The sequence below is a fragment of the Pecten maximus genome, chromosome 12 (assembly GCF_902652985.1).
Source record: "Pecten maximus chromosome 12, xPecMax1.1, whole genome shotgun sequence".
In the NCBI taxonomy this organism is placed as follows: domain Eukaryota; kingdom Metazoa; phylum Mollusca; class Bivalvia; order Pectinida; family Pectinidae; genus Pecten; species Pecten maximus.
Window position 1 is genome coordinate 32,562,626 of NC_047026.1, and position 114,363 is coordinate 32,676,988.

Below are 114,363 nucleotides of genomic sequence, written 5' to 3' on the forward strand. Positions count from 1 at the left end.
TTGTTTTAAAATTGACGCATACTCTGATTCCCAAATCTACCTTCCATGATTAGATGTGAAAACTTGTGCAAGTCTATGCAAAGGTATGTATGTCATTGAATTTGTTGAGGTTTGTATTCAAGTAATGAACACTGCCGTTGTGTTTTTGAAACGCAAGGCACACAACTGAACTCGTGGCACCTTTCGCATCTGATGAGAGTGTGAAGCTACACATAGATCGAGGTTAATATTATTGCTTGGCCCAGTTGGATACAAAAATACATTCGATGAAACCAGCAGACAGGCTGCTAATGTATTTGGAATTCTAAAATAGACTTAGCTGGAATACTTTAGCACCATCCTGAGTATTATGATATTTTCTATTTTGAATCAATCTTAACACACCACCAACGGCACTTCTTCACTGTTAAAGCAGAGAAGCCGATATGTAAATCGCTATTCTGACTCAAGTATAGGACATTTAGCGGTAAATACGCGACAAACAGTGATTTATTAGAAGTATTCTAAAGCAGGAGGTGGGAGTTGTGATGTTAGAGAAAGGCTATACATTGTACTGGCTACCGGTCTCTCTGGAAACTAAACATATGATGTACACAAGGCAATACATGTGTCTATAAATCACTTTAAAAGTACAAACCTTTATCTATATTTAATCTCTATGCATACAGACATGACGACTATATTAGAAATATGCAATGAATCATAATATCTTTACGTTTTCTCGACTCACTTAAAGATACACGGCAGATGTTTTAGGCTCTGGATATGTACGTCTGGAATCACCCGTAATGGTGTGATTTATCGAGTTACTTAATTGAAATATTTTGCATCAATATTACCATCTTTTAAATATGCAACACAATATATCTTTTTTCCAGAAATGTCATTATTTTGCCTATAACTTTCAAATTAAAGATATAAAATAAGACGGAACACCAGAAGCAAATACAAGTCGAAATAGTTTTGAAAATCCTAATCGTAAAAAGGAAGTGTCTTTATACCTACCATGCATTGAAGTAACATTTACCAGGATGTATTTTATTGCATTTATGTTTGAATTTCACTTCTGCTTTATGTGTTACCTGTAACGCACTGATCATGGATATTAATCTACTAATACCATACCGAACAGTATCAACTCGTATGCCTGGTATACAATGTATCACATAGCACGCAATCCACTCCAACATACAGCATACTGGGGAAAAACCATCCCAATAGTGGACACCATTGTATGATACACCAACCATTCCAATAGTGGACACCATTGTATGATACACCAACCATTCCAATAGTGGACACCATTGTATGATATACCAACCATTCCAATAGTGGTCACCATTACATGATACACCAACCATTCCAATAGCGGACACCATTGTATGATACACCAACCATTACAATAGTGGACACCATTGTATGATACACCAACCAGTCCAATAGTGGACACCATTACATGATACACCAACCATTCCGATAGCGGACACCATTGTATGATACACCAACCATTCCAATAGTGGACACCATTGTACGATACACCAACCATTCCAATAGTGGACACCATTACATGATACACCAACCATTCCAATAGTGGGCACCATTGTATGATACACCAACCATTCCTATAGTGGACACCATTGTATGATACACCAACCATTCCAATAGTGAACACCATTGTACGATACACCAACCAGTCCAATAGTGGACACCATTACATGATACACCAACCATTCCGATAGCGGACACCATTGTATGATACACCAACCGTTCCAATAGTGGACACCATTGTATGATACACCAGCCATTCCAATAGTGGACACCATCGTATGATACACCAACCATTCCAATACTGGACACCATTGTATGATACACCAACCATTCCAATAGTAGACACCATTGTATGATACACCAACCATTGCAATAGCGGACACCATTGTATGATACACCAACCATTCCAATAGTGGACACCATTGTATGATACACCAACCATTCCTATAGTGGACACCATTGTATGATACACCAACCATTCCAATAGTGGACACCATTACATGATACACCAACCATTCCAATAGCGGACACCATTACATGATACACCAACCATTCCAATAGCGGACACCATTGTATGATACACCAACCATTCCAATAGCGGACACCATTGTATGATACACCAACCATTCCAATAGTGGACACCATTGTATGATACACCAACCATTCCAATAGTGGACACCATTGTATGATACACCAACCATTCCAATAGTGGACACCATTACATGATACACCAACCATTCCAATAGTGGACACCATTGTATGATACACCAACCATTCCAATAGTGGACACCATCGTATGATACACCAACCATTCCAATAGTGGACACCATTACATGATACACCAACCATTCCAATAGTGGACACCATTACATGATACACCAACCATTCCAATAGTGGACACCATTGTATGATACACCAACCATTCCAATAGTGGACACCATTGTATGATACACCAACCATTCCAATAGTGGACACCATTGTATGATACACCAACCATTCCAATAGCGGACACCATTGTATGATACACCAACCATTCCAATAGTGGACACCATTGTATGATATACCAACCATTCCAATAGTGGACACCATTGTATGATACACCAACCATTCCAATAGTGGACACCATTGTATGATACACCAACCATTCCAATAGCGGACACCATTACATGATACACCAACCATTCCAATAGTGGACACCATTGTATGATACACCAACCATTCCAATAGTGGACACCATTATATGATACACCAACCATTCCAATAGTGGACACCATTGTATGATACACCAACCATTCCAATAGTGGACACCATTGTATGATACACCAACCATTCCAATAGTGGACACCATTGTATGATACACCAACCATTCCAATAGTGGACACCATTGTATGATACACCAACCATTCCAATAGTGGACACCATTGTATGATACACCAACCATTCCAATAGTGGACACCATTGTATGATACACCAACCATTCCAATAGTGGACACCATTGTATGATACACCAACCATTCCAATAGTGGACACCATTGTATGATACACCAACCATTCCAATAGTGGACACCATTGTATGATACACCAACCATTCCAATAGTGGACACCATTGTATGATACACCAACCATTCCAATAGTGGACACCATTGTATGATACACCAACCATTCCAATAGTGGACACCATTGTATGATACACCAACCATTCCAATAGTGGACACCATTGTATGATACACCAACCATTCCAATAGTGGACACCATTGTATGATACACCAACCATTCCAATAGTGGACACCATTGTATGATACACCAACCATTCCAATAGTGGACACCATTGTATGATACACCAACCATTCCAATAGTGGACACCATTGTATGATACACCAACCATTCCAATAGTGGACACCATTGTATGATACACCAACCATTCCAATAGTGGACACCATTGTATGATACACCAACCATTCCAATAGTGGACACCATTGTATGATACACCAACCATTCCAATAGTGGACACCATTGTATGATACACCAACCATTCCAATAGTGGACACCATTGTATGATACACCAACCATTCCAATAGTGGACACCATTGTATGATACACCAACCATTCCAATAGTGGACACCATTGTATGATACACCAACCATTCCAATAGTGGACACCATTGTATGATACACCAACCATTCCAATAGTGGACACCATTGTATGATACACCAACCATTCCAATAGTGGACACCATTGTATGATACACCAACCATTCCAATAGTGGACACCATTGTATGATACACCAACCATTCCAATAGTGGACACCATTGTATGATACACCAACCATTCCAATAGTGACACCATTGTATGATACACCAACCATTCCAATAGTGGACACCATTGTATGATACACCAACCATTCCAATAGTGGACACCATTGTATGATACACCAACCATTCCAATAGCGGACACCATTGTATGATACACCAACCATTCCAATAGTGGACACCATTACATGATACACCAACCATTCTAATAGCGGACACCATTGTATGATACACCAACCATTCCAATAGTGGACACCATTGTATGATACACCAACCATTCCAATAGTGGACACCATTGTATGATACACCAACCATTCCAATAGTGGACACCATTGTATGATACACCAACCATGCAGCACGGACCACTCATCCCCTGCTTTTGATACACACCTTCCATATAGCCCACCACTGTGCATACACTAACCATTTTCACATATCGGACCACTACAGGATGATGAGACACAACCATTCCAGTGACACCTTTGTGATTACACAACATTACAATAACTGACACCCATTGATATCGCTACACCAACCACGTTGCCAAAGCGGCACGATGTTAAACCACCATCCAACTACTGGCACATTAAAGATGATGCTACACAACCTTCCACAACGGCACCATTGTATGATTACAACCATGTCCCATAACAGTGCATGATTACGCGTATCAGCAACCCATATCAGGTTAATTAATAACGGCATCATCCCTATACATGATACTGCTAATACACATCTACGGGATAGGCCATAACAGGGCTTTGATTTTTTTTTTTTTTTTTTTTTTTTTTTTTTTTTTTTTTTTTTTTTTTTTTTCTCCCCCCCAAACCCCCAAAGGCCCTTTAAAACCCAAATTCCAAAGGGACAAAAATTTCCAAAAAAAAGGGGCCCCAAAAACCCCCTTTAAACCCTTTTTTTTAAAAACCCCCAAAAAATACCCAATTTTTCCTTTCCCCCCAAAATCCCCCAACCCCCTTCTTTTCCCCCCCCCCAAAAACCCAAATTTGGAAAAGGGTTTTCCCCAAACCGGGTTTCTCTCAGCAATCTTTTAAAAATCCTTTGGCCAAAAAAACCCAAAAAATTTTGCACCTTTAGATACCCCAAAATTTTCCAAATACACCATTTAAACCCCCAACATTTCAATAGAACCTTTTAACCCCCCCCAAATTAATAGGGGAACATTATAGAACACCCCTTTAAAAAACCCCAGGTAGAAACAACCTTGGGACACGTTAACCCCAAATTCCCAAATGGGCATTCGCACCCCCACCGGGCCTTGTTTTTTACACCAACCAAAAAATTTGTCAGATATCCCAAAAAACCACCAAAGATTGACCCCTTTTAGATCCCCCCCTTTTAAAATTTCCCCATTTGGGGGCCCACCCCAAAGGGGACCCTTTTTTTGTCCCAAACCTTTCCCAATGTGGCACCTTTGTAGAACACCAACCATTAACTGCTTGTAAAATTTTCCTTTTCCTTTGGGGAAAAAATTGTATGATATAAAAACCTTAAAATTTCGGCACCTTGTTTTTTTCCCCTTCAAAAACATTTGGAAAAAGGGGGAAGAAAGGAAAAACAATTTAAATTTAATGGGGAAAAAGGTTTTTTTAAAAAAGAAACTTTTTCCCCAAGGATAGGTGGCATAAAAAGGTGGGGAAAAGGGGGAAAGAAAGGAGATGAACCAAAAGGGCCGCCAGAACTGATGGGTTTTTGGGAAAAAACCCCATATAGCCCCCTCCAACGGGGAAAGCCAAACAAGGGCAATGACCCCAAAAAAGGGGGATGTTAACAAGGACCAAGGCCATAAAAGGGGGGCCAAAGGAAAAACCCACTACAACAAGGGCATGATGACTGCTATAACAAGGACACAGTGGCCACTACACAAGGGCATGATGACTGCTATAACAAGCACACAATGGCAACTACAACAAGGGCATGATGACTGCTATAACAAGGGCATGATGACTGCTATAACAAGGACACGATGGTCACTACAACAAGGGCATGATGTCTGTTATAACAAGGACACAATGGCCACTACAACAAGGGCATGATGACTGCTATAACAAGGACACAATGGCCACTACAACAAGGGCATGATGACTGCTATAACAAGGACACAATGGCCACTACAACAAGGGCATGATGACTGCTATAACAAGGACACAATGGCCACTACAACAAGGGCATGATGACTGCTATAACAAGGACACAATGGCCACTACAACAAGGGCATGATGACTGCTATAACAAGGACATGATGACCACTACAACAAGGGCATGATGACTGCTATAACAAGGACACGATGACCACTACAACAAGGGCATGATGTCTGTTATAACAAGGACACAATGACCACTACAACAAGGGCATGATGTCTGTTATAACAAGGACACAATGACCACTACAACAAGGGCATGATGTCTGTTATAACAAGGACACAATGGCCACTACAACAAGGGCATGATGTCTGTTATAACAAGGACACAATGGCCACTACAACAAGGGCATGATGACTGCTATAACAAGGGCATGATGACTGTTATAACAAGGACACGATGGCCACTACAACAAGGGCATGATGTCTGTTATAACAAGGGCATGATGACTGCTATAACAAGGACACGACGGCCACTACAACAAGGGCATGATGTCTGTTATAACAAGGACACAATGACCACTACAACAAGGGCATGATGTCTGTTATAACAAGGACACAATGGCCACTACAACAAGGGCATGATGACTGCTATAACAAGGACACAATGGCCACTACAACAAGGGCATGATGACTGCTATAACAAGGACACAATGGCCACTACAACAAGGGCATGATGACTGCTATAACAAGGGCATGATGACTGTTATAACAAGGACACAATGGCCACTACAACAAGGGCATGATGTCTGTTATAACAAGGGCATGATGACTGCTATAACAAGGCTGATAAATATAACAAGGACAGAATGACCATTATTACAAGGACATAACAGAATTACGATCACCATTTTAACACGGACAAACTGACCACTGTAACAATGAAACGATGACTACTACAACAAGGACACGATTACCATAACAACAAGGACACGATGACCCCTACAACAAGGACACGATGACCTCTACAAGAAGGACACTATGACCACTGGAACAAGGACAGAACACGATGACCACTACAACAAAGGCATGACACGATGACCACTACAACAAGGACATGACACGATAACCACTGCAACAAGGACACGATGACCACTACAACAAGGACACAATGGCCACTACAACAAGGGCATGATGACTGCTATAACAAGGACACAATGGCCACTACAACAAGGGCATGATGACTGCTATAACAAGGACACAATGGCCACTACAACAAGGGCATGATGACTGCTATAACAAGGACACGATGACCACTACAACAAGGACATGATGACTGCTATAACAAGGATATGACACGATGACCACTACAACAAGGGCATGATGACTGATATAACAAGGACACAATGGCCACTACAACAAGGGCATGATGACTGTTATAACAAGGGCACGATGACCACTACAACAAGGGCATGATGACTGCTATAACAAGGACACAATGGCCACTACAACAAGGGCATGATGACTGCTATAACAAGGACACAATGGCCACTACAACAAGGGCATGATGACTGCTATAACAAGGGCATGATGACCACTACAACAAGGGCATGATGACTGCTATAACAAGGACACAATGGCCACTACAACAAGGGCATGATTACTGCTATAACAAGGACACAATGGCCACTACAACAAGGACATGATGACTGCTATAACAAGGACACAATGGCCACTACAACAAGGGCATGATGACTGCTATAACAAGGACACAATGGCCACTACAACAAGGGCATGATGACTGCTATAACAAGGACACAATGGCCACTACAACAAGGGCATGATGACTGCTATAACAAGGATATGACACGATGACCACTACAACAAGGGCATGATGACCGCTATAACAAGGATATGACACGATGACCACTACAACAAGGGCATGATGACCACTACAACAAGGGCATGATGACTGCTATAACAAGGGCATGATGACTGCTATAACAAGGACACAATGACCATTATTACAAGGACATAACAGAATTACGATCACCATTTTAACACGGACAAACTGACCACTGTAACAATGAAACGATGACTACTACAACAAGGACACGATTACCATAACAACAAGGACACGATGACCCCTACAACAAGGACACGATGACCTCTACAAGAAGGACACTATGACCACTGCAACAAGGACAGAACACGATGACCACTACAACAAAGGCATGACACGATGACCACTACAACAAGGACATGACACGATAACCACTGCAACAAGGACACGATGACCACTACAACAAGGACACAATGGCCACTACAACAAGGACATGGCACGATGACCACTACAACAAGGACACAATGGCCACTACAACAAGGACACAATGGCCACTACAACAAGGACATGATGTCCACTACAACAAGGACACAATGACCACTACAACAAGGACATGGCACGATGACCACTACAACAAGGACACAATGGCCACTACAACAAGGACATGATGTCCACTACAACAAGGACACAATGACCACTACAACAAGGACATGGCACGATGACCACTACAACAAGGACACGATAGCCACCACAACAAGGACATGTTGTCCACTACAACAAGGACACAATGACCACTACAACAAGGACATGACACGATGACCACCACAACAAGGACACGATGACCACTACAACAAGGGCACGATGACCACTACAACAAGGACACGATGACCACCACAAAAAGGACACGATGACCACTGCAACAAGGACACGATGAATTGATGACAATATCAAAAATATAATGGAACACTAAAACGTACAACATCATTTCATAACATGGTATAAATCTATCGTGATATCGTCAGTATTTTAAGAACAACGCTGTTTAGAACCTACAAACGATTACTCAAAACTACATTCTATTCTAAATGACTTGACAAAGAAATCATTGTCATTGGCAATATTTTGATTTGCTGATCTAAAGTGTGGATTTAGCTTGTTAGTATGACACTTGCTTGTATATATCTCTACATAACACTTGTTTGTATATATCTCTACATTACACTTGCTTGTATATATCTCTACATAACACTTGTTTGTATATATCTCTACATTACACTTGCTTGTATATATCTCTACATAACACTTGTTTGTATATATCTCTACATTACACTTGCTTGTATATATCTCTACATAACACTTGTTTGTATATATCTCTACATTACACTTGCTTGTATATATCTCTACATAACACGTGTTTGTATATATCTCTACATTACACTTGCTTGTATATATCTCTACATAACACTTGTTATATATCTCTACATAACACTTGCTTGTATATATCTCTACATTACACTTGCTTGTATATATCTCTACATTAATACTTGTTTGTATGTATCTCTACACAACACGTGTTTGTATATATCTCTATACAACACTTGTCTATATATATGTATCTACACAACACGTGTTTGTATATATCTCTACACAACACGTGTTTGTATATATTTCTACACAACACTTGTTTGTATATATCTCTATATAACACTTGTTTGTATATATCTCTACACAACACTTGTTTGTATATATCTCTACACAGCACTTGTTATATATCTCTACACAACACTTGTTTGTATATATCTCTACATAACACTTGTTTGTATATATCTCTACACAGCACTTGTTATATATCTCTACACAACACTTGTTTGTATATATCTCTACATAACACTTGTTTGTATATATCTCTACACAACACTTGTTTGTATATATCTCTACATTACACGTGTTTGTATATATCTCAACAAAACACTTGTTTGTATATATCTCTACACAAAACTTGTTATATATATATCTACACAACATTTGTTTGTATATATCTCTACACAACACTTGTCTGTATATATCTCTACATAACACTTGTTATATATCTCTCTACACAACACGTGTTTGTATATATCTCTACACAACTCTTGTTTGTACATACTCTACATAACACTTGTTTGTATATATCTCTACACAACACTTGTCTGTATATATCTCTACATAACACTTGTTATATATCTCTCTACACAACACGTGTTTGTATATATCTCTACACAACACTTGTTTGTATATATCTCTACACAACACTTGTCTGTATATATCTCTACATAACACTTGTTATATATCTCTCTACACAACACGTGTTTGTATATATCTCTACACAACACTTGTTTGTATATATCTCTACACTACACTTGTTTGTATATATCTCTACATAACACTTGTTTGTATATATCTCTACACAACACTTGTTATATATATCTCTACACAACACTTGTTTGTATATATCTCTACACAACACTTGTCTGTATATATCTCTCTATATAACACTTGTTTGTATATATCTCTACACTACACTTGTTTGTATATATCTCTACATAACGTTTGTTTGTATATATCTCTACACTACACTTGTTTGTATATATCTCTACACAACACTTGTTTGTATATATCTCTACAAAACACTTGTTTGTATATATCTCTACACAAAACTTGTTATATATATATCTCTACACAACACGTGTTTGTATATATCTCTACACAACTCTTGTTGTACATATCTCTACATAACACTTGTTTGTATATATCTCTACACTACACTTGTTTGTATATATCTCTACATAACACTTGTTTGTATATATCTCTACATAACACTTGTTTGTATATATCTCTACACAACACTTGTCTGTATATATCTCTACACAACACTTGTTTGTATATATCTCTACACTACACTTGTTTGTATATATCTCTACACAACACTTGTTTGTATATATCTCTACACAACTCTTGTTGTACATATCTCTACACAACACTTGTCTGTATATCTCTCTATATAACACTTGTTTGTATATATCTCTACACTACACTTGTTTGTATATATCTCTACACTACACTTGTTTGTATATATCTCTACATAACACTTGTTTGTATATATCTCTACATAACATTTGTTTATATATATCTCTACACAACACTTGTTTGTATATATCTGTACACAACACTTGTTTGTATATATCTCTACATAACACTTGTTTGTATATATCTCTACACAACACGTGTTTGTATATATCTCTACACAACACTTGTTTGTATATATCTCTGCATAACACTTGTTATATATATCTCTACACAACACTTTTTTGTATATATCTCTACACAACACTTGTTTGTATATATCTCTACACAACACTTGTTTATATATATCTCTACATAACATTTGTTTATATATATCTCTACACAACACGTGTTTGTATATATCTCTACATAACATTTGTTTATATATATCTCTACACAACACTTGTTTGTATATATCTCTACACAACACTTGTTTGTATATATCTCTACACAACACTTGTTTGTATATATCTCTACATAACACGTGTTTGTATATATCTCTACACAACACGTGTTTGTATATATCTCTACACAACACGTGTTTGTATATATCTCTACATAACACGTGTTTGTATATATCTCTACACAACACTTGTTTGTATATATCTCTACGCAACACTTATTTGTATATATCTCTACACAACACTTGCAGACTACAAGTAAGCATGGTTTTAATACTTGTATTACACATTCTCACTATTAATATTGATCAGATTCACCCCTTATCAATTAATTAACGAATGTATACACATATATCATATATTATAATTAATGAAATCTAAAGAGATATCGATTCCATAAATCGATCAATCTAATTAGCGATGAGAAATTGTAATATTAAACTGTCATAGTATTTCTCGTTGAGTATAAAACTATAGACAAATAGAAAAATTGCTTTGTGTTGGACATAATTGATCAATTGATCAATGAACAGAATACTCAACATAGGATAAAATTCGTAGGAAAACATACCTGTACGTGAATTGCAAATGTTAGCAACTACAAATTGAATATGTTGGAAATGAGAATTCAAAAGGAAATGAAAGTATACATGTATGGTGCAAGTAAGGCACTATATTATTAAGTTTTTCCCATGCAGTAAGTCATTGTTAAGATAACAGAACATTTATATGATTTACGTTCGAATTAAAACCAATCCATCTGTCCTACACGTAAATGCCATCAGCAGTTCTTGTAGCGGAAGTCATATCTGAATATAGAAACAAGAACGATTATTTTGGTGAAATCAATTAGATAAAAATATATTACTTACCTAAGCCTGCTGTGAGTACAGTGATCAGACCAGCCTGGAGGACCCCCATACCTGTATTCCCTGTTCTATCTGCACGCTGTCCTGGGCGATCCGATACACACTGTCGGAATGCAAACAGCGCCGGTCGATAAAAGATTTAACGTTCTGCGGAAATATCAAGTTATATTAATTTTTGTGATAATTGTAGCTTTCATGCTGGCAATAACATTGCAGTTAGTAGTATTTGAGAAACACTTTCACACCCAATCAATGCCTTTGTTGATCGACAACCCGACTGATCTGGGACCCGTAAGAGACAGCGAGACACAGGCTGTGTTTTACATGAGCCTGAGACAATAAGTAATGCGTTCTTCGAAATCAATTATATATCCACGTTTTAACATAATTCAGGTTTGTAGTTATTGAGTATATCGGTACAACAATTGTTGCCATATAATTTATTTCTCAGTAACCATTTAGACACCTGGAAGTTACCTGAATTAGAACATTTGATTTTTCTATTTTATGTACATTTGTAACAGCAAGAAAACATCTCAGCAATAATACAGTCAGTGGATATTTTCACCCCATTAGATTTCCAGTTGGAAAAAATTTGAAATATTGAAAGTTGAAATAATATTATTCATATTGAGCGTGGCATATCGCAATAAAGGAAGCATTGAACGGAGTAGGCTTTGTTGAGGTGTCTACTACGGCGCGTTCGCTTACAGAGATATGAAGCCACCTTCACATTCTCTCTAGTGTAAGGAGATCAGGAACTGCATCTACTGTTACCCATCACCGATTCCCTCCGTGTTCATCTCACCTCGGAGTAACCATTAACATCCATTACATATGCATGACAGAGCGACAAATCAATTTTGAAAACAGGTAATAGTCTCGTGAGCCTGCTGTAATACACAATCTCTTTGAACTTAATATCTAATATTGACAGTAGCACGACTGATCAAACTGATCTGGGGACAGGAATTTGGCAACATTATCATAAGTATGCTGTCTAGCAGAGAGGTGTACTAGGGATCAATGTCCTATATATATTTATATACATGTATGGTGTCTGACGAAGAGGGGTATTGGACAACAATGGCATGATATATATGTGGTGGAGATGTGCAGTTGGCAACAAATGCTTTAATATATATATTGTCAGGCGGAGAGGGGTATTGGATAACAATACCATATATTTGTTATATATAGTCTGACAGAGAGGGGTATAAGACATGTTGGTATATATGTTATGTGAAGGAGAGAAGTCTGGACAATGATATAACATAGAAGTTGGCTAGAGGAGAGGGTGTTTATATTTCGTCTAGAGGAGAGGGTATTTATATATCGTCTGGAGGAGAGGGTGTTTATATATCGTCTAGAGGAGAGGGTATTTATATATCGTCTAGAGGAGAGGGTATTTGTATTTCGTCTAGAGGAGAGGGTATTTATATTTCGTCTAGAGGAGAGGGTATTTATATATCGTCTGGAGGAGAGGGTATTTATATATCGTCTGGAGGAGAGGGTATTTATATATCGTCTGGAGGAGAGGGTATTTATATATCGTCTGGAGGAGAGGGTATTTATATATCGTCTGGAGGAGAGGGTATGCATTAATCGTCTAGAGGAGAGGGTATTTATATATTATTATACCTCAGACTTGTATCACAGCTTCTGATTAGTGAAAACCATGTCACGTGATTAAAAACATTCGTTATGTCAACCACAAATTTCCAAATAATTCATTATTTACTTGCTGTCGCTTTCGAAACATCATGTCACCCTCTGAATATCATAATGTCACCCTCTCGTGAGCCCCAACTCGGAACTCTCTTCCGTAACATCTTCAAAAGTAGTCGAATCAGAGGAGTTCCGAGTATTCTGCTCGATAACAACAATGGCTGCCGGCGGACGCTATCGTCTGCCAACAGTGGAGGAAATGGCGAAATTATTGCAAGAAAAGGATTCTAAAAACACCAAAAGGGTCATCAATGGGGCCGTGGATTCCTTTATACATTTCCTATCTGCAACAGGTAGACCAAAGGATTTTGAAAACTTCGACGTCCATACATTGAACGTTCGACTGGGAGAATTTTATGCCGGGGCCCAGAAAGACGATGGGGTACCTCTTAAACGATCTTCGTTGAACAGTCTAAAATATGGTTTGAAGAAATACACATTGAACAAAATGAGTATAGACATCAGTGGTCAGGTTAGAATCCTATGGCTATAGGTTGATTACAATTGAGCATTTGTTGAATAGTTGATGAATTAATGAAATAAATTTTCTTAAAAACTGTTGATAGTCTAGTAATAAATAAACTTATTGATACCAAAATTGATTCACTTATGTTTTTTTCGGTATAATAAAACAATTACTGCCCTTGTTCCGGGTTGACATGAATATTTGCCCACCCTTGAGGTGTCATGTCACCCTCGGGCTACGCCCTCGGTTGACATGACACCTCTCGGGTGGTCAAATATTCATGTCAACCCGGAACGAGGGCAATAATTGTATATTGTCTGGCGGAGAGGGTATTTATATATCGTCTAGAGGAGAGAGCGTATTTATATATTGTCTAGAGGAGAGGGTATTTATATATCGTCTAGAGGAGAGGGGGTATTTATATATTGTCTAGAGGAGAGGGGTATTTGCGCAACCAGGAGTTTGAAACTATATGACATATGCAGCATCGCTAGTTAAGGCTTCCGATTGCAATCCACTCCACGAACCCTACCTTATCAATTATGTTATGGCATTTCAACTAAAAAACAGAGGACTGCAATATTTTGGAAAGCATTTGGCGTGATCGATCAAATGATAGAAGTAATTGATCACAAACCTCATAAAAATAATACAAGCCTCCGTGTGTGTTTGTAAACATCACCGATGAAGTACATATGTACCGCTATTTTTTTTTTATGTGTAGAGGGCGGTAATTTCGTAATGGCCGCTATAGGGGCCGAGCAGATGACTTATATAATAGGACTGAGACCACAATTAAGTACTTCCTTTGTTCAGACCCCGGGTTCAGACCCCACGAATGAAGTCCCCTCAAAAATGTATGTATTTCAGGAAAACAAATCAAATGCCTCTTTGATCTTGATTTTCGTTGATGAATTTAACGTGGATTTATGGTAGAGATGTCAAACTATAGTTTGTGTAAGTATAACGCAATCAGAAGCCCTGGCTAGCGAAGATGGTTGTACAGTGAAGATGGGCATAAGAACTTTGTTGGTTCGCTTAAAAACTCACACAAACGTCTCCAGGATGCCTAGTGATACAAAAAACCATTGTAAACTCATCTTTAGACGGTCAAAGTTCCATTCTTAATTCAACAGCAAAAGATAAAGCATTATCATCGCAATCACGCATGTCTTCTGATAATGGTTAAATTATTGGTTTTCCCTTATATAAAATCCCTTGTCTTAATATATGTTCTTGCTCAAATACAGCGAATCATAATAACGAAACCGTAGTCCAGCTCAATGTCGATAAAACAAACTATGAACAAAACATACCGATTTGCATTCAAAGCCTTGAAAACGTACAATGATAATAAGACCGGGTGTTTCGGGGGAGTAAACGTCTTTTGTTTCATCGGCGAGACACGCCATATATAGATCTAGATCAAATCCGAGCGGGTTAAAGCGAGACCACTAGGTATATCATCGAACGTCGAACACGTGTCTGACTTTATATCGCTACAGGAAGTATAATAGCTCCCAATGAGATCACGTTGTTAACCATATAACCGTGGTCTGTATCACCCCTGAATCTTCCTTCAGTAGTCGACATGTGTCACGGATAGTGTTGTATATAGTTATATTGAACATCTTCCCCACGTCGGGTGTTACATGTATTGTACTGGAAAACTAACCTTAGAAATATCGTATGTCTTTACCGCTATATTTTTAATGTTTTAGTTCCCAAACATGTGGAACCCAATTTTCCAGAAGCAAATTTGTCTGGCTACTGTAAGGCCTCTTTCAGGGAATGGAATTGAAATGTAAGAAGAGGATGAAAGGAGCGAATGAAAGAAGGAAATGAGGAGAAAAATACAACAACATTTGTCCCAACAATTGGAGGCTTGATTCCAAAGCAGCCTTTGGTATAATGATAAATTTCTGTGCGTGTATCTCATAATGAAAAAGATCGTAATTTATTCGGGATTAATGATGTATTCAACCTACCTATTTAGCTATTGTTATTTGTTTAACATTAATACTTCCTTATTTCTACAATAACACACGACGTAGAAAGTGTGAGAGAACCCGGTAGTGATGTTCAATATTCGTACTGCCGTGTATTTCTGTAAACTAGGTTAATTACTTTTGTAGGATAAAATTTCAATACAATCAACAAAGGAGTGTTAGTTATTTGAACAGTAAGTTTCAGGTTCTCACTAACTGGAGCCCGCCGAGGCGAGATAAAGCTTTAAAGATGGTCCTATCACCACGATAATTGATTTTTAACCGTAGACTGGCCGGTTACGATTTTTATAGCTGTACAGACAAATAGACAGGTCCCTGTTTCATCAACATTGCTTAACTTAAATTTCATATGAGAGCATTACTTGATTGAAGGTAAAAATCATATTAGAGGAAATTTCCTTAAATTCAAAAATGCTCTCCTATGGAAAATTTAGGAATTCCCTTATTTTCCCTAATATTGATTGAACTGGGCCCTGGTCACATCTATAACAGGGTGTATGAGGTGGCGATATCCGCTAGTCTTTAGAACTGACAGGTTGGATGTTAAAGACTTGATTATCAGTACAATCACGTCGCACGTCATGATGAATTACAATAATACATGTATATCTAAAGTAAACAATCTCCTATCACAGTGTATTGTAGACAGTCAGATTATCAAGGTACATCTTGATACATATAATGTAGCGATATATAGGGAGTGATGCTTTACATTCTTCAGTGGGGAGATTTGTTTACCAATCCAGCATTTTTCATCAAAATAAGGATGATGGAAGCAGTTTGGTGATCATGTATCATAACATTAAAATCATAGACTGGCCTCTGGATGTCTCTAAAATATCAAAATTGTAAATAAAATTGAGCATCATGATTTTGGTCCCTAGGATATGTCTGATTCTAGACCTAAGTTTCAAATTAGGGGCAGATAATCTGGTATTAGAATTTAGCTTGGCAATTTTTTATAAAAAAAACTTAGTGTCTGCTGGCCAGTCTAGGTGAAATTTATTCTTAGCAAAAAATAGGGGTACATAGGGGTGGAATTATCATCTATCTACATTCTATTAAATATGTTATTCTGGAGCACAAAGCCAGCATGGATGACCAAAAGTTAACAAGAAAATGAAATGCAGATGTATTATATTGGCTCTATACTGTCCCTAACAGGAGACAGGACAAGTGGTGAGACGTGCCCTATATACCGTGTTAGCTGTATGAAGAGGAACCTTGTGGAAATGTATGTCGTCCTTTAATCATACAATTACAGGTTTTACTTCTTACCGTGTTCTCGTTATGTACACTTTAAAAGGAAAGGTGTGTGGTGATTTCATGGTTTGTGATATCAAGGCCAGTTTTGCACCGGAAAATAACTTCAGTTTTCTAGGACCTGTTAATGGTGGCGTTTATCAGTATCCTTTGCTCTACAATGGATTCTGGACGTTATCGGTCTATTAGAGAAATTCCCAGAAAGAAAATATAATAAACAAAATATTGAAAATAAAAAACCAAGTACCCCACGTGTATGTGGCTTACATGTACGTATAATGTCGTTCGCGCGTGCCGCACACACATGATCATGTTCTCTATATTACTAAAGCGAGCACAAGTAAACTGGGTAGAAAATTGATCTCCGAGACACATTATTATTTTAAATATTAACAGAATGATTGAGTTGTTTTGCCCCGATGAATTAAACACAAGCCGATAATATTATTGGACTATCGGAGGTGGATCAGAAGGATACGGCCATATCTCCTCGCGACATATACACTAGTAGCATTTCATGTATGTCACTCACATACTTCAAAGACTAAGGGGAGGTTAATAATATTCTTGTTTGTATCTATTATTGATAACAATACATCGTAGATTTACCGAGGGTATACATAGTACACCTCGGCATGCGACCACGATAGCGTTCATGTTATTCACAATGTATATCTTAGGTAGCATTAAGACTGATTTAGATTTAATGTATACAGCTTAAACATGACTCTTCGATATTAGATTTGGCCTTGACACGGTTATTACACATTAGGAACCACCTATTTCATATTTATGATATCGGTTTTTTTTTTTGTCTCAAGTTGCTTTCTAACGAAACTGGTGTTTGCAAAAAATAAGTGAAGTACAAAACTGATTTTGTAATGAAAAAGTGTAAACAAATTATAAAAAAATAATTTAAAAAAATATATGTCCATATTGAATTGTTTCGACCTAACAGTGACCGCTTTCAAAAGCAAAACAAAAAAATGTTAAAAACTGAGTTTTTGAATAAAAACCTTAAAACTATGACATATAAATTTTCTTATTTGCGAAAAACGTGTTTTTGTTAATTGCAATGGATATTACATTAAATGACCGTAAAGTTGCATCATCGGGCTATTTTCAACTTTCGAGGGGGGTTCCGGAATACAAATCATTTTTGACATAGAGCGCGTCGGAAGACCAACTTTTACAATGTCTTATTTTATTCTATGCACCAAAAGACAACTGAAATCCTATTCTTGCGCTGGTATTGAAAAATTGAAAAAACGTAGTTGGTAAAATATTTTAATTTAGCATTAACTAGACTATGACAGAACCGCCGCTTAGCAGCCCGAAGGTTCGGATTTCTAATTACCAAGAATATTTTCATATTTTGTTATGTTTCGATTTAATTTTTCTTGATCGTATTTGAAAGACAGTTTCAACATTGAATGCATGGTTAATATAAAGTTTTTAGTATAGAGAATAAAATGTTGAGATAGAAAATTTTCATTTGGATAAAAAAGTGAAATAACCGATTTACTCCGTATCATTCAAAGTAAAATGTTAATAAACTGCTGTGTCGACAACAGACATGGATGGAGCGTGTAAAACCTTGTTTGATATGTCAATTAACTTTATTTAATATGGTATTGATTGACTGCATAATTGGACCATAGCGATCTATCTTAGTACAGTGGGAATCACTGGGGTCACGTGATATTTTACTTGTATTTTTTTATCCCAGAATATAAGTACGGGGCCTAGGTCAGGACAAGCGGAAAACGGTCATGCTAAAATATTATAAACAAATTGATCTTATTCTTATAAAATTATTCGCATTTAATTCCAAGTTTGCACTTGGTATGTTTGATACATTGGGTCGTTCTGTAGGGCACGAATAACACTATTCCATTTGAATGTCTATGCTCAAAAGGCTATGGAGACGCCTTCGATGTTTTAGTATTGACTATGAATACTTACCGGAATCGCGAATCCGCCATAATTTAAATCCCCCTTTTCAATTGACGATATTATATATACAAGTTTGAGTATCAGAATTGTTTCACGGAACAATTCTAATTTCAGATCAACAAAAACAAGTTGATGTTATATGAAATAGATCTATGAAGGTTAGTTCCCCTTGTCCGGGTCGCTCGCGAACTTACACACCAATATCAGTTCAGTTATACTTGCAGTGACAAATATCTTTCTTTTTCATCTATTTGAGTGTGTAGCTTTGCAATGCTTGATTTAACGTCAGGAATGATTGGCGTTCTTGTGAATACTCTACTGTCGGAATACAAATGTGTCCCTTAGAAATAAGCTCGATTAGAGAACCACACGAAAATACAATAAAATCACGTGTATGAAATGTATTGTTCATTAGGACTATCCCCCTCTAACATTTCATTCATTAAGGCATCTCACAGCAACTGGAATACAAAATAACATATCTAAAAAAATGACCACCAAACTCGTATTCCAAAGCGGCAGTGCATACAATTTAGCAACATAAACGAACAGACAACCTCACTAAAATACGAACCGGTCATAACATAAACCAGGACCGGAATTATAAATGACAACGGGAAACGATTTTTAAAAGTACACAGCCATTAAGAGAAGTTTAATTTTGTATGAAATGCCTGAAACTCGTCTAATATAATTTATAGTTCTATTAGAGAGGTGGAATGTAACGGACACATACATCCAACTTGGTTATCTCCCTTCCACCGGTGTAGACAACAGCCTGAGTAAATAAGCCATTGTTTGATGTAACCACTACATAACGAAATGATAACACTAGCACTGAACGTCGAACATGGTATACACGTGTGTTACCTCGTACATGACACATACCTACAGTTACCCTGTGTATGACGGACTATATGACACATACCTACAGTTACCCTGTGTATGACGGACTATACGACATATACCTACAGTTACCCTGTGTATGACGGACTATATGATATATACCTACAGTTACCCTGTGTATGACGGACTATATGATATATACCTACAGTTACCCTGTGTATGACGGACTATATGACACATACCTACAGTTACCCTGTGTATGACGGACTATACGATATATACCTACAGTTACCCTGTGTATGACGGACACTATGACATACACCTACAGTTACCCTGTGTATGACGGACAATATGACATACACCTACAGTTACCCTGTGTATGACGGACTATACGACATATACCTACAGTTACCCTGTGTATGACGGACTATATGATATATACCTACAGTTACCCTGTGTATGACGGACTATATGATATATACCTACAGTTACCCTGTGTATGACGGACTATATAACATACACCTACAGTTACCCTGTGTATGACGGACTATATAACATACACCTACAGTTACCCTGTGTATGACGGACTATATAACATACACCTACAGTTACCCTGTGTATGACGGACTATATGACAGTTACCCTGTGTATGACGGACTATATGACATATACCTACAGTTACCCTGTGTATGACGGACAATATGATATATACCTACAGTTACCCTGTGTATGACGGACACTATGACATACACCTACAGTTACCCTGTGTATGACGGACTATATAACATACACCTACAGTTACCCTGTGTATGACGGACAATATGACATATACCTACAGTTACCCTGTGTATGACGGACTATATGACACATACCTACAGTTACCCTGTGTATGACGGACTATATGACATATACCTACAGTTACCCTGTGTATGACGGACTATATGACATATACCTACAGTTACCCTGTGTATGACGGACTACATGACATACACCTACAGTTACCCTGTGTATGACGGACTATATGACATACACCTACAGTTACCCTGTGTATGACAGACTATATGACATATACCTACAGTTACCCTGTGTATGACGGACAATATGACATACACCTACAGTTACCCTGTGTATGACGGACTATATGACACATACCTACAGTTACCCTGTGTATGACGGACTATATGACATATACCTACAGTTACCCTGTGTATGACGGACTATATGATATATACCTACAGTTACCCTGTGTATGACGGACTATATGATATATACCTACAGTTACCCTGTGTATGACGGACTATATAACATACACATACAGTTACCCTGTGTATGACGGACTATATAACATACACCTACAGTTACCCTGTGTATGACGGACTATATAACATATACCTACAGTTACCCTGTGTATGACGGACTATATGACAGTTACCCTGTGTATGACGGACTATATGACATATACCTACAGTTACCCTGTGTATGACGGACAATATGACATATACCTACAGTTACCCTGTGTATGACGGACACTATGACATACACCTACAGTTACCCTGTGTATGACGGACTATATGCCATACACCTACAGTAACATAGTAATTGACTATGATAAGGGAAAGGCCTCCATGTCCTTGGTCACCTGTTTGAATTTATTTTTACGGTACATGTTGTCTTCCCTTTCATTTTGGTGTCAACTCAATTCGCTAGATTTTACCATATATTTGTATGTGTTTCCTTACTCGTGAACTTTTCTGTTTCTCGAAGACAATAACACCTCTGCCCAAACTAATAGTGTTTATGTGTTTACCCTTCATAGAGAAGACCATAAAAATGGTCAAACAGGAATTTAATTAGTCTTGCCATTTTGTCCCCCGATTTATTTCATCTTGGTCGAGTTTATATTAAATGGCTTAGCTGTCGATTTTAGTCCTCCAGGGGCGTCCTCATGCTGTATGTCGCTGATTATTATTCACGTGAATAGTATCTTTCTTTTACTTTCAAAATTATCCAATATCTAAAATTAGCCAAATTAATTAAAGTGTGCGGTTAGTGACCATCTCCATTTATTCCAACATCCGTGCATATCTATTTTTTATTCCGTCTATCTCCAGTCTGGCATACTTTAGGTACCTAGCACCATTATCGAGTCCTAGACGGAAGAAACAGCAATATGACCAAGTTTATTGATATTATTCGGCATTTCCCGTTTATATTAGTAATGTATTTGATTTTACAGGTGTTATTTGGGTTTGTGGCTTTTGTACAAACCTGAACATTTTTTCCCACGACAGACGCTCCAGTTCAGTCCAAGACAAGGAGCAGTTTGCACCTGTATTTTTGATTTGGAAACGTTTTAAGAATGATACAATTGTATTTATGCTAAAGTTGAAAATGAAGCCAAAAATAAATTACATTTACTTTATATTAGTTCTTAAATGACAGTTTTACGGCGATATACAAACAATAAACTTGGCCATCTTTTTCTCCGAGAACACCACTATTACAAGAACATTATTCACCGATACACAATCTACCGCAGCATGTCCAACAGGGAATAAGACAAACTCTCTCGGCGCCACAAAAGCCTTTGTTTTAGTTGAGGTAGATTTAACAGACATTTTCCGAAATATATCATTTTAATGAAATGTAAACTTTTGTCACGCATACAGGCGACTGTGAAGGTTGTATACCTGTTTTATAGCTGGGAGTGATATACCCTATGTAAACATGCCACGGATGCACGTGTATAGTATGTGTACAGGAGCGTGTTGGCAGGTCCATCGGTCTAGCTTCCCCCCACTGATGTCTTCTCGCACCCCCCATTGCTACGTGTGCGTTTATCCAACTATGTTAATATTTGTATTGTCTAGGCCTTTGTTGGTTAATGGCCGATTTACTTATAACAATCATTACATAACAGTAACACCTGTATAACGTAAAATGTTATTTTTATACCTCCGTCCCTGTTTTAATGTTGAATTGTTATTGAATTTATCTTTAACCGTTCAAATCACCTAGATACGATTACCACATGTATTTAATTACAACGGGCTGTGTACAAACATTGCGTTAGTACTATATTACTTCTCTTGAAAGTGGTACATATATGTAATTTCCTATGCTTTTTAAGGGTTGAAATTAACACAAAAAAAAAAGAAAAAAAAAAAAAAAAAAAAGGAAAAAGAAAAAAAAAAAAAAAAAGAAAAAAAAAAAGAAAAAAAAGTTTCAAACCAAGATTGGCTTACAAACGATTTTAGAGATACCTTAGGGATTGTGTTCTGTTTAAATTACTTTACAGTCACGTTTGTGAAGAAATGGTCCATTCCCACCCACAGTGTGGAGACGGGGAATGTTCTATGTTACAAATCTGCTGGATTAATCTGGCTTACTTATTGACATGGACAGTTGTTCATATCTCATAGTGAATTGCAATGATTAGTTAAGTCAAAATGGACTCAATGGGTTTGTCTGTTTTGTTTTAAACGTGCATCTTTTGAAAAAAAAACTACGAAATACGCGTGAAGACATTAATCCGAACAATTATGACGCAGGTTGAGTATTTTCTCAATTTCATAATTATTTAATCATTTTGTAACAGATAAATTCGCGTTTTCGGCATAATATATTATAACATGTACACACATCAAATTGGACATTCGTATCATGATATATTAAGTGAGAGATATAGTGTATATTAGTATAATGATACATGTACATGTATACTAAGTGAGAGATAAAGTATATATTAGTATAATGATTCATGTATATTAACTGAGACATAAAGTATATATTAGTATAATGATTCATGTATATTAACTGAGAGATAAAGTATATAATAGTATAATGATTCATGTATACTAAGTGAGAGATAAAGTATATAATAGTATAATGATACATGTATACTAAGTGAGAAATATATATTGTATATTATTATAATGATACATGTATATTAAGTGAGAGATATAGTGTATATTAGTATAATGATATATTTAGTGAGAGGTATATTGTGTATATTAGTATAATGATATATTTAGTGAGAGATATATAGTGTATATTAGCATAATGATATATCAAATGAGAGTTATATAGTGTGTATTAGTATAATGATATATTTAGTGAGAGATATATAGTGTATATTAGTATAATGCTATACTTAGTGAGAGATATATAGTGTTTATTAGTATAATGATACATCTAGTGAGATATATATAGTGTATATTAGCATAATGATATATCAAATGAGAGTTATATAGTGTATATTAGTATAATGATATATTAAGTGAGATACATAGTGTATATAAGTATAATGATACATGTATATTCAGTGAGAGATATAAAGTGTATATTAGTATAATGATATATCTAGTGAGAGATATATAGTGTATATTAGTATAATGATATATCAAATGAGAGTTATATAGTGTTTATTAGTATAATGATATATTAAGTGAGAGATATATAGTGTATATTAGTATAATGATATATTAAGTGAGAGATATATAGTGTATATTAGTATAATGATATATTAAGTGAGAGATATATAGTTTATATTAGTATAATGATATATTTAGTGAGAGATATATAGTGTATATTAGTATAATGATATATTAAGTGAGAGATATATAGTGTATATTAGTATAATGATATATTAAGTGAGAGATATATAGTGTATATTAGTATAATGATATATTTAGTGAGAGATATATAGTGTATATTAGTATAATGATATATTAAGTGAGAGATATAAAGTGTATATTAGTATAATGATATATTAAGTGAGAGAAATATAGTGTATATTAGTGATAAATAGAATGTCGCCCGTTAGGCCGACATGGAATATGTATCTGTCACCCAATTTGTATTCATATCGACTGTATACTACCATTTGGTAACAGTTCAATGCTTATATTTACATTCATATTTTTTTTATTTACTGTAGCTTAAGACGCGTTTAAGTTTGCCGCTTACCCTATCAATGACATCATCAGGTTCAAATACAGGAACAGCCGAAACTTCCAGAAGGATTAATATAGTCCCTAATGTCGTTATTAATAGCAAACACAAACAATGGTTTTGCACAAATTCGGCTTTATTTTCTTTTTCATATACGTTTGTAGATATCGTCAACTTGTTCACAATTGCATAATTTCTTATTGTTTAAAATCCAAGCCGTTTTTCGGCGCAATGCTATACGGTTAACATTTAGAAGTGATGCGGCTTTGAACGGGTATTGCAAAGGACAGACTCGATTCCTCGGAAATACTTAAGTTTCTATCGACTGGATTTACGTTATTTTCAGAAGAATATCAGTTCTTAGATTCTAAATGAAAGTCGTCTTGACAGTAGGTGAAAAAGATTCCAAAGATATTTCGTTCGAAATAGATTCAAGTCTAACCAGTCGCATCTTAGCAGACGATTTTCAACTTCACAGGGACTCGATTTTGTAAGGTACAGTAGGACTTTAACATCAGTGAATAACCACAAAACTAAAATCAAATATACATACACAAACGGAAACCATGTCGATGCTCCCGATTTTTCACAAGTTTTTTTTTCCTATAAATACTGGACTTTTAATGTTGTCGTGTCTTACATTTCTGAAAATTCGGAAACGACATTGCCTTTGACAATTTGATCATTCTTAGATCAATTACGGCGCTTATAGTTATTTTGTGTTGACCACATTTAGTTTTAATTATAAAATATTACTCTCATAACTTGTGAAGTTGCTTTATTTTTTGCGTTGTGGATTATAAATGCTAGCATTCGAAATCTCTCCAGGCCGAAAGTAGCTGGCGGCCATTGTTTTGACCAGCAACACCTGGGGCTGTATTCCTACTCTGACCGAATCACTGTAAATTGTAGTATACAGTCTCATGAATACCATTCGGTTTACTAACGACATATAGGCAAATGTAACACAGAATGTAAATATATTAGTATAATGATATATTAAGTGAGAGATACATTCTGTATATATTGTATATTAGTATAGCCAGCGTATTCTAAGTTGGTTAACTGTACAATTGTCGTTTTAGAGTTCTAGGAACATCAAGGTAAGATGTATTTTGATCATTTATTTATCGTGATTCATTTTCTATCTCTGTTATATCGCTTTATGTCAGAGCTAAATAAGAGAATATTATACGTACATGTATTATTGTATATTCTGATGATGTATCCTTCTCTATCTCACCCTGTTTATCTGTAGCAATTACCTGATATGTAACATGTGTCAAGCTAACACTATCTTCACATTGTTAAATTTATATTTTCATATCATTTTCTATACAGTCAATTTTATCATACTTGTTTTCGAAAAAAGTACCCCCCCCCCCTTTTTTTTTAGAAATATGAAACCATTTTTTCTGTCAGTCATTCCTACGTTAGAACATTTTCCCGTGTTTGTCCAATCCCGATGATGACTTATGTTCGTGCCCACATAGACGATGAGTACACATCAAAAGAAAGGCCCCCTGGTCACCCCCGAGCATATAATTGATTGTTGATTTTGCCGGCGACTTATTACTGTTACTATCTGCTCAAATATCTTGTTGGTCACGGGAGATTAATATGTAGGAAGATTAGCCCCGATATTGTCCCACGGACTGAGGAGGAACTCTCTGTTCAGGGCATGTTAACACATAGCATAGTTAGTCTTAGATTTCTCGCCTTTCTTCTTTAAAAACAAAATAACCTTATTTTGTTTTTCATATAGATATGTAAATAAAATTGACATTCTCGCTTGTCGTAATTCAGAAGCAGATTAAACTCGCCATGACAATTTTATATAATTATACGATCGTGATTGAGTTGTGCTTGAACCTGACTAGATTGTATGCAGCATACCGCCCGTAATTCCGGTATCGCACCCTACCGATTGCGCGTCTTTCATCTGTGACGGGATGGGGTGGGTTTATCTGATGTGTAATATCAAATCTTTATGAATGGTATAGTAGCATTTCGTTCTACACATAAACTATGGATTTTAATAATGCATGAAATATCAACAAAATTATTTTTTGACAGTTATCATGTAAAAATACAGAGGAACTTAAATGTATATCTTATATAACACGACGGGTTCTTTCATCTCTGTAATTGTACAACATGTTTTAATATTTTTCTATTTTATTTGGTCTTTGAAATTAACAGAAGCAGTGATAAGAGTTCTGTACCCCATAGAGAGTGTGTTGATAGACCAGCGCGCACAGATAAGAAACATTTAAATTACACAAAACATTACAGCTTTCATTTTGTCATGGAGGTGCTTGTTTATATATTAACTATAATCTATTGTGATAACAATGATCATTGTGTTTCATTTAAGCAATGATGTCATTTTTTTATAGTTTAATTGGGTATCAAAAAAAAAAATTGTTTGCCAACTGCATGATCCGCGTAGCGGATTCTTACAAAAGTTTCTAAACAATTTTTTTCATACCCCTATGAAACTGAAAAATAATTGACATCAACGCTTATAATCAATCTTTGGAATAAATTTTAAAAATTAAAACATGATTTATGTACAATTTAACTGGTCTTACAAGGGATTCTTTTTCACAAATTAATACGCAACGTCAATGGCCGTTTTATGACGTCACATTATTCGCGCCACTTTCGGATCTTTTTTTCATAGAGGTATGAAAAATAATCTCAACCAATCAGAAAGCCGCATTCCGAGTACAAACAATGAAAACTAATTATTATATTGATGCAGTATAATGCGGAGTAAGAATGTGATATCAGACGGAATATCGGCAACCCGTGTAAACACTATGCGATCACATTTTAGCTGTAATTAATTACTCAACACGTAACTTATTCAGTTTCGCCATAGAAATGACATTTTTTTTTGTAATTGATTACAGTCAAGAAATGTAGCAATTATATCTGTAGATTATTCCGGACCCCGATAGAATAATCTGGACCCCTGTAGAGTAATCCGGACCCCTGAAGATTAATCCGGACCTCTGTACAGTAATCCGGACCCCTGTAGAGTAATCCAGACCCCTGTAGAGTAATCCGGACCTCTGTAGAGTAATCAAGACCTCTGTACAGTAATCCGGACCCCTGTACAGTAATCCGGACCTGGTAGAGTAATCTGGACCTCTGTACAGTAATCCGGACCCCTGTACAGTAATCAGGACCTCTGTACAGTAATCCGGACCCCTGTACAGTAATCTGGACCTCTGTACAGTAATCCGGACCTCTGTACAGTAATCCGGACCCCTGTACAGTAATCCGGACCCCTGTACAGTAATCTGGACCTCTGTACAGTAATCCGGACCTCTGTACAGTAATCCGGACCTCTGTACAGTAATCCGGACCCATGTACAGTAATCCGGACCTCTGTTGAGTAATCCGGACCCCTGTACAGTAATCCGGACCTCTGTACAATAATCCGGACCTGGTAGAGTAATCCGGACCCCTGTACAGTAATCCGGACCTCTGTAAGTTCTTAGTTACTGAAATATAACATAGCTGATGAGGTATCGCCAACACTTCACGGTAAAAGGTCGAACAAAACTTCAAAATCGATGAATGTTGTATTTTTTTTTCTGATCTGTATCTATGATCACAACACGTGCCGATGTGTGATATATGTTATTGTTCTCATGGGCGCACGTGCATGTTCAAAATGACGCAGTCCAATGAATTATTTCTCCAGTTTCCAAATAGATACACACATAAAGATATCGCCATGTATTTTTCTATGGGAAAATGCGGGCGAGTTTGCATTTAAGATCAGGGAGTTGATACACATATGGGGTAGGTTAAAGGGGCGATATTAGGGAGGGAGGGGGCTTTTGATGTTAGGGGATGTCCTACCTAGTTAAGGGATATTAAAGTGCGCTGGGGGCCGTGAAATACTGCCACGGAACTGTGAACATCGCTATAATGTGATTCAACATAAAATGATCGTTTTAACCTGATAGTGAATACCGCGGTGTGTCTAGGGTGGGGACGAGAACCACGATCGATGTGAATTCTGACTCCTCGAGAAACACGAAATGAACAAACAAACGTGCATCTCATGAAAATAAACTAATTAACATGAGGTATGATTCATTTTCATTTCAATGCACCCTTCCTCCCAAAAAAGTACACATTATGCATATTTGAATTACCTTATCATTATTACTGTCATTTCAAAGAATTCTTTTGTAAAGTACCCTAATTGAACATATTGACACTGCAATCACTGTTAACAGAAACCTACATTATTGACGGTTTAATACAAACCTACATTATTGACGGTGTAAACACAAACCTACATTATTGACGATGTAATACAAACCTACATTATTGACGGTGTAAACACAAACCTACATTATTGACGATGTAAACACAAACCTACATTATTGACGGTGTAAACTAAAACCTACATTATTGACGATGTAATACAAACCTACATTATTGACGATGTAAACACAAACTTACATTATTGACGGTGTAATACAAACCTACATTATTGACGGTGTAAACACAAACCTTCATTATTGACGGTGTAAACATTAAACACAAACCTACATTATTGACGGTGTAAACACAAACCTACATTATTGACGGTGTAAACACAAACCTACATTATTGACGGTGTAAACACAAACCTACATTATTGACGGTGTAAACACAAACCTACATTATTGACGATGTAAACACAAACCTACATTATTGACGGTGTAAACTAAAACCTACATTATTGACGATGTAATACAAACCTACATTATTGACGGTGTAAACACAAACCTACATTATTGACGGTGTGAACACAAACCTACATTATTGACGGTGTAAACACAAACCTACATTATTGACGGTGTAAACACAAACCTACATTATTGACGATGTAAACACAAACCTACATTATTGACGGTGTAAACTAAAACCTACATTATTGACGATGTAATACAAACCTACATTATTGACGGTGTAAACACAAACCTACATTATTGACGGTGTAAACACAAACCTACATTATTGACGGTGTAAACACAAACCTACATTATTGACGGTGTAAACACAAACCTACATTATTGACGGTGTAAACACAAACCTACATTATTGACGGTGTGAACACAAACCTACATTATTGACGGTGTAAACACCAACCTACATTATTGACGGTGTAAACACAAACCTACATTATTGACGGTGTAAACACAGACCTACATTATTGACGGTGTAAACACAAACCTTCATTATTGAAGGTGTAAACACTAAACACAAACCTTCATTATTGACGGTGTAAACACAAACCTACATTATTGACGGTGTAAACACCAACCTACATTATTGACGGTGTAGACACACACCTGCATTATTGACGGTGTAAACACTAAACACAAACCTACATTATTGACGGTGTAAACACTAAACACAAACCTACATTAGTGACGGTGTAAACACAAACCTTCATTATTGACGCAACAGAAACCTTCATTATTGACGGTGTAAACACTAGACACAAACCTTCATTATTGTCGGTGTAAACACAAACCTTCATTATTGAAGGTGTAAACACAAACCTACATTATTGACGGTGTAAACACAAACCTACATTATTGACGGTGTAAACACAAACCTACATTATTGACGGTGTAAACACAAACCTACATTATTGACGGTGTAAACACAAACCTACATTATTGACGGTGTAAACACAAACCTACATTATTGACGGTGTAAACACAAACCTACATTATTGACGGTGTAAACACTAACCTAAATTAATGACGTTGTCCACACTTAACACAAACCTACATTATTGACGGTGTTAACACAAACCTTCATTATTGACGGTGTAAACACAAACCTACATTATTGACGGTGTAAACACAAACCTTCATTATTGACGGTGTAAACACAAACCTACATTATTGACGGTGTAAACACAAACCTACATTATTGACGGTGTAGACACACACCTACATTATTAACGGTGTAAACACTAAACACAAACCTACATTATTGACGGTGTAATACAAACCTACATTATTGACGGTGTAAACTCAAACCTACATTATTGACGGTGTAAACACTAACCTAAATTAATGACGATGTCCACGCTTAACACAAACCTACATTATTGACGGTGTTAACACAAACCTGCATTATTGACGGTGTAAACACTAAACACAAACCTACATTATTGACGGTGTAAACACAAACCTATATTATTGACGGTGTTAACACAAACCATTATTGACGGTGTAATACAAACCTACATTATTGACGGTGTAAACACAAACCTACATTATTGACGGTGTAAACACAAACCTACATTATTGACGGTGTAAACACAAACCTACATTATTGACGGTGTAGACACAAACCTACATTATTGACGGTGTAAACACAAACCTACATTATTGACGGTGTAAACACAAACCTACATTATTGACGGTGTAAACACAAACCTACATTATTGACGGTGTAAACACAGACCTACATTATTGACGGTGTAAACACTAAACACAAACCTACATTATTGACGGTGTAAACACAAACCTACATTATTGACGGTGTAAACACAAACCTTCATTATTGAAGGTGTAAACACTAAACACAAACCTTCATTATTGACGGTGTAAACACAAACCTACATTATTGACGGTGTAAACACCAACCTACATTATTGACGGTGTAGACACACACCTGCATTATTGACGGTGTAAACACTAAACACAAACCTACATTATTGACGGTGTAAACACTAAACACAAACCTACATTAGTGACGGTGTAAACACAAACCTTCAATATTGACGTTGTAAACAGAAACCTTCATTATTGACGGTGTAAACACAAACCTATATTATTGACGGTGTAAACACTAGACACAAACCTTCATTATTGTCGGTGTAAACACAAACCTACATTATTGACGGTGTAAACACTAAACATCAACCTTCATTATTGACGGTGTAAACACAAACCTACATTATTGACGGTGTAAACACAAACCTACATTATTGACGGTGTAAACACAAACCTACATTATTGACGGTGTAAAAACAAACCTACATTATTGACGGTGTAAACACAAACCTACATTATTGACGGTGTAGACACACACCTACATTATTAACGGTGTAAACACTAAACACAAACCTACATTATTGACGGTGTAATACAAACCTACATTATTGACGGTGTAAACTCAAACCTACATTATTGACGGTGTAAACACAAACCTACATTATTGACGGTGTAAACACAAACCTATATTATTGGCGGTGTAAACACAAACCTACATTATTGACGGTGTTAACACAAACCTGCATTATTGACGGTGAAAACACAAACCTATATTATTGGCGGTGTAAACACAAACCTACATTATTGACGGTGTTAACACAAACCTGCATTATTGACGGTGTAAACACAAACCTATATTAATGGCGGTGTAAACACTAAACACAAACCTACATTATTGACGGTGTAATACAAACCTACATTATTGACGGTGTAAACTCAAACCTACATTATTGACGGTGTAAACACAAACCTACATTATTGACGGTGTAAACACAAACCTATATTATTGGCGGTGTAAACACAAACCTACATTATTGACGCTGTTAACACAAACCTGCATTATTGACGGTGTAAACACAAACCTATATTATTGGCGGTGTAAACACAAACCTACATTATTGACGGTGTTAACACAAACCTGCATTATTGACGGTGTAAACACAAACCTATATTAATGGCGGTGTAAACACTAGACACAAACCTTCATTATTGTCGGTGTAAACACAAACCTACATTATTGACTTGGTAAACACAAACCTACATTATTGACGATGTAAACACTAAACACAAACCTACATTATTGACGGTGTAAACACAAACCTACATTATTGACGGTGTAAACACAAACCTACATTATTGACGGTGTAAACACAAACCTACATTATTGACGGTGTAATACAAACCTACATTATTGACGGTGTAAACACAAACCTACATTATTGACGGTGTAAACACAAACCTACATTATTGACGGTGTAATACAAACCTACATTATTGACGATGTAAACACAAACCTGCATTATTGACGGTGTAAACACAGACCTACATTATTGACGGTGCAATACAAACTACATTATTGACGGTGTTAACACAAACCTACATTATTGACGGCGTTAACACAAACCTACATTATTGACGGTGTAAACACAAACCTACATTATTGACGGTGTAAACACAAACCTACATTATTGACGGTGTAAACACAAACCTACATTATTGACGGTGTAAACACTAAACACAAACCTACATTATTGACGGTGTAAACATAGACATTATTGACGATGTAAACACAAACCTACATTATTGACTTGGTAAACACAAACCTACATTATTGACTTGGTAAACACAAACCTACATTATTGACGGTGTAAACACAAACCTTCATTATTGACGGTGTAAACACAAACCTACATTATTGACGGTGTAAACACAAACCTTCATTATTGAAGGTGTAAACACTAAACACAAACCTACATTATTGACGGTGTAAACATAGACATTATTGACGATGTAAACACAAACCTACATTATTGACTTGGTAAACACAAACCTACATTATTGACTTGGTAAACACAAACCTACATTATTGACGGTGTAAACACAAACCTTCATTATTGACGGTGTAAACACAAACCTACATTATTGACGGTGTTAACACAAACCTACATTATTGACGGTGTAAACACAAACCTACATTATTGACGGTGTAAACACAAACCTACATTATTGACGGTGTAAACACAAACCTACATTATTGACGGTGTTAACACAAACCTACATTATTGACGGTGTAAACACAAACCTACATTATTGACGGTGTAAACACAAACCTACATTATTGACGGTGTAAACACAAACCTACATTATTGACGGTGTAATACAAATCTTCATTATTGACGGTGTAAACACAAACCTACATTATTGACGGTGTAAACACAAACCTACATTATTGACGGTGTAAACACTGTAAACACAAACCTACATTATTGACGGTGTTAACACAAACCTGCATTATTGACGGTGTAAACACAAACCTACATTATTGACGGTGTAAAAACGAACCTACATTATTGACGGTGTAAACACAAACCTACATTATTGACGGTGTAAACACAAACCTACATTATTGACGGTGTAAACACTAAACACAAACCTACATTATTGACGGTGTAAACACAAACCTACATTATTGACGATGTAAACACAAACCTACATTATTGACGGTGTAGACACAAACCTACATTATTGACGGTGTAAACACTAAACACAAACCTACATTATTGACGGTGTAAACACAAACCTACATTATTGACGATGTAAACACAAACCTACATTATTGACGGTGTAGACACAAACCTACATTATTGACGGTGTAAACACTAAACACAAACCTACATTATTGACGGTGTAAACTCAAACCTACATTATTGACGGTGTAAACACCAACCTACATTATTGACGGTGTAAACACAAACCTACATTATTGACGGTGTCAACACTAAACACAAACCTACATTATTGACAGTGTAAACACTAAACACAAACCTACATTATTGACGGTGTAAACACAAGCCTAAATTATTGACGATGTAAACACAAGCCTACATTATTGACGGTGTAAACACAAGCCTACATTATTGACACCGATTCGTATGGGTCAATTACACTTTACATATTAGTCAGCCTCGGAGGATTGCACAAAAGGCATTGAAGCACAAACATGGAGATAGATATAGGGCCAAAATGATCTTAACTGCATCACATAGCCGATGGTGTTCGTCCTTCTAGGACTCGGTCTGTGATACTTAGTGTTTAAAAGTGATGATAGTTAGGAGGCGAAGGAGGAAACTCAAACTAGGCCGAAACAAGTTCAGATCTAGATGAGAGGTGCAATAGTCACACAGTTCAATACATTTTACTATTTGGAAGTGCATTGGTATACCGAACCGTTTCAATATTGACATGCTGGTAACGACAAACCACAGGGACATAATTCAACCAGCTTTGTTTAATACCTGCAGTCTCAGAATATTGTACAAAAGACAAACGCATCTTTCAATACTAGTAAACGCCACGAAGTTGTTTTTGTGAAGACCGCGCGTGATACACATGGATGCTATTCGGTATTCGGTGTCGTCGTTGGGGAATGAGACTGTTCTGTCACGTCGGGATCTCAACGTAGACGAAAACTTTTAATGATATGTCGTTGACGTCTGATCATCTGACGTACATTGTATCAACATTATGTTCCAAACCTAGATGAATTGTCGATGAAATAAAAGACGCTCTCCTTTCCGGAACATATAATGTATGTAATGTAATATAAACGTTATATTTATCGTAAGTTCTATAAACTTATATCAACCACACTTGTTAGACCGGATGGAAGCAAGCACGTACTTTTGGAGAAAACCGGAGAACTCGGAGAAAACCCAAGTGGTCGGGCAGGTGACCCCAATCTTTTCACGTCCGAAAGAGGAATCGAATCCCGGCCGCTTAGGCGAAAGACAAATGTGTTACCGCTGTCACCTAGCCCCCTGGTCTTATTGTCCTTGTACCTGTTTTAGGGTTGCTATGCAAATCTTAATTATTGTTTGTATTTTGTCCTCGTTGTATCGATTTTGAGTTAGAATTGTGTATTCGTTTTAATATCGGTATTCTCTGTTGTACTTGACGTTATCCGGTACAACGTTCTTAAGAACTATCAGGAATCCACAAGAATCACACAGAGATTTTAGATTTTTTTTTAATCTAACCATAAGGGCTGAGACGTATTTTAGACCTATCACTAGTCTGTTGTCATTGTTATAAAACCCACTATACGAATCGTGTAATGGCCATACGCATGGTAACATTTAGCGGTGCTGTGATTGGAAAGTGGTTTGTTTCAATATTGACGTCACGACTTCGGCACAAAACATGCATAATGACGTCACCAAAGGAATGGATCACAATCATCGTCATTTTAGATTTCATGTCAGCATGCTGTTTTCACGAAGGTTTGTAATGATATAATGTTCGTTTCATTGTTTTTAATGAAATAATCAGTTTACTTCGTATATGAGGTTCATTAGGTCGTCGGGTGGCGCAGTGGTAACATTCTTGCAACTAACTTAGGGGTGAAAAGGCATATGGTCACATGTACGATTATAAAGGTTCCCCTGAATAGCCCTGCATTAATATCAATGTATCTATAATATGATCAGATGCTCACAACAGGAAGCAAGTTGTAACAAATAATATATTCAACATAGAGTCGATCACGGTAAAAATCCGGATTCTGTCTATGAGATGTAAGGAAATACGGGCATTATTGTAATTGTCTGTTACCAACTTTGTTTTCTCAATAGTAGTTAAATAAATAACCGTTCACTACAAGAAGATGAAAATAAATAGGTTACTGCATCAGCCAAAACGTGTTGTCTGGAATCTTCAGTTGAGAGGTACAATGGATGCCCAAATTAAACGATACTTAATGATGTTTTATAATTAATTTATCTCGGAAATTAAGATCTATGATTAATTCATCTCACAAATTAAGATCTATAAATGATGAGTAAATCTTCTCGTACGTGAGGAGATCCATTGTAATTCTTATTTATTGGTCAATAAAGCTAGTTGAAGCTAAAGGCAAAAAAATCATCTGCTAGTGCTGACAATAATGACTAATATAAAGCTTTAATTTCTTTCGTATTGTTTTAAAAATAAAGTTTGAATTGGAGACACGGGGAAACTAATATAAAATCGTATTAGGTATATTTATGATGATATTATACACGAAGAACAATTTTCAAAAAGAAGGATTCAAATTGGTATTAGAGATTAGAAAGGTGCGAAATCTTAGCTTATAAACAAGAAAGAAAACCATGTTTACTTCAAAAATGATGTGATGATACTTTATAAATAATGTAAATTGTGATGATACTTCATAAATAATGTAAATTGTGATGATACTTCATAAATAATGTAAATTGTGATGATACTTCATAAATAATGTAAATTGTGACGATACTTCATAAATAATGTAAATTGTGATGGATAATTCATAATTAAAACATGGTTGTGATGTCATCTATTGTTATGGCATGAAGTATGGTTAGACATGTCTACTATTACCACATACAGCTAGTAAAAGTAGATCTGTCTCATGTCTATTTCATTGTATAACAATAGATTGTTTTGATTTTGAAAAAAAATTATGAAATGGAAAAATAACACGTAATAATAGATAATAAAAGATATCCATAATCGATGAGGAAGTTCACATTTAATAAATCCAGAATTCCAGGAGCACTACATATTCTCCCCAAAAGAAATCACAGAAGCTTGATATACTTGTCTGGCTAAAATTTCCACCTTAGCATCGATACATTTCACGAAAATAACGTTGGATTACAGTAATTATTTCATGAATTAAGTTTATATTCCCTTGGTACTCTGTTCTATTTTATTGTGTATTTCTGTTATAAATCTTCCTAAAGTGGAATCAAGATCTTTGTCAGAAAAACAGAACATTTCTATTTTACTTCATAATAATACATTTTGACGGTTTATAGCCGTTTTGTTTCTATATGTCTCCCAGGCCTCAACTGACTGACTGATCAGTTTGCCCAGGTATTTCTGACACTGGCGGTTATGTTGGTTCTCAAGTCCACACTCTGTTCCCTGCATTGCTTCATTATGTTCCTGTTCTGAATCAATTGCACACGATGTATATCCAAAAGAAGATCACTTTTGAGGTCAAAATTAATGTTAGTTTTTGTTTGTGTGAGAACTTCACTACAGCACTGTGCACAGTCCTCCATGTTGAAGAGAGAAAACTGATCTGAGTAAATGTTCCAACAGTATCACCATAGTACCTGTGAAACATTCACAGATTTCATGCACAGTATATGATGCATGCTTTTTAGTGAGGTTAACAAAGTGAATAGGTATCCTATAGTAACAGGTAAAGGTGTACCTTGAACAATGGAATAGTTCAACAATGCACCCGTGTAATAGTCAAATTTTATGATGCCATGTTTTTAAGTATGAGAAACACCTCAAACTGTGGAAAAGTAAAGATAATGATTAGATCTGACCTGACGGGCCTCGAACTAACCATTACCTGACTGTTCCACAGTTTTCCATGTTTTTTCTCCAATACATAATGAATAATGTGATGGATATTTCATGAATAGTGTAAATTGTGATGGATACTTTATAAATGGTGTAAAACGTGATGGATAATTCATAATGGATGTAAATTATGATGGATAATTCATAAATTATATACATTCTGATGTTTATTTGCTGTAAATTGTGATGTTAATTTCAAAAGTGATTAAATTGTGATGTTTACTTCAAAAGTGATTAAATTGTGATGGTTGTTTTATAATCGATGTTAACTTCAAAAACGGGATGAAAATTGTGATGTTAAACTCATAATTGATGTAGATTATGACGTTTACTTTATAAAGAATGTAAATCGCGATTTTTACTTCACAAATGATTAAATTTTCATGTTTACTTCTTAAATAATGTAGATTTGAAAATTCTTCATTGGTGTAAATTTCAATGTTTATTTCATAAATGATGTTAATCATAGCATTATACATGTATTGATTTACTGACAAGCATTGCATACCATTGGATATTACAACTATCATTGTTTCAAACTGTAGTTTTGGTTAGAAATATGAGTTTAATTATTGCAATATTAGTTTTTATTTCAAATAATTTCAATATAGCTTTATTAAGAAGAACGAAAAACACGACTAAATATAACCTTTTGCGAGAGCTTTCTCTCTTTCGAAACAAAGTTTTTTTTTCTGTTTTTGTTTTGTTTGTTTTTGTTTCTTGTAAATTATTGAAAAAAATAGTTGGAGAAATAAATTAATACTTTTTAAGAAATAACGTCACTTACTCAGTCTTACAAACTCTATATTATCTTTTATTCCATCAATCACCAGACTCTGGAATAGACTCGCAGAAACTATTAGAAACCAGCCAACTCTGAATACTTTTTAAAATTCTTTACATAAAAATCACAAATATCCTCCGCTCTTTATAACCACGGACAACGTCATCTGGGTATTCTACTTATAAGCTAGGACACAATTACACTACATTAAACATTGCTCTCTATCGTGTAAATTTAACTGATTCTCTTTCTTGTGTTTTAGTTATCCCTGTGAAAATTCTGATCATTTTTGTTGGAATATCCACTTTATAACAACATAAGAAATGGTATGTTTACCAAGTTACGTCGGTATCAACCATAACATCTTGCTATATTGTTGGATGGAAGTATTGATCAAACATTAGAAGAAAATAAAACTATTTTTGAAACAGTACAAATATTTATTCTAAAAAGTGATCGATTTTAATATAGTCTTGAAGAGCAGGCGAGATTACCTTATAACATATCCTCTGATTCCCTGTCTATATAACCTACCTATCCTATCACTAACTTTTCTGAAACATCGTGTTACAAGCGATGTAAACCAGATATAATGTATGGTCTTATTTATGTTTCTCTATCTAATGTGTTTAAAAATTAGAAAATAAATTGAAATTGAATTTCTGCCTGGCACAAAGAAACGATATCTAGAAGAAACACGAGTGTACATTAGAAACATATTACTAGGTATGAACATTTACATGGAAAATTGGAACAGAGAAAGTAGCTGGAGTGTGTAGCCAGGTAGATATATTATGTTTCATATCCTATATATTATTATGAAATATATTGTTGTAAATGATAAAATCACTTTATGATACCATTGCCATTTCCATGTACTTCCAATATGTCTCTTCTTTCACTCCACAGATTTCCACTTTCGTTTCGTGGTATATAATGTACGTATACGTCTATTGTTGTTGTCACATTGCTGAAATATTTTGTGGAGGAGAGGGCTTCTATAAGTTACCATAACTTGTACCCAATCCTCTTGCTTGCTTTAAAGAAGCAATAGAATATGTTTAAACTTAAAAATCTTGAAAATCATTGAAAATTCATGAAATTATTGTCCGATATAGTAATTCTCATAGTTTCATTATCAGTATAGTCCATATAGACATTGGTCTTTCTGTAAGGAGAAACTTAAATACTTTCTGACCCTATACTTGTAAAGCGCCTTTCCTAGAAATGATAAAAACCGGAAACTTGATAAGGAACACTTAAGATGTTTTACGAAAAGATCATGACTCGGGAACGCATGTGCAAGGTTAATGAAGATATCTTTTGAGGTCTCCATATTCCTATTATTTCATTTTAAGCAACATAATGCTAATACTGTCATACTAATTTTTAATAATCGAAATTGAATGCTAATGAGACAGTTTCATACTATAAGAGGCATGTTTAACCACATTTATTTACCGAACCTTGCGAATAAATGGAGAATATAGAAAGGGTTTCGTTGGCCCGACTAAGCCTATAGGTCTTTTGTTATACACTATACCAATGTTTTATCGTTTATATATGTTGTTTGTGAGTTGACACTAATGCCCGGATGATATCTATTAAACTGATTTATGGTTGTGTATTATTGTAGCTATCATTAAACCACACAATTACAAATAAGTGTTCCGGGAAATCTGCGTTAAGTTGATGGTTTATATAGAACAATTGTGTATATGAAATTACCTGATGTACATCATATTTATTATAAATATGTTTGTACCTAGAGTTTGTTCATCACATAAAATGTACTTAATAAGGGACATGCCAATTCAATATGATGCAAATACATGTGATTGAAGGATGCTTGTAAGATAAGAGAGGACAGGTTCCTAAATGTAGCGAGTTATTGAGAGGGCAGGTTCCCAAATGTAGCGAGTTTATTTTACAGAAAGTGTATGGGATATTGAGAGGGCGGGATCCTAAATGAAGCGAGTTTATTTTACATAAAGTGTATGGGAATATTGAGAGGGCAGGTAACTGGTTCCCAAATGAAGCGAGTTTATTTTACATAAAGTGTATGGGATATTGAGAGGGCAAGTTCCTTAATGTAGCGAGTTTCTTTTACATAAAGTGTATGGGATATTGAGAGGACAGGTTCCTAAATGTAGCGAGTTTATTTTATTGAAAGTGTATGGGATATTGAGAGGGCGGAAGAGTTTATTTTATAGAAAGTGTATGGGATATTGAGAGGGCGGGAGAGTTTATTTTACCTAAAGTGTATGGGATATTGAGAGGGCGGGAGAGTTTATTTTATAGAAAGTGTATGGGATATTGAGAGGGCGGGAGAGTTTATTTTACCTAAAGTGTATGGGATATTGAGAGGGCGGGAGAGTTTATTTTACCTAAAGTGTATGGGATATTGAGAGGGCGGAGGAGTTTATTTTATAGAAAGTGTATGGGATATTGAGAGGGCGGGAGAGTTTATTTTACCTAAAGTGTATGGGATATTGAGAGGGCGGGAGAGTTTATTTTACCTAAAGTGTATGGGATATTGAGAGGGCGGGAGAGTTTATTTTACCTTAAGTGTATGGGATATTGAGAGGGCGGGAAGAGTTTATTTTATAGAAAGTGTATGGGATATTGAGAGGGCGGGAGAGTTTATTTTACCTAAAGTGTATGGGATATTGAGAGGGCGGGAGAGTTTATTTTACCTAAAGTATGGGAACATGGAGAGACTTGAACACATATGTGTTATATATATCGTGGTGTGTATAATGTGACTTTGAGCTGATATAATATATAGCATTCGGCGACTTTAATCAAGAAAGGTAGAATCTTGATATATGTCGTACATAGCAAGGTGTTGACAGTGTGCTTGGGATTTTATGTGGCACGCAATGAATTCATTTGATATTTAGGTGTTTGTAGTGTTTTTTTTATGCAGAGAGGAGGTTTGTACACAACATAAACGGAACATCCTAATTAAGCCGGAAGAAACCAATCGTTCCGATAAATGGAATACGGCAATCCACCGGAACAATCATGTCGTCAGAAACGTATCATTCGATGGTTCCAATATGGCGGCCAGTGAAAAATTATCCTTATACGAGCATACATATATATCACCACTTCCGCTGAATTTTAATATTGATACATTTTCCAAGTTATGTCGCAGTAATTAAATCTCCTGCTATACTTATATACAGGGATACAAGTTTTAAAGGGTGTCCATTGTCCTATAGACAGGAAATACTAAAATGTAAACAAAATCGTAACTCCAAATATAAAAACGATAAAATGATAAATATGAACAATAGATTTTATATAGATATCATTGAAAAAATACATTTTTTGAGAATAAAACCTGTGTCCGTATTCATAACGCAGTAATCATACTTAAATACACATTTTGTACTCGGGCTCAAATACGTTTGGTGATAAATCTAATATCTGATTTGATATATTTTTAATGATTTAAAGGAATTTCTGAAAGACTTCAAGCGAGATATTATTTTAGATGTTTATGTTTTTCTTTTAAACTGCTATTTCATGAGTTAAGCTAGTTTATAAAGATTTAAAGTCGGATCGAGCACGGATTCATGAATATCGACCCGTGTGATACGGAAGAGTAAGCGTTGTCTGGTTCAGTGTCGACACTCGCTGTGTAAATCCTAGCCCGAGTTTCCTCTGGCCCTGACACCATGTCTGATCAGTGTCGACACTCGCTGTGTAAATCCTAGCCCGAGTTTCCTCTGGCCCTGACACCATGCCTGGTGTAGTCTGGACCAGAGGAAACTCGGGCTATGTAAATCCGAGTAAAATACAAGTTAAATTTCGTTACACGGCTCAGTTCCAATTAGTACGTTACGAGAAATGGAAAGTAGCGATATGCATTCTACAAATCGAGGTGCTAATAGTGTGTATGAAAGTTTACATGGCATCCCCCGTACTTCACACAAAGAGGGCAGGCACCATGCATGTGTTAAATTTTGTCTTGGTCACCTGCTCTGATAACAATGTTATTATAATGAAATAACGTACATGTTACACGTAAGGGGCAGGTTAGTGGTATTCGGAGGCTGTTAATGCTATCAGATAGTGCGTATTGTAACATTATTGGAGGCCATTAATTGCCACTCACGGTACGGGATCTGTTATTCCTCAAGTTGTATGGGCGCTAATGTTTACCTTACATCTTTCACTGTGCCTAGATTGTCCGATGACGGGCCGTGCCCGTGCCTGTGTGTGGAAGTCCGGGGGGAATCTTTATACTGGTAATATGGGAAACTACTATTTGACATGTTCATATTTCTACATCTAACACAGTACAGCTAAAGGGGCGTCATGATTCGTGGTATGCAGACTGATTTTTTTCACAGCGAGTCAGGAGTGTGGTTGGGGCATCATTGGTTATAAAAATAGCACTAAGTATATGAATAGGATGTTTTCACATATATCATTTATATAGCATGGCTGGACACGTTTTCAAAGTGATCTATTTATTAAAAATGAACAGGACGTGTCATTGTGGCGTGACAACTTTCTAAATAACAATATGATGATAGACAATAGTGTTAGAGTGGAAAAACTGTTTAATTGTTCTGAATAGAATATGAATAAAAGTTCCGGAAATATTCGGTTTGTAACTAGTGTATTCGAGTTGTAACAAGGGTGTGTGCGATGTGTGTGGTCTTTTCGTTGTTCATGAAGCATATCTTTGAATGATAAAATTAGGATAAAATGACATCTTTATAAATAGATTCAAAGTATATAAAATCTCGATAATTCTGAGTAATAGCATGAAAATGCTGGTGTGGATGGTGCGTATGCGATATGAATTACATGATATTGTACCAATGTTATGTAAACACAATCATCTTTAATCCATTAACTGTTTGTAACTACATTTAGTAATAATACATTTATCATCAAGTAATGTTGATACTGTATGTGTGACAAAGTTGATACAAATAATGTTAATTATCCATTTTTTTGTTTTAATTAATTAATTAATGAAACTGTTTGGTAACTATTATATGAAAATGTTGATGTACATTTTATTGTACTCTGTGTGAAGAGGATGATTTAACTCATGTAGAGTTCTTTTTCTATATCAATTGAAGTTTTAATGACACGGTAACTGGGTTCTATAATCGTTACCAGTACGGTCGACAGTATGGTCGACACGGTAACGGGGTTCTACAATCGTTACCAGTATGGTCGACACGGTAACGGGGTTCTACAATCGTTACAAGTATGGTCGACACGGTGACGGGGTTCTATAATCGTTACCAGTATGGTCGACACGGTAACGGGGTTCTATAATCGTTACCAGTATGGTCGACACGGTAACGGGGTTCTACAATCGTTACCAGTATGGTCGACACGGTAACGGGGTTCTATAATCGTTACCAGTATGGTCGACACGGTAACGGGGTTCTATAATCGTTACCAGTATGGTCGACACGGTAACGGCGTCCCATGATTGTTACCAGTATGGTAGACACGGTAACGGGTTCTATTATCGTTACCAGTATGGTCGACACGGTAACGGGGTTCTATAATCGTTACCAGTATGGTCGACACGATAACGGGGTTCTATAATCGTTACCAGTATGGTCGACACGGTAACGGGGTTCTATAATCGTTACCAGTATGGTCGACACGGTAACGGGGTTCTATAATCGTTACCAGTATGGTCGACACGGTAACGGGGTTCTATGATCGTTACCAGTATGGTCGACACGGTAACGGGGTTCTATAATCGTTACCAGTATGGTCGACACGGTAACGGGGTTCTACAATCGTTACCAGTATGGTCGACACGGTGACGGGGTTCTATAATCGTTACCAGTATGGTCGACACGGTAACGGGGTTCTATTATCGTTACCAGTATGGTCGACACGGTAACGGGGTTCTATAATCGTTACCAGTATGGTCGACAGTATGGTCGACACGGTAACGGGGTTCTATAATCGTTACCAGTATGGTCGACACGATAACGGGGTTCTATAATCGTTACCAGTATGGTCGACACGGTAACGGGGTTCTACGATCGTTACCAGTATGGTCGACACGGTAACGGGGTTCTATGATCGTTACCAGTATGGTCGACACGGTAACGGGGTTCTATGATCGTTACCAGTATGGTCGACACGGTAACGGGGTTCTATGATCGTTACCAGTATGGTCGACACGGTGACGGGGTTCTATAATCGTTACCAGTATGGTCGACACGGTAACGGGGTTCTATGATTGTTACCAGTATGGTAGACACGGTAACGGGGTTCTATAATCGTTACCAGTATGGTCGACATGGTAACGGGGTTCTACAATCGTTACCAGTATGGTAGACACGGTAACGGGGTTCTATGATCGTTACCAGTATGGTCGACACGGTAACGGGGTTCTATGATCGTTACCAGTATGGTCGACACGGTAACGGGGTTCTATGATCGTTACCAGTATGGTCGACACGGTAACGGGGTTCTATGATCGTTACCAGTATGGTCGACACGGTAACGGGGTTCTATGATCGTTACCAGTATGGTCGACACGGTAACGGGGTTCTATGATCGTTACCAGTATGGTCGACACGGTAACGGGGTTCTATGATCGTTACCAGTATGGTCGACACGGTAACGGGGTTCTACAATCGTTACCAGTATGGTCGACACGGTAACGGGGTTCTATGATTGTTACCAGTATGGTCGACACGGTAACGGGGTTCTACGATCGTTACCAGTATGGTCGACACGGTAACGGGGTTCTACGATCGTTACCAGTATGGTCGACACGGTAACGGGGTTCTACGATCGTTACCAGTATGGTCGACACGGTAACGGGGTTCTATGATCGTTACCAGTATGGTCGACACGGTAACGGGGTTCTATAATCGTTACCAGTATTGTCGACACGGTAACGGGGTTCTATGATTGTTACCAGTATGGTCGACACGGTAACGGGGTTCTATAATCGTTACCAGTATGGTCGACACGGTAACGGGGTCCCATGATCTCGGCACGGTAACGGGGTCCCATGATCGTTACCAGTATCTAGCAGGCTAACGTAAAATCAAATGTTTATTCAATTCACGATTTACTGAACTAACCTCGGAATGTAGAGAAGGAAGGTTGATATTGGTTTGACAGAGACCAGGCGTGGCCATTTCCACAGTACTGGCCATGCTCCCTACATAATGACGATGGTTCGTCCCCCTCCTCGGCTTCCTCCTCCCGTCATTCTGTCTCCGTAATGGAAAACTATTTACTCTGGGGTAGACCTATTGGAGCGCTTTTGTACAAACAGATTAAACGATGCTATCTTTTATCTTTAGTTTGTATGGTTAATTCTCGGTATATAAATATATATTATGCGTACATACGAATGGTATTACCTGGTTAGAATCATGTATAGTTGAGGGAATTAATCACAGAAATACAATGTGAACTAACCCGTATAACTCAACATCACATCTACTCGACTTATTCACAACACAAATACTCAGCTCATTATGCCTGTGGGATTTGTCATCTAGCCCTTCTTGTTGTAGCCGGATTTGTTGTCTTTATGATGTTTTTGATTTATCCCTTATTCCTATATATTAAAGGTTTTAAGCAGATTTTGACATTTCATATAATTTATTTCAAGTTGGGTCGCCACCTTTGACCAATACTTTAGGCCCTTCCTACAAGAACGAAACTTCCAAATGATGCAGTTCAATTCATTTTTGCTGGATTGTATCTAACTATCTACTGTATCTAACTCTCTACTGTATCAAACTATCTATTGTATCTAAATATCTACTGTATCTAACACTCTACTGTATCCAACTCTCTACTGTATCCAACTCTCTACTGTATCTAGCACTCTACTGTATCCAACTCTCTACTGTATCGTACTCTCTACTGTATCGAACTATCTATTGTATCTAAATCTCTACTGTATCTAACTCTCTACTGTATCTAACTCTCTACTGTATCTAACTCTCTACTGTATCTTACTCTCTATTGTATCTAACTCTCTACTGTATCTAACTCTCTACTGTATCTAACTTTCTACTGTATCTAACTCTCTACTGTATCTAACTCTACTGTATCTAACTCTCTACTGTATCTAACTCTCTACTGTATCTAACTCTCTACTGTATCTAACTCTCTACTGTATCTAACTCTCTACTGCATCTAACCATCTACTGTATCTAACTCTCTACTGTGTCTAACTCTCTACTGTATCTAACTTTCTACTGTATCTAACTCTCTACTGTATCTAACTCTACTGTATCTAACTCTCTACTGTATCTAACTCTCTCTACTGTATCTAACTCTACTGTATCTAACTCTCTACTGTATCTAACTCTCTCTACTGTATCTAACTCTCTACTGTATCTAACTCTCTACATTGTCTAACTCTCTACTGTATCTAACTCTATTGTATCTAACTATCTACTGTATCAAACTCTCTACTGTATCTAACTCTACTGTATCTAACTCTCTACTGTATCTAACTCTCTACATTGTCTAACTCTCTACTGTATCTAACTCTATTGTATCTAACTCTCTACTGTATCTAACTCTCTACTGTATCTAACTCTACAGTGTCTAACTCTCTACTGTATCTAACTCTACTGTATCTAACTCTCTACTGTATCTAACTCTCTACTGTATCTAACTCTCTACTGTATCTAACTCTCTACTGTATCTAACTCTACAGTATCTATCTCTCTACTGTATCTAACTCTATTGTATCTAACTCTACTGTATCTAACTCTCTACATTGTCTAACTCTCTACTGTATCTAACTCTATTGTATCTAACTCTCTACTGTATCTAACTCTCTACTGTATCTAACTGCACAGTGTCTAACTCTCTGCTGTATCTAACTCTACTGTATCTGACTCTCAGTTTATTTGAAAGGTGCTAATATATTTTGTGTCTTTGTTTCGGATCATTTAAGGTCAGGTTCCATTGAGAACAATAACAGAGTTAAACAAACCACAGTAGAGGAAGCACAGATCAGTTAATGATCACAATAATACGATTCGCTTTATCGTAGAGAGCCCATGTGACACAGGGCGTGTTCTGTTGTCTTGGTATGGGTATGTGTAATTATTACAAATCATAGTTGTCCAGCTCGTGTGTTTGGGGCTGGAGCCAAATAATTCGGAGTGCCTGTATAGGACAGTATATCTCTAACTAGTACTTTACATATTGTCACACTCATCATTTCCGTTTTTATTTTTCAATTCAATGACCTGTCATCTAGTCGGCCATTTTCTACTTCCTGTCTCAACTAGCTCGATTTAATGTAAACAATGTTCTGCGAAGTTGTAAATATATATCCTTATTCACGTATATCTTTAGTTGTGTCCCAGCAATGTTAAAATGCAATTGTCTTATCTATTACGCCATGAAACTTGTCGATTATTTGGTGAATAGCAGAATTATAGTACATGGCCGCTTTATACATGTATAATATAAAACTAATTTGATATCTGTTTGTTGAAAGACTTCGTGCATGAGAAATGAAATCCAAATTGTTTGTAATGCTAATGGGCTGATCTGTAAATTACATAATTAAACAAGACGAAAACGATAAGGTATATTTTAAATCGCCATGAATTTTATTACCGACCAGTCTTTCGATGCATTGCTGCACGATGTATATACTCTCATACATATTTTACAACAATAATCAGTTAAGGCAGGTATGGGGTAACATATCGCACACAAACGCACACACATACGCACACATACAACAACGATTTCTATCAGCGATATCACATCCACACGAAATAAAATAAACAATCACGTCCTCGTAAGGTGTTTTCACAGTAAGAAAACAAGGTAGGTGAACGATGACCAAAATCATTTACATTGTAATATTTCATTACGTATCGAAGACAATGGAACGTTTTTTTCCTTCAATTTGTTAAGATATTATATTAGAATTGATAAACTACCCCAAGAGACATTTATAATTCAAGCAAAAACAAAAAGAAATTCAAACAGATGAGTCACGCTGTACATGTTCGGTACATTACATGGTATGATATACACATACAATAGTCATTCTTCATGATTCTCTCCACCTATGAGATAGAACCTAAATATCATGTATATTACTAGCTTAAAACTTACAAAATAATATTTGTATAGCGTTATACAAACATACAATAGTGAGATTGGGTAAAAACCATAGGAATGTGTTCGAGACAAAGCACGACAAAAATAGCCGGCGGGATACTTTCTCCTGAGTAAAACTGAAATCAGTGCATATATTTACATTGCTCTGATGAAGCAAACAAATATACTATATGTTTGTTATAAACGGGTTATCTAAATGCTATGATGTTTATTTCTATTGCATAATTACAAATGATTAAATACTTATTGTAAAGTGTGACTTGGTTTCAGATCAAATCTTTTCGAATCAAAATCAGTTTGTGTGGCCCCTCAAGGGTTTCCACTGTCTTTATGGTAATGATTCGTGTAGGTACAGAACGTTACGTATTGACGTTAGAATTCTGATTTATTATGGATAACATTTACATTATATTGACGCCAGAAATACTACAGATGGTGCCGCTTATCTACAATGTTTGTTTGGCTTTTGTCAGTTTTTGTTAAACACTCGCCACAATGTCATGTTGGATAAATGCCAATTCATAAAAAAATATTTATTTTAATAAGTTGCTGTCATTTCAAATCAAACAGAAATTAGCAAGAGCATCATAGTTAAAACAATAGGCATTAACATAACGGTACAATTAATGTGTCTGATATCAGGGAAAATTCAAATGACATGGGAGATTTGGGGTAGGCGTTGGAGTTGTCTTTTTTGGTTGTCAAACGATCCTCTGCAATTACCCCCGTTCTGTTTGATTTTTCTCTTAAAACTTAAACCATGATACTTCCCAAAATTCATTCTCTAAATAGATACAAAGATGTGTCTTCATTGCTTGCATTATCAAAAGAAAACATCAAAATATTTGAGACATATTTCTTCCAAATTCTCCAAAATGCAAAAATAATTAAGCGTTGCGTATTTCTAACAACAAAATCAATCATACATAGAACACCGGATCAGGTGTAATGAATTATGAGACCATTATAATATTGATTTACATTCCTTGTATCGTCATGTGACCATTAATCACTGGTCATTGATCACTGGTCACTATACAGTTATAAACAAACATTAAATTATTGAAATAATATTGTTTACAATGTTATTTGATCAAAGTTGCATCTGTTTTATATTGTCTCTGTGATGCCGATACCGTATAATTTGAGCATAACTATATTTTCACCAATCAGGAAAGGGAAAAGTGTGTTGCCCTTTGAAAGTCGTCGTGTCTTTAGGTGATCTCGGGATCTCCACTTTTTAAGTGAACTAAGGCTCACCATGCATGTGTGTCTGTGACCCGAGGGCGCCACGTTTATATGTGACAGCAGGGTCGTCACGTTTTTAAGTGACATCAGAGTCACCATGTTTCTATGTCACTCGGAGTCACCATATCTCCAGGTGACATCACCTGTTGCTAGGCTACAGAAACACGCGAGTTGTAGCTAACTGACCATTGTATATCAATGTCACCAGGCACGTATCCCTTGGTTTAATTGTTGTTGTGAAATGTATCCACTCTGTTGAATTTGATTCATTGGGTTCATGGTTGACACGTGATTGTTCATAGTGTTGCCGTAAGGGGGCGCTGAGTAGGCGAACGGGTTGACATTATAAGGTGCGGAGTAGGGTTGTGTGACATTCTGACAGGGCTTGCCGTCCCTAACCAAGACAGGAACATGGACCCGACGGGGAGGTCCCGGCTGCATGCTGACCATCTCCACATTTTTATCCTGTCGCTGACGCTTACATTTGTATCTTCTATTTTGGAACCATATTTTAACTTGTGTTGAAGTTAATTTTAGAATGTTGGCTAATTGTTCTCTTTCCGGTGCGGATAAATATCGTTGTTGTTTAAATCTTCTTTCTAACTCGTAAACTTGCGCTTGAGAAAATAGTACTCTGGGTTTTCGTTTTTGTCGCTGTTTCATTAGATGGCATTCTCCTTGCTTGTCTTTGGAAGTCTTTTCTTTCTCATTATCGCCTCTGGAATCGTTCAGGATACTTGGTTTATCTGAAATTATATAAAATAAAGTTATAGTATGTGTGAATACCCAGATGTGTTTAATGTTTAAGTTTGAAGGTTTACATTTCTCATAACAACACGTGGTTGTGAGAGAGTTACAGTACTATATCAGCTGTTACGTCATATCATACCTCAAGAGTGACTATGTAAAATACCAGCTGATTTTAGATAGGGGACTAGTGTTTCCTCATATCAACGTGAAACAGCTAATATTAATTGTTTAGTCATACCGCATCAGCAGACATTGTAAGAAAGCGAGTGGGTGGAACGTGTCATACAAGTTTGTAAGGACAGTCAAATACAGCTCTGTAAGGAATTCATTTCTTGGTGGACGAGGTTAACATAACCAAATTCACGAAGGGATATTAAATGAAATAGAAACGGAAAATTAAATTAAAAGATACAATAATTGTACCAGTTCCTTTTGAATAATGATCAAGTGTTGTAATTAAACTAGAACATTGTTAAGTGCATGTTTAAGGAGTCTATTCCGGTTGTCCCCTGCAGCCAGTTTAATTGGTGTGTTGTACGTACATAAACAGCCAACCGTATTATTAGAACTTGCTCGGGGAAACCCAGACAATCCGTTTATCCGAGTCTCGTAATAAAGTTGATATTTTAGAATGGAATGTCGTTTGTAGTTTTATCGTATTAGCAGAATTATTGTATACTACACATATTTGTTATTGAGAGGGAAATGGTACAGCTGTGTGTGTGGCGATATCAGTTTCAGAGCTGCGCACTTTTTACTGATGTCAAGATTCATGAGATATTGATGTTAGAACACGGACGGATATATATGTATGTACATAAAGTCAGCATCAGTCATGGACCACACTCCCGGTATAGAACGACCAAGTCACGGACCAAACTCCCGATATAGAGTGACCAAGTCACGGACTAAACCCGGCATAGCACGACCAAGTCACGGACCATCCCCGGCATAGAACGACCAAGTCACGGACCAACCCTGGCATAGAACGACCAAGTCACGGATCACACCCCCGGCATAGAACGACCAAGTCACGGACCAACCCCGGTATAGAACGACCAAGTCACGGACCAACCCCGGTATAGAACGACCAAGTCACGGACCATCCCCGGTATAGAACGACCAAGTCACGGACCACACTCCCAGTATAGACCGACCAAGTCACGGACCATCCCCGGCATAGAACGACCAAGTCACGGACCAAACCCCCGGTATAGAACGACCAAGTCACGGACCAACCCCGGCATAGAACGACCAAGTCACGGACCAACCCCGGCATAGAACGACCAAGTCACGGACCAACCCTGGCATAGAACGACCAAGTCACGGATCACACCCCCGGCATAGAACGACCAAGTCACGGACCAACCCCGGTATAGAACGACCAAGTCACGGACCAACCCCGGCATAGAACGACCAAGTCACGGACCAACCCCGGCATAGAACGACCAAGTCACGGATCACACCCCCGGCATAGAACGACCAAGTCACGGACCAACCCCGGTATAGAACGACCAAGTCACGGACCAACCCCGGCATAGAACGACCAAGTCACGGACTAAACCCGGCATAGAACGACCAAGTCACGGACCAACCCCGGCATAGAACGACCAAGTCACGGACCACACCCCCGGTATAGAACGACCAAGTCACGGACCAACCCCGGCATAGAACGACCAAGTCATGGACCACACTCCCGGTATAGAACGATTAAGTCACGGACCAAACTCACGGTATAGAGTTACCAAGTCACGGACCAAACTCCCGGTATAGAGTGACCAAGTCACGGACCAAACCCCCGGTATAGAGTTACCAAGTCACGGACCACCCCCGGCATAGTTACCAAGTCACGGACCACACTCCCGGTATAGAACGACCAAGTCACGGACCAGCTCCGGCATAGAACGACCAAGTCACGGACCAACCCCGGCATAGAGTGACCAAGTCACGGACCAAACTCCCGGTATAGAGTGACCAAGTCACGGACCACACCCTCGGTATAGAGTGACCAAGTCACGGACAAAAACTCCCAGTATAGAGTGACCAAGTGACGGACCACACCCCCGGTATAGACCGACCAAGTCACGGACCAAACTCCCGGTATAGAGTGACCAAGTCACGGACCACACCCTCGGTATAGAGTGACCAAGTCACGGACCAAACTCCCAGTATAGAGTGACCAAGTCACGGACCACACCCCCGGTATAGACCGACCAAGTCACGGACCAAACTCCCGGTATAGACCGACCAAGTCACGGACCAAACTCCCGGTATAGAGTGACTAAGTCACGGACCACACCCTCGGTATAGAGTGACCAAGTCACGGACCAAACTCCCGATATAGAATGACCAAGTCACGGACCAAACTCCCGATATAGAATGACCAAGTCACGGACCAAACCCCCGGTATAGAAAGACGAAGTTATCGTTCTTTAAATAATACCCCCATAACTACAGTCTTTCTATTGATCAGAGTGATATAGGTATATAATTTGTATATTCAAATACTAATGGGTTTGAGGTTTCCTCACTTAGAAATATGAAATAAAATTTAACAATAATTTTGACCAGAATTAGTTAGTATGAATTAAAAAGGACATTTATAATTTAAAATTCCCCCCTGGATCCATAGTTTTCTTCCAAAACATTTAATATGAAGCTAAAAATCGTTATTATTAATGTGCCAAGCAGTGCAGTAATCTCATGATATTGGCATACACTAAGAAAATTAGAAATCTAGAAAAAGAACGAGTAGCCTTCAGATATTTCAGACCTGTCTTTTTATTTTCGTAGTGTGTGGTTTCGTATCCACGGTATGAAAAAAATCCCGGAACATTTTTATGTTGACAATGTTTATTCGCTATAGCTCAGTAAACTGAATACACACAGGTTTGACTCCTTGTGCGGTTCATTTGGTAAATAAACAGATACGTGCTCTGTTTGACTGCCCGATCGGACTTTCTCTCACACGTCTGTTATCGGGTCGCCCCGAATCTAGCAGTTTGGAGGGGTAGTTACATGCCCATTTTGAATCATGTTTCACATAAGGTCATATCAAGGTCAGGCAGTGCTTTATGTGGTCTGCGATTTGTCAGTCTAACTTCAACGGCGACAACGGCTCATCGCATGCATTTATTCCGCGTATTACGAAGATTACTTGAAATTGTGCATTTTTTCCTTCTTACATTTTTATTTTAAAAAGGTTCAATAAGTAACTCGGGTATAGGTATAACCAACTGACCACTGACCATTCGGACAGACGGCAAACCATTCAACCACATATAAATATTTACATGTAGAACCTTATCTATGCTAGGGAATCCTAAACAGAGAGTCAGACTTGTAAACAGGACGGCCGGACGAACGGACGGACGGACTGATAGACAGACTGACGATGAACTAACGGAGGAGGCGACCATTGGTCAAACGGACGGCCGACACTGCGGATCACTGCGAGTGCTATGTGGTTTACAGACGACTTTACCATTACAAGAATCAACAGTGGGGCGTTTTTCGTGGTTATTAGAACCAACTGTAAGACCGTGGAGCAGTAATTGGTCGTACATACGAGCACTCTCTTTATAGTTTTGTTTCTCTCCGTGTAGACACCCAGGATAGGGCAGTCTATCGCTAACCCCGTGTCTCCAGCTACACGGATGTACTAATGGTCCCGGAATGTCATTTCTTTATTAAAATTAAGTGGCTGTTGATTAACCATGGTGTCTATATTTCCGTAGTATTAATTAGAAACACTTTTGACTATTCGACTCTACGTGGAACATTGAGGGTATGGGCAACGCTTACAGTGAACCGGAAGGTGTCGTTATAAGAGAAAATGACATTCACATGTCGTACATAATATGATATGTTTGGGGAAATTGAACAAGGACGTGTTGAATGAATTACGAACAATACATCAAATTTTACATGTAGATATAGATAATTATTTATTTATCGTAAACTGATAAAACAATTTATAGATATAAAATTTGCATAAATTAGATTATAATAAATATTTCTAGGGTCATTCCATTCATACTTCAATAAATTATCTACTAAATAATTTGTCTGTTATATGTTTGCTCATATATTCATGATCACCTCTGAATATCTTCAGAGATTAAATGACATATCTTTGTATATAGAGGAACAACTGTCAGCCATTTTGTTTCCCCACAGATATTGACACAAGATTTATCCACGTAATGTTTATAAATAAGTTAGAGTCCACGGTATAGATGCCAATTATACCGCTGACAGGGATTCAGGAAATTAATCCCGGAAGACCAAAGGTTTTCCCAATCCCTCGCGCACGTACCGGAAATACGACACACCTGTCCGCAGCTAATCCCTCATAGACGGAAGTTTTATTTTGTGGACATAAGAGGATTTTCTCGGAATGCTAAAAATAGATTCTATTAAAATGTGAATAGATTAAAAATAAGTAGAATTTAATAAGGCAATGAAATAAGGTTAGTTACACATTGTCTTTCTATAACTGATTTATTTTGTTTCCGAAGAGTTGGATTAACACACAATATAAACTTGCATTTTGACGTTTATTGTCACACCTCATAAAACTCAGAACTAACATATACCTCAAACATTCAAATGACTTAGTCTGTTTCAGAAATGGCGTTAGCACTGGCTACAAAGAAACTATATAATAGTAATAGTATGTAGCTGATGCAATTACAGCTGCAGATTTAAACATAAAAAAGACATATGTTAAAAATCGGATTAAATCCTTAAATACTTTACTAACGAAACCATTGTTTACAAGTGTGCAAACATCAAATTTGACCCATAGGAATGCATTGTTCATAGCAATTAGTGTGAATGCGTAATGACTATTTTCGTTTCCGTTTTGACCTTTTTCCAATAAAATATTAATGGAATGTTATCTAAAATATAACAATGAAAAAATAAAATGTTTGAAATACCCTACAGGATAATCGAATAATAATACAAAAAATAAAAAAAAATAAATAAAAAAAACATAACCAAGCAAACAAACAAAAAATGTGAAATATCTGTAAAAATGGAGTTAACACACAAGCAAACGATAAAAACAAGAATCATTCATTAAAAATATGTATGCTACAAAGATAAAAAGCTTTTAATAAAATTGGTCACACATATCAAACTAATTATATCCCCCCCCCCCCCCGTCTTATTCGATATTCTTCTACGATTTCATTGACTCCCAAGAACAATCAAACAGATTTCTTGGTGTGCTTTGTCAGATTATTTTCCAACATCTCGGATGGATGAAGGAATTATTTTTATCTTGTTCTTTTCCTTCCGATGAAAGAGGCCACCGTTTGTAAACAATTACATTGGCATCTGAAACACACGTACACATTATCAGTGACCCGGGTTTGTCCCGGGCCCCATATCTCCTGTGGGGTAGGGCTTCATACTGGAAAGATTTGGGAGGGGGAGACGGTCTGTCTCATTCGGAATGTTTATATTTACTTAGTGGTAGACTCTCAATGATGAGAGGTATAGTTAAAGTGATTGCTCATTGTACATACGGTATAAAACATCTCCCCCGCATCACTATAACCAATGTTAATGCTATGGTTGAGTAACGATTATCAGCCTCTGTAACTGTATACAAACTAAATACCAGAGATATCCCAAATAACAGTACTCATTCGGTACTCCTCGGAACACAAGTCCACAACTTCACAAGGGTATACAATAACTCATAAATAAGCCCAGCGTGTGATGTGGTTCCGGCCCTTTTGGAATGACGACGAAGCGTGAAATCTGCCAGATATATGAAACAAGCAGGGAGGTACACATTTTATTGCCGTATATTTAGACCCAACGAACTGACTGACCCCTTCCTCTGATGAAAAACAGTTGACGATTCTTTTTTTCTGAAATTTTATCAGCCTTAGGGAACATAGATTAAATGTATAAACTATGAATGGAGAGTGGTGTATGATGAAGTATACACTAAACAAAGTACACAACTCAAAACGAAAACATTTTATAATCTTGAAAAAAGGATTGAAATATATTCAGTCGGAATTTCTTTTTGGTTTGGGAGACAATTAAGAATGTAAAATTGTATACAGCTTTAATTGTCATTTACAAAGCTCTATATCTTCTGTTAAAGTTGTATGATAATTACTTTAAATTCATAATGCACCCATCTTACATATCATTTTAGCGGTTTGTTTTTAACACTCTCTGGACTTTATATTGTCAAATATGAAATATTTCATTTACTTTCGTGCAATGTCGCCCATGTCTAAAACATACTTCATATAATGATATCACAGTTTTATCCTTGTATTTAAAACTACAAAGCAATGTTAACAATATTCACAACACGGTTTTGATGTAATACGGTGAATATGAACGAAATATCTTTTATCCGAAAATAAAAACAAAGACAATACAACCCATCTGGATTATTTTTCCTAATTATAAACAACAAATACAAACTAAATCACATACATATTGCGCTGGTTTAGATTGTCAACAAGTTCTAGAATTTAGATGACAACAAACTATTTTTAAAAACAAGCTTAATCTTTACGCTAATAGATTTTTGAATAAAAAACAAATAAATAAATAAAAATAACTAAAAACTATTTGCTGTTGTGGTTTAGTTGCCATTCATTCACAATGTATTGAGAAGTAGCTATATAGAACTTATTATAAAGGTAGCTATTACCTCCAATATCAATAATATAAATATAAAGCTAGCTAAAACTTCCAATACATATAAAACTTTTATTCAGGCAGCTATAACCCCCTATACATGTATATACAGAACTTTTATAAAGCTAGCTATTGCCTCCAATATATATAGAACTTTTATGAGGGTAGCTATATTGCCCGCAATATCTGTAGAAAAATCATAAAAGTAGCTATTGCCCCCAATATCTGTAGAAATATCATAAAGGTATACCCCCAATGTATTTATATAACTTTATAAAAGTAGCTATTGTCCAAATTACCTATAGACATTTTATAAAGGTAGCTATTGCACCAAATATATGCAGAAATTTCATAAAGGCAGCTGTTATTCCCAATATACATAGAACTTTTATAAAGCTAGCTATTGGACCGAAATAAAAAAAAAATCCCGAATTCTTGTTATTCATTTTCCGATATCTAAATAATTCCTATCCTAGGAACACGGATTTGCTTGGATTCAGTCGTACCAGCGTCCATATTGGAAAAAACCCTCACTAACTTGTTGTTTGAGTTACACAATATTAGTCAAACCCAGTAACGAAAACTGCGTGTGTCTCAAAATTCTGGATAGAATGAAATTGAAAATGCCAGATGATTCTGTGTTGAAAACTTGCAGAGAATGAAATGGAGTTCCTGACAGGAAGTCGCTTTAGGAAATTGCATATGTGAGATATATATCCGAAATTTAAACATCTGGGCTGGGAGATTGTAGCGATAACTTTATACATTTTAATAAAAGTTTCCGCTTTGCTGTTAAAGTTAAACATGCCTATGGCGATTTCTTTTTAACGTCATGATTCAGATTTATTTCGCGTATAATTTTTTTTAACAATATAATAGTTGTTGAATTGGAATGGTGAGCAACAGAATATTTTGTTAACACATTTACACTATACTCATTAATCAATTATTGATAAATTCCATCGTGCTATTTTCAAAAACGGTATTTATTTGTGCGATTATAAATACGATATAGAATCAGAAATAAAAATATACTTTTTGTTAATTTCTGGCTTTTGCTAATAATTTTACGGATTTATAGAAAATGTCGAGGATATGTCACCGCTCGTCGCTCTATTGTGAAATTAAGTCCATAATATTGAAAACTATAAAAATCGCATCTTACGCCGTTGATTTAATAGCAATTTACACTTATGAAGAAAAATAAAACAAAACAGATTGATCTTTCATTATGCTTGAACTTATTGTATCTGGCACATTGCTCTCAATATAATGAAAGCTATGATTTATTTAAACGTTTTTTCAAATAGTGAAGCTAATCGGTCAGCCCGTGATTACTGAGGTAGCGAGTTGACAGTCTCAAGCCGGCTACACACAGGCACAGATTATGTCAAGCACCAAACACTTGATATCATAATGCCCGAAAACCGAGTCCTAATTTTACCAACACTTCAACTTTTATCCTATTTCAGCCAGTCGTCTACATCTAACGGGTAAGAAATTGTAGACGAAATCAAATTAAATAAATAACTATAAGAATATTACTCCACAAATTGGTACAAGGACTAATTAGTAAGCAGAGCTGTGCCAACGATATATATCTCCGGACTTTCGTTTTCGCTTCTCTCGACCCGATCACCAGCTCTGTGCCGCCATAACCCTATACTTGGGATCCCTTTGAACCAAGGATTAGGGTCCTCACATAGGCTTAGCATTGCCGCTTACATTTGGTGGCTACGGTGGGATACAAGTTGGCCCCCTGCAGTGATTTGAATGAAGTTTACTGGGAGAATGGTGCGATAAAAGGATTTTCTTGCTAGGTATCTCCAGATCTTACCACTCGTCACATTTGAATGTGTACAGTATAATGTCTGGAGAATCACGAACAAGCAAGCTACGATCTTAACAGGTAGCTTTTAGCAACAATATTTCAAAGTAGTATAATTTCCAAATTATATAATTTATGCACTTTATGTATGTAGTTATGTCCGTCTCGTGACAAGTAAACGATGAAATGTTGAAATATCCTATATATATGAGCAGAGATATATGTCTCTGATATGAGCAATGCTATTTCCAGGCGTACTGACCACCATTTCAATGAGTTGTTGGAGTTTGTTGTGTAAGATTTGTCCAACTATTGCATTCTAAACAAATATTTAATTCTCTACCTGATGACAAGTACAATTTTTGACATTAACAAATACAACTTTTTCTATAATAGAAAACAGATGATTTGAATATGTCGTTTGTTCTTTAATGAAAACAATGACCCATTTTGTTGGTTGTTATTTTAGGTAGTTGGCATTCTTTGATATTGTTCTTTAACCAAATACAAACATATCTATTGTAGATAATACAATAACACCTTCTATACTTGTTATAGATGGGTGGTATATTTCTTAAATCTTTAAAGACTACAATCGGTGATTTGTAATTTGAACTAACGATTAACATATTTGTTTTTGTTCTTAAATGAAAGATATCATTCCTTTTGTATTTAGTACACATGGTGCACAGGCATTTTTTGTTCTTAAGTGAATATAATCATTTCTGTTATAGCTAGACTTGATAACTTGTATGGTTTATTTTTTATTTTTAAGTACATATCATAATTTCTACTATAGTTAAAACTGATAGCCGGTATGTTTTTTATTCTTAAGTAAATATAATCGTTTCTATTGTAGTTTAAATTGATAGCTGGTATTTTTTGTTTATAAGTAAATATAATCATTTCTTTTGTAGTTGGTATGTTTTTTTGTTCTTAAGTAAATATGAGTATTTCTATTGTAATTGGTATGTTTTTTGTTCTTAAGTAAATAGGATCATTTCTATTGTAAGTGGTATGTTTTTTTGTTCTTAAGTTAATATGAGTATTTCTATTGTAATTGGTATGTTTTTTTTGTTCTTAAGTTAATATGAGTATTTCTATTGTAATTGGTATGTTTTTTGTTCTTAAGTTAATATAACCCTTTCTATTGTAATTGGTATGTTTTTTGTTCTTAAGTAAATATAACCCTTTCTATTGTAATTGGTATGTTTTTTTGTTCTTAAGTTAATATGATTATTTCTATTGTAATTGGTATGTTTTTTGTTCTTAAGTAAATATAACCCTTTCTACTGTAATTGGTATGTTTTTTTGTTCTTAAGTTAATATGAGTATTTCTATTGTAATTGGTATGTTTTGTTCTTAAGTTAATATGAGTATTTATATTGTAATTGGTATGTTTTTTGTTCTTAAGTTAATATGATTATTTCTATTGTAGTAAGAACGGATGATGTACTACCTGTTTACGTGTCTGATTTCTGTCAACTACATTTAGATTTGTTTAATTCGAAAAAGATTCAGAACATACAATATAATGTACGGTATTTGTTTTCATTAAAGAGAAGATAATAGCATTTCGTTATAGATACAACTAGAAAGACGTGTGTAAAACATACAACTGTAAGTCCCTTAAGGTACATATTAAATGAAAGGCAGATTATTTACCAAATAAAAGATACAACGACACCAGGCAGGGTGTCCCGTCCTACTGGAATAACGGTTATAATACAATTTGATTGTTTTAGGAACTGTCACTCTAATACGACTGAAAGAGCAGTGTATAAACAATCTACAGCAATTACTACTTTATATACATTATGATAAATTGAGACGAGTTATGAGACGTTTCCTGGTATAGGTTTAGGTTTCCCCGGTTTGATCCTGATACTCTAAGCGTTGGTGTATCACGGGTCAGGCCAGATTTCCGAAAAACACACAGTTTATCCCGCGAACCTAGAGTGCAATGGGCACTTCCTCTCTATCGTATCCGGCGGCTTGGGCCTAGTCAGCGGGTCAAAGGTCGGTCAACACGTAGTCACACGGGGATACTCTCTAAACAGTATTAGTATATCGGCAATGTTTTGTTGTGTTTTGTAGATTAGGAGCTACGAATAATTTGTAACTTAAAAAACAGTTTATTTCTATTTACAATCGACAAAATGATTTTGTTTAGTTTGTCTTCGAAAAATAAATCTGTCTTTTCGTTTTTGTTTGTATTCTATTGAGTTGGTTTTATTTCTACTTTACCGAAACTCTATCTGTCATGGAATACAATGCGAGCGCGATAGATACATGTAGTTTAATGATAAACGGTTATGGTTGTAAGGGCATTTTAACGATAATAAAACAATGGACGGAAATATTGGTTATGTTTCGATTCGGCACCAGGAAGCATTTAATGTAGAATAATAAGTAGTTTCAGTTAGATTTCAAACGGAACAAATATATTTTCATATACATATGGGGGTAAATAAATTGATTTAAATATCCCATCTAACGTATTGTACCACTTAAAGGCAATGCAGTCATTTCAATAAATGAGATGAGATGATGAATTCCTTCCTTCCGTGTTTTATTTCTAATTTACGGACATGATGAAACATAATATATTAGATAACGATGGATAATCTCGATGATGTTATTGAAATACTAATTAAAACACTTGAAAGTTCAATTTTAGATAAAGTACTTTCGTCAAAATGTAATTTGTAAAGTACTTTCAAGTGTGATGATGTGATACAATTGACCGCGAGCAACAATTATAAGTACTTCATTGATGGTATAAGTACAAAGCTTGTTTAAGTGGAATTTTAAGATAAAAGAGAAAGGGACTTGACGATCAGGTACACACTTCCGAGCGTGAGGACTAGGAAGAGTAATTCAGCCCAATGTTGATGTACTGCGTGTTACATATATTGGATATATTACTATAATCCTGTTTTGATTAAATTGTCCTATTGTTATTTTGATGACTTGTCAGTGGGCCTTAAGAACAGGAGTAAGACTATTGAAGTTAAGCATTAATTAAACTCGCGTGTCGTACAGATTACAGGAGTATTGCTACATCACATGCTCTTTAAATGACGAAAGTAAATTATCTTCTTAACAATTGAAAAATATACCGAACTCGGTGTGTAGTTTTTCACTGTTATCATTTAATACGTATTTAAACATTTTTTTTTGTATTCCTCAACATATCGGCCTTAATATATTTTTTGGCTAGTGATACGCATGCTATACGCAGGAAACTGTTTTTCTTAGACCAACGTTTTTTTCTCTGATTTTTTGCCCGGCGTTTATAAATGCCATTTATCTAGTGCTGAATCTTTCTAAGCTTATCTGAATTATAAATTCCCCAACTTTATCCTAACTCGTCTTACCGAAATTGTCTGCAGAATAACCAGATAATTAACGGACATCCTTCCACTATATTTAAACGAATTTAGGACATATTTCTTATAAAGAAACATATAGTTCAGTGTCAGAACCATTATCTTGGTTAAAATGAAGTCGTTCCAGCGTTCAGAATCATGTCTCTTTTAGTTATTTATTCAAAATCACAGCAGGCGATATACTCCGGGGTGTGTGAAATGTTGGAGGGACCGCTGAGACCAAAAGGAAGGCGAACGGCCACCGACTACCGTGTGTTCACAGTGGTGCCAGATGAAATAAACCACTAATTGAAGGTATTAGGACTAATTTTTAAGTACGGAAACACGACAAATGTGTTTGCAAAACCAGCTCTATTCTTTAAGTCAACATGTCCCATGCTTTAGTAAGTATTTTAATTCTTTATAAATATATGTGTGGCATGTGTCAGCACTACTTCAGTTAAAGTGTGTTAAATGTCGTAGCGTTAAATAAAAATGTAAAATTTGTGATAACATGAATGAGAGATGACATTATATATGCTGAGCGATACCCTCACCCTACTATATCACGGCTGTAGATATTTGGAAGAAGACAAATATTTGATAGTCAACGGAGTTACTAAAATACATTATCTTTTATCTTGGAAAATATTAGGAACTACAAATAATTTGTAATCAAAGCAGGTTTTCATTTAAAAGACAACTTCATTTATATGCATTGGAATAAAGTAAAACCTCAACGAAGGCGTGTCTCAAAGTTGCGTACTCTATTTAAGAAAAACAACATGTACATTTGTATCCATCCAGATTTCTAAAACATAATTGAAGATGTCAAACTAGAAGAGGTTTAAACAAGAAATCCTAAAATATTTATTAGGACAAACACAATGAGCCGATCTGTATACGATTGATGGGGATGGAATTGGTGTTGATATAATCTTTAAACATGCCATAGACGAAAAAGTAAGCACTCTATCGAAAAACGGGTTTAATTTAGTTGTATAGAACGTTGAGTGTACCCTCTTGTAATCTCTTATCGATAGTGCAGAATACTAAAATGTTCGAGTACCTCAAAGTAAGAGCAGTGATGTGCCCCGATCGATGTATGTACACACGGCATGAAGAGTCACTTGATTACCCTCATGAACGAGACACTATTCCTACCACTTACAATATCTCCACTTAAAAGTAGAATACTCACGCTTTTCAACCATTTCAATGATATCATCTTCTTCGCGTTTTGGAGTTACGGTATGGGATGTCTGGTGGATGGTATGGTGATGCTGAGTTTGTTCCATCATGTTTGTCGCAGGTAAGGACGTAGCTCCGGTCTGTGTGATGTCGTGTTCCATCTTTGTTGAGCTGGTGTTTGTGTTGTCGGTCACCCCTCCGTGGCCAGGTGGGGCCTGCCCCGAAGCCTGGGGTCCAGCCTGGGTGTGATTGTGGTTACCCCCAGGTATAATCTGGTCCGACCGGAGAGGAGACGTCTGAGGATTTGTGTGAAGTGTCATTCCCATGGAGGACACAGTTGGTGGACTACACGACAATGTTGTGTAGGTAGGTTGTTGCATTGGTGTACCACTTGGCGATGGTGTACTGCCATATAGGCATGAAGAGTTATTACCAAAGCCTATCTGGTCACCTACCCTGTTATTACCTGTCATGTCCAAACAGTGTCCATTTCCAGCCATAAAATTCATATTGTTAGGATAATCTAAAGCACAATGTTCTGTCCAGTTTCCCAAAATGTCTCTTACAGAAAAAGGTGTTGATAGAGGATGGTTAAAATTCATCTTCTATATCAAGTTGTACCACTATTTCTGATGACTACAAGTGTTGTGATGTTTCTCAACCACTTACTCGCCTGTACTCTACTCCTCTTGAGGACGGTGACATTAACACTTCAGCCAGGGGTATTCGGTTATATTGACGGGCTCATGCTGATATAGTCGTCAGTATAGGGCCGTCGCTCTCTGCTGAAACCCCACAGTCTGTATCCGTCTCGGCCAATCACCGCGCCGGCCTCGTATCACGGGACACAGGGATTTCCTGCTGAAAGTTACAGGAAGGAACCTTCCCTTACAGTCATGTGTAGGGCTGCTTTACAAACACGTATATAGATACAGAGCCAGTATAGTCTTAAATAATTGCTGATAAATTATTTCTTCAAAATCCCCACTTGACCTTTTTGTTTTGGTTTTACTTTCACTGTATTATCAGAAATATTGAAATATGCATTGCATACATTTTGAAAATTCTCGGACATCAAATCTACTAACTTTTGCAGTGATGTTAATTGCCGCAATTATATTTGAATTTATATATTATTTCTCATAATATTAGTATATCAGTTTTTATTTTAAGCTAATTGTATTATTCAGTGGTGTTCAGCTCTTTTGTTTTTTAAATGAAATGATTACTTCTACAAAAATCTGGAGTGTTTTACTGCTGATTAATTCGAAAAAGATATATTGCTTTTACTGTGTACATTGCTTTCGCTATAAAGAATGTGAAGGATTTCTATTCCTCCAAATGACATCTTTCTGTATATAACTGGATACAAGTTGTAGATTACACTGTAAATGGGGGCATTTTTCTCTCGTTTACCGCCCGCGAGCTATGGGTGGTTTGTCTCAAACTTCATCGTATTATTCTCTCGCTAGCCAGCCACTGTACTGCTTGGCGGCAAGTCACAGAACAGTTTACCCAAAACACAACAACGTATAGGCCGTCTGTCGTCGCAGATCCTCGTTTCCATCTCCCAGGTTTAATTTTATCGAAGCATGGCAGCCGTAACATTAACAATGCCGTATCCCGACTTCCCAATAGCCCGACTTTCTGTTTTCTCCTATGTCAGCCACTATCTTGTAACGTATCATTGCTATATACACAAAACTCCTAATCAGAAAGGTCTTGTCAGATACCCAAACTGCCGATATAGAGACCTACGTGAAACGTTAAAGGAATTGTTCCTATACCTAGACTACTAGTGTAATAGGACTCTCAGTATCTACCGGTATTCTTTATCAATCTTTGGGGATAAGTGTGGTGTCAACTGCATTCGAGTTCCATAAGAACGTGCTACATCTGTATGGCTTAAATGAAATATGTGTCAAAATGTCACGTCATGTGTTTTCTATGCTACATGTGTTTAAAACCACACATGACAATTTGTTAATGTTCTGGATTCGCTTACTTGTATCTGGAGAAAAAACTACAGATATCGCCTCCATGCCCTGCACATATAATAGTAAATATTCTATCACTAAGTAAGACCATGTTCAAGTATAATTAATTCTGGCGAAAGCACGACGACTATTGTGTTTTACCAGGTATCATTTAGCAATTGTGGTACAAAGTCCTAAATTTCGCCTGTAAGTGATATTATCATTGATAGATATTTCAGAAAATTATTTTCTCACGATTTTCTCTCTCTCAATCTAACACCTATGGATGCTTTGTCTTACCCAATGTGTTTTATTTGATGTGAAAATCTATAATTACTTATGATAAGATATTACTTATACATTTTTTTAACGTTTTCATAAAATTGATAATTGACAACAGTTATAATGAAGTTATTCTAATGTTGCATGGCATGGATACCTATATATAAATTCAGATAACAAAGCCAGATAATTATTGCATCGTAAAACTGTGAAATTGAAACCTGATATGAGGAAGGAAGTCCGAACGCGATAGATAATGGTATGGCTGGGAGGTACACTTAACTTGGTTAATTTATTATATTTAGATCTGCGCGACACGCTATCATAATCCAGCGTTTTGTTTCATCAGTGACGTTTGCAATATATTATAACTATGTTGTATGTTTTATAATGTAATGGTACGTTTTTGTTATTTTGTATGTTACATAATGTAATGGTACGTTTTTGTTATTTTGTATGTTACATAATGTAATGGTACGTTTTTGTTATTTTGTATGGTGTAACGGAAACTTTTGTTATTTTGTATGTTACATAATGTAACGCTACATTTTTGGTATTTTATATGGTGTAACGGAAACTTTTGTTATTTTGTATGTTACATAATGTAACGCTACATTTTTGGTATTTTGTATGGTGTAACGGAAACTTTTGTTATTTTGTATGTTACATAATATAACGCTACATTTTTTTTGTATTGTATGATGTATACTGTAACGTTACATTTCTTTGATTTTGTAAGTTGTATCATGTAACGGTTCATTTTTATCATTTTGTATATAAAATGATGTTTCGGTACTTGTCTATCATTTTGTATAAAGCATGATGTTATCCTACATTTTTGTTTATAGCATGATGTAACGGTACATTTCTGAAATTAATTCATGTAGTAAAATGTAATAGTACATTTGTATTATTTGGTGTGTTGTGAACGAGATTATTTTATTATCTTACATGTCGTTAGGATATAGATTTATTTGATTCTTTTGCATGTTGGTAGAGAACATCATAATTTGACATGTTGATAGGGTACATTATTATTTTGCCTGTGCTAGGGTATTTTATTGTTTTGCATGTTGGTAGATTACATTATCATTTTGCCTGTTGGCAGGGTATATTATCATTTTGCATGTTGGTAGGCTACAATATTATTTTGCATGTTGGTAGGGTACAAAAATATTATTTAACATGTTGGTAGGGTACATTATTATTTTGGATGTTGGTAGAGTACATTTTTATTGTTCATGTCGGTAGGATACATTATTATTTAGTGTATATGTAATCTCAATATTATTTTACATGTTGGTAGGGTGCAATATTTTTTTGGATGTTGGTAGTGTTCATATTTTTGACATGTTGAGAGAGTACATTATTTTTTACAGGCTGATAGAGTATATTCTTTTGACATGTTGGTAAGGTACAATACTGTTCTACATGTTAGTAGGGTGCAATATTATTTTGAATATTGGTAGAGAACATTTTTTTTGACATGTTGGTAGAATACATTATTTTTTGACATGTTATTAGAGTACATTATTTGTTACATGTTGGTAAGGTACATTAGTATTTTGACGTGTTGTTATGGTACAGTATTAACTTTTGACGTGTTGTTATGGTACAGTATTAACTTTTGACGTGTTGTTATGGTACAGTATAAACGTTTGACGTGTTGTTATGGTACAGTATTAACTTTTGACGTGTTGTTATGGTACAGTATTAACGTTTGACGTGTTGCTATGGTACAGTATTAACATTTGACGTGTTGTTATGGTACAGTATAAACGTTTGACGTGTTGTTATGGTACAGTATTAACGTTTGACGTGTTGCTATGGTACAGTATTATCTTTTGACGTGTTGTTATGGTACAGTATTATCTTTTGACGTGTTATGGTACAGTATTAACTTTTGGCGTGTTGTTATGGTACAGTATCAACGTTTGACGTGTTGTTATGGTACAGTATAAACGTTTGACGTGTTGTTATGGTACAGTATTAACGTTTGACGTGTTGTTATGGTACAGTATTAACATTTGACGTGTTGTTATGGTACAGTATTAACGTTTGACGTGTTGTTAGGGTACAGTATCATCTTTTGACGTGATGTTAGGGTACAGTATCATCTTTTGACGTGATGTTAGGGTACAGTATCATCTTTTGACGTGTTGTCTAGGTATAAAGTTTTCGGGCTATACTTCATGTTTGTGTGCCGTTATGATATATACAGGATTTATTAGTTTACTTAGTCACTTAGTTTATTACGTACAAAAAGTGAAAATGGAATATTTACTAAACGTTATCAACGTAGAGCATTGTAGTGTGATTTGAAAGCCTTGATAAACATGTTATCACATATGTACGGATCATCGTAAGTAAAGATTAACAAATGCATTTTGTGGTATCAATACACTGATATGGACTAATGTGCCAACATAATTATAGATTATATATAAGAAATCCAACATTGAACTAACATTTTGCAGCCATGCAAAATAATACGGCTAATCAATAAACAAAATAATTCAATAACAAAAGTAAGCATAGTTTAATTTCTAACATTTTTCAGGCAGAAAATACAAGGATTCTTCATATTGTACCTCTATTTAAGTGATGTTGGGACTCAGACATTGGAGTCATGGACTCATGCCTTTCCTGTGTGACTCACTCAATTCTGAGGGACAACATTTTGGAAAGGATGTTCTAGACTCGTCTGAAAAATATGCAATTTGCATGTCATAAATATACAAATACATATTGTGTCAGTAATTCAGTCTTTACACACACACACACACACACACACACACACACACACACAAACAAACACACACACATATATATGTATATATTTCAGTATATCATCAAGTATTATATTTATCTCTTAACACAAAAGTGGTTTATTAAAAGTTATTTAGTAATTTAAGATAATCAATTTTATAGTCATTAAGCACCGTTTTAAACTATAAAACTATATTTTACTACATGTAGATACTTCTTAATGTAGAATTATTATACCTGTAAATAAATATACAATTGATAATTTCGAGAATTTATACAGAATATTAGTGTGGGGAGGGGGGCGGGGGGTGGCCGAATGGAAGAACGCAGGGCTATATGACCGAACGTTTCCTAGTTCGAATCCCGGCATGGGAAGTGTATCGTATCCTCGAACAAGAAACGTTATTCCATTCTAATCTAGTCGACTCATATGTAAATGGTAGGGCAGTGCAAGAAATGTTGCATGTATGCTTTAAGAGCCGAAATGGCAGCTCCGGCTGTATGCTTCCATGAGGCTTGAAAAACGTCTTTGGCTGATGTAAGTACAATGTATCATAAAACAAATTATCAGCCAGTACTATGACTAAATTACCTTTCAGTAATGTGTGGTCGGTTGATCACGTAGCATGCCTAGATTATAGTCCATATGTCAATCATTTCTCATACCCGTTATAAAAATACGTTTCCAAATTGCACGATCTTGTAAAGAAAAATTAACGATGTTTCGAGTACAAATTAAGATAGCATGTGTGCCTTTCGTTGGGTTGATCAGCGTTCGTGTTGTCTTTTCTTCTTGATGTGTCGTCTTTGAGGTTCCCGTATAGACTCCGTGTGAAGAATTTCTCTCTTTGTGTGTTGATCATGTTGCTGATTTTTTTTCTATCTAAAATGTACTTCATCAATCGTGCTTTCATATTTCATATGCATGTATCAAATAATAGATGTTAAGGGCAGTATTTTCTTAGGTCTGTGTAATGTATAATGATCTAGCTTTCTCTGCTCTCATTTACATCAACAAGGACAGATACACTTACGGGCGATATGACTATATATCTGTCGCCCTAATTGTATTCATATCGACTGAGTTCTAGCATCTAATGACAATTTAATGCTGATATCAATATTTTAACATCTCTTCGTTTAATTCTAATAACAGCCGGCATTTCCAGATTTTTCGCATTGTTTCAGTTGTAATATTTGGATTAGTTAAAATAAAAGTCGCTATCAATGGGACAAACTTCAAACAGATTAAATCGAGAGATTCGAGTGTTTCCATAGAAATGGTACAAGTTTCAATCGAATGGATTTAAGCTATATTTAGAAGCATATCCAGTTAGAAATTCCAATTGTAAGTTATCCTGTCAATAAGGGACAGTTGTGACAATGATATTTCGTTTGAAAGAGTCTAATCGGTCAGACCAGTGTCGCTAACAGACGACGTTGATAAACCTTGCAATTTTGTATCTAGAATGAGGATTACAATAATTATTGTAATTTTCCTTTTTGAAAATAATTTATAATGTTAGAAATTTACACTCAAAATATTACTTTATTTTTCGTCTTATATACGCATGTTGAATAACTGCACGCGATCATTGAAGCCAAATTCCGTCTCCTGATTTATGATTGGTTCCTTTCCGTTACCGGGTTTACACATCGCTATTAGGATGTCTCTTCCGGTACAACCGAGTTCCAACATTTCAGAGGACAGAGGCGTGGTCGTCTGTGGAAATGTCCGACTAAACAGACCGACTAGTGGTACATGTAAAATACTTAAGAAAACAGTATTAACCCATTAAATAATTCGGTTACGTTTTATAACATGCGCATATAGCATCCTGAGTCGTGTTATGTTGGTGTTGTTACCAGGCATATGAAATATGGCGGTCTGTTTCTTCGTTGAAATATCCGTTAATCATACGCGATTCTCTGTAGAATAGCCTATATCCATTTTCTATTCCTACATATATAAAGGCATTGTAAGTATACATCAAAGAATTTCCGTTTCCGTTTAAAGTAATTTGAACTAATTGAGTTCAGTTTAATACAATCACTTTGTGGAAGTGACATTGGACTCAATAGATGATAACATAAAAAAGGAAAAATTTGGAAAAATTATGCCTGGAGGTTCCGCTGACACTGCCTCGGTTTATATTTGAGATCGTTAATTACCTGGATACGAACTAGATTGACAAGATGGGTGTCGTTGGTAAAGCAGAGCGGAACACCTGGTTTTGTTCTTTACATTACACTTTAGATATTTCAATTATTTATAGTCGCTCACCTTCTACATCACACAAGTTTTCAAGATTTCCGAGATATACTATCAATACTATCATACTATGGATATCATACAATCAACATCATACTTCCAATATCATACTGTCAATATCATACTATCATTATCATGCTATCAATATCATACTATCGATATCATATCATCAATATCATACAATCAATATCATACAATCAATATCATAATATGAATACCATACTATCAATATCATACTAACAATACCATACTTTCAATATACTATCAAAATTATACTAACAATACCATACTTTCAATATACTATCAATATTATACTAACAATACCATACTTTCAATATACTATCAAAATTATACTAACAATACCATACTATCAATATACTATCAATATCATACTAACAATACCATACTATCAATATACCATCAATATCTTACTAACAATATCATACTAACAATATCATACTAACAATAACATACTAACAATACCATACTTTCAATAACATACCATCTATATCATCTAATTGAAATGACATGAATGCCGCAGCATTGCTCTAGCTTCCATTGTAAGTTGAACTACCGGTACACTATCATTTCTTCAAATCCCTAGACGGCAACATGTCTTAATGTTGACCTCATTACTCAAGTTCAGATTTAGGAAGTAAACACGCGCTGCCAATTATCATAATGTCTACCGTTATTATTTTGTAAAGCCTACATAATAGGAATAGAGGCTTTAACGCGTTGTTCCTGGATATTTGATTATTTTGTAACTGTCGTAATTATCTTTATTTAGGAATGGACGTTGAACTGCAAAACATTATCATAAATCATCATGCGCTGTAACACCTGATATACAAAGGTGATTGCTTAAAAAATATTATAGTTAGTTAATTAATTAATTGTAATACATTATTAGTTAATGAACGCAGTTTTATCTACCTTGATGTCTATAGAAGACCCCATATGAACCCGTCTTGATATGAAGCTAACCTCCTATCTTTGATTAATTTAAGTCAATGGTTCTACGATATTGATGGGAAACAACTTTTAAGTTAAATATATCGGTTAAAAACAAAAACAAAAAACAAACAACCTTTTATCGTTCGTTTTGTCATGATCATAAATTAATGAGATGTTGACAGTTGCTTTCAGCCAACTCATTATTATTCTACTAATAATAATTACCTGCCAGCTTTCAATATGAATATAAAAACCTCTTTATGTTTGAAACAAATGTTAAACAGTTCATGAGGTTTTTCATTACAAATTATAAAGTAATATAAATTTAAACTGGCGATGTTTATGTGAGGAAATTTTGAAGAGCCTATGCCTCTGATAGAAGACATGCTATTTGTTATATGAGGAAAACTGCTCAATTCATTCTATATGAAATTGCTGATGAATAGGTTTTTCAACTGGTTGATGTGAGGATATGTTTGAGTCCTCGAATGAGTTAGCAGATGTATGATGCTGTTGATATATCACGTAATTAATATTGATATAAACTTCTTTTTCCTGTATAGTATTTTGAGTCACTGTTAGTGATGTGATGGACACTATACTTAATTCGTATTCACGGTTTTAGTCTAAAACCTGAACAAAACTCTCTATTTTACATAATAAAAGTTATTAACTTTTTAATACATTATACGCTGTATTGAATCAGTAGACTACAGAACAAGCCAGAAGGAGAGCACATTTGTATTCTATGAGACTAGGGTTCGACTATCATCCGTGCACAAACAATAAACAAATTTATATTACGTTTTGTTATAAATGAAGGTCCTTTGTTTTCCTCCAAAAGAGGTCAAGCATGATTTAATGGCATTATGTGTGTGCTGACTATATCGAGTCAACCTTAGTATTAATACTCTGGTATCGACATTATAAATCCGTGTTAGTGCTCATTGCTAGAAGCATTTTAACGGAAATATTTCCGGATTTGTAACTCGATGTAAAGTACAAGTTTCATTCTATCTGATTTTCACGACGTATATTAAAATGCCAAAAGAAACTGCCGGTAAAACAGATGAATAATTACGATAAAATTTGACAGTGGAGCTGAATGTACCGTCTCTGATCCCCTAATACAGGGAAGGTTAGCGTGTTACGTATCAGAGTTATCGGTGGTTTTAATGAGTACACGAACTATCTTGTTATGTCAGAAGATGAAAGCACGATGATAGGTGATGAATATCACTATGTCGAGAGGTTTAGAAAAGATTAGGACTTAACTTAGAGGGACGAGAATCATGCATATCCCGCGTACGATCTGGACTTCCTGAAGTTACGGTATTCAGAAATAAATGCCTTCAGAGATAGATTTGATTCTACCAGTTTCATTTTCCAAATAAATTACAGGTTTTAATTCCTCTCTGCTAATGTCTTATCTAGAGTGATCTTTTTGTAATTTTTAACTGTGCATGAAATGAAACTTTCACATATCATTATGAAACATAAGTTCAATCTCTTTACCCTCAAAATATTTGTTTCAAAGTAGTAACTGTTGTTCATTCCCTGTCATTACCCTAACTCTCATTAGAGATGGTGGCGTCACTCAGATTTTAATTAGATTTGTATGGTTGGTATCGACGATGCAGCAGAAGAGGTTTACTCTTCCGGAGCACCTGGTCATATATTGTCTTTGTACGTTTTTTTAGAAGTCTTCATGCAAACCTTTAGACTGGCCACCAGACCCTAAGTTTTTTTTTGTTAAGAATTGCCAAGCTAAATTCTAATACTAGATATATCCTAGGGATCAAAATCATAAAGCTCAATTTTATTGATAATTTTAATATTCTAGAGACAGGGGGCCAGTCTTGCAAACCTTTTTTAGTCTTCATTTTCAATCTATTTTGAGTTTTATATATGGATATTTATATAGAGGTATTCTTTTTTTGTCCGCTTTAATCCATTTTAGATGTGCATTATGGTTTTGTTATAATATCGGTATTCTATATTGTGTTTTAATTTATTTTATAGTGTTGTGTTAACATTTCTGCTGAAACAACAAGTGAATACATCTTTCCTTAAAATTAGATGGATATCATGCTTAAACCTGACCCATTCAATATTTCCCAGTTAGTTGTAATATGTATGAACTATAATGTTTACAGTTATATGCTGGCCTACAGAGAGAAAAGTTACTAATTAGATAAAAGAAATTTCGAGATCGTAAAATAGTGAAAAACAAAACAAAACTGTGTTTACCGTGAATATCGACATTAAAATGAAACCATAAATTTCAAATAGAGGACAATTAAACAAGTGTAGGGAGATTAAGACCATGTCACAAAACAAAACAACAAAACCCCGTCAATTGCGACAGATTGAAATTGATTTGTTTACGAATTCTTTTTTGTTTTATCGAAGTCATTGGGCAATACAAATCTCGTCAAAAGCAATCACAGAAACAACATTTCTCATTTGCACTGAGGCAAGCTTAAATTGATTAGAAATTGAAATATAACACATTTTCGCAAGAAAATAAAATTGATAAATTTTTAGATATAGTTTTGTATGGCAATATTTCATTTTGGCACAACGTTGCCACGTTACATCAGCGTCTTGAACGATGATAAGCTATTTGTTTTATAATACTGCTCTAATGAGTTTTTCATATCCACGCAATAAAAGTAGGAATAATGGTAGTTTTCCCACTTTTTGTTTATTTGGTTGCCTGTTATCAATCACTATAAGTACTTCGTCATTTTCACCTTACATTAAGTCGTGGAAGATAATTTATTTCAACTGAAAAAAGTTCAAAATACTTCAGTGTTTATTTAAGTCAATTTAATCTTACGATTATTATCATATTTTATCTTCCAGTTTTATCTAGTCTCATCAACATTATGCCTTAATGTTTTGATGGGCTGGTAGGTGGTGTGTTGGACTATTTTAGTCGACACAAGAGTGCTACACACTTAATACCGTATGACAGTACTCATATCTGGAATGTGGACTCTCTTGTCTCGTAAAGCATTGTTGTCAGAACGACGCCTTTTCACTAGGGAAAAGATCTGGTTACCTTGTATAAAATACCATCACAGAAGAGACACTTAATGCAAAAATAGCTGAACATTGGCATGCTAAAAATCTGGAATGTTTTGCATGCTTTCGAACCTAACTCTCATATATCATATTTAAATGCATGGCTTGAACATATATTATTATGAATTTTCATGTGGAAAAACTCAACAAGTCTAAGAGCTAATAATGTTAATTTAAATTCAATTCTTAATTAAGCACAAACTTCTATGAAAATCTTATATCTTGATATCTTGATATTGTCACGATCCCTATTTCAAATTCACCTAACATTCATATAACCAAGTTTTACACAAAAGAAGTCCCACGATATCGTTCTGCTACACAGTTCAGCGACTTTATCATGTATTTATTCACTGGATAATGGTTTGACACGATTCAGCGACTTTATCATGTATTTATTCACTGGATAATGATTTGACACGGTTCAGCGACTTTATCCTGTATTTATTCACTGGATAATGGTTTGACACGGTTCCAGAGCCTACCTCTAACAGCTATACTAAGGATTCTAATTATTCTTTACACTAAGATAAACGCTCACATGAGTTCCGAGATGAAACAAACATAACAGTCAAAAAGCAATATTTGACTTATTAACTTGCATAAGTCAAACACATTACAGATCCTTTGATATACAGATAATTAAGATTGGTGATGTCCTGTAAGCGGTAATTTTTGAAATAAAGATGACCCTTATCACACAGCTATCGGCTCGTTTATTACGTTTCGAGTGCCTAATCTGGAATGTTCACGTGTGCCTATTGGATCACAGCGAGGGACCATTGTACAGTAGATTACCCTACCTTCGGTGTAGCCCCCATCCACTTAGGCGATGTATTGGAATGATGATATCTTCATAAATTGTAAAGTAGTTTTGTTTGGGAGTTAAAGATCTAAGGGTACCGATCTAAGATCTGAGGAATACACATTTTGCTGACCAGTGTTGATACTTACGGACGATATTATGTCCATGTACCTTACGATGTATCCAGCCGGTAAATGACACATTCCTTTGTAAATAGTTACTGATCCTTCAATTCTCACATTTTACGTGGTGAAATGCATATTTTAGTGACCTGTCAAAAAAAATTATTCATAAATAGATGTAGGTTTTACATATAAAAACTGGTGACTAGGAACGCCTTTTTTGCGAGAGGTAAGGTAATTTGTATATCTAGTGATTTTATGTATAATAAGTATAGTTGATTAGTCCATTAGTTCAGTATTTCAACTAAATTCGCTGTATTTATGATTGTGGTTCCCTATCATCCAGCGAATGTTTGCAAACCTTAAACAGTTACTGCAACACGGTAATCCAATACATAGACTGTATTAAATACCTGTATTATCGTAAATCGGTACCAAAGCTGTATAACTACCTTAGCAGTGAAACTCAACTTCTGGTTTTTGGGTTCGCACATTAAAAAAAGAATAACACTCTAAACATGTTGAAGAATAATGCAAGAAAGTTTATATCTGAATTAAAATGTGGGCAGGATTTTAACTGACCTTAATCTGAGTGCAGTAGGAATAGGTTATCTTAGAGACTATAAGAAATCGCTAAAGTAATGTCTTCATTTTCATTGCAACAATTGGTAAATGAAATTAAAAAAAAAATGACAGGTTTTATTCTTTAAAAGTTTGGATATGACTAGTAAAAGGGCATTTGTGTTCCTAATACTCTAACGTATATCATATAATCTTACTCTCGATACAATGTAAACAAAGTTTTTTTCACACTTATAAGTGACCAAGAGTGTGTATGTTAATCCTGTACGTTATAAAGGTATATATAGAGCTGTGTATATACTTAATAATTGACGGTGGTGTACTGTGTCCTATCTCACACAAACACATTGTTTGTTGAGGACTAATAACCGGAAAACAGTAGTCTAGAAAGATAATATTGATGACTCAATACAAAAACAGTTGTTAATTATCCCATGGGAACAAACAACAAAGTAAAAACCACACGATAGACCTCTTCACTGATAAAGCGATTACTATCACTGCTATAAATCTTAATCCCGAAATAATCAGACGTTCTAATCAATTAATGATTTATAACTGGATATACTTATATAACAGTGCGTCATTTGTCCGCACAAATTGAAACTGCATCAGCTGACAAATAAAAAACGATGAACAAGCCATATAAAAAACCAAATCAAACAAAATAACAAAACAAAGTCGAAAAAAAATTCCCATTCGTTATGATGAGATGAGATGTATTTTGTTGTTGGTTTCGAATTGACATAATTTTACTATGAGAATTCCTATATTATTCAAATATGAAAAGAGTGACACTAAAGTAACTGTTGCAAATCCAGCAGTTATATCTGTTTCTATTGTGAAAAGGAAAATTAACAATCACAAAATGTTCATGGATTTAAAATTATATGCTCTGTTTAATAAGATAATTTGGGTATTCTGTTCAAAATTGGAACAATTTTAGAAAACTACAGACGATAGAATTACTACGTTTTAAATCTGTATTGATTAAACGTACTGTCCAATGCCCACATGAAATTTCAGACCTGTTCTGTCAGTTTGTTTTATATTATCACATTTTTATATGATCTATGCATATCTAATTGCATGGATAAAAATATACTGAGGTAAGGACCTCTTGCTTCCCTGTAATATCTAAGTCTTTTACAAACATGCTTTAAATATTCATGAAATGCATTGGACTATGTTTAACCTACTTCTCACAATATGGATTATAAAGTAACCGATGATTTTCAATGAAGGTGTGGGAAAGGACAACACGAACTTCATTTCACCGAAAACATGCGATGCGTGCTCTTGGTTGTAACTGTTGATAGTATTTTGAGAACACACGTATCACAGTTAAAAAAGGAATGTCACTGCGGACATAAAGACATTGTTGATGACGTAATGACATTCGGAGTTGATTGATTATTGAGTTAAGTTAAAAATATGACCTGAAACAAATTCGTATTTGTAACTCGAAATCGATTGAACGAGGACAACATATGAACAGTGTATATATCCCTGACAATGTCCAAGGTGTTCCGGAAGGATTAGCGCCTTCTCTTTCGTCAATTATTGCCTCTCTGTACATTTAGGTTAAAGCCAGGTAATGTCAAACTCTCAGGATGATCACAAGGCGTATCAGCGATAACGGATTGTTTCATATCACTGAAGGATTTGATTTGGATGATTGAAAATGTATCAAGAAAAATGATTATAATAATATCAGCTATTCGTTGCATTATTTTAAACTAACCTTTTACTCTTATAAACCAAAAGCTGTATCTCAAGTTTTATTTTTGTATTGTTTCATGTCTTAACATCATCTTTGATTATAAAAACGAAAGAAAATGATGTTACTTACAAAATTATATTTCTCAGAGAAAAAAAAATAAGGTCATAAAATTGCTGTTTCATTCTTGGTGACGTCACTTTGTCAATTTGGCTGACACTTAATGATTTCGAAACTGAGACATTAATTTCAATACATCTATTTGAAAAGAATATATAGTCAATTAATCATTTATGTAGTACATGTACGATCTTCCTAATGGCAGATTATAGACGACATGTATTGTGTATGTAGTCGTAGTCGTTACATAGGAATTCCTAAGGTTACGCTACCTCCTACGCAAGGCACTTTTAAAGATCACATGTCAACAATAGTCGACAGACTTTACTCTATAAAAGTGCGCATTAATTGAAATTCTATCATTACTAATACGACAGACCATGACATAAACAAACTGTATAATAAAACCTTATATAATCAGAACCTATTTAAAGGATCGGGTAAATTAAATTATTGTGTTGATATGATTTATAGAAATGTATCTCTGTATTGTTGTTTTGTTTGCTTTTGACGGTTAAAGTGACCTTTAATATAGGGGAGTTGTTCCCTTCCTGACTTCCTTCTTATCCAGATGTTGTAATATATTACTATTGTTCATATTTCCGGAAAAGGTGGTATTTCATTACACAACGTGCTAAGAATTTGTACAATATACACGATGAACAGATCCATAGAATATCAAGTATTCCCGTGCCGATAAGCACGTATTCGCTATGCTATTTTAAAGTAAAGTTTGCTATCAATGGCGCCATTGTATTTCTACGAAACATATCCGAGAAAGAGGAAGCCAGTTCCGGAACGAGGCTAGGATTACAATCTCTACTACTCCACAGAGAAGATCGTACCTTACCGCGACACAACAATACACAATAAATCATCTATTTAATACCGACTGAAATACAGACCATACACAGTTGATTGACGAAACACAGCCTAGTTTCTGTCCCTCTGACGGTCCGAGAAGAAATGTAGTACTGTTTACTATTTCATTGAGAACATCTGTCCGTCCCAGTTCACTGAGGTCAAGCTTTCGATACCACCAGGTTTAATACCAACCAAGTTGTCCTGTCAAAAGAGGCGAAGTCAGTCGTCAAGGTTTCTTACGAGCCAGCAAGGTTCTATACGCTTTCTTTAATAATTACATCACTAATGAATTCTCAGTTGATGCCGATATTGAAAATTTGTTTGCATATAATCATATTTGCAAATTGTGTTCCTTGAAATTATCTTCTTTAAAGATAATAATAATACATAATGTCATTCATATATCTTGACTCATTGATTAATTAGAGATATAAACTGACTATGCTAATTAAATAATCTCTTATATATATATATATAAAATGCAAGTTTTTTTTATACGTAGTCCAAATGCCATATAAAATGCATGTCACACACCGAAATCATTGCATTGATTGATTAATAGGACGATTTTATTCTATTGCAATGAACAGCATCAAATAGGCCCACACCGCAATAGGGATTTGATGAACATTTAATAGGATGTTATAATAAATTGACGATGAATTGTTTATTGACGATAACATTAGTATTTAGGCAAAAGCTAATCTTCCACACGTTCCCCCTGTAAGTAAATACATAAATTACATAAAACTCATTTTTATAAATCAGCCACAGTATATTGCAGTTATCTTAAATAAATAAATATACGCAGAAGAAAATGCAAGAAAAAAAACGACCATGCATACGTATTTCTGCGTTAAACGGAATGTATCTAATATAGATATTATAGCAAATGACACGACACAGTTATATTATTAATTAATTAAAAAATAATGTGACATTACCTAAGAAAATTAACTAGGTTACTAAAAAGTAAAATTAGAACACAATGTTTGGAATATTATTAAGAATATGTCTGTTTAAGTTTAAGTGAAATCATAAAATCCGAGACATCGATACACACATTTCAACAGGTTTCCGTTTAAAAGTGATAAAGCAGATATTTTTCTTCGTGTGATTTGTTGACATGTTCCAATCCATTATACGAACGATCAGGAAAAAAACTCAGTCCCTCGTTGTGATGCTAGGAAATTATTATGACATGACAACTTGATATTCTTACTATGACTGGATAATATAAGAGTCTCATGGTGATTTTTGTACACCATTCAATCGGTATTTATCTAAGGCATATCTTTGGAAGGCGTATCAAATGTTGCATCTTTAATAAGTCTGACTGAGTAGTACTGAATCTTGAGCATCGAATTGTAAGAAGTATAATCGTTTTGATTATATAATTAGACTCTATCCTAATGTATATTCTATAGCTGTTAATGAATCCATTCCAATTATTATAATTAAACAAAATTTCATGGAAAGAAGATGCCTTTTTAATTGTCGATTATCAAAGTTCGATTAAATTTATTTCAATACGAGAAATGAGTACATGTCAGTAATCAGTTTAAACCAGGTAAGAAACAGAATACACATATATAATAAGATACTTAAACGTCATGAAATGTCTTAACATTACCTCTTCTGTTGATAAATCTGTTTGTAGAGAAATAGTAATGAACTGAAAGTTCTGTAGTATGAATATCAATATTTGTTTTCCTTGCCAGTCAAAAGGGGCGTTAGATATCGAAACGTTTTTATGTTATATTTGATCAAATTAAATTATTACCCCTATTGCATTTGTTTAGAGCAAGATTGAGTTATTACATAATGTAACTTCGTACAATATACAGTGTGCTTACATGATTAACATAATCGCTCATCATCAAGTAATAGTTCCATTTCCAATGTATTGTTACTTTACAACCTCATCAAACAAATTAGAAATCTATTAGATTAAAATTCTCACGTAATTGTTATTGGTGTGGCTATATGAGGCACGTGTTCGTGACGTATATAATAAATAATTCCGTTTTCAGTCGTTATATCAAGTGTATGTTGAACGTCAGGGAAATCTGTGCTTCTGGATTAAATAAAAACCCCGACTGATCAATGTAACTCGCATCAATCTATATAGTTTGTTGTATACAAGATGAATATACTAACTGTATTATATATTGATTACAATCTAAAAATCAAATTGATCAGTTTGTGTTTATTTCCACGAATTATATTTCTTTTGCCAGAAAAGATAGTGTGTACCCGTGACGTCACAAGAACGCACGGCGTTCATATTGTCTTTAATCCTGTGCGAATTACAGCACAATAACTTTCCAAAGAAGGAAGTTTGATGCTTAAATAAGTAATCAATGTATTCGTATTAACAATGGATACGACATATTAGCTATTGATAAAACATGTCCCTATGCTTCCAATATATATCGATATTAAAAAAATAGCATAGGGTCTGGAATATAATCATTTCCACCTAGAGAACATCGCAATTTAAATTTAAAAATATTGCTACTTGAGTAAATTTGCTTATACATTTAAATGAAATACACATTCTTTATTACAACACTAACACACAACAAACTGTAACGCATCATTATCACTTCACATTACAATTTACAATAGACACAACATCAGAGCATTAACATTGAACACAATGATGAATAATATCACAGTGTTACAAATATACAATATACCACAGCATTAATACACAATATACAACATCGTTAACAAACAACACAATATACCACATCATAAACAAACAACACAATATACCACATCATAAACAAACAACACAATATACCACATCATAAACAAACAACATAATATACCACAGCAGAAACAACAAGAGACCACAGCAGAAACAAACAACAAAAGATACCACATCATAAACAAACAACACAATATACCACATCATAAACAAACAATATAATATACCACATCATAAACAAACAATATACCACATCATAAACAAACAACAAAATATACCACATCGTTAACAAACAACACAATATACCACATCATTAACAAACAACACAATATACCACATCATTAACAAACAACACAATATACCACATCATTAACAAACAACACAATATACCACATCATAAACAAACAACACAATATACCACATCATAAACAAACAACACAATATACCACAGCATTAACACAGAATATACCACATCATAAACAAACAACACAATATACCACATCATTAACAAACAACACAATATACCACATCATTAACAAACAACACAATATACCACATCATTAACACACAATATACCACATCATTAACACACAATATACCACATCATTAACAAACAACACAATATACCACATCGTTAATACACAACACAATATACCACATCATTAACACACAACACAATATACCATATCATAAACACACAATATACCACACCATTAACACACAACACAATATACCACATCATTAACACACAACACAATATACCACATCATAAACACACAATATACCACATCATAAACAAACAACACAATATACCACATCATAAACACACAATATACCACATCATAAACAAACAACATAATATATCACATCATAAACACACAATATACCACATCATAAACAAACAACATAATATATCACATCATAAACAAACAACACCACAATACAACACAATATAACACATCATTAACAAACAGCACAATGCAACACAAAAACGCTGGATACTTTGAGGACAATGACCAAGGGATATTGTCCGATGATTTCTGATATTAATATCAATATTGAAATTGAAATTAAGACCGGCATTTAAAAAAGAAAAGAAAAAGACCAACATCAATGCAGTTCAAATACCACGACGCTGGTACAGATGTATGGTATCTGCTTCGATATTGTCTGATTTGTTTAGGAATTAATTTATATATAATATAGTAACACAAATGACGAAGGAAGACAACTTTATGACTCGTGCCTTGACCGGGCCTCGAACTCACGATCTACGGCACCCAATCGCCTGGCCAGAAATACCTGCAGCTTATACCGCTGCGCCACATCGGCGTTCTTAAAAAGAATGTTTCAATAGCGCAGTGATAGTCGGCCCGATATTCTGACATGATCATTGTGGAAGTCGCCTATAAGATGATATGAATACCTGGATCGCAATGTATTTACACACATGGATGCGAATTGTACACCTATTACAAATATTCATCGAGTACAAGTACGACAGGAAATTCAAATCTTTATCTTCGGATCACCAACACATAGTGGCATATGATACATTGTGCTAAATATTTGATATATAACATAGTAACACAAATGACGGAGGAAGCCAACTTTAGTTGTATATATATAAGGAATCAATTTTAGAAATCTGAATCACTAACATAATCAACAGAAACGAAACAAAATCAAACTATTTCCCGATATAAATATGTAATTTACCTAAGGAATGACGTAGAAAGCTTCCTTTCGATGTTGAATAAAGTATTTATTACCTGATAGTTTCATCGTCTCTGTTGCGGTATATTCGCAACGAAATCAGTGTACACCTATAATTGATTACGTGAATTCTATGATTGATTTTCCTTTGTATCTAGTGTTTGTCTTGTATTTCATTATTTTGTTGGTTTTGCCGATGAGATCACCGTTTTTCATCTAACCGATTATCTAAATATATCAATCAGGATGCAAGTCATTAACTATAAATAGTGTACTTTACTTATAGAAATGCACGCTATGTTTTAGTTGGTCTTTCATTTCGACCAATGACATCTATTTCTAGATATTAGCGTTTAAGAACTGGGTCAGCGAGATGACTCACCGGCGTGGTCATGGGTAATCATGTGACAGGCATGTGAAAACTTAATTTATTCCCGGAAATAAGAGACAGATGACCCACATGACTTGTCGTCAAGCACCCTTCTACCAGATCACAGCGATGGACCTATTAGTCAATTATAAATATACACTTTCCGTTGTTCTTTAAAGTGCAAGATATAGTGATGTTTATCATAGCATCTCCGGGTGTAAGTTTTCAAATATATATATATATGGCTGAAAACTACTAATTACAAACCACAATGCTGAAACAGGTTATAACATATTCCAGTAATTAGTAAGCTACGGTGCTGAATCAGGTTATAACATATTCCAGTAAACTGTAACCTACGGTGCTAAATCAAGTTATAACATATTCCAGTAAACTGTAGTCTACGGTGGTGAATCAGGTTATAACATATTCCAGTAATTAGTAAGCTACGGTGCTGAATCAGGTTATAACATATTCCAGTAAACTGTAGTCTACGGTTCTGAATCAGGTTATAACATATTCCAGTAAACTGTAGTCTACGGTGCTGAATCAGGTTATAACATATTCCAGTAAACTGTAGTCTACGGTTCTGAATCAGGTTATAACATATTCCAGTAAACTGTAGTCTACGGTGCTGAATCAGGTTATAACATATTCCAGTAAATTGTAACCTACGGTTCTGAATCAGGTTATAACATATTCCAGTAAACTGTAACCTATAATGCTGTTTTGGGAGAATCTTGATTTTCATAACGTCCATTCAAATGATATATTTAGTAAAAACTATATAACTAAGTTAATTAGTTCTTCGATGTTAATTGCATATGACAGTAATTATTTGCTAATTTATAATAGAATTAGTGATGGTATCTTTTAACAAAACATCAAGATAGTTTATTTTTTCTTAATACTTCGGAGGTGTTTTGCATGCAAGTTTTGTTGAACACCGGACAAGTTAAATTGCTTAGAAGGAATTTCTATACTAAAATATTTTAATCTCATAGTTACTATGTGCAATCAAAGCTGTTTTGATAACCAAGCTCTATACAATTAACAAAGATTATGTCTACAAAGAAACCATTTTCTGTTGACAACGCAAATCCTATCTATCGCGCATTAACATAAAGATCAATTTATCAACGGTCATCATTCATACTCAAGATCGACGGTAAATTAAAATAAATAATATAATGAAAAAGTCACCTTTAAATGATTAATATTATGTAACTGCATCATACAGCTGCTTTATCCTTCAAGGACTATCTAGTGATTCTATACACCAAAAGTTTTGAATTAACCAAAGGGAAAATAGAAATAATCAAACAAATAATAAAATGATGATGTATACAAATAGTAGTGAACGTAATAAAGAAATCCATTTTGTTTTGTTTTGCTAATAGTGGTAAAATGAAATATAATGGCAATTTATTAATTATCCTGAAACTATTATTGTAAAAATGATGTTCTTAATAATAAACACAAACCCTTATTTAAATATTCAGGAACATCCATTGTTTTTTCTACCTATACAGACATTACACCAAGAACAGAGACCCTATTCTTTGTCTAATTGCTATCATACATTTTTTCCTTGACCAATTAGGGGCAATATACATCAACGATATCGTATTTTGTATACATTACAACTATTTGCGGTCGTAGTCATTATACATTGCTTTTCGTTTTTTTCATAGACAAGATGTTTACTATATAAAACAATAATTTAAATACGATGAACATAGTAATGAAAAATGAAAATTTCATAAAAAATGTCCCTATGATGTTTTTTGATTACAGTTTATATGTAAACGTTACGTTAAAAGGGAATTAAACTATTGGTACAAGTACAAAAATACAAGATATGAAATGAAATTCAAATTGAATAAGGAGTTATATTTCTGTTAGTGATTTCTGTAAACGTTTGTTCAAAAAGTGCAAATTCCCTTTTGATATATGTAAAGATATATAATAAGATCTAATTTTAGCACACTTACCAGGATTTGTTTGTTTGTTTGTAATATAGTTGTGACAAGTTCTCGTGAAGCACAGTCATAACAGTAATGAGGACGTGAATCATTGATAGGATGCATACCCAGACTGATGATAGGCATATTTTTAGTTTCGGCAAAAGACAGACCAATATATATATTTGGTGATATATACTCTACGTAAATCTGGAGAAATATTGAAAACACAATTGTGTAAATAAAAATGAAGTGTTACTGAAAATATTATATATTGTATTTACATAAAGCATAAGAATGATTGAAAAATATATAGTTCACACAAGAATTATATGATAATATATTCTCTATCTACATAAATCATAAGAAATTGTAAATTATATATAGTTATCACACAAGAGAAATGTATAATAATTTATACTTTATCTTCATAAATCATAAGGATGTTAAGTAATAAATATTACATACATAAATAAGAATTATTAAATAATATATATATATATATTATACGTATCTGACTCTCTGCATGAATTAAATGAACTGTCGGACAGTACACAATTATCTAAATAAAGGAAAACTGTGTAATACAAGTACATTTGTATATATTGTATCTATATAAATAAAGAGAAATATTTAGTTATACAGATTATATCTTCGTAAATTAAAGGAAATATTGAATAATAATACTATATCTACATAAAGTAAGAGAGATATTGGGTAATATATTATATCTACATAAAGTAAGAGAGATATTGGGTAATATATTATATCTACATAAAGTAAGAGATATATTGGGTAATATACAATATCTACATAAAGTAAGAGATATATTGGGTAATAATACACTATATCTACATAAAGTAAGACATATATTGGGTAATATATTATATCTACATAAAGTAAGAGATATATTGGGTAATAATACTATATCTACATGAAGTAATAGATATATTGGGTAATAATACTATATCTACATAAAGTAAGAGATATTTTGAGCAATATACAATATCTAGATAAAGTAAGAGAAACATTGGGTTATAATACTTAATCTACATGAAATAAGAGATATATTGGGTAATATATTATATCTACATGAAGTAAGAGATATATTGGTTAACAAGAGAAATATTTCAAATATTACAATGTGCATTGCATCAAAATAACTCAAACTATTTACTGAATAATAAAGTGTATCTACAAACATCAAAAGTAATATTTAATAACACCTTAACCACAAAAATCAGAAGTAAAATTTTATCTTGTACAATGTATATACATAAATCTAGAGAGGATTTCGATTACCTATTTTTTACAATAAAGGCTGGGAAATGCTTTGAATATGAACAAAATGTTATCAATATTTATAACCTTAATGACCCAAAAATACAACCGCATCAATGACGACCCTTACTAACAACTGTTTGTTTGAGATCAATTACCTGTATATAAGTCCAACAGTGTGACCAGTCAAGGTTACATTTTCGGAGAGATCCTTTCTCTTAGAAAGAAATGGAAAAGTGAGGGGAAACTTTGAAACGGTTAAAAAGAGACAAAACGGAAATAAGTTTCTATTCTTTATAATGATATCACGAACAATCCAAGGATCGCTTCAAACTTTTGACGATAACTTATGACTAGCTGCGGTGATTATTAATGATGTAATTAATACGATGTGAAACAACAAAGCCAGCTTTATATGATGGTGATAGCGTGTTTTGTGCAATCTTTTCAGATTGTTCAGTGATAAGCTCTGTGGACGGAATTCAATACTGAAAAAATAAATGTATGCTTATAACTAGAAGTGGAGTATTGCGCGAATTTGATGTTTTATCCCATGTCCGAATCTGACTGTACTGATTGAAGTATGTACATATGTCCCTGTAGATATATTGTATCCAACACTTAGTAAGGCAAGCTTTGGCTTTCTGTACTTTCATTTTATAATGTACACTTTGCCCCATAACATCGCTGAATAGTACCAATAGGGAAGTTAAATGTTGTAGTTTTAGTACTAATGCGGAACGCTATAGTCACAGCTTAATTCATATTTAAATGTGTTATCCATTTGTTAATCTTTGCTGCAAAATGTATCAAGGTTTTAGTTTCCGTGATTTATCATGGCCTGCTTATCACGTTTTAAATTAATTTCAATGTTGACAAGATTCAGAATATACACATAAACCTAAGGTTGTTTTGAAAATCCAATATTAAAGATTCAGCATGATTATTGGTCTTTTGTGTCTCCCCATTCAGACCAACATCTCGTTTGACCCATTGTTTCAGGACATTCTATCACTGGCGTGTCCTAGAAGAAAGCAATAGCTATATAACAAAGTTTGAAGAATTCAAGCTCTACTCTATCTAACTCTAAATTTGTTTTGTAAGTTCCTAATATTTGTCTTTTGTAAAATCCTCTAATGACAATAATAAAAGATTAAGATATAGAATTAAAAAAAACCACAAAAACCAAGAAAATGATGAAATAAAATGTGTCCTTTTCAAAATTTGTATTGAAACTTGGATTGTGGACTGTGTTTGATCAAACATATTCCCAGCCAACTTTCACACACATATATATACACCAACATCAGTTAACCTACGTGTAGGGACAAAGGTTACGGAGGTCATGACCCGACAGAAGGTCACTATATCTGTTTTACTCCTTTTTATCTCGAATAAAATCAATTTCTCTGAAAGCAGTGGTAGCATGTGACCTTTCACCTCAGTGTACACAAATTAAACGGCATGCATATACAAGCAATATAACAGACTAAGACCGCCACAAAAAAGGATTTGTTAGCTTGAAATATTTCTTTCAGACATAATCATGTACAATTTATTGCTTTAAATTTGTGTTATTTCTTTGAGTTTGCCTAAAGCAAGCAAACTCAGCGAATAACTTAATGGATTATATTAATGATATACACTATATGTAGGTATGATGATAACTTTAATATTTCATTTCGATGCTAACTGCATATACAGTCAATGCGGTGCTGACTAGAAACTCTAATGGCGAGGGAACGCAGATGTGCTGCTGCACTGTTTCAAATAGGGACATTTTGATTTTGTCCATAATCATTAAATATATACATAAGGCCTAACGGGGAAGTAATCATTAGACCAGTGGCGATAAGAGAAAGCAGTTCCCTTTGGCGGTGCTGTGGCATCCTGCGTGCTCTCCACAAGATCGCTCCGGGTTTCATTATACTTGTTTTATCCATATACCTCTATACCGACCACATTCTGACGAAAAGCCACGCTATCTCCGACACTTCGGCTACGTTTCTCAATTATTACAGAAATACTCATATAGATTTGATAGATAAGTTTTCAATTTTGTCTTTTTCTGTGATCTTAGCACGATGGAGATGGAAGTTTGGATGAACGTTGCATGCGCTGGTGAGTTGCCACTGTAAATATAGGCGTGTGAAAGAAACCTATTCCAAAGCCAGTTATTAAGGTATTAAATAAAAATAAGTTTTAAATTTTCTCATGTTAAAAGTCAGTCTCTCATCGCTTGAGAAGCAGCCTTATCTGATGTTTACTATACTGGGATGCAAATAGGTTAGCTCCGCAATTTTCTATTATCTTTATTAAACCACGTGGTAACAAAGCGAAGTTCGTTTATGATTTTCTGCAAAAATGAATTCAATTGATAATCATGAATTCAAATTAAATGTAACTTAAAACAAATTTAATACAAAATTGAAATAGAATTATTAAACTATAAAATGATTCCTTAGGTTGAAGAAATATTTTATTACCTCATGGATGAATTGGATAACATAGGAGCAACGCTAAAACAACGTCATATCTGTATGTACCACATGTCGGCTACAACACCAGTAATTACGTAATAAATCTAATGAAGTATTCAAGTCCTATCATTATAATCACTGTGCTGGTAGTTGTTTTATTATCCTCTATCTTCAATACGTCACTGCACATCGGTTAGTTAGGTAGCGAATAGTTTATGATAAAACAAAATTGTATGTAAGCAGTTTGCGGTTTGATGTTTTAGAAACAAAAATTTCATTTTATCCTTCGAAATTAATGTCGTTTTAAAAGTCCTTAACGTATTAAGGATTTCGAATACCGTACGTCATTCTGGTGTGGAGAAGTGATTTTATTCAGATTTATATAACGAAGTGGAACTAAGTGGAAGCAAGGTTTTCAGTGTCAGTGGCTGTTAATATAATGATGTACAGATATTAAAAAGCTTAATTTTTACTAATCTTTTTGTCCCACTGTGTAAATAATTGTCTGATTATGCCACATCACTAGGTAATTTTCGCAAAGGATTAAATAAGTTAAAGCTTGAACAGACAATAACATAACATCAGAAACATCAACATAATTCAAACTTGTTTGTAACAAGCATTTTCATTGGCTTAGAGATTTATTTTATCAATCCATAACGTAAACAAATGATGTCGCCGTTGATAACGTCGCTTTTGATTGGCGTATAGAACAGCGTAATGATTTGTAGGAGAAAATAGTCCATCATTAAAGGGGAATTTTGCAGGGTATAGATGGAATTATAAGAATTAACATGAATACATTTTTTATGTTATGGAGCTATAACAAAATAACCCGGAGTGTACTCTCGTCATTTATTAGGATTTATTAGGAAACAATATGGACGCAGGCTGAAAGCCTCTATATCCATATCCAGTAAATTACAAAGAAATAATAATTAAATAATATCAGTCCGGTGCAATGTACATGTAACATTTGGAGATTATTGTTCTTTATATATAAACCGGTTATTTTTCCAATAATTGTCCAACAGGATTTCAAACTGATAAACAGTTTCTGCATTTATGACATGTTGGGGAAGACTGTTCCAGAGATCAACAATTCGATAGCTAAAGAAGTGTTTCCTTGCATCCCGTCGACATCGTTTTTTGAAAATTTTCTGGGAGTGACCTCTAGTTCTGTTGTTATTGTCCATTTGGAAAAAGTTTTTCGTTACTCGACTATCATATATATTGTTCATTATTTTAAAAACATTGATGACATCTCCTCTAGTTCTCCGATGTGAAAGTGTTGGAAGATTTAATCTTTCCAAACGTTTCGAATACGATAGCGCTTTAAGTCCTGGGATGAGTTTAGTTGCCCTCCTCTGCACATTTTCAATCAGATCAATATCGTTAATTCTGAAAGGGTTCCAGACGCTCGCAGCATATTCAAGATGGGGCCTTACTAGTGCCTTTAAATAGTAATGTAAACATTGATTCATCTAAATACACAAATGATCTCCGTATCAATCCAACTATGCTATTTGCTTTGTTGACACTTTATTGTATGTGTTTTTTAAACCGGTTCGGGGTTTATTTAGAGTATAGCCGTTTCTTTTGGGTGTTACACATCGATAACATGAAATATATATTCAAGTTAATCATTAAATAAAAAAACGACACACAATAAGGAACGAATAACGGGAGTGTGATCAAATAAACATCATAAAGAATGGCACACAATATGGACCGAAAAACGAAAGTGTTAACAAATAAACAGCATTAAACACAAGAATAACTAACTAAATATAACATATCCTGAATAAAGCCAAATATAACCAACAGAAACAATATCGCACGTGTAGATATGATACAGTAAGAACGTATGGAATAATCACATCCTAACAATCAATGAAGTATACCATTATCAAATAACAAAAGTACCCGAAAGTAGACGTTTCAGATTAATGAGAGATTAATAAGATTAATGTAAAACAGCTCTTGCTGAAAACTACAGAACTGTTCTTGTAACAGGTAACTCGTATCTTACTAAAGCTAACGAAATATTAGACATCAATACATCATATCAAGGTATGAAAGTAGAACGTTCATACTGTTTAATAGAGGAAGACAACCTATCAATAATTCCTCCAGGTTGTGATGATGTCAAAGATAATAATGACGTTCATATCACAGAAAATCTTTAATAATCTTTTTTTTTATTATTATATTGTTATGAGACAGCATTCAGGCAAAAATACATCGCATTTGTGAACGCTATTTCCTATCTTTATTGCCCCAAAAATACCACGAAATGAAAGAATTTTCTAAGCTAAATTTATGGTCGTTTTATGTTATGTGCATTAGATTTTATTTTCGCATTTAATTATTTCTTTTTTTATGAAATAACTTAAAATGGATATTTTACCGAAAATTGCCCTAATGTCAGAAATGTAAACGATAAAATTCTGTCTAGTACAATTTTGCGTAGTATATGCTTATCTTGTATGTATATACAGGGACTAGCTGTTGTTAAAGGCTATCACGATGTTTATAGAGGGAGCTAGGAACTAGTCTCTTTATATGAGAGGCTTCTTTAGGTATGGACGCACTGGTGTTATGTACTTATACAATGAAAAACAGGGAAATTCCGAAATATGAAAAATATCGCAAATACATCATCCAGAAATATATCAAAGATGTGAACAGAAGAATGGTCTACATGGGTACCAGGTATTCTATAGGGGTTAGTGTAATCTGTTAGATTGACCAATGAATAACAAATCTTTTCTAGGTAATGCCAAGTCGTCAAAATTATAATATGAATATAAAAATATTAGGGCTAAATTATCTGGATGCCGACTCATCTGAGACATACAGACATTATTTAAAAACACAATTGAAATTAAAGTCAAGATGTGTATTATTCACAACAGGGAAACTGAAAATTATCACGCCTTTCATATAGCTTAGTGGTAATCTACTTCTGTTTGTTACATCGTAAATAAAGATTAAGGTAGGCGACCGACCTGGAAGAGTAGTGTTACACGATTTCAAGATCATGATATACATCTGATTGACATTGTCAAATAATATTTTGTTATTTATCTAAAGGTGAGAGACGAACGGGACCCACTTTTACCTATAATAAGACAGGCACACATTCCCTTGTTAATAGCTTACCTGTATTCACTTAAAATGATCCCACAAGAAACGAACCGTAAGATTTTTGCAGATTTGTTTAAATCAGTTATTAACACTGAAGGAAGTGATTTAAAAATAATTATAATAATAATAAAAAACAAAAAAATAACAAAAAAATAAAAAAAAATAAAAAAAAATAAACACACAAAATCAAATAATAAAAAATGACAGCAAAACCTCAACAAAACAAAAAATATATACTATTAACCACATTAGCCTTTATGTAATATAATACCAGACGTTTCGGAAGGATAAGCGTTTTTTGGCCTTAGTCGACACTCGCTGAAACTAAGATATTGTCCCGACAAGGATAATATTTTGGAGAAACAGGAGCGCGGGTGAAATATGCATAAACTCTCCAAGGTGGTTGTATTATGAAAGGTGATTAAAACTAGAAAATTATTGACGTTGTTGGGTATATTATGAAAACAAAGTATCTGTTTTGCAATTAAGGAGGAGAGGTGTGTTTAACTACATATCATGTTCCTTTATCTTCATCATACAAATGTAATAGAGAAACATTGAAGAATACCGTTATAATAACAAAACTCGTAATTCAAACTCCAAAGCGATAAAACGGGGGCAAAATATGAACGAAAACATATATCTGCAAGTCCACTGTTGTAAAGGTACAGGAAGAATAAGACCAGGTGTTCCGACAAAGTTAGCGTCTTCTGCTTCATCGGCAACATCACATACAAATCCGAGTTACGGCAGAAGTTCAGAAGGAGAGCTAGTGTGGTCAGAACGGAATCACTAGGCATATGAAGAAGCCTCGGACATGTCTGACATCATATTGTATATGAGATCAGTATGCGACCATAAACCATTCCTTTGGTCTTCATTTATCTGTATCTCTCAAATCCTTTGAAAAGAGACAATTGAAAAAGTACAAGGATAATAGTATCAGTAACCTACAGAACTAGTAAATATCTGTCAGCGAATCATTGTATTATCGATATATATATATATTGATCTATGTTATCTTACCGTCATGACCTTAATAGCCTCATTAGATTTACTCGTACAAGACTTCTAATAACCACATGAATAATGTGGGGAAGCTATTAAAAGACAACCAGCTCATGCCAATCGAGAGCCGAAACCAGGTGTTTCGCAAGGGTAAGTACATTCTGAACAGCAGGTGACTTCTGCTGTGACACGTAACATCATTCTAAGGGAAATACAGAGGTCAACACGTGGGACGATCTACGTGAGTAGTTTTATCACGTCATAAATTCATAGAAACAATACACAGTAATGGACGCAGACAGTGTTCTCATGTCAATTACATGTGACTTTTATCTCATGTACATTTAATAGTCAGTGGTCCTTTTTATTTCAATATTCCTATTATGTAATTAATTCCGGGAAATGATTATTAACGAAAACACGGGTATTCGTGTAACAGTCAATACGGACTAGATCTGAGGATGTTGATAACTTAATAGATGTAACACGAGCGATAGGTTTAACATCGAAATAAAAATGCATCAGATCACAATTTGGGATAGCACAAAGCACTAAAAATATTCTTATTTTCAAATCGATCTTACTCCCTGCCAGGTCACGTGGAAATCCCAAGAGTATGAGCAGTTATATCGTTTTATGTCTATAAGCATACGTGAGGATATCGCAACTAAGGCATATAAACTGTTTTATATGTATCAGGAAATTAATTTAGCAGTAGCTCTATGTTTGATTGGACGAAGTATTTACTATCAATGAAACGTATCTAAAGCTAATGATCGTTCTACCTAATTCTCGAATTCAAACCAATTGCTTTCCGAGGAAAAATAATTTGTAAACTAAATAACTAAAAGATAAATTCTGCTGTGATTTGAATATATTTTTTCTGTTGCTATTAAATCATCTGAGATTGTGATTGTGATTATGTGTCAGGTTTGTGCTACATTGATCTATCAATCATATTATATCAGTCAAAACGGTTCATGTCATTATTGACTTTCCAATGTGAACCCTTTTGAAGACTTAACGAATTAAAAATGAACTGATCAACTCAAAGATCTTCAGTGGAAGATCAAAACATATTAATGGTTGTCAGCATATCAGGGAATGAAGCCTAAATAACCGAACGTTGATTTAAAGTGTGGAACATCTGTAATAATTATGGCTACAGCCCATACAGATGAACACATCAAGCTATCAAAACGGAGGATACAAATCAAATTAAATAATATTGCTTAAAATATCGGAATGGAATACTGGATTCTATATTTGTCAGTTCGACTGTACAGACGAGAAGATAAGTTAAGTCTTTAAGTAATATTTGTACGGACTGGGATTCTAAGATTTCAATGAGGTTTATATAAAATTATATCAGTTCAATCTTAGTTCATTTTGGAATAAACAGAAGTCGTAAAGCATATCAGCTTGAACTGACACTTCTGATTGAGTTGGACATATCGCTTCAGTGTCTAATCCATATTATCATATACGTATTAATGTTAGAGAAAGGGATGAGAGACAGACATTCCATCAAGTATCTACTTTATACAGTATTATCGTGTGCAAATTTGTAACACATTTTATATAATCAATACCATTAAAATATTTCTTTTATATCTGCTTATTTTTTTTTTGTATATTTATAACATCGGGGTGAATATATATTATAACATAGACGTAGTTAGAGTGCCTCATTACATATATATTATAACATAGACGTAGTTAGAGTGCCTCATTACATATATATAATAACATAGACGTAGTTAGAGTGCCTCATTACATATATATTATAACATAGACGTAGTTAGAGTGCCTCATTACATATATATCACAGCTACTTTACTTGATGAATTTATTGAATTTATGAATTTACGAATTACTTTCATTTTACATTACATATTTTCCATTCAACAAAGACCATTAAACAAATCAGTTTTTAGGGACATATGTAAGATTTGTAATGCCATATTGATAATTCGGATTTGCATTCAAATATAATTAACGATTTGTAATTTACATCACCAGTGACTATCTATAGTATGGATTTGTCGTTTTCACTTTCAGCAGGTGTTGTGTTTACTTTAAAACACAATACGTAGTACAATGTATACAAAGCCACATTCAGATTCATTAAAGTTTGTCATTAGAATCGGTTCTTCCTCTTGTTCATAATTGTTTGTTACAGTAATTACAATCGTAAAGTTAAATGAAATATTCGTAAATCAACACCGCAGTAATGCATTAATGCCTTTAACTACTTCAAAGGAATATTCTTATCCAAAATTTTACACATTAACTATAATAAACGTGAAATTTAATTTGGAAACAATTTTTGTTTTGAAATCCCTATCTTACCTTGGACCCTAACTCATATATATTTGATTATATGAAGCTGTCATCAAATCAAGCCACGTATTTTGATGTATTAAAGTCATTGTAGAAATATGTATGTTTTCATTATTTATTGTCGATTGACAATGAATATTTTTAATTCGGGTCTTTAACACATAAGTATATACACAATTGTAGAGATTGGTCGGATTTTATATCCGTACAGATACTTAATGACTTGTCTTAATGATCATGGCATCATGACATTTCAAGATCGTTACAATAGGAAGATACTATTTTTATAGAGTTTAGCAAACTTAAATGAACAAAAATATATAGCTCATTAAGCGTAACACTTGTCGCGCACATATATAGCCTCTGTTTGTTTTAGGGATACCCTGTAATAAATTGTTGAATGACATTGAAAATCAATCGCACAATATATTTCGAGAAATCAATTTGTACTGATGTCACATATTTAAAAAAAACCTGTTTTAATGAAAGTCAATTTCATAATTAAATCACAATAAACGTTTTCATTCATAATCTTCATACATAATGATTTTGAAATATACTCGTGTGCAAACTCCATGCTCAACTAAAGTTATCAGTATATTGATAATAAACGTGGGAATATAAGAAAATCGGGCTCGGAAAACATAGTAATTTATAAAAACATGACATTATATATATGTATATATATATATATAGCCTATTTACTGTAACATTTCTTGCTTCTTTACCATGGAATATGTAACATATATACGTATATATCACTGATCGAGCGTGTGGCATCTACGATCTGTCCCTACCCATAAAACAGCAGGAGGGGCCACATGAAAGCGGAGAGATAGAATCGACATTAACTATACATGTTCCTTGCCACATCAGATAACCTTACTCCCTCATAAATGTTTGCCGCGGTCTGATATTATTTGATATAAAATGTAAAGATTTAAAACTGTTTAGCAGTCTGTATGCAGAAAAGTTTCATATTGCGCTCAAATAGCTACGTCGTGATTCTGTCTTAAAGAGAAACATTCGAGTTTTGGTAAAAATGTGTTCAGACAGTTATCAAATTCATTACACGTATTAAGATATCCGGAAAAAACATATAACCGTAATAAGGAACTGTGGGATACAGAAGAAATACATAATAATAGTTTTTAAATTTTATTTTGTAATAATGTAATTGTGAAATATATAGTGCTGGTGGTGTAAAATTACGATCATGTCATGCAATACATTAAATATACATTCCACAATAAAAAACAATTACAGCAGGTACCGTCGTGAAATAGCAATACCAACAGGAACTGTCGTGAAATAGCAATACCAACAGGAACCGGGGCATTATGACAAAGGAACGACACCAACAGATACCTATATAGCATAAGTGACACTCGATACATTCGTATCGAGATAAGTTCCTTTTAAGAGACTTAATGTTTCATAGACAAAATAACTTTAACATTTTTATTATAAGAAAGAAAAGCGTTTACCTTAAGCATATCTCAAGTCATTGTAACAATATAAAGAATATAATGGCGAATGTCTAATATCTATGCCTTAACTAAGAAGCAATACATAACATAAATTAGCAAAACCAATAAAACTTCTAAGGAAATATATATTACCCAGCTCTTTTGTGCTAAAAGTCTTTATCTGCAGACATTGGAACATTGGGCTTATATGAACATATCAGCAAAAATATTCTTATGTTAAATTCGCAGTGCTTGAATATTTTAATTGTCCCCGAGATTTACAGAAACCAAATATGGTAGATTCTTAACTTGCAAAATCCATATTTAAATATTACTTTTTCTTTCGCAGAAATTAAGAGGAAGACTTCCGGTTTGTATTTCTGTATGTTGCAGCATACCTGTGGTTTGTATAAAAATTAAATATAAATCGTGTGGCCCTTAAAAGACGTTTGATCATGCGCACGCTCATCGTCCTTTGCGCTGTCTGTCCGTTTCACTTAGAACAGCGGAAGTAAACGTCATACTCTAATACCGGAAAGGAGGTGAAGTTTGTCGTGAAACCGCCCTTTATTTTAAGGTGACGCTGTACAGGAATGTTATGAGGGGTGATGAAGGAAGCGGGGGTATATTGTCAATCTAAATAGAAGTATTGTGTTTTATTTGCTTTTGTAATAAAAGCATTAGTGGTACATGGAGTACACAAGTTCAATGGTAAGATTTCACGATAATCCATTTTGTCAACATTGACGCTGTCCTTACTCTGCCCGTACTCCTTTCTGACTCTCCTTACCGGTATTAACTGAAGTGAGAAGCATGCTTCTGATTCAAATCAGGACAACGGATAAAGCTATGAGATATGTCGTCGTAATTGCTGAATTTGAAGATATAACAATATAACAATCCAAATATGTTTAACCATACGTTTCATTCCGATTACCTTTGTGACTCATATAACATATTTTCTTATATCTTATGTAACCCTCCGGTGACACATATGACAAACAAGAAAATGACATCACTTCATAAAACGAGACGACCTTACAAATCTAGAACCAGTCTAAAAGTTTAGGACATACATACGTAAATTGTTTCACGAACGCCAACTCTAGGAAATGTCCCACCTACATACTTCCGATCTATAGTTATATACATGTAAGACATGACATATTCTATGATTGTGTAACAAACGTGTACATCCACGCCTACTTAATCATCTGATGGTCATCGCCTAATAATATCGCGTTACTGCTAACTTTACTTTGATAAAATACACACAATATATGATTATAAAGAGATATATATGGAGATATTATATACATAGTTATGATATTGGCATCAATAAGGCTTTGTTTAACCACTGCTATTGCTACTGCTATGATCAGTTGGATTATGTAAATAAGAATTGATATAGGTATGTGATATCAAGAAGACCATATAGCAGTTGGCATAGTAATTAGATTATTCGTTAAAGTCAAAGAAATAAAAATAAATATGACAATTGTACCTGAATTGTAAACACGACATCGGGCACTGATATACATGCTCGCTTGAAAAAAATACCACTGGAGAGGCTACTTATCATATTTGATTGAGGATGCATGAAAACGTTTATATTCTGATTGAGTAATTTTCTATATAAACATGGTTAATTTTCCCCACAGTTAAGCCTACACCTCGGGATAATTGATGATGATATCCTCTGTCAATTATAATTAGATTCGGCAGTATTTCCTCGAACACACACAGCGCAGGAACTAAATTATAATGCTTTAATGAACACTTGCTATTTCTAGAAAAATGAAAATAACTCAGAAAGGATTCTTCAGCTGTAAGCTGTAAAGATCTTGAAGGTTGTATAGCTGCCATGCGTCATACAAATGTGTGTTTTGTCACTCAACTTCGCCACCATAGATTGAATGAAATATATTCCCATAAGATAATTGTGTCAAAGAGAAATATCTAAACGACGTAGTTTGTACCAAACATCAAATACAAATTCAAATAAAGATATATTACTAGGTAAATAGATACATAATCGACTAATTCATTGACAAATTGATCCATTTTAAAGATGAAGGGTAAAAGCAAAAGTAGAGGACCAACATTCTTACAGCACCGCGTACTCTTTATGAATCTCAAATTACTTTACAAAAAGCAAAATACAAGTTTATTATACCTTTAAGAACAGTATATTTACAGATTATTTGTCAAATAATGAGTTAAGAACAGTATATATAAAGTATATGTGTCAAATAATTTGTCAAGAAAAGTATATACAGTAATTTGTCTAATAATTTGTTAAAAACAGTATATAAACAGCATATTTGTCGAATAATGAGATAAGAGCAGTGTGTATGCAGTGTTTTTGTCAAATAATAATAACGTTATCACAGAAAAAGGTGTGACATACCATATTTGTTCTGATATTAGGGTCATTGTACAAAAGTCAATAATTATTCTAGAATTGGTCATTTGGAGTTCTTACGGATTTTATTGCATTTTAGTTGAAAGAAATATGTAATTTGTACCACATTATTCCCACACTAGGGGTGTACAACACGCTTCGGTCATAAATATACTGCAGCTGTTCCTCATGCTACGTATGATACAATGGCAGAAAGGATTGAGCAGAGTTAGTTCAGCCGAGTAAATAGAATACGCATAACGCGAAAGGACGTAAAACCTAACGAAGTAATATATTGGTTTGAAATAATATAAACCCTTTATTTAGTCCCTGGTATCAGTTCACGTGTTAAAATTTATAAATAAAACAAACTTTTAAAAAGTGGTATATAATGATATGTCATTTAAAAATGAAATTTCAATGAAACTTAGCGTCAAAAATATAAAACCAGCGACAAAATTACGTTATCGATATGTATAACCAACTGTATACTACCCATTTAACGCATGCAAGGGTATGGACATTCGCAGAATTATAGTATGTTTTTATAACAGTTTAAGTAAACATATGTTAATACGTTCAACAAGATTAATCACAGCTGTGTGCAACAACGGCACGTGTTGCCGATTAAACAGTAATTATATAGAATTGTTATTGATAACGAACGCCTTAAATATCTTCTTTCACGATTACACAATAATCATATTACGCTTTATGTTTTTAGAAAATATTGTAATGTTTCAAAATACATATACACTAATGTAAGTATTATATAACACTGTAATACATATCTCAGTTTATACGCTCCTTACATCATTAAAAGGCCTCGATTAAATTATCATTACATTACATGGTATGGTCATTAGATGATTAATTGACCCCGATTGTATATATCATTGCAGTAATTGAATAACAGTGTATAAATCATACAATGGTCCAAATAAAATATAATGATCATAGACTGTGGTATGAAATATATGTTAAGTAAATCATGAAATGGTCCCAATAAAGAATATATAACTATTATGTTACATTATTTTTCCTGATGATATTTATTTGACATTTTAATATATAATTATTAACATGTTTCTGGTTATAATGTTAAAGGAATTTGTGACAAACACTATACACTCTCAGCACAGTAGCATCATTAATTCACGGAATGCTTCCTGTATTATCGTTTTATTTTAAACATTTAAATATCTATCATTTCAGCCATCAACTGTTCCTGACAATATCATCGTTGATTCGCCTTTGAGCATCTTGGTCAAATGATTAAATTATCTTCATTATATTATAAGGCATGTTTATTCAGTATTGTATTGTATGTTCCGTAATAAAATGTATAAAGTGTTCTATCTTAAATCACTGATATGTGTCCTCTATGTTTAACCACCTTATCGTGCTCGAATATACTACTGCTGTTTATCTTCGGTTCTTCTAGTGATATAATTATAATTCTTTATATTTCAAAATGGAGCTTGTACATGTACCCGTTTAAAACTTTGTTTCTTGTGAAATTATATTTTTATCCATAAAAATGCTAATGTTTGATTGTGATTCTTATATAATTGTTATGATATCTATAAAATCTTGTTATTTTTTCTTATTATATGGATACTAATTGACAAAATCCAGCTTGTTTAATTGAGTTGTTTCCTATGTAAAACAATGCGCCTTTGTGCCGTTTTAATTCCTATGTAAAAACATGTGCCTTTTAAATTGTGTTGCTTCCTATGTTAAACAATGTGCCATTTAAATTGTGTTGTTTCATATGTAAAAACCATGTGTCATTTAAATTGTGTTGTTTCCATTGTAAAACCATGTGCCGTTTTAATTCCTATGTAAAAACATGTGCCTTTTAAATTGTGTTGCTTCCTATGTTAAACAATGTGCCATTTAAATTGTGTTGTTTCCTATATAAAACATGTGCCTTTTAAATTGTGATGTTTTCTATATGAAAAAAAACCCTTTTTAGATGTGTTGTTTCCTATGTAAAACCATGCGCTATTTAAACAGTGTTGTTTCCATTGTAAAACCATGTGCCGTTTTAATTCCTATGTTAAACAATGTGCCATTTAAATTGTGTTGTTTCCTATGTAACAACATGTGCCTTTTTTGTGTTGTTTACTATATAAAACATGTGACTTTTTAGATGTGTTGTTTCTTTTGTAAAACATTGTGTTTTTTAACTGTGTTGTTTCCTATGTAAAACAGTGTGTCTTTTCAATTGTGTTGTTTCTTATGTAAACCATGTGTCATTTAAATTGTGTTGTTTCCATTGTAAAACCATGTGCCGTTTTAATTGTGTTGTTTCCTATGTAAAACCATGTGTCTTTTTAATTGTATTGTTTCCTATGTAAAACATGTGTCTTTTTAATTGTGTTGTTTCCTATGTAAAGACATATATCTTTTTAATTATATTGTTTCCTATGTAAAATATGTGCCCTTTTAATTGTGTTGTTTCCTATTAAAACCATGTGTCTTTTTAAATGTGTTGTTTTACTATGTATGTAAAACCATGTGTCTTTTTAATTATATTGTTTCCTATGTAAAAAACATGTGTCTTTTTAATTGTGTTTCCTATGTAAAAAACATGTGTCTTTTTAATTGTGTTTCCTATGTTAAAACATGTGCCTTTTTAATTGAATGGTTTTCTATGTAAAACCATGTGCTTTTTTTAAATGTGTTGTTTTCTATGTAAAACTATGTGTTTTTTTAATTATATTGTTTCCTGTGTAAAAAACATGCATGCGCCATCTTTTTAATTTTGTTGTTATTTAAAATATATAAGAGCACCGCAAACGGATGGATGAAACGCCCGTCTGACTCTTTTTAATAAAATATGTTAAGTGCTAAACGTGTCAAAAGTTAAAAAAGTATGAAATGATTTTAAAATCTTAATTTTTACCATCAATTGTTAGACAACTCAAGAATAAAGAATAGACAAGTACATTATGTTGACAATGTTTCAGGTATAATGGTGACTTTCCTTATGCTTATGCTGCAATTATCCTTACAACCTACTTCAAATGACTTTATTTCAATAATTACATATGACAAATGTTAACTTAACGAATTAAGTAGCCATAGCTGGTATTAGTACATCATCTTCAAATCAATTTCGTGTATTAGTATGTTAATGGTTGCAATTGGTTTTATATTAACGACTTCCTTGAATTAAAAATAAAAAAAATATTGTTGTTGGATCTACTTCATGATATGATAATGTACTTTTACACGTAATTAACTGTAAATAGTTCCCCCGATGACATACGTATCTGCTTCCATATCAAAAGAGTTGCGTCATTATCTGTTACCATATAACTATAATGGTAAAAGTAATCATATAGAAATGAAAATATATTTTTGTTGAACTGAAACATTAGCATTATCATGGAGTGTTCACATCATCTTTCCTGCCAGTTATTCAAAATATTTACAAATCAAAACAAATTATTGTATATGCCCATGGCATGCGAATAAAAAAACCCAAAACAACTATTCGTTGTTCACACAGAGCAGCATATATTAGCATAAAAATAGGTTTATATTATATACAGACCAAGCACTTAGTTGGAATGCAAGAATCGAAAGGATTGTAAAAAATATATATAATCAAATAACGCCGTCCTGAGATATTAAGTAAGTAGTATACAGTATATATGTTATACGCTGATTAATCAATATAAAACAATATACAATTGTCCTCCGTGTGATCATCAGTGTCGCTAGGGGAAAGTGTGACACTCCAGAAGGGAAGTAAAGATATTAAAAATAGACCTAAACAAATGCTTATCGTTAAGATATTATAAATAGGCTTAACAAATGTTTATTGTTAAGATATTATAAATAGGCCTAACAAATGTTTATCGTTAAAATTTAAAAATAGGCCTAAACAAATGCTTATCGTTAAGATATTATAAATAGGCCTAACACATGTTTATCGTTAAGATATTATAAATAGGCCTAACAAATGTTTATCGTTAAGATATTATAAATAGGCCTAAACAAATGCTTATCGTTAAGAGTTAAGATATTAAAAATAGGCCTAACAAATGCTTATCGTTAAGATATTATAAATAGGCCTAACAAATGCTTATCGTTAAGATATTATAAATAGGCCTACACAAATGCTTATCGTTAAGATATTATAAATAGGCCTAAACAAATGTTTATCGTTAAGATATTAAAGATAGGCCTAAACAAATGTTTATCGTTTAGATATTAAAAAGAGGCATAAACAAATGCTTATCGTTAAGATATTATAAATAGGCCTACACAAATGCTTATCGTTAAGATATTAAAAATAGGCCTAAACAAATGTTTATCGTTAAGATATTAAAGATAGGCCTAAACAAATGTTTATCGTTTAGATATTAAAAAGAGGCATAAACAAATGTTTATCGTTAAGATATTAAAAATAGGCCTAAACAAATGTTTATCGTTAAGATATTAAAAAGAGGCTTAAACGAATGTTTATCGTTAAGATATTAAAAATAGGCCTAAACAAATGTTTATCGTTAAGATATTAGAAATAGGCCTAAACAAATGTTTATTGTTAAGATATAAAACGTAGACCTAAACAAATGTTTATGATCAAGATGAAAGAATTATAATATAGAATAATATTTGAGGTGGTAAGCACGTACCATTGCAGTCCACATAACGTACAATATAACTATGTATCCGATATTGTGGAGAAAATTGGGAACAGTTAACATCAGTTACAATAAGAAGTAAAATTAGGACGCCACTCAATAAACCAGTAGACTGACGTAGGGGGCTGGCATTACAGGGAAAGGCGACACCGCCCGCCAGTTAGACCGACGTCATTGTGACAATCAGATAACGAACCATTAGAAAGAAATCGTAATACTACCTGATATTAACACACTCATGTGATATGAAGAAGTATGACAACTTTTCTAAACTCCTAAGACTTTTATACCCATAGTCTGGACAATAAAACATTGGGCAAGTGATAACACACTATTGTCAATTATTCCAAAACATGTATTGAGTTATTTTTAAAAGACAGATTTAGCTATTTCTAGATAACGATAGAATTTCGGAATCGTCAGAGAAGAGATATTTTTATATAATGTCGGTTGCGAAATGGAGCAAATAAATTTGATTGAAATTTCTTACTATTAATGTCGATTCAAAATCAGCATTTCAAAATTGCGAATGTTGTCAGTATCATAATGACTTCAATGTTAAATGTCTGACGTTAGAAAGGAATACTTCCTACCTCCAACATGGAATCTATCCTCTGTGTAATCCCATTAACATGAACATATTCCAGAGTCATGTTGTCAAAATTCAAACAATAATAATTAACACGCAATCAAACAGAGGCACATATGGAGAGAAGAAAATCAAATGTTGTATTCTCTCTTGTACAATACGAAAGCTGAAAATGACTTGGGCAGGTAAATATATAGATGTTGATATAGACAAAATTTTGTAATGCTACTTAGAAGTAAGGGTTTGTAGGAGGCTTGCAGACAAGTGCTTGCATTGATATTCATCTTACAGCTTCTTTGGGAACACTTGGGACTCTAGGGGCCTTTCTTTATCGAGTGTCAGTATCTCACAACGGACAATTTTTTGACTTTACATATTTACAACTGAAAAGAAACTTATCTGTAAATATTTACTACTTTATAAGCAAGTCCTTTGAGATATGAAATCAGAGGTGTGCTTGTGCTGTGTGTATACGACGATTCTCAACTTAAACAGCTGTTTCATATATGATGTTATATAATAACGATCAGGATCAAACTTCGGGTGTTGAGAGGATGTATTTATTATAATAAGGTCGGGCAGCGTACTTTGTGGTCGCAGGGATTACTATCCTAGCGCTCATTAGCGCGGCGAGAAGGAACAAAACACTTGGCAGGCCATTAAACCTATAAAACCAAGAACTTGGATAATTGGTAGGGGACTTCATATGAGGGGCTATATTTCTCTTATCGCTGACGGCATAGTTTGTTTAAGGCTAAATCGAGATTGGAGCTACCGCACAATAGGTAGAAATATATCATTCATCTTCACCATACCGACGAGTGTACCATATCGCTAAATCCGAATATCCGGATTGATTTGAATACCGGATTAAATTGGTCAAGTAAATATATTCATTTATATTCAACAATAACTATTAGTTAAATTTAGAAATATATGTCATGCGAGACAATTTTTTTAACTCGCCATAATATCCAGATGTGTGGCCACATACTGTATATATCATATTTGAAGGATACTTGAAAGAAATAATGGAACACTTTCATTGATCGCCGGCAGTAGATATTAAAAATAAATTAATGACTAAAACCATATGACAATATGGCAGTAATACTTTGATGAAAGCTAGAGAAAAAATCATTCTGAATGTAAGAGAATACATGAATTCCTAAAAAAACACGGAATTCCATAATCTTGTCGCCTGACTATTCTGGCAGAGAACCAAGATTGGAAATTGCCTTGCGATAGCAATACTTGTAGGGTACTTAGAATTATGTATCAAAACAACATTACACTTAGGATTCAAAGAGCTGACAAAATGCATTTCTTAAGCACTTATTACCAAGGGTTCCCTCATTATGTTTTCCTATAATTACTAGTTACAACATCACCTGCCATCCTCACGAGACTACTCTATCATTTAAAGTTTTTTTATTGAGAAGACATTCATGTTGTCGTGGAAACCTTATTACAAACACACGATTAGGATGTCTCACTGTTGGATAAGGATTTTTAGTATCTTCGTATGGTAAAACGTTTGTAATCTTTAGCAGAATGCATGTTTCTGTGATGATAAGATCTGCCAATACAATGCCAAGTCTGTACAGACTGTGCTGTGTTTAAGCATGAAACAACATAAACGTGTTACTAAATACGATCGAAAATAAAAAAAAATCGGACCTTTCTGCAACGGATAGAAAATCTTTTTCATGGAAGATGCCAAAGATCTATTTACGAACGATGAAGACGTCAAGAAAACATTACAGCTGAAAAGTCGCTAAATTTTTAATTCGACCACACGTTTATTTTATGGTTTTACTTTCTGTACATTCTTGTTACCATGAAGGAGAAGGTGTCATTTTTCTTACTTTTCTTGATAAGAGAACGTTTCAAGATGTGCGATGATTTTCAATTATGAAAGTGAGGAGGGGTTTAAATGAATAAATGTAGGGTTCATATATATAGTCGTTCTGAGTTATAAAGAATTCTAACTACTACTTTACCAATATTCGAATTTTCTTTTATCGTCATTGAAAATGTGGTGGTCTATCTGTAGTTGGAAATTTTGTTTTTTATTCAGCATTGTAAATATGTTTATATATTTATCTATAGAAATATTTTATGTATTAATTGTTAGAAATATGTTTTTGTATTTATTGTTAGAAATATGTTTTTGTATATATCGTTAGAAATATGTTTATATGTTTATCTCTAGAAATAGTTTATATATTAATTGTTAGAAATATGTGTTTGTATTTATCGTTATCAGCTGACTTACACAAACTGTTATACACTGTCGTGTTTTATTTTGTAACCAGCACACATAGGAGATGGACATCACTCGGAAACTATTCGAGAAGATTTATCACATTTTGAGCTAGACGTTATTTCTTGATTTTTTTACGACAGTTAAACCCGGACATATTCCAACTGGAATCATTAATGTGTACATGTAGCTTACAGATATAAAATTCTCAAAAAACATAATCAAAATATGTTGGTAGATGTATCGAACTGGTGTACAAACTCTAAAACTCAAAAGTATGGATGATATATGGCAGCGACTTAACTTAATGAATAGAACAATACAATGAGTATAATACATTATTTACTAATTTCTCATATACCACTCAATACTCATCCCATTTAAAGTATGTGCTCAAATAGTAGCAATTGTCGTTTTTGCGAAAAAAAAGGATCAATGCCTGCTAAACACGGTACGTTAACAACAACTAAACATTATATGGAATATATACTTGGTTACCTTCGATATATTTACATGTAATTGGTGGTGCAATGCATGCTTATTAGTAAACATAATATTTTATAGCATTTATCAAGGCGTCATCCACATGTGTGTCTGTTATGATATTGATTTTATGTTAATTTAATTTTATTATAATTTTTGAACCTCTTTGAGACAGCTATGTTGTTGTGGTATAATGGTACATAAAATCTTAGTATCATCAGTATATGTCGTATTAAGGCCTTATCTAGTAAAAGGTTGAAATTCAGTATCTTATCCGAATCTGTAACCAGAAAAAAGGCAAAAATATACCAATGTTACTACAATAGTTTCATTTACGAAAGTTGGTTTTAGATCAGGGGACTTATTACAAAATAAATGATGGTGAAAAACCACACATGATCAAGATGCAAACAATGTCTTTAAAAGAAATTAACCTAGAGTAACATGATATTGGACGAAGAAAAATCCGAAGAAATATTTTAAAAAAAGTCATTGATAATTAAAAAGATTAAACAAAAATAAATTATGTATCAGGCAGGGATTTATATTTTAAAAGCAAATAGTTCAATATTATTTGGTAAGCCCGCTAATACAACTGACAAATCTGAACACCATGACGGAACATAGACGTCATGTAAAACAGAAATGGAATTTGGAAAATCACTGTGAGAATAATTAAGTCTGAATTTTAACCCTAAATGCTGTCATAATTAAAACTGTGTAAATTTTCACATGTATAATCAAAAGGATTCTCACTGGTGCAATAGTGCTATAGCTGAAGTAAAATTATGTAGGGGTTAATGATGACAATTTTTTTTTTCGATGATGCTCCAAAAGAATTTAACCGATTTTCCAAATTTCCCAAATTCTCCTTGCTAGAAGAAAAAGCCTCCACAGAATGATAGTTGAAAGCTGACATGCTCTTAGCATTATTTTGTCATTATTTGAAAATATAAACTCTTCATGGTAGTTATAAAACTAGGAAAACTACACTGTAGAATAGTTTAAAACATTGTTATGGACTTTGTCGGGTCCATGATATAGGTCTACTTTGGCCATATCTGTTCCTTGTAATCTGTTGCTGATTTCAATAAACTATTGATAAGGTGGACCGATAAACCGTTTAGTTCGGACGTCTTAGTTTAACTTCCAATGAAGTTGGACCCAACCTTTTTTAACAGTTCCTTATTACATTCGAGGAAACAGTGAGCTGCACCACTTGACGCGGAAAAGAACACAAATGTCTTTACAATGGGTGACACTTATCTTATCGGGAAACTGCACACTTCGTATCAATGATATGAAATCGCTAACAGTAAATCCGAAGGTCACTGACACACAAGACTGCTTTCCTCCTTCTGTAACCCTAGAACAGATCCTATCTCCACAAGTGGAGAAACCTAGTCAAAGCTGATAAGGATTTCTATGATAATTAAAATAAAAATAATCAGATAATTAGTCTTCATATCTAAAGTTACCAATATAATCCGAGTAACATAACACAACACATATCCAGGTGAGATTGGTAGAGCCTAATATTTTAATTGGACGCATGGTCTCTGAAGTCCTCCCGTGCCCTTCTATTGACGTGGCCGCAATTGTCAATACTTTATACATTTGTATATAACCCAATTGTTATTGTATATAATGCCATTGTCAGCCGTCAGCCTTATATAATATATCTGTTTTATTCTATAAATATGCATTATTTGTGGTTATTATAAGTAGGTAAAAAATAGTTTTGCAATGGCTGTAAAAATCGATTAATAAACAATTAATTGATAACCAAAAGTATGCTTATGTAAATGATGATTTTTCATGGATTGGTAAGAAGAATCATACACTTGCGAGTTAGAGCTTATCATTTGTACGTTATATCTTGTACAAATACTGACAGTGCCTTTTACACCGAAGCAGATGTGTATCGTGAAACAGTACCAAGTATGATTCTAATTATAAATAATTCTGACTTAAACTTTTCGTTATAATGGCTACAACAACCACAACAATATATATATATATATTTATATTATACGTAAGTGTGTTCAGGATCGGTTCGCTTCTACAAAGCACAAACCATGGAATCATCTTTAAAAATCACTATAAAAAGATAATATTTTAATTAAATCATAACCTATTTTCCTATTCATCTCGGTAGCATACTATTCATAAAGCAAAATTCAACCCTTGTATTATTTCAAAATATCTAACTATCGGTAAACATAGTTCTGGTGCGAAACCAGCTAAACGAAAACAGACAAAACAAGTGCCATATACTGACATCACAGACAAATACTATATACTTTATTGTATATTAATTATATATTATATCATATGCTATAATATATACTTTATAATATTCTGTATAACATACTGTATTACGAAAGGTGTTAATTTTATTATTTTATAATTAATTTTTCTTTGTTTTCATGGTAAATACTCAAATGTGATTGGTCGAAAAATTCTTTTCATTCTTCTATGAAAGAAATTCCGAGAATGGCGCGAAAAATGTGACGTCACAATACGACAATTGACGTTGCGTATTGATTTGAAAAAAAGAATCCCATTTAAAACCAATAAGATTGTACATAAAACATGTTTTAAATTAGAAAATCATTTTCAAAAATTAATTATAAGCGTTGATGTCAATATTTTTTTAGTTTCATCGGGGTATGAAACAAATTTTGTTTGCAACGCGGATTCATACAGTTTGCAAACAAAATTTGTTTCATACCAACAAAACATAATAGGGCTTTATACAGGGTGATCCTGGGATCAATGGTAGACAGTCGACTATAGACGCGGACGCAATGTGGGCATGTCTTTACCAGTGTGATGGGTAAGCATCAAAAGAGCATTGACAATAATTGACTGGAGTCTTTAACCAAAAAGCGACATTAGCTCGCTTCCTTAACTGATGTTTCATGCGATCGATGCAGACATTTATGTTCATGCCTCTCTTGTACCAAATTGTGTATGACGTGATGTGAGACATTACATCACACACAATATACATCAGGTAAAGGACGTGCATTTGGTCCATGTACGCGCATGCGCAGTTACGACATTCAATATATCTCATGATCGAATAAAACGATTCGAGTAGTTTGAAGTTTGCTTGCATTTAATACATAAATGAAAATTCAAAACAATTATTGGGTAAAAGCTTTATATTGATAAACGAGTGTGACACATGTCTATGTAACGTGCTTTACGAGCGCGTTTGTATGTTACCAGATCAAAAGGAAAGACGACTTAGACAGACGTTGTAAATGTTAACCAGATCCTGTCCTGCATTGATGAAACTGATGTGCACGGCTCAAGTGGGGAGATTACTTCATCCATTTAGAGTTTCTAGTTTTAATTATGTATTGACGTCTATTGGATACGATATACAGACGTAAATAAAAGTACAGAGCCGGAGTGATACGGCCATACGAAATAGCAGTATGATAGAGTCTAATATTCAATATTTACATTGTCCTGGTGCTAATCTGGGCTACATCTATAACTAGTAGATATTTGTAGTCTTGGTCATATCACGTGATAGCTACTCCATTTTGACCAACGTCAAGAAATGCCTCGCAAAGCGCTACGGATTAATCAACAATATTCATTGCGTTACTAGGACGTCATTTTGAAGCTCTGCTGTTGGTCAATTTCACGACTCTGTACTGTGTGTCAGATTACTTGCGGTTCAATCACGGAAATGAAATTAACTTAAAGCTGCTATTCTTTCAAATGTGCTACAAGGAAATGGGTGAAGATAAAGCACGTGTTCATTAAACATACATGTACGTAAACGTAAATATAATAATTAAACGGTGGATAGATTATATTTCTTTGTCAATATAAATGCAATCTTTGTGAAAGATAAATACATGTATTCATGACGGCCGTTAAATGTGTTTCCCGTAATAATCAAATATGATTTCTGACAAAATAAATAAATCATTTTATATACTTGCTATATTTGTATGGATGTCAATCGGGTATATTTAATATAATTTCATTTCAACTGAATTTTATTTTGTTTTTTCTTTTTTTTCTTTCTTTCTAACGATCAATAGAAAAAAAGAAGAAAAACGTTGTGCTGCCAATTGGTTTTAAAGTATACTATAGTGTGTGTACTGTATGACATATGTAGCCTCGGTCATAAGGCAGTTTGGTGTGTGTGAAAAGGTCACAAAAACACCCGTAAAACATCAAACGCGGAGTGTTGGAGTATCGAACGCGAAACAGCGTTCAGGAATGTCTCAATATATACGTGAAATATGCTTAGACGCATTTAATTAAAATTGAATTACAACCACTATGTAAGAATATCACGTGTATGTATAGTTAGTTTACTGGTGAATGTCTTTTTATGAATAGTTATCATACATTTTACACAAATCACTCGAACCCTGTAGTACAACACGGGAGAAAACTATTAACTATTTCAGATATTCAAGATATGAAAATGACAATTACTCTTTCAACACTTTCTGAAATCTTATCTGGTGTATACCGTGATGACCCTTTGTCACATTTGCAACTTTTTTAACGTTTCTACTGATAAAGTTTGGGAGGGGATTGGAATCAAGAAATACATTGGGATTAACCAACCACGTGCGCACGTGAAACGTCACCACATTTCACACCTTGTACACCAGGGTCGTTGTTCCTGTGGGTGGCTTAATTGGTTTGAGATTACTACTAGCCATTAAATGCGTACTTAGCGGTGTTATTCTCTTGATTTCCAGCGTACCCGATTACACACACAGCATGGAACTTAGTTATAACTCCCCGATATTAACAACACATTTCAGTTCAGATGAAAACTTATTGCTTTTGATCTACTTTATCTAGATATCTTCTAATGTGAAATTTTTGCGGAAGTGAATAAAGAAAGTCCTGATATTGACGGTAAGATTCCATGTAGTTTGCTTGCATTTAACATGTAAAACAGAAGGAAACACACCATGTTTGCAGTAAGCCATCATGCTGATCGGGGATTGATGAAAAGCACACCTGATTTTGACTACTGCATGTACTCAGAAGAGAAGAGGCGACTAATGTGAAACAAAGAAATGATGAATTTATCCCGTGATAATTAATTCCTGCTGTTTCTTTTGAAATATTTTGGAATAAATATTGGGATCTCATTTCTTCCCAGTTCCTTTTTTGCTCTCATTATTTTCAAATAACGCCTTAGTTGGAAGTATTTCAATTATGACTCTTTTGTTGAATGTCACTTAAGCAATATTGGTTTTGGGTTCTATCCCCTGACTGACACAAACTCAAATCCATAAAATGTGTACTTGGTGCACTCCGCTTA

At 34.5% G+C, this 114,363-nt stretch overlaps 1 protein-coding gene and 1 long non-coding RNA gene across 2 annotated transcripts; both read right to left on the reverse strand.

Moving 5' to 3' along the window:
* Positions 1–48,969: 48,969 nt before the first annotated feature.
* Positions 48,970–65,321, reverse strand: LOC117339657 (homeobox protein Nkx-2.2-like). Its single transcript, XM_033901371.1, has 2 exons — positions 64,595–65,321; positions 48,970–51,509 (listed from the first exon to the last, which is right to left on the reverse strand). Exons 1-2 carry the CDS (start codon positions 65,184–65,186, stop codon positions 50,965–50,967), a joined length of 1,137 nt encoding a protein of 378 aa, XP_033757262.1. The 5' UTR covers positions 65,187–65,321; the 3' UTR covers positions 48,970–50,964.
* Positions 65,322–80,148: 14,827 nt separating this feature from the next.
* Positions 80,149–106,437, reverse strand: LOC117339658. The gene is made up of 2 exons (XR_004535285.1): positions 106,299–106,437; positions 80,149–80,344 (listed from the first exon to the last, which is right to left on the reverse strand). It is a non-coding gene; the product is annotated as an uncharacterized LOC117339658 (long non-coding RNA).
* Positions 106,438–114,363: the final 7,926 nt, after the last annotated feature.

Coding starts and splice junctions, on each gene's coding strand:
- LOC117339657 (XM_033901371.1), bottom strand. CDS start 65,186: ATGAATTTTAACCATCCTCTATCAACACCTTTTTCTGTAAGAGACATT. Junction 51,510..64,594: donor CATTGAAATGGTTGAAAAGC/GTGAGTATTCTA, acceptor ATATAATTTCAG/ATAAACCAAGTATCCTGAAC.